At 40.6% G+C, this 142,827-nt stretch overlaps 3 protein-coding genes and 1 long non-coding RNA gene across 15 annotated transcripts in view; 3 read left to right on the top strand and 1 right to left on the bottom strand.

Annotated features, from left to right (window-relative positions):
* The first annotated feature begins 15,897 nt into the window (after nucleotides 1-15,897).
* Nucleotides 15,898-20,396, top strand: LOC309687656. The gene is made up of 6 exons (XR_014270824.1): nucleotides 15,898-16,190; nucleotides 17,094-17,154; nucleotides 17,266-17,314; nucleotides 18,897-19,052; nucleotides 19,256-19,348; nucleotides 20,292-20,396. It is a non-coding gene; the product is annotated as an uncharacterized lncRNA (long non-coding RNA).
* A 6,085-nt stretch (nucleotides 20,397-26,481) lies between these two features.
* On the top strand, nucleotides 26,482-68,396 carry LOC309687771 (glycerophosphodiester phosphodiesterase domain-containing protein 5-like). Of its 9 annotated transcripts, none has more exons than XM_082502948.1 (18): nucleotides 26,482-26,807; nucleotides 27,786-27,875; nucleotides 42,271-42,437; nucleotides 44,647-44,752; nucleotides 45,210-45,313; nucleotides 46,423-46,516; nucleotides 47,248-47,307; nucleotides 47,412-47,510; nucleotides 47,686-47,779; nucleotides 51,602-51,747; nucleotides 53,409-53,491; nucleotides 55,049-55,199; nucleotides 55,467-55,685; nucleotides 55,864-56,021; nucleotides 57,506-57,653; nucleotides 59,692-59,774; nucleotides 60,845-60,924; nucleotides 63,409-68,396. In XM_082502948.1, the coding sequence occupies exons 3-18, from the start codon at nucleotides 42,376-42,378 to the stop codon at nucleotides 63,513-63,515; spliced, it is 1,794 nt and encodes a 597-aa protein (XP_082359074.1). In that variant the 5' UTR covers nucleotides 26,482-26,807; nucleotides 27,786-27,875; nucleotides 42,271-42,375; the 3' UTR covers nucleotides 63,516-68,396. The 9 variants fall into 9 exon arrangements, 6 of the variants coding, with proteins under 6 accessions (XP_082359074.1, XP_082359072.1, XP_082359073.1 ...); XM_082502946.1 differs by having other exon boundaries at nucleotides 27,751-27,875; XM_082502947.1 differs by having other exon boundaries at nucleotides 27,719-27,875.
* A 67-nt stretch (nucleotides 68,397-68,463) lies between these two features.
* LOC309687767 (unconventional myosin-VIIa-like) lies at nucleotides 68,464-121,098 on the bottom strand. 3 transcript variants are annotated; one of them, XM_082502939.1, is made up of 51 exons: nucleotides 120,570-121,098; nucleotides 109,352-109,465; nucleotides 109,036-109,188; nucleotides 108,072-108,089; nucleotides 107,036-107,220; nucleotides 106,605-106,726; nucleotides 105,491-105,633; nucleotides 105,145-105,258; nucleotides 104,854-104,922; nucleotides 104,630-104,714; nucleotides 104,331-104,407; nucleotides 103,711-103,830; nucleotides 103,168-103,310; nucleotides 102,463-102,673; nucleotides 101,048-101,183; nucleotides 100,059-100,165; nucleotides 99,132-99,179; nucleotides 97,141-97,278; nucleotides 95,566-95,724; nucleotides 93,407-93,499; nucleotides 92,076-92,170; nucleotides 91,651-91,735; nucleotides 91,344-91,562; nucleotides 90,879-90,986; nucleotides 90,520-90,729; nucleotides 89,807-90,013; nucleotides 89,316-89,492; nucleotides 88,941-89,030; nucleotides 88,547-88,674; nucleotides 87,576-87,702; nucleotides 87,381-87,500; nucleotides 87,110-87,283; nucleotides 86,688-86,915; nucleotides 86,265-86,432; nucleotides 85,918-86,035; nucleotides 83,470-83,596; nucleotides 83,128-83,297; nucleotides 82,849-83,039; nucleotides 82,306-82,430; nucleotides 82,025-82,182; nucleotides 81,301-81,454; nucleotides 79,453-79,608; nucleotides 79,250-79,355; nucleotides 79,048-79,161; nucleotides 78,412-78,499; nucleotides 77,346-77,452; nucleotides 76,408-76,593; nucleotides 76,057-76,173; nucleotides 74,937-75,020; nucleotides 74,708-74,827; nucleotides 68,464-72,709 (listed from the first exon to the last, which is right to left on the bottom strand). In XM_082502939.1, the coding sequence occupies exons 1-51, from the start codon at nucleotides 120,666-120,668 to the stop codon at nucleotides 72,617-72,619; spliced, it is 6,684 nt and encodes a 2,227-aa protein (XP_082359065.1). In that variant the 5' UTR covers nucleotides 120,669-121,098; the 3' UTR covers nucleotides 68,464-72,616. The 3 variants fall into 3 exon arrangements, with proteins under 3 accessions (XP_082359065.1, XP_082359066.1, XP_082359067.1); XM_082502940.1 differs by lacking the exon at nucleotides 99,132-99,179; XM_082502941.1 differs by lacking the exons at nucleotides 99,132-99,179; nucleotides 108,072-108,089.
* Nucleotides 121,099-129,477: 8,379 nt separating this feature from the next.
* The window catches only part of LOC309687151 (flotillin-2), a 13,763-nt gene continuing 413 nt past the window's right edge, over nucleotides 129,478-142,827 (top strand). The window contains exons 1-11 of one of the 2 annotated variants that reach the window (XM_082501882.1): nucleotides 129,478-129,716; nucleotides 131,373-131,454; nucleotides 134,828-134,918; nucleotides 135,853-135,976; nucleotides 137,097-137,215; nucleotides 137,985-138,098; nucleotides 138,183-138,302; nucleotides 138,630-138,844; nucleotides 139,416-139,599; nucleotides 141,209-141,358; nucleotides 141,524-142,827. The exon at nucleotides 141,524-142,827 is cut by the window's right edge and continues 413 nt beyond it. In XM_082501882.1, the coding sequence (XP_082358008.1) occupies nucleotides 129,668-129,716; nucleotides 131,373-131,454; nucleotides 134,828-134,918; nucleotides 135,853-135,976; nucleotides 137,097-137,215; nucleotides 137,985-138,098; nucleotides 138,183-138,302; nucleotides 138,630-138,844; nucleotides 139,416-139,599; nucleotides 141,209-141,358; nucleotides 141,524-141,559 (1,284 nt within the window). In that variant the 5' untranslated portion in view covers nucleotides 129,478-129,667 and the 3' untranslated portion in view covers nucleotides 141,560-142,827. Of the gene's footprint in view, nucleotides 129,717-129,838; nucleotides 130,001-131,372; nucleotides 131,455-134,827; nucleotides 134,919-135,852; nucleotides 135,977-137,096; nucleotides 137,216-137,984; nucleotides 138,099-138,182; nucleotides 138,303-138,629; nucleotides 138,845-139,415; nucleotides 139,600-141,208; nucleotides 141,359-141,523 lie in introns of those variants that run through there. The other variant, XM_082501883.1, reaches the window with a different exon arrangement.

Raw genomic sequence — 142,827 nt, 5'->3', positions numbered from 1 at the left:
GTGAGGTCACAAGGTCACTGACAGACTGCTGATTATCAGGAAAACAGATTCCATGCTAAAACAAAACTCAGACCTCGTCGGAGATGTGATGCTGGTGACCTGGTGGATGTAGAGAGGTTAAACCAGTATTTCCCAACCACCGTGCCGTGGTACATAGGTGTGTCATGAGAAATGGTCAGGTGTTCCTTGGGAGATTATCTGGTTCCACCCGATTGGTACTCTGAGCGATTGGCAGAGTAACGGGCAGAACAATTATATCCTTTTACAACTACCTGCTCTAATTAAAGGGGTTGCCAACTGCCAGTAAAACAGAAGAAGACGAAGAAGAAATTACATTAATTAATGGTTAATTAATAGTCATGGTGTGAGACGACGCATTGCATAATAGCAATAGATAAATATTTGAAAAGAAAGTAGTCAATCCGACCTGGGGCCTGGAGAAAGTTCCGACCCAGATGAAGGCCCTGGCATGAGTAGTGGTCTGTCACGACTGGGGCAAAAGAGGACTCAAAGGCAGCACTTACTAAGATGTGGTTTATTGTAAATGCAGAACACAAAGTGGGGATAGAAAAACAGAACTAAGGATAAACTAAAGTGGGAAAACTAAACTATAGAACGACAAACCTGAACACGGGGGGAGGACGACAGGGAGAGCACACAGTAGATTCACAAAGAGTTTCCAGGAGATCACAGAGGATGAATACAGACGACACAACGAGGAACAGTGGCAGACACACACTAATATACACAGTGGGACACTGGGAAATCACACACAGGTGGGAGACACAGCTGGACCTGATTAACCTGATGAGACAGGGGAACACTAACACCAGGGACCAACAGAGGGAGCAGAAACCCAGCATCCAAAACCCCAAAACACAAACCATCCCAAAACAGCCCACAAATAATAATAACAACAACAACAATAAATACACCAAACACAAAATCACTGAGTCACGGACTCAGGACCATGACATGGTCAGAAGAAAGCAAATAAGGTATACAGGGGACAAACTGAGCCATTTCTGCTATACCTGGTGTACAGGGAAAACTTATCAATATGATTTTTGTGACATTTTTGTTGGTGTGCCGTGTGATTTTTCTAATGTGAAATATGTGCCGTGGCTCCAAAAGGTTGGGAAACACAGGGTTAAACTATACTTCTGATATCCAGTGAGTCTGTCCTAAATGTTTCACTGGCAGATTGGTGGTGCTTTAACTGGAAAAACTGGCTTTACTGTAAGGAAAAACCACAGCACGAGTGTTTGATTTCACATCACCAGTGCTGTATAGAAAACTCAAATGTGGGAATTATTTGTAAAAGGTAATTTTAACATTTAATGCTGACCTCGTATTATGTCCTGTAGATGATGATGTTCACAGATACATTCTGAAACTGGTCCACAATTTTTAAATCCAGTTTTATGCAGATTGGTGAAGCTGTACTCATCTAGAGAGCGCAGGCGGGGTGGAGTGGGTGGAGATGAGCATCAGGGGTGTTTTGGGATAAAGGACAGGAGCAAGCGTGAAAGAGAAGGCTTGCATGATAGTAGTGAGACCTGCTGTGGTTCAGGTGGTGGCACTGTCAAAAACAGAGGAAGTGAAGCTGGAGGAGGTGGGACAAGATTAGAAATGAGTCCATCAGAGGGACAGCTCAGCAGTTTGGAGACCAAGTTAGAGGCGAGGCTGAGAGAGTTTGAACATGTGCAGAGGAGGGATAGAGCATATACTGGGCAAAGGATGTTGAATATGGAGCTGCCAGGCAGGAGGAGAAGATTTAGTGATGTAGGGACAGAGTAATAACCTCTGCCTGCCTATACTTCTGAAAAACTGCCTCTCTAAGATGCTCTTGGGTTTTGGAGATCAGCAAATCCTTCCTTTTATTTTCATTTTCTATAGTTTCTGTCTGTCCGCCCCGAGAGTCGACATTTTTCATCTCTGACTAAACTTTAATTAAATCTATTTTAATTGCATCAACTTTTCTTTATTATTAAAACAATTTAGTGGCAGTTATAACTGGTGCACTGCAGGCAGGAGCTGCTGATCGCTCTGCACACTTTCATGAGTGCCAGTTTGCACCACCTTGCTGAAGCCATATCATGTAACATCATAATTCCTGTTTACAAGAAAAACTATTTGGAAAACCTCCAAAAACACAACGCCACCATGCAGCAGCGCACAGTGTGAGGCTTGAGTCTCACTGTTAAATAATAAGGATTTTTTATTTATAACATTATTTCCTAATACCTCCAATACCTCTAAAGCCGCTCCGTGTCTCAATTATGCAAAATGCGGTTCTTTGGCGGAGCCTGGAGCAGAAATGAGCTTAAATCTGTCTCGCTGTGACGGCCGCCTGCAGCTTTCCTCCCCCGCTGTTCCCGATTGTGAAATTAGATCCCACCTATTTTTCTTTCTCCTTTAATTAAAAGTGGTAATTAGTGTTTGCCAGCTTCCCAAGCCCCCCTTTCATCTTCATGTTAATAGAGGAGAGTTTTCAGTGCGAAACAGCCCGTGTAGCTGCGTGAGAATCAGTTTGAAGCTCCCAGTGGCCCCACTTTGGATTCAGTCCTGGCTGTTGCATAATTGTAAACTTTCATTAATGTTTCAGCTGAGTGAACTCGGGCCTGCTGGCTGTGCTCAGATGTAAAGACTGGCAAACATGCAGAAAACCAACAAACAGCATCTGAACAGACACGCTCCGTGAGCTGACACGTGCAGGCCGATCTGTTGTTGGTCTTAAAACGATCACAAAAGAGAATTAGATTTGTTTGGGATCATGAAGTGTCACGTGTTTTTCATGTTAGCATGATTTTGTAAGTAATATATTTTAATAAGATGTATACAGTTCACAGGACTCTGCATTCATATTTAAAGTTAAATGGAACACCAGAGCAGGCTAAGGTTCTAGTCATCAAAGAGATGACGGAACTAGAAAAATATAACCGATAAATGCAAAGCAGTGCTAAATATGATGTGACCGTCCAAGTGCACAACCAACGCAGATGTCTGACAATTTTCAACTAACAACTCATATAGATATTGAAAATAAGACATTGATGTATGACAGCAACATAGATCCTGATTGTAATTTCTTTAACAATAAGACAAATGAATGCAATTATTATACAAATGAGCAACTTAAAAAGGAATTCAAGGTAGAACAGGGTATAACAATGGTTCACTTTAATAGTCGAAGCTTATATGCAAACTTTCAATCCATCAAAGACTACATAACACAGTTTGAACAGCCATTCAATGTGATAGCCATATCGGAGACCTGGATAACTCCTGGAAAAGAAGAAGACTTTAAAATAAATGGATATGAATTCCTTCATGTAGACAGGATCAACAAGAAAGGAGGTGGGGTGGCACTTTACATTGATAAAAACCTAAAGTACAAAAGAATGGGAAGAATGACAACTGTTATTGATGGAGTGATGGAATGTTTATCAGTGGAAATAATTATAGAAAAAAGGAAAAACCTAATTGTCAGTTGTATATATAGAACACCAGGATCTAAGATTGAGATATTTAAGGATAATATGGAGGACTTATTTACAAATATAAATCAGAAAAGAATGTTTATTTGTGGGGACTTTAATATTGACTTATTGAATCCAAATCATAATAAGAGTACAGAAGAATTTATTGATTCCATGTACAGCATCGGTTTATTTCCACTGATAACAAGACCGACCAGAATAACATCTCATTGTGCAACTCTATTAGATAATATATTTACAAATATAATAGAAGGAAAGATAAAAAGTGGGCTGTTAATCAATGATATAAGTGACCATTTACCAGTCTTTGCATCTTATAAATGCCATTATAAAGTGAACAACGATGGACATAAGATTATTTACAAAAGAATAAGAACAGAGAAGACCTTAAATTGTCTTAGAAATGAACTTTTAAAGCAAGATTGGAATATTGTATATGAACAAACAGAAGTTAATAAAGCTTACGAAGGATTTTTAAGAACATTTAACACATTACTTGATAAAAACTGCCCAGTAATTGAAATCAATAGGAAACACAACTATGCAGGAAGACCATGGATGACAAAAGGACTACAAAATGCCAGCAAAAAAAAGAATACCTTATATCGAGAATTCATAAAAAAGAGAACAATAGAAACTGAAATGAAGTATAAAACTTACAAAAATAAATTAACTAATATAATGAGATCCTGTAAAAGAGAGTATTACATTAAAAGGTTAGAACACAATAAAGATAACACAAGAGATATATGGAATGTATTAAACAGAATAATCAAAAATGAATCAAGGAATAATGATTACCCTGGATACTTTATAGAAGGGACAAGAAGTATTAATAACATGGAGGAGATAGTAAATGGCTTTAATGAATTCTTCGTAAACATAGGGCCAAAACTGGCAGAAGAAATAAAGGTTGATGGAATAGAAAGGGACACTGGTGAAAATATTGAAAGGAATAGTAGCTCAATGTTTTTAAGAGCAGTGGAAGAGAAAGAGATTTATGACATGGTTAGAGGACTTAAGAACAAAACCAGTACAGACTGGAATGATATTGATATGGTAACGGTAAAGACAGTTATTGATGGTATCGTAAAACCATTAAAATATATATTCAACTTGTCGTTTCAAAAAGGAGTTTTTCCACAAAAAATGAAAGTTGCTAAAGTTATTCCCATTTACAAAACCGGTGAAAGACATCATTTTACAAACTATAGACCAGTGTCAATACTCTCCCAGTTCTCTAAGATACTGGAAAAACTCTTCATAAAAAGATTTGACAGTTTTGTGGAAAAATATGAATTAATGACAGATAGTCAGTATAGGTTCAGAAACAACAGATCAACAGCTTTGGCACTGATAGATTTAATGGAAAAGATAACGGAATATATGGATAATAAGAGGTATGCGCTCGGAGTTTTCTTAGATCTAAAGAAGGCGTTTGATACTGTTAATCATGAAATTCTATTAAAAAAACTGGAAAAGTACGGGTTTAGGGGAGTGGTTTTGGAATGGTTAAAAAGCTATGTAGGGAATAGGCAACAATATGTACAAATAAATGAATATAAATCTAATTTGATGGATATAGCTTGTGGAGTACCTCAAGGTTCAGTACTGGGTCCAAAAATGTTTATTATGTACTTAAATGATATCTGCAGAGTATCGGAGATTTTAAAGTTTGTAATATTTGCAGATGACACAAATATACTGTGTTCAGGTGGGGAATTGCCACAGGTTTTGGAAATGATCACACAGGAATTAACGATATTAAAGAAGTGGTTTGATATAAATAAATTATCATTGAATCTCGATAAAACCAAATTTATGTTGTTTGGAAACCAAAAGAAAAACATCGAAGTAGAAATATGTGTTGACAATGTATATTTAGAAAGAGTAAATGAAATAAAATTTCTTGGGGTGATCATTGACCACAAGCTCTGTTGGAAGCCACACATTACTTATGTTCGGGGGAAATTGGCACGGGGCATTGCCGTCCTGGGAAAAGCAAAGCATATGTTGGATCAGAAAGCACTGCACATTTTATACTGTGCTTTACTACTGCCATATATGAGCTACTGTGTAGAGGTCTGGGGAAACACATACAAAAGTAACACACAAACAATAACTATAATACAGAAAAGGGCCATTAGATTAATAAATAATGTAGGGTACAGGGACCATACAAATGCACTCTTTGTCAAAATGCAAGCTATTAAATTCCAAGACTTGGTGAAGCTTAAAACAGCGCAAATAATGTATAAAGTCAGAAATAAATTGCTTCCCAAAGAAATCTGTAAATTGTTCATAGAAAGAGAAGGTGGGTATAACTTAAGAGGGAAATGGAATTTAAAAATACAAAGTGCTAGAACAACTTTAAGAACTATGTCAATCTCAATTGCAGGAGTTAAATTATGGAACAGTCTAACAGAAGAAATAAAAGACAGTCAAAACATAAAACAGTTTAAAGTAAAATATAAAAACCTAATTTTAAATAAGTATAAGAATGAAGAAAACGGGGTTAACCCAGGATGGTAATGTTGCTGGTAATGGTGTTGCGGTTCTTTTTTGGTTGTTTTTTTGTTTTTTTGTTTTGTTTTGGTTTGTTGTTTTTCCATAACTTGTGTATCTGCAAATATACACATTCTGTATTTTTCATATGAAAGAAACTATACTGTGGTGGGGCTTGCTAATTTCTTGTTTTTGATTTATGTATGTTATGTTTTGTTTTACTTCATATGTTTCATATGTTGTTTGTTTAATTTAAGACAAAAAAAAATTAAATGAATGAGAGGTAAAACTTGAGGGGGTAGGGACAAATAAGTAAATACTTCTGCCTACTCCTTTTCAAACAAATAATGGAATGATATTTTGTAATGATTGTGAAGGCACATGTTTGAAATGTTTGAAATAAAAATGAACTGAACTGAACTGAACTGAAAAAGTGAAGAACACCCCATGATTCATCTGTTTCTGTGCGACTTTATCAGTCTCTCGTGTGATTGTGGCCCGCTCTTCTTGACAGCGTTGCTTCAGTTCATTGACATTTGCAGGCATTTGTTTATGCACAGCTGATTTCAGCTCCCACCTCAGCATTTCAATCAGGCTGAGATCTGGACTTTGACTGGACAACCTTGCTGCTGTCTTGGAGCGCTGTCATGTTACGTGGCCCAGTGCTGGCTAAGCTTCAGGTGTTGGACAGATGGCCTCACGTTTGATTCTGGAATACTTTGTTATACAGAGGAGTTCAGGGTCAACTCAACGACCAGAAGCTTTCCAGGTCGTGTAGCTTCAAAACACGTCTAAATCCTCACGCCTCCACCGCCGTGCTGACAGCTGGTATGAGGTGTTTGTGTTTGGTTTTCTCCAAACGTGGTGCTGTGCATCATGGCCAAACATCTCCACTTTGGTCTCATTGCTTCAGAAGGCTTGTGATTTGTTCAGATGCAGCTTTGCAAACCTGACCCATGTTGCTGTTTTTCTTTTTAAGGGTGAAGAGGCTTTCTCCTGTCAGCCTTTATAAAACAAGCTACACATGTTCAGTCTTTTTCTAATTGAACTGTCATTAACTTTAACATTTAACATGCCGACTGAGGCCTGTAGAGTCTGGGATGGAGCTCTTGGGTTTTTGCAGATTCTCTGAGCATTGCACGGTCTAACCCTAGGGTGAATTTGCTGGGGCGTCCACTCCTGGGAAGCTTGTAGCCCCGCGTAAACACACCTGAATCCTCCAGACCAACAAACTGCTCACACTTCCTGATGATCTGTTAATCAAGTGCACTGGATTTGCAGCATTTGGCTGGTATTTAGTGAGGCTGTACTTTTTTACAGCACTGCATAAAGTCCTGTAAAAACTCGCTTTTTCACATCATGTGGGTCCTCAGGGATTGAGTGAGATGGAGGCAGATGATCCACTTTGGTGAGTCATACAGGGAGAAACCTAAACAAGTTCTTTTTCAATGCTTAAACCTACCCAAGCTATTTTTTGCCTATCCCTAAGCAAGTTTTAAAAAAATAAAGGTAAGAGTGATTTTTAAACCCTAAACCTAAAGCACTAAATACATAATAAATACATAATAAAATAGCCAATATACGTTTAATGGTATGTAATTTTTGTAATATGTAACCAGCTCTAAATACCTTTTTCCCTACAGTAAAAAACCCCAAAACACTTCTCTTTCACACTCCAGTCATATATCCTCCTGTGCTGGTGCAGCGTGGAGAGTAATGAGGCTCAGTTCTGCTGAGGTGGTGGAAAAAGGACGACTGACAGAGTGTGACGCATCGACGACAAGGACACAGAGGAGGAGACGGAAAAACTGAAATGACAACAAGACGGAGAAGAGAAAGGAGTGTGAAAGTGAAACAAAATGATATCGGATTGGAGCAACACAGGAGAATTTAGAAAAGGCTGTAAGTGATGAATGATGCATTTTAAAAAGTTGTTAAGTGACATGTGCAGGATAACAAAGGAAAAACTGAAAAATATAAATGTAACTTTAGTGAATTATCAAATGAAAACACCTAAAAGCATTGCAGGAGAAACTAGACAAGACCATAAAACCTAAACTCAACAAACAAAAAGACACAAAGTGTTTGGAAAACAAGTGGAACAATTTGAGCAGAACAAAAGTTAAAAAAGTCGTACACAAGTGAAAGAATCTTAAAAACACCGACTTAAACGATGGATGTCATCCAACATTTTATTTTTGAGAGCCATAAGTGACCAAATTTGGACAAGAGGGTTATCAATTAATAATCTAAGATAGTAATTAGGCAATTGTCACGTAACAAGTTATTAAAGAATCAATCAGCAGTCCAACTGCTTTAAATACTCAGTACTGTCACTTTCAACGTTTCATTATCATTACTTCAGCTTCAGTTCACATGAGATTTTCATTACAGTTTTTTACAGACGCTAGGACACATTTCTCAATACTTAGGTCACTTTTGCAAAACTCTTCACACAATCCTCCTAACTGACCGTCAGCTTGGCAAAGCAGTTCATTTCACATTCAAAATGCACTACAACTACCAAAACACTTCATTCAGGTCTCAAATAAACTCATTCTTCCAGAACACTAGTAAACACTAGTAAAGGTTGACAGCCGACAAACACACTTTGTCACCCACAAAACAATGACCTAAAAACACTAACAACATGTAGCATTACAGTGTTTTCTTGTGTAAAACAAGGACACATCTCTGTTTATAATTTCAATATATGTTACTGGAATGAATCAGACATCATGCAGAATTCGTTAATATTTGTTTATGTATTTTTATTTTTTTGCACTAAGTAATCCCAAAATACAAGAATTTGTATACACACCATCCACTGATACACATACAATAGTAATGCTAATCTACTCGGTCTCCTCCATTTGGCCACAGGTTCTCATCCACATCACATCTTATGTCATCTAGGGCAACACACCTAGGAAAGAATCTTCTGGCTGCCAGAATTGAAGGAGTTGAAAAATTGAAGGAGTAACACCTGTGTAGATGTTCATCTACGATGAGAATCAGCTGTGGCTGGTTACACTGCATTTTTAGATTTAAAATATGTTTCAATAAAATATTGCTGTTGAATTTTGCTGTCTTTTTAAGTTTTGCATTGTGTTATTGTTTTGGCCATAAGTTTAACAGTTTTGAAAACAGTATGTAAGCACATGCAAAATGTCCTGTATGTACAAAGGTTATTGGCAGTTGTTGTGTCTGAGTGAGAAAATAATTCATGAAATTTGAGAGATGTAGTCATTGAATGCATTTTGTGCCAAAACAATGATAACTGGTCCTCAGTTTAGCCCACATAGACTTCTGTTGTGCTCACTGTGTGAGGAGTTTTGCAAACGTGACCTAAGTATTGAGACATGTGTCCTAGCGTCTGTAAAAAACTGTAAAATCAAAACAGACATCTACCAGTAATTTCAGTGAGTAGACTTTAATTTTATCATGTCCAATTTGGCACACTTTGGAAATAGATTCAACAGGTAGTGCCTTACCTTTGTATAAGCCGGCTTATGCCCACTCACGTCAGACCACTGGCTTGTGCCTGTCCGTTCGACAACCTCGGACCGTCCAAACCTCCAACTTCCACCCCAATACCACAGGACGAGCCCCCAAACTCATAAAAACTAAAGCTAATAGAAGCTAATAAAATGTTTAAATAAAATTTTTAAAGCTGTGAAGTTTTGTGATGATGTCATTATTGATACTGTGACGGCCCAGGTGCAAGAAACCAGGAAAAACTGTTGCCAGAAAATCGGAATAGTACTGTTGTTCAACTAATGGCTCCGAAGCTGGAGGTCAAGATACTGCAGATCTCTGCCTTTGCTTACCACCCAGCCTACACAGCAAATTACCCCAATGCTTCTCTGTAGAGTCACAGAGCAGCAGATCAACACAGCTCCAGGATCACAGGGATTGTCAAGGTAAGGAACTGGAAAATGTTACTGGAATAGCCCCCTTGGCCTGCTATCACTATATGTGGAAGAAAATTGATGGATGAGTAGATGGATATTGTCCAGAAATTATGTAGCGCTCTGTACTGTTGCCCTATGATTTAACACTGAAGAAAGAAACATCGTCTTACAGTCGAATAATTAAACTCCACATGGCGTTTTCTGTCACTGTGTGAAACACAAACTGGATCCTGGCTTCACAGAGGAAAGTGACAGACAGCAGAGGTTAACCACAACACTAGGTGGTGATTGATTACTGTGTTCTCCACACTCTGTGTGTGTGCATGTATATGTTTACATGTCTTTGTGAGGACAAAAAAACATTTGGCATGCTACTATACTTGTGGGGACCAACAGTCACTTATGGGGACAAAGTTCCCGTCCCCGCAAGTTTGAAGGTATCCTTGAGACTCAAAATGTGGTTTTGTCAGGGTTACAGTTAGGTTGTGGTCAGGTTCAGGCTGAGGGTTAGGATTAGGCATTCATTTTTGATGGTAGGGGTTGGGGTAAGTTGCTAGGGAGAGCAATGAGATGTCCTCACTAAGATATGAAAACGTGTGTGTGTGGATGGGGTTGAGTGGGTGTGTGTGCATGACGTAAAGAAGCACCGAGGCGTTCAGAAAGATGCCTGACTGAGCGAGTGTGTATGTGATGATGGGTTTAATCTGTGTGTGTGTGTGTGTGTGCGTGTGTGTGTGTGTGTGTGTGTGTGTGTGTGTGTGTGTGTGTGTGTGTGTGTGTGTGTGTGTGTGTGTGCTCACTGAGTTCCTCGGTATTGCAGTGGAGACCTCCCTCCCTCCCTTTTCTTTGTTACATAACAGCCTCCACTGCAGAGGAAGATCACTGCAGAGGAGTGCTGGTTCACACACACACACACACACACACACACTCACGCATGCTTCCATCCCTCCAGAGGATTTTCTGTTTTGCACGCAGTTTCTGAAGACTTACTTGAGTTCAACTCATTATGTTATTCTGACGTCTCCTGAACCCGTCACCCGATGCGTCTCAAAGTTGCTGTTTCTGAGGACAGCTGTACGTGTGTGTGTGTGTGTGTGTGTGTGTGTGTGTGTGTGTGTGTGTGTGTGTGTGTGTGTGTGTGTGTGTGTGTGTGTGTGTGACTTATCCTGTGGTTTGGAGCTTTCTTGAAAATCTCCCATTCAAACTCACTGAGTGTGAATTTGTAAAGACAAAAAAGTATGCAAACTTGTGCGTATGTCAGACCTTACCTGTGTCACCGTCGTTCTTCTACATCTACATAAATGTTCTGAGGTCACTCAGTTTAAAATATGCAGTTTTGTAACTGTACAATCATCTTTATGTGTGAATTAGTTTCTGATCTTCTCCATCTTCTTTGTTTTCCTGGATGATTCCTTCTCATGGCAAAATAATTCGAACTGAAGCTTAAATAATCTCACAGCCTGTTACATGATTTAATTTGGTCCTTTTTTTGTCCTTTTCTGAGGACAGCAGAGCGCAGAGTGCTGTTGGGCCAGAATATATACGTCTCTGTTTAATGCTCCACATGTGGCCTGCAGGGATCCTAATGGGCTTCTCAAGCACTCTGCATGATACTGAGGGAGGAAAAGGAAACTTACCAGAAAAGAAGACATGGAGTGTGCAGGGAATAATAAACACTGAGATAAAAAGAGATTTTATTTTTCATTTTCACCTGAGGATTAAAGAAGACAGAGCAGTGAGGAGGTGTGAGAGCTGAATAGTTTTCAGCCCACCTCGTCTTTCTTCTTCTGTGTGCACAGTGAAGTTTAGTTTTATCTGAATGGCAGGTCGAGAGGGAGTGGATTATGATTTGAATCGCACTGTAATCCACTATGAACAGGAGCATCAGCTGAATGTCTAACGTGAGTCTGGCAGCATCTGCAGGTGGAGTCCATTGTTTTATAAAATGATCTCAAAGGAATCTTTTGTTGTTTTAAAAACAAAATTTCTCTAGCAATGCTACAGAAACCCATTTATAACACCTTAAAAATACTTTTAATGTATGCCCTACCAAAATTTGGCTTGAGCATCAGTAGAAACCAAGCACATATACACTATATCACCAAAAATGTTCACTCACGTGTCCACATCATTGAATTCAGGTGTTCGGGTCACTTCCGTGGCCACAGGTGTATCAAATCAAGCACCTAGTCATGCAGGAGCTCAGTGAATTCCAGCATGGTACCGTGACAGGAAGTCACCTGTGCATCAGGTCCGTTAGTGAAATTTCCTCGCTACAAACATTGCACAGTCAGCTGTTAGTGGTTTTATGACAAAATGAAAGCAATTGACAGCAACTCAGCCACAAAGTGTAGGCCACACAAAATCACTCAGTGGATGCTGAGGATAGTGCAGAGGTCACCAGCTTTCAATCACTAAGGAAATCCAAACCTTCAAAATCTTTATGTGGTGGGTTTTCATGGCTGAGCAGCTGCATCCAAGCCTGCCAAGCGTCGGCTGCAGTGGTCTATGGCACACTGCCACTGGACTCTAAACCAGTGGAGACGTGTTCTCTGGATGATGAATTGCACTTCTCTGTCTGGGAATCTGATGGACGAGCCTGGGCTTGGCGTTGTCAGGAGAACAGTAATTGTCTGACTGCACTATGCCAAGTGGGGGAGAGACATTTTGGACAACTACAGTCTCCAAACTTTATGGGATCAGTTTGTGGATGGACCCTGTTCCAACATGACTGTGCACCAGTGAACAAATCAAGGTTCATAAAGACATGGATGAGCAAGACTTGACTGGCCTGCACAGAATCCTCACTTCAACCTGATAAAACCCCTTTGGGATGAATTAGAGTGGACACTATGAGCAAGGCTTTCTCATCCCACATCAGAGTCTGACCTCACAAATATGCTTCTGGAAGAACAGTCAAAAATTCCCATAAACACTTCTTAACCCAGAAGAGTTGATGCTTTTAAGAGTCCTATTAAACCCTATGGACTAACAATGGGTTGTCACTTAAGTTCATATGAGTGTGAAGGCAGATAAGCAAATATTTTTGGCAACATAGTGTAGGAGACCTCAGCAGCCTTGTGTTTTTGAGACAGAAGTGACCATATCTGGACAAAAGGGTAGAGTGTTGCATTGAAAGTGGAGCTAGCAAGCTTAGTTAACAAACTGCATTTATAAACTGTCCAGGAGCATCACACAGATACAGATACCTGCTAGGTGCTGCAGAGTAATAAAATACATGAACTTCAGTCATCAAAAATTAAGGACAAACTCCTTGGAGAGGCTACCACACAGAAAAACATATTACTGGTCAGATTAAATACAAAATCCTACAAAAGGCACCAACAGCGTTGTTCACTGACTCAGATTAGCTGAGATGAAGTCTAGCAGGGAGCTAATGGCAACACACCAGTCAATCATTGCAGGTGCAGCCTGAACTTTAAGCCTCAATAAATTCAAATAGGTGAGGTAAAAAAAAGGAGACCCCCTGTAGAGTTGTTATAAATGTATAAATTATCCACAATTATGTAATTTCAGTCAGTCAAATAGTCAGTAACATTAAAAGTGGAACAGGATCTTGCATAAGTATAATTAAACACCTGTCATGTGCTGACTGCTGTGCTTAGAAAAAAGTTGCTCCAGTTGCACAACCTTGAAGAATGTGCAGACAATAAATGCTTTTATTTGACATCAGTGTGGTGAGATGAAAGAAGTGAAATGTGTGCTTGTAACCAAAACAACTGATTAAAAGTGAAGCTGACAGGTATTCAGGGCATTGTAGTAGCACTTTAATTACTTTGAAACTAAAAAACTTGGAAAAGAAAAACAAGTATGCATACAAAAGGTGGCACACGATGATGGCAGGAAAAACATCTGAAAAGGGCAAATAAGAGAAATCAAGAAGCACAAAGAGCCACGAGAAAACATCGAGCATGCAACCTGACAGAGACTCAGGGAAGGACAATAAAGAGCAGGTGTACTTAATCAGACACAAGGATAAGAAAACATCCACCCACTTATCCAAGCTAGGGTTACACAGGTGGTGGAGCTTACTCCAGACTGTGATATGGTTTTAACAAAAAGATTATCTAAAACATTGTGATTGAACAGCTAACCTTTCTTTGTGGAAACTTCTTAATGATATCTGATAATAGTCTGCTCGGGGTTGTTGAGTCCTCGATCTCTTGAGCAGCGACTGAACTCTTTGAACGTCACAGGCTGGGATGCAGCAATGCGGAAGGTCACTGGTGGATGCGAACTTTTACTTTTAAGCTTTTTACTCAGCATTATCACACATGCTCTCTAATGAAACTGTTTCCCCTGTGTGTGTGTGTTTGTGTGTGTGTGGGCGGGCGGGCGGGCGGTTGGTGTCTCCTTTGTGCATGCCAGTTTTGTAATGACTCTGTTACCGTGGCGACCCATGCCTTGTTGCCCAGATTCAATGCATTATGATTAAAGGTACATCAAGTCGCCATGGCAACACTCTGCATAGGTGTTACATAATCAGAGCGAAGGGACCCCAGTGGCTCTTTGTGCTGATACCTGTTTGTGTGTGTGTGTGTGTGTGTGTGTGTGTGTGTGTGTGTGTGTGTGTGTGTGTGTGTGTGTGTGTGTGTGTGTGAGAGAGAGAGAGAGAGAGAGAGAGAGAGTTCCTCCTTTACATTCATACATCCACTACTCACATTCACACCTGGGAGCTGCCCAGTTTACCACAGCCTGCTGCTGTCGGGCTTTCAGCTCCTCACTTGCAGCACAAAGGAGTAAACACACTCAGGAATAAAATTACAAAACAGGTACAGCCTGCAAAGATTTACCCCATAGAGCTAAATGTTGGACCTCTAGCAGAGTTTTTCCCATAGACAATATAAAATAGGTGAGAGCTAAATCATTTTCCCAGAAGGCAACGTGAGAAACTGATAGGTTTGAACAGGTGCATTAAAGTCAGGTTCAGTGTCTGAGGTAGAAGAACTGAATGTTGCTGTTGATGTGAAGAACTGTCACATCGACAGCAAATTCAAGATCAGCTTTTTGTTCTGCATCTGTGAGGTTTGGAATGTTTTTGCCTTTCTTCTGACAAAACTCTCAAATCTCTGCTCTCAGGTCCCAAAGACTTTTTAGCACTTTGCCCAGGCTGAAGTATCTGATGGCTGTGTGGTAGCCTATGTCACCATGTTCAGTCTCCTGCTCCTGCAAAAATGCAACAAACTGTCAGTGACTGTCAGTGAGAAAAAGCCAAAAATGTTGACTTCATTTTTCAACTTAAGTTCCAGATTTCCTTTCCAGACATCCTTGATGCTTGACTCTCGGGGCATATTTGTGATGCAGAGTTCACCAAACACTCTTTGATATACTCTTCATCAAAGACTGGCCCACAGTTTTTGTTTTTTCGAGATTTTGTGGGACATCACAAAGCTGTCATCACTCCTCGATCCCTGAATGTGTAAAACTTGGTAAAAAAAAAAAGTTCTTGTTGCTTTCGCAGCTTTGCTAGCAAAGGTTCAGGTGTCTGTTTCCAGTCTGCATCAGTCAAGTTCTTGTATTCCCCTGTGCGTTTAGTCCTGCAAGGTGATTCTATCCAATCTGCTCTCCACAGATTAGGCTGTGTTCACAATTCTACATTCTGCATCAAGCTTTCTTTTTTAAACGAGAGCTGATATCTTTTGGGGCTAGTAAACCCCTATCCCTTATAACTGTCTTTTCCAACATATTTACAGTGATGTTTATTTAGCTTCCACACAAGTAAATAAAGAAATTTTTAAAACTGGCAATCGCTTTCAAAATAAAGGTTTGTGATGATTGACATCTGAAACAAACATGTGAATGTTTGCTAGCAAATCTGCAAAAGCAGCAAGGACCTTTTACCGGGCTTTACACATCAAGCGATTCCCCACAAAAGTGCACAAAACATTGTGTGATGGGAAGTTTATCAAAGACTGTTTGGTGGCTGAAATGATGTACACTCAAAAAAGTCAACTAAGGCAGTTGTTTGATTAATTCAATAGACATTTGTCTATTTAACATGAACATATTGAGTTTAGGTTTTTAAATCATTATCAGTTGTTGGTTTAACATAAAATAACAAAAAGTTTAATGAACTAGATTTGCATTCTTCAGTTCAATTAAATGTAATTATTTTAAATCAACAACTCTAAAACCGATGCCTAGTGCGCATGCTCAAACTTCCCAAAAGTGAAGAGGCGGGAACGCGGAGAAGTTATATGTGTTCAGTGGACTGCCATTTCCCTCTGCGGAATCTTCCACAATACAGGTAAGTAATAAATAACTCAAAATATCTTAGTCAAACGAAGTTGTTTTGTCCATTAATTGTTTAACAATGTTTTTAATTCCAAATGTGTAAGTTGTCATTAGACAGCGGGAGTGGAGCAAATACAGTGAAAATCTGGTATTAGACGGTGCCAATCGGTACCGTCTAATACCTGATTTATAATCCGCTCTGGGTATATTTATACTATTATTAGCATTTCCACTTCATTGTTTTTCTTTTCTTTTTTTTTTTACCCGTTTTTGCAGTTAGTCTTATAGTGTTTTTAGCGGTTATTGATATGTTTAATTCAATATTTAACACGTTTGTAATTCACTTTCAAAGTAAATGAAGTTAGCTAAAGCTAGTATGGTTGTCTCATTGAACTTCTACCTAGCTCTGTTAGCTTTCACTTTGGTTTTAAATGACGGTTATTGCAAGACATGGTCTTTGTTCACTTTTTTTATTATCATTTGCATTTTTTCTTTCTTTCTTTCTTTCTCTCTCCTTTTATTTTAAGCATTCGGCCTCTCACAGTAATGCAAGTTAAACTAGCATGCGCGATTTGCTAAATATTAGCTGTGTCCAAATTCAGGGGCTGCATCCTTCGAATTGACTTGATGCTAGTGCATGGGAAAAAGAGCATAAACACGAGGTCAGAGGAAAAGGCAATGGCGGATAGTTATGAAAATTGCCTGTCGGACCTATACCGCAACTACCAGCATCTTTATTGCATAGTGTGAAACACTGCTATTACATTTGGCAACAGATTGGATATTTATCTGTGAATTTTTTATTGCAAGAGGTATTTATATGTATTTGTATTTTTTTTATACATTTGCAACAAAGTAAAAAAAAATCCACTGTGGAATTTTTATAAAATAATTTTTTCTGTTTTCTTTACCATAGTAACACCACAAAGAAAGCTGACCCCTTTTTCTGATTGTTTGTGCCTCCTCTTTAATACATGGTAAGCCTTTTACCATCATATATTTTTTATGATAGTTTTATGATTTAATCAAAGTGAAAAAAAGGTGCCAATAAAACTATCCTTAAAACTGCTTTTCTTTTTTTCTTTCAGTGACTTGTATGTGGCAGTGCAAGCGTTGTTCCATCAGGGAGAGTAGTAGGTACAATTATTGAAACACTGTACAGGGCTCGCAAAATGGCTAGCCTGACGTCCCAGGGCTAGCGATTTTTCCAGTCGGGCTACCAAAATCTATCTCTGCCCTGCCCGTCGGGCTGTCATAAGAAGGAAAAATATATGTCAATGCTTCTGCATTCTTTCGGAAATGTAGCTGGGTAATTATGTCATTGGCATCGGTGAGCCACTGTCAATATGTGACATATTGAAATCGCGTTTGAATTTGCGCTTGTTTTTTGCTTTCACTTTGCAATCGCGCGACCTGTGTATAGAGAGCGACAGCACTGATCTGTGAGTGATGATAATTTGTGCACCAATTCCTCTGACATTGTCTTATCAATCGTTAGCTTACTATGCAAACATGACAAGTGAAATCTCCCGCAGCAAGCTTAAACATGTGAGAGGTTGATCGCGCAGACAATCGCTGAGTGTTATGTGAGTGCGTGTGTAAAAGCAGCAGGATATTAATTGTAGTTCTGCTTAGCCAAATAAGACAGGTCAGGGTGAAGAAGTGACAGCCAAAGAAAAGCTTACCACAAAACGGAAAAGTTATGACAAATCAGACTATAAGGCAAAAAGAAAGTGCAGCTTTATGGTTTCATGGACAAAAGAATTTCTGTGGCTGCAACATGACGAGCTATATAACCGGGGCTGCACATAAGTGGTCCGCAAGTGCGTATTTGCTGTCAAAATAAAAAACGCGCACAAGATAAGAAGTTGCAACGCGTGTTTGCATACATAAGATTTTCTGGAGGAGGACATATTTGTTTAGAACTCTTAAATATGTCGAAGAAGCTCCTTTAAGCAATTACTTTGGTGTTCCTCCACCTCCAAAGAAATGTCAGAAGGAGTCCGAACCACAAAAGAAGCGCGTATTCTCGCAAAAGTGGTTGCAGGAGGTGAGCTGGCTTCAAACAAATGATGAACACACAGATGTGGTGCAGAATGTGCCGTGAAAATCCCACTCTAGCGGACAAAAACAGTGCCTTTTATATGGATGCAAACGTGCGTTGCAACTTCTTATCTGTTGCGCGTCTTTTATTTTGACAGCGAATGCGCACATGCGGACCACTTATGTGCACCCGTGTAAATAACATAATGTTCTGCCGGGTGTGTTGTTGGTTTTCCCTCGATTTCTGAGTCGACAAGCGCCTTTGTTACTGGGACCAGTCATTTTAAGAAAGGCCCCCATTAGAAATGGATTATTGCTCAGTCTGCAATATCTTTCCCAGAACAAACACCAATTGCAAATAATATACTAAAAATAAACCTGAAAAATCTGTTTAGAACAGCATACTGTGTTGCAAAGAGTGAACTACCACTGGTGCAATTTAGCAGTCTTTGCAAACTTCAAAAAGCAAATGGCCTAGATCTTGGTTCCACTTGCCTCTTACTTGTGACTTTAGTGGAAATTTCAAATTCAGTATCTGACACAGACTGATTCATGTCCTACACAGACAGCACTGATGTCTGCATGGTCTTCTAAAAGCAGCTTTAGTCAGCTTAGATGTGAAGTGAGTGAAATATACAGTTGCGTTTTTAATCAATGTATTTGTTCTCTATTGCAGATTGAGAAGGAGTTTCTGCGAATCACCACAAAGCCTCTGCTATCTACTTTCTTTGCCGAGCTTGACCAATACGCGCCACGCTTAATGGAAATCTTTCTGACCAAAGGAGGGACACGTGGAAAGAAAATAAGAGGTCTCATGCTTGCCATCTCCAAGGTTTGTATTAGGATTGAGTAGACTTTGTCATAGGCAGCAAAAATAACTTTTATTTGGAGATGAAGTTGTCAATTTTGTTTCGGTTTAACAAGTGGTACATGCCAGGTTCTAACCTAAAGAATAATTATGCAAGTTAACTGATTACCCTAGCTTTAAGAAAAACAGACTGGTTTTGGCTCATATTATCTCCTCCTCCTCTCCAGCATGACAACATCCATACCAGACGAGCATGCATCTTGAAGTCTTTGTGCATCCACCTAAACGAAGACTATGAGAAGTTAATAAAGGAGTACTTGGTGAGCCATTGTGACAGCATGTTGTCTGTAACATTCTCATACAAATTGTGACGTTGCCTCAAATGCAAATCATTAAAATTAAAATTTTGAGATTAGCAACAAGACACCTGGTATTGGGGAAAGGATGTCTTGAATACCAAACAGTATTAAGCGTTGCAATAAAGAATTTCTGGAATTTGGTATTGGAAGGAAAGAAATTTATGCCTACTTAAACTTGATACACAAACATACAATGCATTTAACATGCATCAAGACTATATTGCTTTTGAATCTGTACTTGGATTAAAACAAGTCCTGTTGTTTTTTTCATTGTTATGGTCATCAGTATTTGTAAATAGAAATGTCTATGAACTTTGAGCTGTTTAGTACTAACACTTCTATACCTGTTTTATTTTAGCAGCTGAGTTAGCCTTTTCTCGAGTCCTGTCCCCCTAAGTTACTCTTGCTACGTCCGACAAACAAATGGTTTCCTCTGCACACCAATGGGTACCCGAATGTGCGAGCAGACATGCTTCATAATGTTCGGTACATTTACCTGGGAATGGGGCCATACACACTGTTTAATCCATTCACGTTGTTTTTGACTTTGTGAATGGAAAGAACACAACTCCTCCAGACACAATCTCTCGGCGTATCGGTGGGCACACCGCTTCTCCATCTTGCTTGAGGTTAATGTTTGTCAGACACAGTAACGGTTGCTATAATGTGTAATTGGACAATGGCCCTTTCGGGGGAGGGGCCGGTGAGAGGTCAATTATGCCACCTCTTTTGACATGAGAGGTGTATTTTATAATTTATGTATTGGAGTAATTACTAACAACTACTTTAGTGGTGTAATTTTCTGTTTATTACTTTGACTACTTGGATTTTATGAACAGCATAGAAACAGTTGTTTAAACAATCTCTTAAATTTTACTTTGTTGTCTTATACTTTTTCATGTAGGATACGGACAGCGAGGCAAAAAGCTGCATGGAGCAAACTGTGATGGGGGTGTACGTCATCCAGAAGGAGGGTGCTGAACCTGAAGATGACCCAGAGGATGTTGGTGTCGTGATTGAGGGTGTGGAGGCTAACACTGATTTGGGTAACATTGCACAAGCATGTGCTCTGTTGTTTGGACTCATATACCGTTTGAACCTGAGCTACCCACCAGAACTTAAATGCACCTTTGAAGTCCTCCAGAAGATACTTTTAAATCTTGATGGACAAAAGCTGTCTTCAAAGGTACAGTTTCTGAAAAACAAGCTTATGGGGTGAGAGCACTTGAAAATGACTGATAGGTCTTGAATGGTTCATTGGTGCAATGGTGATTTCCAATATATAATGTTAATATTTGAGTTGTTTATATTTTTTTTCTTTCATTTAAAACATTTTTTTTAAGTTTTTGGATTCTCTCTGTTGGGCAATTCACCTTTTATACAGCACTGCAGATGATTTTTGTTTGTCCTTATATAGATGGCTCAAAATGGATCAGAAGTACTGACAGAAGTACTATGTTGTGTTTATGTATCAAGGTCCTGTAAAGTTTAAGACCACTGCCACCTGTTAAGTTCACTGTATTATTGTTTCCATTTTGCTTGCTAGCATGTTTTAAAACACAGCAAAACTATATTGCTAGCTGTGGAGGACTGCAACCAAAATTAAAAAAATAAATACAGAAATATAAAAATTGGTCAAACTAATAATTATTTCAATGAGATACACCAAACAAATATAGATTTTCATCACCTATGGAATTTTTTGTTGTTGTTGTATTGCCCCCAAAATATTTCTAATTATTTTATTTTATTTTTCCAAATTCACACAATTCGATTTTGTCACATGTTTTAACTTGCCAAGTGGGAGATGTATTTTTATCTTTTAGTTTAATTTTTTAAAATGCAGTCGATATATTGAGCAAATTTTGCATCTGTTTTTAGTTGTGGAAGCTTTGGTTCCAACATATTACCTATGCAAATAAGTATTCTAACATTTTACCTTTTGAAGTGGCATAATGCTTGCAGGTGTACAAAAATGGTAAGCTTTTATATTGTCCACTAAATCCAGTTAATAAAGATAATGTTATCATAATCTGATTGTGACTTTTTTTGTAAAGTAGTGGGTTTCTAAATGTGTAACAAATGTAAACAAATCTAATTGAAATAATTTGGTTGAAATGAGTGAAATCATTGCCTTGATTAACAAAGTAGTTGTTGAAACAACAAGATTTAATTCTGTTTTCCTAAACTTTTTAAATTGTGTAGAATGAATTAAAACAAATTTCACTCTACATACTTAAATAAATCACTTCAAATCAATGTAAGTATAGTATGTTGATCCAACGTAATCTGATTACATTAAACCACCAAATGCTAAATGTGTTGGTTTGACATGATCGAAAAGGGTTTATTGTACTTGGTTAAATTGTGTGCAAAAAGGGTGCCATGATTAAATTGTGTTCATCCAACAACAGATTTTTTTGAGTGTATACTTCCTTACGTTTACGCCAGGGACAACCAAAAGGCCGGACGTGGCCCACAGACTCTACAGTGCCTATTTGATATAAAAAATGGACTTAGCTTCTGGGTCTCAAGCATCTCTTAAACCTGCATTATTTTAATGACCACCATGGCACAACTTCTCTGACTGCCAAAAAGCATTCCAGTTATATAGGTCTGTGGGAAGATAGCCATTGAATCACTTGTTTTGTTACCTCAGTAAACACATTATGATTTGAAGGGCTAGTCATTTTAAAATACAGTGGAACCCCGACTTATGAATACCCCATTCAACGAAAAATTCAAGTTACGAAGGCACTTAATGGCAATATTTCTGCCCGTATTACGGCAAAATGCCCGGTATATTGTAGGCCTTCTGGGCTCAGCCAATCAGATACTGGCTGAGCCCAGAAGGCCTACAATGCCCACAATGCCTTCCGAATCATATGACAACCCCCTTGGCTTTCGTACTTGCGCTTCGCTGTTCCACTTGAACGACGTATTGTTGTTGCAGTTAGCAATTAGCCTGTCGTTCACTCAAAAGGCGCGATGGGTGCTTCGACTTCTGAAAATTTTCGACTTACGAAAGACCCTCAGGAACGAATTAATTTCGTACGTCAGGGTTCCACTGTATGTCAGTTTTGTAAATTATGGTCAGTATTAGTTTCAGGCAGAATCAGCCAGAAGTCAGTGTGAAGAACAGCCAGTTGTGCAGCAAAAACACAGAATAACTCCAGCTTTGTGTCTTTTTTTCATTCTAGCTGAAGTATGGAAGGTTCCCTTTCCCCTCAATACGGATGTATTATAATTGGTCCAGCCTAGAGTTGATCATGACCAATTGGCTAATCCACCACCTTTCATTGTTTATACCGTTACAAAAACAAACAAACAAACATAAAAATGAAAAATCACCATCAGCCCCCCGGGCAACTGCCCGGTATGCCTGATGGCCAGTCCAGCTATGCGGTCAGCTGGTGGGTAACAGGCATCTCCGAAAACATTAGAGCACTTTTGCAAATATATAATAAATCGAGCAGGTATTTGAAGTTTACACAGCACCATTCTCGCATGAAATCGTATCGTAGGGTAAAAGTTTATTTTGTGACCCAGAAAGAGTAATATTTCAAACTCCGCCACTCTGTGTTCCTCCGCCACTACCTTGTTTGAGTTTAGGACAAAATGGATTCTGGGATATTGCATTTCGTCATTTCGAGCTGACTGGAGACCAAAACAGCCAATCAGATTTTTTTGCATCCAAGTCTGTGATTGGCTGGTTTTGTGGCACAAATATAACGGTGTAGAGAAAGAGTTGAACGTGCACGGGAAGAAATGTTGAGAGCGCAAGCAACACATTGCGAGCGAACGCAAATGCAAAAACTGAGCGAGAGGGGCTGCTATTGTGTGTGTGTGTGTGTGTGTGTGTGTGTGTGTGTGTGTGTGTGTGTGTGTGTGTGTGTGCGTGTGTGTGTGTGTGTGTGTGGATAATAGCAAACACTGAAATACAGTTTTTGCATGCAGCAATTAATTTTGTTCACTCAAATTTAGCTTTTCTTCGCTCAAAACTTTTTTTTGATTTTTTTTTTTTTTTTTTACATGCGCTCAGAATAGTGGCACAAAAATAACGCCATAGTCCATGACCCTCCTGTGGACACTCTAATAGGACTGAAAAATCTGGGACTCTCCACCAATTGACCTTAGAACTGAAGAAGCTTCACGGATGAGAGGTGAAACATCTTCAAGAAACTTAAAGATTTCCAGACACTTTTCTTTCCAAGCTCCTTAGACTACAATGACCTGGATGACTGAGAACCTTCACAAACAATGCAGTTTTAAGATATTCTGCACCAACTTCACTGTTCAGACCTGGCAGTCTGTGTTATTAAAAAAAACCCAAAATATGTTTCAAACAATATCCTGCATTAAACTGAAAATTGTCTCAAGGGGTCCAACTTCCCTTTTCCCAAAGATATTCTGTTTTATGTGCAGGCTTCTAAAGATCATTAAGGATGAAAAGACTCAATACTCAGGTTTCTTCTTTAACGGACTTTTAAACTAGCTCTCAACTGGAAAATCTGTGCTCTGTTTGAATGTTTTCCTCCCTCAAATTAAACTTTGGAAACTGGAATTCGGATCAGGCCAGGCTGTGGTTATGTAATAACAACTGTAGTCTGACATTTCCTCGTGTTTGGCAATGTCTTCTGCCAAACGTCTTCTTTACCACCACAGCATCTCCTCTAATGTAAAACAGAGACACACAAAATCACCACAGACATTCAAGTCTTGTTGCTACACACAACTGTCATTAAACTGTGTCTAAGGTGTTTACCATTACACAAGAGAACTGAAGTGGTTGAGGCAGGCACAAAAAAACAGCAAATAGACATTTTTATACTTTTACATAGTAGCTTCAGCGTTTGACCTACTTCATTCCTTCAAATTGTGATGCACTGCAGTGTGAGGAAATATTTCTACAAGCAACAGACGTGCAAATCAGCATGAGCTTACAGTTAGGCCCATATGTATTTGGACACTGACAAAAGTTTTGTTCTTTTACGTTTATGTTTACGTAAACAAATTCCAATTATAGTTATATATTGGACATGGACATAATGTGTAGACTCTCAGCTTTCTTTTGAGGGTATCCACATTCGAATTTATGGTGGCCTCTAGAGACAAAGCACGTACCAACTGCAAAACACGTACAAAACTCAAAAACACTTACAAACTCAAAAACACTTACAAACTCACAAAACACTTACAAACTCTGAAGCGCATACAAACTGCAAAGCACGACGTACAAATTCCAAAGCACGTACAAGCTCCGAAGCACGCGCAAACTCCAAAACACAACGGAAGTGCTCCAGGACGCAGAATCATTTTCATGGTGATGAGAATCCCTTTCACAACAGTCAACCAAGTGAACAGCACTCTTCAGGAGGTGAAGAAAGAGACTGCATGAAAGTAAATACAGAGATTTCACTGCAAGGTGCAAACCACTGATAAGCCTCAAGAATAGAAAGGCTAAAAAACATCTAAAAAAAAGCCAGCACAGTTCTGGAAAAACATATTTTGGACAGATGAAACCAAGATCAACCTCTACTAGAATGATGGCAAGAAAAGTGCATGGAGAAGGTGTGGAACAGCTTATGATGCAAAGCATACAACAGGCAGTGTGATGGTTTGGGCGTGCATGGCTGCCAGTGGCACTGGGACACTAGTATTTATTGATGATGTGACACAGGACAGAAACAGCCGGATGAACTCAGAGACTTACTGTCTGCTCAAATCTGGCTAAATCCAGTCAAATTGATTGGGCGGAGTTTCATAATACAGATGGACAATGACCCAAACCATACAGCCAAAGAGTTTATTAAAGCAAAGAAGTGAGATATACTTGAATGGTCAAATCAGTCCCTGATCTTAACCCAACTTCAAACAGAAAGGCCCACAAACAAACAGCAACTGAAAGCCGCTGCAGTAAAGGCCTGCAGAGCATCAAAAAGGAGGAAACCCAGCATGTGGTGATGTTCATGAGTTCAAGACTTCAGGCTGTCATTGCCAGCAAAGGGTTTTCAACCAAGTATTAGAAATGAACATTTTATTTTCAGTTATGTAATTTGTCCAATTACTTTGAGCCCCTGAAATGAAGGAATAGTGTTAAATTTTTTTAGTTCATCACATTTTTATGCAATCTTTTTGTTAAACCAACTGAATTAAAACTGAAAGTCTGCACTTCAAATGCATCTGATTTGTTTAATTTAAAATTTATTGTAGTAATGTACAGAACCATAATAAGAAAGAAAGAGTTGTCTCTGTCCAAATATTTATGGACCTACATGTACATCGGTTTAAGAAACATATCCATCACAGTGTTAGTCTAAAGATGTTTTCATACGGAATGTATATTCATTTTGTAGTATTTGAGTTCATTTTCAACCTTTTGACACTCTAATGCAGCCTCTGACTTAACAGTAATAGAGACAAGAACATTTTGTCCACTTATTTTAGAATATACTACCAGACTTTTTAGCAGAGGAGCATGGTACTCAGGGAATCCTGAATTTAAATGTAGTGGAGAACTGTAACTTCCACTGGGTTTTAAGAAGCATTTAAAATCACAGTTTGGGGCAAAATCAGCAAACTTTTTAAGGTCCTTTTTTTCTTATTAGATTGGAATGACGATTGTTACGGAAGAAGATTAGGGCCAATGGAAAAAGAAAAAAAAGTGGGGACATCTTTTTTTCAGAGTTTTGTCTTTAATCCCAGAATTCTGAGGAAAAAGTTGGGAAATCCATCTTACAGCAACCAAAACAGTAACATCAACCCATAAGATCATATTTTATTGCAGAGTAGTTAAATGAAATGCAATATCACAAAATAAAAGCTCAACAATGTAAATATTACACAAAACTCACGTGCTCAATTGAATTTAATAAACAGGTAAATAAAGCAGCCCAATAAGTGAACATCTAAATAAATTAGAATAAACAATTAAGTAAAACCCTGATATAATACAATAAAGCGGCTGTATAAAGACAAAAGCTCTATGTCCAAACAGGCCGATATTTATACTTGAACGAGCCTTAAAAATGCATTTATCAGGTATTTAAATGGTTGCGATTGATTTTCACTCAGGCGATTAGCTCCAAAGTGAGCAAAAAGCTCAGCACCTGTGTGGCGTTTACTGGAACAATGTGAACGTATCCATGGAGAGCGCTGTCGTGACGTAAGCAACAGGTTGAACGGAGCCCCTCGCGGACGCCCAGTGCCCGCACTTCTGTTGTTTCCCTGTCCGGAGCTCGCGCGGCATCATCATCATCAGCGGCACACGCGGAGCCGACTGCGTGCATGTGTGTGAGGCTGCGCTGCTGCACGAGACCACTGCAGCATTCGGCTGGTGCCTCAGAACCCATTTTAAAAACTAAAGGCTCAAAACGAGACGGAGAAAACGGACAGCGGCGGGAAAACTGACGTCCTTCAGGTAGGAAAACCTTAATTTATTTGGGTTTGTTTTTTTTACACCGTCATTGGGATTTTACTGCGTTCTGTCATGTCTGTCATGTCATGTCAGTACTGGTCACACACAGTGAATAACGGTTTTTATGTCACGAGCCGCGTCCGTGTAACAGCGACTTTATGTTCTGGCCAGCTGAACGATGTCGCGGTGATTGAGCACCGCACTAAATAGGCTGCGTGGTTCTTCTGTCTGCATAATCCTTACATTGAAAGAGCGAAGAAGACCAGTCATAATATTTATAATTTAAGGTATCTATGACTGTGTACATCTAAGCTATGTTTTAATGGGTTTTAATTTCCCACCATGGACTGGGTGTTTCTTGTTGGGTAAGTTCTAGTTTTATTAATTAGAGTAAAACTGGGAACAATGTGGGCAAGAGTAGACCTTCATTTGACTTTAAGTTGTACAGATTATGCAGCACACTTTGTATTTCACGAGTTACAGTCACAAAAATGCATTTCTTTAGTGTGTTTTAGTCAATTTATTCACACATGTCCAGCAGAGACTGCAGGCGAGTCTGAACAGTGCTGTCACATATTAGTGGTTACCGTCAGTGTTGATCTTCAGCTGCTTTTCTTCAGTTTGATGGTTGATTTAGTGGCACATGTCGTGATTGATGGCTGTCAGGCTCTCTCATTGCTATCCCATAGTTCAATACAACTCAGTGCAGTGGCAGGTTCCATTTTTTTCTTTGAGGACTAATATTTAAAGTTGAAATTAAAGCCTAACAGGTAGAAAAGAAGCTGACTGGTCAAAATAAGTTGTAAAAATCTTTTTTTTTAGGACATGATTTATGCATCGATGATTTGCTATTAGAACACTCTCTGGTTAAAGATTTTCACTTATGACTGCAAATCTTTTAACTGTGACTGCAGATGTGTCATGAGGACATTTTGAAATGTCACAGGATTATTGAAGATTTGTTTCGTCCTGTACCAGCAGCCTGCACTACAAAGCACCTTCAGCATACCCAGGATGTGTTTCAGATATCTCACTCTGACATCAGCAGTCAGGCTAAACAGTCACACGAAGGTAGGTATCAACTCAGGGTTTATCAATCTAGCTGCGAGCGTGTTCACATCAAAGCGGCGGCGTTGGCAGCATCTGACCAATTACAAACATCAGTGAGTACACAGGAAGCGATGCGGCTGATTCATAAAGGTAAACTGGAATATTAGACACATATGAAGAGGTTAAACTCACAATACAGATGAAAGCAACACAGCTGCTGCAGAATAAGCAACAGTGTGAGAGAGGAAATGTTTATTATCAGAGCTGCATGAATGTGTGTGCTTTCAGGGCTTTGGCCAGTATGACTGGAAAGGACTTACCATATTAATAAAGTCTAGCCAATTTGAAGCCGGTAAGGAAATGCAGCAGAACTGCTGATTGTGTAAATTGATACTCATCAGCGTTACGGCTCTGTCATTAACACACAAACAAAACTGAGAGATTACATTAAAATGATGTTTAGATGCGTGTAGGGCAGCTTTATTGTTTCAGCTGCTGCACCAGTGGTGTTAATGGTCTGAGAGCGGGCATATAAATGTTAAATAAAGTGGTTTCTAATAATCAGTTTCTTGTTGATGCTTTTCTCATTGAAGACTTTAGATGATATTGAAAAACTGATGTTGAAAGACTTCAGACCCGCATCCAGCTTCTTCTGGGAATATTGGTGCTATTTTCCAGCGGATTGATCGGTCTGTAGGAGGCGGTTTCGTACCTTCTGGTCTCTTACCCAGAGCGTTATCTGTGGCAGAGTGGGTTAGGTCTGCAGCATAAGTTGCTGTGTTGAACTAGGATCTTAAACCTGAAAAGCCAGGGTTAAACCTGTACTTGCTTCAATAAGCACCTTATCGTACTCCGTGGTCAGGCCTCAGGTGTGTGCACTCTGTGGTTGTTTGTGTATTATATAAAGATTTGTTCTATCATCTCTTATTGCTTTGTGAAAATATAAGAAGCAAAGGGTCGTGTCCTCTTAACACTACTGAAGAGAGAAGTATTAGCCTCTGTTTCTCTCTCAGGCGTCTGCAGGTTGATGTGAGGATCCTGCCTGAAGCCATCTCATACTCGGAGTGTCTGGGGAGTAAAATTGGCCTCCATCAATGCTCATCCCACTCTGACCTTTCAGCTTCATATTTCTGTACGGGTTTGTGCTGTTTTAGCGCAGATTTTTCTTTTAAGCAGCATACCAAGCTTTAATACTGAAATTTTAAGCAGTTTTCCAGTTATACAGTTGGAATTAGAAGTTCCCCCTGTGCATTGTGTTTTATGAGGTAATGTGGTGCTTGCTGCAGTGTTATTACTGTAATTTTCAGTACACTTTAATCAGATGGGTTTTATTACAGCTGATGAATATTCCCACAGCATAGCAGTAAAAACAATTAAAACATTGTGATATCTTTTTCTCACTGAAGGTGTTCAGTGGACGTGGTGATCATTCTCTCAGCAAAACGTGTAACAGATACGATGGTCCGTGTTTTTTAATATGACACTAACACTGCTGGAGCTGTGGACCAGCACAGCTCTTAACCTTTTTAAAATAAATCTACTTTTTTTCCATCTTATATTCGTGTTTTATCAAAGTTCAACACACATTTACCGTTGCCCATCCAAACATTCATCAGGAATTGTTGAATTTCTGTCTTTGACAGATGCACCAATGAGTGCTCTACATGCGCTTTCATACACGCATTAAACAAACTGGGCTTCCTGTACAGATCGGTGAGTGGATTGGATCTTTCTATAACAGGAAGATGTAAATGTGAGGTGGAAGATGGAGGGTGCTGTAGTAGGGCTGGGCCATATCATACCGTTCACAGTAATACCGCTATAATGTTGGGCAACGATAAGAAAATTAAATATCGTGATAGAATATGGGTAAAACACGCATGCGCAGTGCCTTTGTTTTCATACGCACATGGCGGCAAAAGCATGGCGGCGATGGAGAATGAGAAGGGAGAAAGCGGATTGTTGAATGAAACGGATGAACCAGAACTGGTTTGTAAAAATGCTGCAGCTTCAGTGGTGTGGTCCGTCAGATACACAACAAAGCACTATTTTTGGTAGCGCATGCTAGCGGGCCGTCGTTATTACCGTGTTTTTTTGGAAAATACGGCACACTTAAAATCAATCCTTTGATTTTTCTGAAAATCGACAGAGCCCCTTATAATCCCGTGTGCCTTATGTATGAATTCTGGTTGTGTTTACTGACCTCAAAACGATTTTATGTGGTACAAATCTGTCAAATGTTTCAGTACGACTTTGCAAAGCTACGAAGCCGCACCGCTCAATGGATTGTCGGAGCATTACGGCTATCGTAGGCAGGAGCCTCGCGGAGTGATACGTACTGTGCTTCAACATAATGTTACCGTATTGTGTGTGTATAACCTCTCTTTAAGTTTTGTGGATATTATACATGGTTATGCTGAAGATATGTCGGCCAGTTTCCGCTGGAAATGCCTTTTGGTTAAACTGTCAGCGAGGAATTTGCATTTTCACTGTTAAATGTTTATATAACTTTAATGCACATAAAAAACAGCTGCTTGTTAAGTGGAAATACATTGATGTTTTGGGGTTTTTTTGCACTAATAAAGTTGTGGAGTTGTAAAGTGTTTTGTCTAGTGTCAATTATATCATCAGTTATATTGTTATCGCAAATTTTCAAATGTATATCGTGATAAATATTTTTGGTCATATCGCCCTGCTCTATCCTGCAGTATTTTGATGTAGAAGATGATAATCTGCAGGCACTCAACCCAGAGTGTGTGTTTAACCACACTCTGGCAAGCATGCAGGTACTAACATCCAAAAAAGAAAGCTTAATGATGACATTAATGTTATTCAAAATATTTGCTCTAGAATAATTTCTGCAATTTTAACCACAAATTTTTGACTGTTAAGCTTTGACAGCAGAAGCCTGATGGTTGTAGCTGTTGCTGTTGAGCTGTGCTGTGATGGTGTTTGGACAATGAGTGAACAGCTGATTGTGCTGGATACAGAGGGCTGCTTTGTCTTAGCTGTACAGTCTCTCCTGCTCACTCATCTGCTGAGCTACAGTGTCTTCTTTTTCTGTGTGGCACACACAGAGGCTTTAAAGATTGATATACTGTATTTGTGCAGCTTTACTGTTGACATTTTGGTTTTTTGGTGCTTATTTTAGTATGTTTAGTATGTTTTTGTTTGAATTTGCTATGTACTAGTTAAAAACAAAACTGGCAAAAGTATACAAAAGAAATGGAAACATTTATATGAAATCTGGCAGATTAACAAGAAAAACACATTTATGAAAATGGAAAATTACACAAAAAAACCTGACATTTACAAGCCAACTTGCAAATTTACAAGGAAATTTACAGAGTTGAGAAAACATGACGAATATATGAGAGGAAAAAAAATGTTGTCTTGTAAAATTGCCAGTTTTTCTCCTAAATTTCCATCTGAGGGCTTTACTCTTTTTTTTCCTCCATTTTTAGCCCCTTGAATTCTTTTCCTTAAATTTCCCTAATATAACATTGTAAAATTTTTAACTTTACATAAAATAAATATTACATTAAAAAATCACCTGAGTTATAGGGGTGAGCCTCAAAACCATGTCATGGTATTTCAAAAGAGTTTATGATAATGATATTTCTGATGGTATATAAAAAACATTTAATGATGTTTTATGGATGCTCGCGGGCAGTAGCATGTGTAAGTGTACGAAAAGCATTTTCCTCCTTTTCCGATGAGCTACTGTCACTGATGACACACTTCCTAATTTGAGGTGTGAATCGAGGTGCCAGCAGCAGCGCTGTAGTGCAGTAGTATTGACACAGCATTATATCCAGTAACACAGCATAAGTCAAATGTAAGCACAAAAGCAGCCTAGTTGGTGTTTTCCCAGCAACATTTCTGTATAAAAGAACTCCTTTAAACGCTTCAGTTCAACAATAACAAAACTATGTTCACTTTGTAACACTTCAGGAGTTGCACAACACTGTCACATAATAAAATCTGGGATGTTGTGTCTTGGGTTGAGCTTTTTAATCAGCTGCTTAGAGCCCTGCTTTTCCACCACGTGACCACATTGGTAATTTGCACAGTTTGGTCCTCCTGCTATATGAAGTGCACTTAGCAAAGCTCAGTGGACTTATGTGTTACCCTTCGGGTCACACATCGCCAGCTGCTTGTATCTCCTCCATCGTCGTCTGGCTTTAGTCTGTGTTGTGCTTTTTCATCCCCAAGTGGTGAAACAGCAGAAACTGTTTTCTTACATTTTTTTTTATTTTTTAATCAATTTGTAGGTGCTGAATTGTCATTAGAGGCTCATGCGGCCCTTGCTGTCAGACATACTTGGGCTTGTCTTGTTGTGCGCACTTTGGAACATGAATACATGCCATTGCTATAGCAACAATATTTTATTAAGTCAGTGTTATCGCAGAAGATATCATGGAAGGGCACAGCCCTACTAAAGCACCAACTGCTGTACAGAGACATAAAACAGCCTTTTTCTTTCACATATTTGAAGTGTCAGTCACAGGCTGCGTGAGAGAAATCAGGAAGGAAGGAAATGAAAATCTAGAAAGAACAAGATGTGCAGATGTCTCTATCAGGAACATGTTGACATTCGCCTCCACACTGTCTGCACATTTAGTCGCAATGTTTTTCCTCCACCTCCACCTTTTCCTCCTCCTCCTCCAGTCTTGTGTGTTTTGCTGCATCATGTTTTACAGATGAAGTCACTCTGTACAGGCAGCCTTCAGCTCTGTGATTGCATTTTTCATCCCCAGCAGGCCTCTCTTCGACTTTACCCCCAGTCTTGGACCACTTGCAGTCAGCTCTACTGCTGGGTGTCTCCAGCAAAAAGAGCTGTGCATTGGGACTGCTGTAACGCATTTGTTTTCTCTTAGCCTGTGTCATTAAACAGGAACAACAAAAAGAAGACACGATTTCCTTGTTTGTCTTTTGTGAAACACTTTTTTTTTAAATCTATTAAATATTCTTTTATTGCCAATATTTGAACTAATGGCAGTAGTTTAAACATTTAGTCTCTTGGGTGTCTCTAGCAGCTGTCAACTGATTTATATGTCAGAAACTTAAATTGTATTTCCTTATGCCTGCATGTGAATGCTTTAGTTCAGTGAGTAAAGTTGTTAGCGTAGAAATGAAGTCTACAAATCACTACGTTAACAAATGACTAGCCCCCAGCACAGCTGTTTGGACAGCCAGATGCTACATATGGTACCAAGATATTTGTCAGTGTTTGTGGGTAATCTGACATTAGCCAGGAGAAAGCGAGGTTTGTCTAATGAAACCTGTCTGAGAAAACAGGAGTTTGACCTGGCTAATAATTAGTTTCATGTTACATTACTCACACGAATACAGCTGCACTGAAAACCCACAAATATGTGCCCCTATCTGCAAACAAGACGAGGACGACAAACAGAAATGTTACAATAACATTTTCAGAAGCTATTATGACGTTTTGCAATTTTTCCCACTGCCTTTGAAGAGAATCACTAAGCTTGTCTTCCATTTCCGATGGTCAGCAGCATCACAAAAATCCCAGCTTTTGTAACTAAAGTAACAAATAAAAAATCCAAATATAGTCTGACAAAACTTCAACTCGTGCAAAAACACATTTCGTGTTGTCACTTCGGTATCTGAGTTTGCATGACCGGAATGGAAACGCAGGTCATCCATCCATCCATTCGCTTCCGCTTGTCCTTTTCAGGGTCGCGGGGGGCGCTGGAGCCTATCCCAGCTGTCATAGGGCGAGAGGCGGGGTACACCCTGGACAGGTCGGCAGTCTGTCGCAGGGCCAACACACAGGGACAGACAACCATTCACACTCACATTCATTCGCACATTCACACCTAGTGACAATTTGGATTATCCAATTAACCTATCCCCACAAGCTGCATGTCTTTGGACGGTGGGAGGAAGCCGGAGTACCCGGAGAGAACCCACGCAAGCACGGGGAGAACATGCAAACTCCACACAGAAAGACCCCGGCCTGATGTTGGAATTGAACTCAGGACCTTCTTGCTGTGCGGCAACAGTGCTAACCACCGTGCCACCGTGCTGCCCGGAAACGCAGGTTCCAAAAGTAAATACACAGCCTCTACTTGCAAGAATACAAAAGTTCATAGAAGAAGGCAGCTAAATACATTTCAGGCAGAGAGCACACAAGAAGAGAAACAAACTTTGACAAAGACTAAAGGGAAGAACATGGCTGTAAATACACAAACACAAGGTAATCAAAAGGTCGCACACAGGAGAACACAGCTCAAACTAATAATACATTAACTTCTGGGAACTAAAATTAATAGAAAAGCACAAGAGACCAAATAAAACAGGAACTAAAGTAACAGGGGTGCAGGAAATTGTCACGGTCCTGGGCCGGTGACCCAGTGTTTTGAGTTTCTTGTGTCTGAGTTTTTGTATTATGCTCTTAGTTCTTTGTTGCCCCAGTTTATTCTATAGTCTAGCGTCTTGGTTTGGCTTTCTTGTATTCTGTTTAGTTTTCTGAGTATTTAGTAGCTGCCCTCTGTGTCTCTTTGTTGTTGTTCTGTTTCTTAGTTGCTCTGTCTCCCTTAGTCAAGTCTGCGTCTGTGCTACTTCCTGTTTTACTTTGAAGGTCTGTGTCTCATGTGAGTGTATCCTACTTTGCTTCCTTGTCTCGTCAGTTCTGATTTCCCCCAGCTGTGCTCTCCTTCTGTGTCTCATTCCCCTTGTTATTTCCCAGTGTATTTAAGCCCTGTGTTTCTGTGTCAGTGTCATGATCTCCCTCATGCTGTGTGTTTCTCCCTGTGGCGCCCTGTTTTGTTAAGGATACTCAACCAAATACAAAGAAAATTCAGAGAATCAAATATAAATAAAATCCATAAACACTAACCAAAAACTAGAATTCTAGAAAAATAAAACATCAGAATACAGAAATAATAATGTAAAATGGTAAATGGCCTGTATTTGTATAGCTTTACTTGGTCCCTAAGGACCCCAAAGCGCTTTACATATCCAGTCATCCACCCATTCACACACTGGTGATGGCAGCTACATTGTAGCCACAGCCACCCTGGGGCGCACTGACAGAGGCGAGGCTGCCGGACACTGGCGCCACCGGGCCCTCTGACCACCACCAGTAGGCAACGGGTGAAATGTCTTGCCCGAGGACACAACGACCGAGACTGTGGGAGCCGGTGCTCGAACCGGCAACCTTCCGATTACAAGACGAACTCTCAACTCTTGAGCCCCGATCGCCCATTTACATTCATTTAATGTAAATGAAAAGAAATCCAAATCAATCTAACACTCTTCAGTAAACAGTAAATAAAACCAAAGTCTCTAAAAACATAAAAATACATAAAACTCATTAGAACATATGATTCTCAACAATAATACCAAAATACACAAAAGCTCTGAATGATATAACATAAGGCATCAAAACAACAAAGTCACAGAGCGTGACAGCCACCTCGTTGCATAGACTTTGTATGCAATCGCCTCTTCCTGAAAACTAAACTTCAAATCAACCTACAGGAGGTTCATGCACTCCAAAGCACGATTGGTTGGTTTGCATTTAGTTAACACAATGATCCCGGGCAATCACACTTAACAGAGGTGTTTATATCTTCCTGGTATTTCTGGCTATATAGTAAACAAAACTGGGTTTACAGAAAATGAACCACATTGGTGATTTTCACGTCAAAATATTTTCTATGCAGGAAAAATCCCAACAACATTGACTTCAGTAAAGCAGCTGTTTTATTAATAAAAGTGGTTCTGTGGTTTTCTGATAATCTCAGCTGACCTGCTTTACATTTCCACTTCTAATATTCCCTAAAGGGACCACTGAAGTTTAGCCTGATGCATATTAACGCCCTGAAATCACAGTTGTTTGTTTACAGGAGCAACAAGCATTAACTGGTTTAGAGGACACTTCAGATTAAACAGAAGATCCATGTTGTGTTTTTATCTAATAACTCTTTGTTCTCAGTAATGCAATGCATGCTTTTTAAATAATATATCAGGTTAGTTTATAATCGTTTCATTTTTGATTCAGCTCACACAATATATTCCTCAGTGTTTTGGTGCCCCAGGCAGGTTAGGATTTGTCCTCATTAACCATTTGCCCCACCTGTGGCACCTCCAGTCAAAGACACATGGCTCAAGTCGCTGCAAATAATAGTGTAATTTTTGGGAGCAGCCAAAAATCTGGTCAGATGTATTGACGGCAAGCAGCAAAGTGAAATACAACAGATTACTAACCTCTTCTTTTTCCAGCAACCTCAGTTCCCCACATGATCTTGAGATTAACCGATATATGCACTCCACTCTAGCAAACCTGCTTTGGTGTCAAAGATGCTACTTAAATGCTAAATTATTCTTGGGTACCCAAATTTTTCTCACATAGCTGTTATAGAGATGCTCAGGGAACCGTCTGAGCAGGAGAGTTGCTTTAACATTAAAATGTATCTTTAAATTTTGAAGAAACTAAAAAGAGACACAAGGACGCAAACCTGCCAGGACTAAGGTTTGCAGGATTGCTGAGAAAATTATACAGACCCACATGTATTAGCACTGGAGCACATTTGACACAATTGATATGTGGAAAAAAGTTGGCACTTAATGACTGTTTGCAAGTTATGATGCCTACATTTGCATGTGGCAAAAATGGTCAGAAACATGTGGCAAGCTTGATATTCATAGATATTCATGTTATCATCATTTTATGGGGTAAACTCCTACAATCACTGATTATTTTTCTATGGTCAGTATCAGTTTTTTTTGGAACACCTCAGAGGTAAATACTCTGCACTCAGCAGCTGGAAACAACAAAACAATCAGTACGACACAATGACTGTGTGTCAGCATAATGCCAATACTAATGAAGCTGTAAGTAAAGAGATCTCTAATGGAAAACAAAGCTGTGACTCTCATAAATGTCCTGGTGTCATAGTAAATCTACACACAGCTGCAAAACATTTAAATACGCATGTTAAATTATTTTAGCAGCATACTATCCACAGAGTAAATTTCTTATTGATCACACTTTAGATAAATTTAGACTCTTGTGTACAACATGAGAGCAATTGTTAGAAGTCTAAGTACAAGTAAGAAGGTCCTTGAGTGATAACTTTGTCCTTTGTGTTTGCCCTAAATATCAGGCCTTTTGTCTCAGCAGAGGAGAAGGCAGACCTTGTTTGCTAAACTCTTTCAATGATTTGTCCTTTTGGGAAACTGGAGCAAAGTTGTTTTTTTTTATGTTTTGAAAACTGGAACACTCGTGTAAATCATAAGAATGCTTCCTGATGTTTTTCTGGGTCAGTAGGATCTGCTGTAACTGCAAGGTTTATATATAATTAATAAGTCCTTATTTAATGATGTGCAATGTTGATGATGACGTATAGTTTCTACTGGTGGTGCTTTGCAAAGGTTCTCTGTAGTAACAAAATGTGTGTCGATTGAATGTGATTTGTATACGTTATGGTCACTTTAAAAATGCTTTTTATTATGCGTTTAAAATATCACGAGGAAATCATGGTTAGATATGCTAAGATGATGTGTTCTAGGTTTTCCAGCTAATTGGAAAACCATTAGGTGTAAAAATTTAGGCTATAGTGAAAAATGCGCACCAGAATTTCTTCTCCATTCACTGGTTTTCTGCAGTTCATTGCTGCTGATTTGGTCTAAGGCCTGCTGTTAAACACCTGCTGCTTAAACTGTATTATTATAACATCCACATCAGATCCTAAGCCATCTTCATCCTTAACGTTAAAGCATTTCTCCATCATTAACATCATTAACCTGGGCACACACTATGCATTTTTTGGGGGGGGCGGGTTCAGTCGCGTTATTCAGCTCCAGCTCAAACTGTACGACTGAATGGCAGGGGTTAGAAGTTTGTAGGTCACGATGCATGTTCTCACACTATACGGCCCGATGCTCTGATGTGACTTGAGTGCTCACATTGTGCATTTATACACAACTGCACACACGCTGAAATGGCGTGCTGCTCCGTCTTTTTCACTTCCATTTCTGTGTTTGCGTATGCGCAGTGTGAAAGGTTGCGTTAAATCGGCCCGGGGCACTGCTTCCACAGTGCGATACCCTCACGAGGGGCGACCAGGATTTCAAACAGGTTTGATTTTCTTGTCACCATACGATTGCTGATTGGGAGCTGGTCGTGAGGTGTTAATCGCTTCTCATTACCCCATGTATACTACACGATGCACAACACACGATTAAGGCGAAACTCGGGCCGATCCCCAAAATGGTCACATGACTGGAAAATCGTCTCAAAATGGGCCCAAACTCTCACAGTGTATGCCCAGCTTTATTTATTTCCGGGTCTGAATGCGGTTTCATTTTCTAAAGCCAAGCAAACATGAGGCACCGCTGAGAGGTAAAAATGGTCCAGGCTTTTTCAGCTCCAATAAAATGTAGTGTAGCTGTTCTAACAGGTGTTACAGTAAAATTTAACGTCCAGGCATCCATAAAGATTAATACCCACACTGAAATTTCAATCAGCCTGAGAGGGATTGAATTCTTAGGCTTACGAATATTTGATATCTGGGATCCAGTGAGCCTTCTGGCTGTAGTGTACACCTCGTGTTTTAAAAACTTACAGATCTGCGACTGAGAATGGCCACTAACTCGTTTTGGTAGGAGCTCATGACAAGATAAAAAAACAAGAGCCTCATCCAACCTGAAGCAGGATTAATACATCATCACTTAATATGTATTAAGTGTGTGTAGGGTAGAGTATTAACCCCTTTGTTCACGCTTTAATGCCTGAACATTAGATCTAAAATGAAGCCTGACAAGGCATTCGAAAGGCATCACAACATCAACCATATCAACAAAATAGAAACCACATTTCTTTGCTGTACAGAACTGTGCTGACGGGTTTTAGGTGTGTAACTTGTGTCGGAGCGTCTTAGTTAAAAACTGTTGTTTAGAGACGCTCAGTCCCCTTCAGACAGCAGCACATATGGTGAGGTTCCCACCTTTCCTGCTGTCACTGGGATCAGAGCAGTGCTGCATGTCTGAAGCTGTGTCAAACACAGACTCTTTACCTGCGTTGTGTTGTTCCTGTGGCGCTGCAGCAGTTCAGTGATTACAGCTGTTTCAGGGTTCGACGTGACCGTGACCAGGTGCATTAGGCTGACATTTAAAATGAAAATGGCAGACAGAAACACCCTCCTTCTGTTTTCTCTCATTTTGACCAAAAAAGGCAGTGTTGGTTGTCTGCAAGGATGATAAATGTGAAACTATAGAAGGTTATAGTCAAATGTTATGGAAACTATGCTAAACTTCTAAATCTTCCATGTTAAATAAGATTTAAAATAAGTTAACAAGGAAATAATTCAGACATACCATAGTGTGACAGAGTGATCTGGGATGTTTAAGGAGCGAGAAAAGTAAAGAGCTGCAGGACTAAATAACGAAACGAGAGCGTCGTTGTGAAACAAAACGCACAGCTCTAAGAACTTTATCTGACTTACCTGTCTTTACACATCAAACTACAGCCTTACTGACAAACACAGTTTTTTACAACACCTGAAAGTAAAAAGTTGGTGCTGTAGTGTCGTTGTTGATATAGTGTGCATAAATATAAATAGAAAAGTGTGTGGGCAGGTGAGGTGACCTCAGCTGAAGTTTTTTTTGCCTGTGGCCAAATAAAGTGCTGTCCATGCGTGCAGTTGGATGTCCTGCAGCTAAGGCACTGGCCACAATCCAAAATCTGCACTGAGACAAAGAGGAACTGACAGATGGATAGGTGATGGGGGAGAATGTGGAAGGAAAACTGTGTCAAGACAAAGAAAGAGAGCCAAGGAAGGAGAGGTTGACATAAAGATTGAAAAACCTCAGCAGCACATTTTCCCGTGATCCACTTTTGTGCGTCCTCACTCGTTGGGCAGCGAATTTATCCTCCTAAATTTAACAAGTGCACCCTACTTTTTACCTCAGGAGCTCAGGTAGTGCTCTCTTCACGTCACAACCTGCCTCACATCTGACGCACTTTAGGTCCTAAACCCAGCAACAGACAGAAGAAAAAAACACTTTTATCGGGTGTTAAAACTTTCTGACAGGCTGTGGGTTGAGAGTAACTTTAGACAACAATGGTTTAGTTATGTAAGCCTATAGAAACAGAGCTGTCTGCAGAGTGAAGGGAGACAGTCTGTGGACTAAAATACCAATTAATCCTTCTGCAATTTAACTGTTAGCAGTAAGCCGGTCCAGATAAACAGCTGCTGGTGTGAATCCATTGCGGTGCCTGTAGACGATTAGTTGTTTATTTATTTATACTTTTTATTATTACTCCCATTGGCTGTGACACAAAGCTCACAAGTCATTGGTTACTCAGAAGGTTGGAGGTCTGATCCCTGGCTGCTTCAGTCTGCATGTCAAATATTCTTGAGCAAGTTACAAACCCCAAGTTGTCCTCCGATACGTCCGTCAGAGTATGAATGTGTGTCAATGTTAGATAGAAAGCACTTAAGTAAAAAAAGCAAAGAAAAAAAGTGCTTGTATGAATGGGTGTGAAATGATATAAAGCACTGTGAGTGCTCAAGTAGAGTAGGAAAGCGCTATATAAGAACCAGCCCATTTACCACACTTTAAAACAACTAAACTAAAAATAATAAAAGATGGTACAAAAAGGGTCATTTGAAAGTGATGTCTAAATTTCTGCAGTTCCACACATACATGTTTGATCCATGTACACGTGTTGCATGGATTTCCTGTGTTGGCACAAACCTCCCAGTTAAGGCAACCACACTTATAAATGAATGAGTCATAAAACATGTGCTCCCCGGACAGTTGATGAATAATGGCCAAAACCATTTAGTTGTTCTAGGCCAGGGGTGGGCAATTCCAGCACAACACATTCAGTATCTCAGGTTTTGCTTGAATGACAGCATGTGGGTGCTGACTCCCTCGCCAGATATTTACATTTCCTGTTTTTATATTCCGCGTCTCTCTGAATGTACTATGTGCTCACTGTGAACTGCACAATTCACTGAGTGTGGGACAGAGGACTCTGTGTGCTTTTATGTTCTGTACATAACAGCTTTGATGACGCCTAATCGTGGTTTCCCTCTCACACTTTCACCCTGTCATTTCCTCACTCTCCCCTTTATCACTCCATCTGGTCCTTTCTTGTTTGCCCCACCTTCCATCATCCTCTTCACTGCAGTAATAATATCTGATGTCACAGTTGCCATGGGAGCTGTGCGATAACTCTGCTGGTCGTCTAGTAACAGACTTCAGTCACAAAAATTAAAATGGAAATGACAAACAACACACTGAACTGTGCACATTTTAAGATGGGGATGTATGTAGTATAAAATATATTGCTTATGTTAGCACGTTTTAATAAAGTACTGTCATCTTATTTCACCTATTTCCATTTTGCAAGCAAAATGTAAAGAAATGAAGGGTGCTCAGTGCTTACTGCACATTACTGTGTGGTATAGAGCAGAATAGTTTTGGCTGAAATGAATTGCACATCAGGAATTTCAAACCTGGTTGTAAATTTCTTGAGCTACTGTTTTCATTCTTGTGGAAGAAGCTGTCTTATCAGATCCAGGAACACATCTAATTTTTAAATAAATCCATCAATTATGTCCACATTAGGGCTGCAGTATCACCAGGTGAAATGGGATTTTCTAGATGTCCTTCACCACAAAACATTTTCTTCTGGGAAATCCCAGCTGCACTTCAATGCCATATTTAATCTATTGAACGAGGTTTACATCGGGTTTCCTGCAACTTTTTGGGTGCCCAGAAAACCTCCAAAGGCAGGTGTCAAGAATCACCCTTATAAGACATATGAACCACCTCACCTGGCTCTATTTGAGATGAAGGAGCAATGTCTCATCTCCAAACTCCTCAGCTATCTGTGGAGGGCTGTCCACACAGAAGTGATGCAGGAAGCGACTTCCAGAAACTTGAAGTAATGTCATGTGAAATAACAGCTTGCAGTGTGAAGTGAGTCCATTCTTGTGTTTATATGTTAAGGCTGAGGAAACTCTGTCACTTCATTCTTTTCAGTTGCTACTCACAGCTCGTGACTGTGAACGAGGTGCAGCTTTACAGCGATGCTACTCCAATCCCCCTGAAAAATTGCTGCCATTACTCTGTCTTTAGGGGTAGATGGAGAGAGAGAGACTTGTTCTTCTTCTGTGGGTGTAGTTCAGTCGTTCTGCTCCAGATGTGGCGTGATAGATTAGCTGAGCATGTAGGACATTTGATTATCATAAATCACATGTTTGAGCTGTAGATCAAATACAGGTCAGTGTGTATTTCTGTGAGCTGATCTGCATCTTCTGGGTTACTTTAAGCAGGCCACAGTAATGAAACCAGGACACTCACATGCTGTCTTGCTGAGTCTACTCTTCCTGTGAATACATTTTAAGATTTCTTTTCTCCCCCTTAGGTAAAGAGTTTGGTGGCCAAAAATCCAGCTTTTCCCCTCTCGCTGTCCTACATGTCTTCTCTCCTTTTCTGTCTCTCCCTGTGATGCTGGGCTGGGGCTGACTGTATGCCCGTGACCAGACTGAAGCTGGGGAAGCTAAAGGTGGTGCGGCGGCAGCTGCTGCAAAGGTACAAAACACCATCACCATTACACTCACTGTGGTACATACAGACTGTAGTTGAATAGTCCAAAAAATGGCCTCTAACCTCTTTTTTTCTTAGTCATCTTTCCTTGATCTTGAAGGAAACATTGTAAGTTAATATAGCTTCTAATCATTATTTACCAAGGTCCGGTGGATTTAGAGAAAGCATATAATGGAAGCCAAGAGGTGAACTGTGGTACTTCATGAGGAAGTCATGGAAAAAGTTAGGGCAGAAAAGTGTGTGATGGTGATGCAGGACATGTATGAGGACAGTGGTGACAGGACAGGCTGACTGATGAGGTCAGGTCTCTGAAATATGATGTTTGCAGAGATCAGGTGGAAGAGAGCCTGGAGAGGTGGAGGTGTGCACAGGAGAGACGCTGGGCAGAAGATGTTTAAATGAGAAGGAGACAGATGGAAAAGTGAAGATGCGAGGAGCAGAGATGGTGAAGGAAGATGAGTTTAAATAGCTTGGGTCAACCATGCAGAGCAACTGACAGTAAACAAGTAAGGCGAACAGGCAGGGTGGAGACATGGTGGGGACACATGTTAGAGGCAATTTTTGACACAGGAATATTAGCAAGTGTGAATGGGAAGGTTTACAAGATGGTAGTGAGACTTGCTATGATGTTTGGGACTGACAAAAAGACAGGAAGTGGAGAGCAGGGCTCGCAAAATCACCAGCCCGACGTCCCGGGGCTAGCGATTTTGCAAGCCCTGGAGAGGCTGAATATGTTAAGATTTTCATTGGGAGTGACCAGGATAACATTAGAGTACATCAGAGAGACAGCTAAAGCTGAGCAGTTTAGAGATGAAGAAAGAGAGGCAAGGCAACCTCAGCAGCAGATTTTGTTACAGCTGCACTTTTTATGAGGGTTTAACAGAGCCTGCAAAGTTAAAAATAAAACACATCCAGAAAATGTAAACAGCAGACAGGGTTAGCCTAAAGTAGCTTGAATGGAGTGTCCTGAATTATTTTTACACACTGGTACAAAGAGGCATTCAATAAAACAAAATACACCCTGATTTCAAATCTAGAATTTAGACCATTTTAATTGTCATTGGTTCCTCGGGGCTGAACTTAATTTGTTTTAAAGTATCAGAAAATAACTTTTCAAACATCCTGTCTGTACACGATGAGCTTTACACTGTTTTCATGGAGGACTGTTCGATCTAAAGTATGACCATCTGTACAGGATGAGTCACACAGCTTATTTATGTACCGAGATAACCTGAATGCATCATCTAAACTGTGCTATTTTCCTGTGTGTTTACTGTAGGGAATGTTTGTTGCTGGCAGTTCGTTGATTTCAGTAAAATCTCGAGCAACCATTGTCATGCAAAGATTTATTAATTTTAGATGTTAGTGAATCTGGGTTTTCACTCAACATTATTTTGATTAGATTATTTCACACCCTGCACTATTCTTTGCTCATTTCCAGCTCAGTATTTTCATGTTGGAGTACCTTTGTATGAATCCTAGATTAAAATAATGCTTTTTCATCATATCAGTTGGACACAGTATAACACAGTGGTCACAGGATCATTAAACATGCTGTCACGATTTGAAATACTGTGTACATCCTCACGTTTATGTGCTTTTCTTTTCTGGTTTTTCTTTTTTGAGTCGATGCTCTTGTGTTTTTAGTTTTCTTTTACTCTTTATGCTGTAAGGGCCATCGACTTGTCAGGGGCTGCAGATGTAAAGCTAAATCTGGCACATTTATACATTGACCCTTACTGTGCATGATCCCTTTTTTTTTTAAACATTTGAAAACAAACCTTCTGGGCCTCGATGCTTCAAAGACGAGCCCTTTTAGCTCCTGTCTTGTCCTTCCTGACTCTCTTCTGTCCCTTTCGGCAAACACAGGTTTGAACAGTAGGTGGGTGGAAGGCCAAGATTTGGGGTGGGGGGCCAAAGAGACCAGTCTGAAGCCTGTTCCTTTGGATAGCAGAGGTTACCTGCCCATAGGCTTTGTCCATGTTCTATATGAAGATTCACCCCTGTAATAGTACATGACAGAAAAAACACAAATGTCCAGTTTAACACTTCTCAGAAATGACAGTAAAGTGTGTTGCTCAAAGCCTATTTGTAATAAAATTGTAGGACTACAGTTCATTCATAACATGTATTTAATATGTTGAATGCTGTATTTAGGAAAGTGTCATCCTGAGTGTTTTTGTATCTGTATCAGGTATGAACACCAGCCATTTGTCTCCTGCCTGGCTGGCCTCTACGGCTGCCAATGGAGACGATACCAAAGAGCCCGGGCACAGCCGGGAGAGTGCTGCTGCAGCAAGGTACACACACACACACACACACACACACACACACACACACACACACACACACACACACACACACACACACACACACCGTCTGCAACAAGCAGATTGTTGGTTAGTTTGCTGATTGTGCAAAGAGTATTGATTACCCAGCCGGTTCTCCTCAGTCTGGCCTGCTGACTCTGACTGCTTTTTCTATGAAAGAATATCAGTATGTGCATACGCTCTGTCAGCTGGTTTTAATATTTAGTGGTTCTATTTGCACCTGGTAATAAAATACGTCCTCAGCATCAGGGAGTTTGTGCTCCAAATATGAATGTAAACCTTTTTTACCCCGAGAAAACGAGTTCGCCTTTAAACTGTTTAACATCTTCACCAGGAGCTAGCGGAGTATGATACAAATATATTTGATTTTTTTCTTTTGTGGAGTAGAAATGGGCTGTTTGATTGAACTTCTGTGTGTGTTTTACAGGTGGAGTGTGGCAGCTTTGGCCTCCTGATCCTCACCTTTTTCCTGAGTTTTGTGTTCCTCTATTTCTGGAGTGAAGCCCAGAACGACTACAATGACTTTGACTGGTTCGTACTGAGCACACTGACAAACACTGACAAGTGCTCACACATTAATGTTTTGCCTCAGGCACATATGTCTGGAGAGGAAACCTTTACTCTCTATTTTCCAACTGATTGGCAAATGGTTGCTGAAGGTTGCTGGCTGTTGCTGGGTGAAATCAGTCCCAAACAAGGTTCTGGACCAAAAACCTTTGCAATGTCTTTGGTCGCTAGAAGATTGTCACTTTTGCCCATAGTTTGCATTAAAAACAAAGATGACATGTCTGCAAACACTCAAGCAGTAGAGAAAATGCAAACTAGTAACTGAGAATGTTTGCCTTCAAAGTAAAAGTTGTCCCTTATTGCTGAAAGAAAAATGTCACAAAAGATGCAACTTTTACTTTGAAGACGTCTCCATTTCTGGGTTGCATTGTACGCTTCAGTTTCACAACCGCTCATCAAGTGTTTGTTGTAATTTTTAGTGCATCCATTGTTTTATGTGATGGAGTTGGGATGTAGCCATAAGAGTAGAGCTGTTTGGAGGAAATAAAGTTGAAAATCAATCGTCAGTGAAACGTTTTTCAGAGTCAGAAAAAGACAACTTGAGCAGCTGTAACTGTCATAAAGCATTTGAATCTCCCACAACATTTGTTCATAAGTCTAAGTACACTCATATGCACTGATTCATGAGCAAGACACACATCTTGGGAGTTCATTCAATCGTCACTGATTTTCACACTTTGAACTTGTATTGAAAAATGCAACACAATACTACATTAACTGGTTATTTTTTTTGTAACAAAACCTAGCTGGTTAGGACTCAAAGAAAACATTGTTTAAGTAAAAAATACAACTGTTGCTGCTTTTAAAGAGCTTTTCTGTTCCAGCTTTATCTGGTTAAACATGTGCTCCACACACAAAATATGCATAAAACACATCACTTACAGATTCATGACAACTGTCTCCAGGAAATGTTGCAGTTTTTGTCCACAGGTATAAATGTCCACAGTTGATGACTGTTTGATGTTTTGTTCAGAGTTGGTGTGGATTAAACTGACCAAACACACCATGAAGCACACTTTAAACAGACATGAAGCTGCTGCTACAGTTTTGTTTCTGTCCTTTTGTATCTTCAGGTTTAACTTTGGGAATCTTGGGTTCTGGTTCCCCTGGTCTCTGGTCCTGCTGATTGTTGCTGCGGCTCTCTTCACATACATCGCTCTGCTATTGGTATGAACACCGATTTCAGATTTCAACCCGTCTGGAACCTGGAAATGTAATAGAAAACCAATTAAAAAAAGAAAGAAAGAAAATAGTGGTTGCCACTTTAATTCCCTGGAGCTGCCAAGAAAGCCTTTGTATTACAGCTACAACAATGTTCTTATTAAAGTTCAGCAAGTTTTCAGCAACACCTTATTGGGACCTACTTGACTGTTTGTTTGCTCTCCTGTTACCAACCTGTGCCCTCCTGCAGTTATGCAATAACAGCAAAGCATTGAAACATCACAGATTACTTGTTTGTTTTTTTCACTTTAACTGGAGTTCTTCAAAGCGTTTTATTAGACACAAGTGTGCACTGTGCCTCGGGCTCCATCAGCAGGTCGTTTGACATTTAGGAGCTTGTCTTCTTCTCTAGAGTGACAAACTTATGTAAGACTTTTATATAAAACATGTGAAAGAAAAATCTGTATTAACAGTTGACTTTCTGCTTTGAAGATTGGCTTTGATCAAATCCGTAGAGATTTGACTGTTTTTATTGGACACATGAAAGAAATTTAATAATAAGAAAAAAATCAGGACAAAATAAATTTTTATTTTTATTTTTTTTTAAAGTTCTTGAAGTTAAAGGTTTAACAGATGGTTGCTTTAATCAGCTTTATAAAACGCTAATATTAATAGATATTGGATATTAAGAATATTAATGTCTGACACTCTAAGCCTGTTCTGCACCTGTTGTTTAGGTGCTGGCGGTGTGTTTGCTTTCTGAGGGCCAGAGGTTGTACCTTCACTGGAGCCACAAGGTATAAATACAGAAATGTAAAAGAGCATGAAGTGTTGGTTTTTCAGGTCTCCGTTGGTGTGCACTCACATACGTTGTATTTTCTCGTCTTCCTCTCTTTGTCAGTCTGGTATTGTGGTGACGCTGGCGTTCTCCGTCACAGCCACCGCCATCCTCTCTGACCTCTGGAGCAAAGAATGGAAGACTCTCCTCCTCTCTCTGCAGGTGAGCCACACCAGCCAATCACAGCAAGGAGTGATTCGTTGTTTGGTTTTGTTTTTTTCAAATAATTAACCACAGTTTATTAAACATTGTACAGTTATTATTGTAGTCATAAATATTAGCAGAGAGATTTGTACAGTTATGTTTATTACTGCTGTCGCTTTCTTTTTATATTTAGGTCACAGCACCTTACCTACATGTGGCTGCAGTGTCATTGATGGCGATTCTTTCCTGGCCAATAGCATTACATTTCTTTCGCATGAACAAGAAAGGTAAGGGATGTTTTGCACTTTAAAAATAACACTGAAAGTTGGGTGGGGCATAGACGGTGTAAAACATGGGTTCAACCGTCTTAGGGTGAAGACAAAATGGAAATGTCTCAAATCTGCCATCTTTTAATGGCCAGCAGGGGGCGACTCCTCTGGTTGTGAAAAGACTTCGGGTGTTCGTTACTTTACAAAGTTTCAGGTCAAACTGAATAAAGCATGAAGTTAATTTAGTAATTTATTCATTCATCACTTGAGTTACTGACTAATGACTCATTCCTGGAGCTTGCAGTGTCTTCAGTTTCTCAGTCTGATCTGCTGAAGTTTATCATATTTGATTTTTTTTTGTTATTATTTTATTTCACATTTTCAAAATATAAACCAACACAAATCCCAAAACAAACAAAAACAGACCGTCTCAGATGTGTTCCAGAAAAAACAATTAATTCAAGCAAACATGCACTTCACAGAACACCACAGGATAGAGCACCAAAAGCTGGAGTTGATGAGAGTTTACAAATCTGGGTCCAGTTTAGTCCTCGCAAAGTGTTCCAAGAAGGGTTTCCAGACACTCAGAAGAGAATCTTTTGAGTCTTTGCTGAACTTTTCTATTTGTATTATGGACAGCATGTCTGTTACCCACAACTGAAAGACACAACATTCCCTCGTCATATCTGATTTTTAAACACCAACATGAGGACAGTGCAAACACTCAGGTCGATGCTTTAAAACAGAACCTGGGTGATGTCTTTGTCCACGTCTTTCATACTGTGGGTGATTGTGCATTTGCAACACTGAACCTTTCTTAAGCATCTGATTCAGCTTTTATATGCTTGATTTTATAGGTTTTTAATCATATCTTGTATGTAGATCTACATGGAAGAACTCGTGAATGAAAATCACATGAAAAGTAGTTAAATATTTGATAATGCTACACCAGAACTACACCCTTTAAAAAAAACTATGTTTTTATGTTTTATTATAATAAAGGGAACAAAAAGCACGTTTTTGTCTCAGTTTAGAACTTGTTCTCTTTTAAAAGCCAGAGTATCAGATAGTTGGGAAAGAGAGAAGAATAGAAATAGGTATATGCAGCCTATCAGTACAGTAACTGAAAGAGAAAATAGGCTGAAGGATCTTAGGGAATTTCTTTATTGGCTTTTTGGCTGCAAAAGTTGTACTCCTGAGCAAATCCTTCCTTTTCTGTCAAAGCTTATCAACCTGTAGATCTCCCTCCAGCCACCGTTAGGCACAAAAGGGTTTTCATTTGAGTAATTTTCCTGCAAACTGAGTCTGTTTTTATTGGTCTCGAGGTCATTCTGATCTCGTGCCCTGCCAGCTCTGCCCCTTTAGCTGCCATCTGTTTCTTTTAACCTGTCTTCAGGTTGCTTTCTGTCTTGTGTCATGTCCTTTCCTCTCTGCTGAATGGCTTTGACCTCCATGTCTCTTCTCTCTCTCTTCTCTCTGTTGGTACTTTCTCTTGTTGCTATGGTGATTTAGCGGGCAGAAGGATGCAGACTCGTGTCAGGGGTCTGTGCTAGCAGAAGCAGATTGTGTAATATGGCTTAGTCCTCTTTAATGTTTTGAGATAAACATCTGGACAAAGTTAAACTGGATACTGGGAGAACTATTAAAGCTATTAAAACCTGTAAAATGAGCCATGTGCCATACGTAATAATTTCCAACTAGCGATTAAGCCCAACAACTTATCAGGAAACTGGATGTCCCATAGTCATTGCCTCCTGTTGGTCATTAGAAAATAATCCAGACTTTGAAGCTATGTGCGTTTATTATACTCGATTAAATCTATGACTTTATTTAATTTAGGATTGGTTTAAACATTGGTAAGGATTCCTGTGAAAGAAAAGCAAAATGTCTGTCCTCTATTTTGATGATGTTTGTAACAGTAGCTGATGGTTTCTGATGGTTTTGGGCAGGTTGTTCAAAGAGGAGACAGACGGGGCAGCAGTAGGAGTGTCTGTGCTTAGTCATGCTGAGACTCTTTAGTGGGAGGCTGACAAAGGAGCACCTGTTGACATTTCCCAAAAGGGCAGAATTTCTCTCTCTATTAATGCCACAATGACCACAAAAAGTCCCACTTAAATCTGGCTTTTATCTGTAGCAGGGAAGTGTAAAATTGGCCTTCCTTCCTTGGTCAAATGACTCAGCAGTAGTCATAGCTCTCGTGCATAGATATATATACACATAGAGGCCACAGCAGGGCTTGCCAACGCTGTCTTGCTCGGGGCATTAATCCTGTTCCTGTGCAAAATGCCAAACCTTTGTTTTGCTTTTTGATGCTCTAATGAAAGACATGGAGTAGCAGCACTGGTGTGAGGATTTTGTGCAACATTTTAATTATATATTTTACTAATTTGATGCAATACTTACACTGTGACCCAGTGTGGTATCAACACATAACTGACAACTTAGAAAGATCACATTTTAAATTGAATTTTTAGGCACTTTCTTATTAGCAGTGGGTCACAAAAAACACAACATGTTCCCTTTTTTTTTAGTTTAATGTACAAAAAGCATGCACACGGCAACACGGTGTGGCAAAGAGGCATTAGCTGAAAATGTAGCATAGCTCGGTATGGTTGAGGACACTTGACAAATGGAGGGCAAAAGAGGTGGTAGGTCTTTAAAGCTTAAAAACTATCAATAGCAGATGAAGAAATGGGGAAAAAAACCCATCAGAGACTTGACACAGAGAGATGCATTTGTTCTTCAGTTGAGCCAAGTCTCCTGAAGTCTCTGAAAACTACTTAAACAAACTAGAAGAAAGCTACCAGAGTGGGCTCGGGCTTTATAAAGGCAGCCATACCAAATATTGAAGCTTCTTAGAATCGTGCAAACTCTGCTGTGTACATGTATGGCTGCACTCATTTCCATCTTCCTAGCAAATTATAAAGAAATGTGGGGTCACTCAAGATTTGTGCACAGTAATGTATAACCAAAGATTTTTTTAAAATATTTTCTTTCCCTTGTTAACCTGACTCAATAATAAGTGATATTCTTGATACTAATAAATTGATATATTAAATACAGGCAGTCCTCACACAGTTACAGATTTATTGTTTTTGCTGCAACCGTCTAAATAGTCCTTATTCTGGTCTCACCTTTTAATTTGACCTGCACAGAATAAACCGGTGCTGCCTGCAGAGTTTCTCTAAATGAAACAAACTCAGAGCCTCGTTTATTAGTGAAGACGTGATTTGTTTCAGCCTAGTTGGAGGCAACTTACCCCTCATTAAAATCTTAGTCCTGCTGACCTCTGGTGCTTTATTTGTCAGCTTTCTGTGTCGAACAGACGAATTCTGGGGTAACATGGTGTTCGGGGTGGATTCAGAGGGTGGGGTGATGAGTGGGGTAAGATATCTTTTATTCATCAGGGAAGACAATTAAAAAAGGCTATTCTGCCTGTTGTAAAGTTTAAACTATACACAGTCTTGCATGAAGTTACTATAAAAACTCATAGAATAGTCTTATTATTATTATCTGTATTTAAGAGGCTACAATTCAGGTCTTTGTATTTGCTCTCTGTCCAGACTTCCCTGTGTTGCCCATATGGCTGCTGTTGTTAAGCACTATGTTGATCCTATCAAGAAAGATTTACTCCATATTATCCTGATTAAGTTCCAGTTTCTACTGCATAGCACTCCTGTAACTGTGAAGTTTTATGCTTGTTAGTATTAGGATTTGTTTACATGTGAATTGCACAAATTACAGCAGAATGCGTGTATTTTATGTGCAGAATATTTGGACAGTAGTATGCAGTAGTACGCTCCTGTTTCATGACCGTTTATTTATTTTTGTGGCATTTAGTCCGTCAGGTGGCCGTCCTGGGACTCTTTCTGTCCGTGCTGTTCTCGCTCTACTTGGTTCCTCTGGGAATGTACTCGCCCTGCATCAAAGAGGCGGGAACTCTGGGACCTGCCCCTACTCTCATTGGGCACAGAGGAGCTCCAATGGTGAGGCTGAATTAAACCATTATCATCTGATCTGATTTTGTTTATTCCTAAAGTAAGTTTGCAAAATATTTTAACTTGTGTGATTGTGGATTAGCCTCCCTTTGGGTAATGTACGCATCATAACGCTGACATCATCACATCAAGAATCGCAGTGCAGTTATGTAAAAATAGAAAACAATGATCCACGCTGCAGTTTCACACCTTGCATTTCCATCCACTGGGACAAATTGGACCCTTTGCCATCCTACTTATGGGGCATTTAAAAAATAAACTGCCAAACAGTTTTTTGACTTTGCCCTAAAATAAAGTCATTAAAAAAATTTCCACTTGGAGTTAAAGTGGACATTAAACACCACATGTATAAAGATTAATTTGCACCATGAAGCCCTGCTGTCACAAACTTGCATAGATGTAACATAGCGGCTCATAGACTTACATTATATTAGAAAACCAGTGAACCTCAGTGGAAAACAAGATTAAAACTAACAAGTCTAAGAGGGTCACTTTGGTGCTCCCCCTGGCTACAGCAAAGAGTTTCATGTTAAGAAAACAAAGATGTGCTGTCCACTTTCACTCTGTGTCTCCTAAACAGTCAGTGTTTCCTCGTTGTTTGGCTAGCTGTGAAACGGGAAAATCCACCTGTTGGCTGTAATGTTCATGCAGGTGGCAGCAGGGAAAGTGGATATTTGTTATTCAACATGCGTCTGAGCTTATATTGACATCATAGGAGGTAAACTCTGTCGTGGAAGTAGGTTTCCATCTAAGTTAATGTCAGCTGTGACAGTTCTAACAGTTGTGCTGCTTGTTGTAGATCAGAAATAAATATAAACAGCTTATATTAAGTTGTGCCCAGTAGCTCAGCAGATACTCTAAAGCTCACGATGTAATGAGGAAAAGAAAACAGGCTGATATCCAGATTGACGTTTTGGAAACTGATTTTGCTTCTGCAGCATCCTGTGTGCAATCCTGTTAGAATATGTCTGATCAGGGCGATGGTTGGATCCTGTTAAATACCCCAATTCTTTGATCTTTGGGCTGAAAGAACAACACTTGGTGTTTAATGCTCAATCAACAATCTCTTTAGACCATACAACCCTTTAGGCATAAACGTCCGGATGGGAGATTTGCACAGGAGGGTGTCCGGCAAAATCTCGAAGTGTCTGACTGTTTCTCACATTCTTATAGCTTCGGCCCCCTTCCAGACTAAGCCTAAGTTATGACCTCGGCTTCCTGTGCAGTATGTTTTGTTCTTTCTAATCAGACAAATAAGGCCATGATTCTCTGCAAACAGTATTTCTTATAAATCAGTAGTATCATGCATCATAAAACAGTGCAATATCCCCTTTGAGTTTTTCATCTCGGAATAAACAATCAGTTACAATCAAACAATCAATCTGCTGGTCCCTCTCTAGTCTAAACAAGTGTTTCAGTAACTTTCCACTAGAAGATGGTCCCCTCTTATCTACTTTCTCCCAGGCAAGCGTGAGCAAGAGTCTACAGCTTTCTACCCCCAAGGACACGTAGTCTAATGCCTTTATTTTCAGGGCCGTGTCGACTTAATACGGCACTTTATGGTTATATGGCATTTTAGTTAATATAAAGCATAGCATGGAATTCCATTCCAACAATCCCTTCTGAAATTGTTGCTTGTTTTTCTGTAGCTCGCTCCGGAGAACACTGTGATGTCTTTTGAGAAGGCAGTGGAAGCTGGAGGAGAAGGACTGGAGACTGATGTCACCATCAGGTGTGTCATCCTACTGATTTTTTTTATCTCACTCTTTTATTTATGGAGCATGTGAATTGCACACAGTAATGTCACTGCTGTAAAAACAGATAGATCTTGAATTTAATCTACAAAATTCATTATAAACTTGACTTCCTGGTTACAAGGACCAGTCTCAGTGTTACAGAGTTACTTAAAGTAAAATGTCCCAGCAGGTCTGATGGTGCTCAGGATAACTGCTGGTTCAAGCTAGTTCAGATGCACCACTTGAGCTGCGTCGTATTGTATGCCCATAACAAGCGTAGCAGTCTTTCTTTCTTAACCCTCCTGTTATGTTGGTTTCCAGGAACACCGATTATGCTCCTGGGTTAATTTGACCCGGGGCAAATTTACTCATCCAAAAGTGTCAGAAACACTGGCATTGATTATTTTACAATTTTCTTTTATAATTTTGATTTTTTTCGTTTTCTGTAATGATGCAGATGACATGTGACATCTCTTCTGTTCTGGGTCAATCTGACCCGCAACATAACAGGAGGGTTAAGCTGAAAATTTCCCATCTTTCACTCTAATATGTCAGTACTGCTGCTACCTCAGCATCCACCTATAACCTCTGACAGGATGTGTTCTCACCAGTCATATATGCTGGCATATGCTTTATTTATCTCAGAGGCTTATTTGGTGGGTTATTTGTTTGCTGACAATAGGAAGAATCAGTGAATAAGTGTGTCTCACACCAAAAGTGTGAAAGTTTGGAACCTGGCATGTAACTTAAAATCCAGACTGCAGATGGCACGAAAAGATTGCTCATCTAAAGCCAGCCTCACATTACAGGATTACAAAAACTCATGACTGCAATCGGTGCATCCTTTGACACTGACTGTTACCTCTGGGCGTTTCTTTAATGGTAAAATGATCAGATCAATCAGATCAGGTGATCAGTGAACTACAGCCGAGTCTCTTGAATTACACAGATCAGATGCTAGCACGCTTCTCTCATTGCTGAGGTGATTACTGCCATGCTAATCCAATTAGCGGTGAGCACTCCCGTGAGCCTACAACCAAACGTTTAGCGCCATTTTACAACCTGAAAACAGGAGGATCAGCTGCATGGCTCAACATCAGCGGGTTAGCTTAATCCAGTGCTGTTGAGTCTGGTGGTGCTTTCATAAGAATGAGTTGTATTTCTATGTTGTGCATGATACTGGGCTCCTGTTGTGTAACTACACTATATAATGTCTTTCATAAGGTGAGCTTTCTGGTAGGAGTGCAGCGATTTCTTTTTTTTTTTTTTTTTATTCCTTCAGCCACATCAACAGATTTGTGAAAGAGGATTGAAGCTCAATAAGTGCAACTTACTGAGAGTCTGCAGGGCAGATTCTGGGGTTCCGTTTGTATCATAAATCTACATATTGTTGTTATGAAGTCATATTATCAGTGCTGACCAGTGAATCTGGTCATCCTTACTGCCTCTTCACTTCCTCTTCCCTTGTATCACTTACCCTTCATCTTGGAGTCCTACTTTTCCTTCTTGAATCCTCGTGTTGTGACTCACTGAATATTTCTTTCTGTCTGTAGTTTTGATGGTGTTCCCTTCCTGATGCACGACTCCACCCTGAAGAGGACCACTAACATCGCGGAGGTTTTCCCAAACAGGACACACCTCGACGCCTCCATGTTCACTTGGACCGAGCTGCAGCAGTTGAACGCTGGTGATTGGTTCTTATCGGTATGACCAGCACGCACGCAGCTCAACACAGAGCAACAGCAGCATGTTGTTGGCTTAGAAATGCATCATCTGTACAGAAACTACTGAAGAAACACATTCCTACAGATATTTAGAATTCACAAATGTTGTTTGAGTTCCTGCTGGCAGTGACTGACAGATAAACAACTAAGCCAAAGAAAAAGACAGAAAATGTCCCTCTAAGTTAAGAGCAGGTGAAATTCAACCTGATTTTTTTCCTCTCACCATCACTCTGCTTCTCACTTGCAGAGGGATCCGTTTGGCACCGTGTCATCCCTCTCTGCGGCAGACCGCTCCCAGGCCCAGAACCAGTCTATTCCCTCACTGGTCCAGTTCCTGGAGGTAGCAGCCCGAAGTGGTAGACTCGTACTGTTCGACCTGCGCAGGCCACCGCTTGGACACCCATACAGTCTGTCATACATCAACACCACTCTACAGGTGGTACAGGCCCACATCAACTCCTCGCAGGTAACTGATCAGGATTAATGTATCTGCACTTTGATTTAAAGATAACGTTAAATTGGTTTAATGGGGATATTTTTGGTTTCAGTCTAGTGCCGTTCTGCAAACACAATCAGTGCATTTATTTTTCCTATTGTTAATTTTTCCTGGTGTTGTTTGCTCACTGTGTTATGTGTGGCTGTAGGTCCTGTGGCTGCCATCTGAAGACAGGGACCAGGTCCAGGCTGTGGACCCACACCTGCAGCAGACCTCTGGAGAAAAGGCTTCTATCCAGGAGTTGACAGACGGACACATCACCAGACTGAACCTGCACTACAGCACCATGTCTCAGCAACAGATCCGGTACAGAGCTGATAAACGGCATACATTAAACGTCTGTCTTAGGCAGTTTTAATTAAAGATTGTTAATCACTGCAGCGGTAATTATTTCAGAGTTTCTTCAGATTTAGGTTGTATTCGTGTCAGGAGAGGCCACATGCTCACACTCGTGAATTATTAACCAATACCAGGGCTGTTAATGATTTGAATTGTCATTTTAACTTGCATAAATTACTCAAACAACACATTAAAGATAAAACAAATATTAACCAACACAATTTTAATTGTGAGTTTAATTATAATCAAGCAGATATAAATAATAGCATTCATTTGAATGTATTGGCTGTCATCTTTGTGACAAACAAACAGCAACACAATCAGCTGCTTCTTCAGGTTTTGCCTGACCCGATGTCCTGGTGATGGAAGTTCTGCTCTGTGTTTCTTCTTTTTATGCACTGCAGAAAAACTATTCATGCAAAATCTGATTTCTAAAATACAAATTAAACATAGTTATTTGTACAAGTCTGTAAGTTCAGACTAGAAAAACAACAACAGATATAATGGCCTGCACATAGTTCAAACATTCAATTATGCAATCACATCCATCTAGTGGCAAAACAACCCTATTTATACCAACTGAGAGAAACTTGACATTTTGAATTGGTCTCTTGTGTTTGTGCATGTGTGCAGTTATGTAACCCAGATACAGATGGATGCAGCTTCCTCAGTGACTCCATCTCGGTGCTTGTAGAACAACCTCAGGGAAGTGAGAGGGAGATAAAGGGCAGGTGTGAGAGATGCTCATCGCCGAAGTGAGGAGAGGAAAGTGTGGATAAAGAGGAATTTGTTCAGTAGAGGCATGAAGGAAGCAGTGGAGGAGGTACAGACGGGTCCAGCTGAGAGGAGAATAAGAGAGGGAGGTAGTTGTACATTAACAGTAGCTGTGGGAGAACAATCTGGAAAGAAAGATGGTGGAGTGACTCACATACAGACAGTTTTCAACACAACTTACACAGGCGACTGAAATAATCTTCCACTGTTACAACTGATTCATCTTCATGAAAACGTTTCAACTGTTATTTGTCACCAACGGTGACGGGTGGAATGAGTCATACTGTTATTGCCTGATAGGTTTTAATCAGAGCATAAAGCATGCGGTCAAACTTTTACAAGTCTTTTACAGGCCACTGACTCACTGGAAAAACTGCAGTAGAATGTATGAATACCAGAGTTAAACTTAACAGCTTTCTTTTTCATCAGTAACAGTCTTTCATTAAATTTAAGGCTGCAAATGTGTGGAAAAGTTAATCCCTCAGAAGCCCACGTCTTTGTTGGTATGAGCGTGCATTAGTGCAGATGGAATTGGCAGCTTGCACATTTGGAAAAGCCCGATCAATGCTAACAGGTTTCAGAGCAGCATGCGCTCCCATCCAGGCGATGTCTCTTTGTCAGAGAAGGCTTGGCATGCTAAACTGCATCTCTCTCTCTCTCTCTCCCCCCCCCCCCAGAAAGTACCAGTCAGTGAACATCAGCACTAACCTGTATGTGATCAGCCAGCCTTGGCTCTACACACTGGCCTGGTGTGCTGGAGCGCAGTCCGTGACCACCAACTCCATCCACATCCTGTCCAACATCAACAAGCCGCTGTTCCTGATGGTGAGCAGATTCAAACCTCCAATTCTTTTATGAGACAGTCATATTAGACTTTATTAACCTCCTAGGACCTGGCGTCCACATATGTGGACATCAAATGTTGGTTGTCTAGGCCAAAATACTACATTTTGCTCTACAAGGGCCTGATATCTAGGGATGGGTATCGTTTAGGTTTTATCTGATACCGGTGCCAAACCGGTAGTTTTGAAACGGTGCCGGTGCTTAAAGAATGGAGAACACAAACTTTGTCCAAAAACCTCTCATGTTCAGCTGTTTGTTTTTTTTTTTTTTGTTTTTTTTTTGTAAAAAGATAGCAATGTTAGCCTTTTCTGCAGCTATGGGGCATATATGGTATCACTCTTGGCTGGAAGCAGTGCTTAAACAATGGAAAAAACACAAAACTTGTCCTAAACCTCTCATGTTCAGCTGTTTTCCACTTTTTCTTTGGTCATTTTAGTCTTTTTGGCCAGGGTGAAGGGAGTATCTGCCATCAAACAAGAAGACAGCCGCATGTAACTACGACGGTGTTTGCTAGTTCACCTTACATGCATTAATTTAATAAATAAAATAAATTACACACGAACAACATTAAGCTACTCACCCAGAGAAGAACGGCTGCTGCTGCATCATCATCCGTCATCATTTCTGCTACACTGGCAGGGCTAGGGGCCAGGACTCTCCTCTTCAGGTTCTTGGGGGATGTTGCTAACTCTGGGTCCGATAACAGGCAACCCACCTGCAGTAGATGTGCTCGCTGTGAGGTCTGGCAGCAAGGTATCAAATACAGGTGCATTTCTCGGCTTTTAAAAAAACGCTATGCGTCGCCAGGTATTTCATCGGATTTGAGGTGTTGCCTCCTTTGACAGTATCACAGTATCAGCTTAAAGCACTTGTTGCAGGCAGCTGAGTTTGCATCTTTTGCTGTGAAGTACAGCCAGACTTTTGACCGCTTGGCCTTGGGCATTTTTAATCTGTAGCTCTGCCCTAAAAGAACGTATGTACCTAGGCCCGCCTACTATCCTTGGAAAGGTAAAATGATTGGCTAGAATCCAAAGTGTATGACATCTCAAGAAAAAAAGCACCGAAATGTGCGCTGCTTTTTGGTCTGGTTACTACCGTTCATGTCAGAACCAGTGCCATCATGGCACCGGATACGGTACCCATCCCTACTGATATCCACTTACGAGGACATTATACTACCACTGTTCTATCAAAATTTAAAATGAATGTACTCATATGTGGATGTCAGACCCTTGTAGAGCAAAATAAGGTAAAAAGATAATTCTTTGTTTTTCCATTCATCGGGTCCCAATCAGCCCAAATAGAAAAGATAAATTAAAAATGCATGCCGTGAAAGAGTTCGGGTCTTAGGAGGTTAAAGAAACCAGAAGGCTCTTAGAACTTAGAAACTGTTAAAAGTAATAGGATTGGTTACAAGCATTTACATGTAATATATTTCATGCTTCATTAAAGAGTTATTCACAAGCTGGCACCACATACTCTGTTAGATATGAAAGCATTTGTAGAAGATAATGGCAGATTGTGTAAGGATGAACTGAGGCTGCGGTTTGGTGAAGGCCTGTGAGGGGACTGGCAGCAGCTCCCGAGGAGACAGATCCCCATGTGCTAATGACAGAGAAGCAGAAGGGAAGTGTCTGAGCTGTGGTCCCTCTCCTTAGTTTCAGATAATTACCTCCCATTATGCCTGATGAAAACAGTTTTTAGGCTTGTGTCAGCAAGCTTCAGGTAAGGCTCTGAGTAATTCACTGAAAAACGTCTAAAATTTGTTGTTATCCACTGAAGCTTGTGCAGCAGGTGTCGTGTGTGTTTGGAGATTGTACCTGTGAGCATTTGATTACATAAACCTTCTCTCCTGCTCCAGCTCCAGTGCAATTATTATTTTAATAAGAGTGTTCAGTCCGTTTACCATCACTGTGTTGAATAATCGTATTAATGCTCAGTCTCCTCCATCTGTGACCCAACAAATCTCAGAACTCTTTGTTTAATAAATGTAATGAATCCTTTTATTGTGTCTCTCTAGACCCCAGAGGAATATAGTCTGATGTGGATTCTTACTGATGTGGTGTCAGCCTTCCTCATCACTGCAATTTTCATATTCCACTGGTAGGAACACACACACACACACACACACACACACACACACACACACACACACACACACACACACACACACACACACACACGTTCAGCTATCTTAGTGAGGACCTTCATTGACATATTAATGGTTTCCCTAACCCTAACCATTAAAAATGAATGCCTAACCCTAAACCTAACCATAACCTGTGCATAAGCTGTGCTGGGCTGAGTCGGTGTGGCTCACTTTTGTGGAAGCAAACATTTTGTTTCTTCACACAAAAATAATATCGGAATATTTTTTCGTTCAGCTTCAAGAGATCCTAAAATTATGTTTTAATATTCTGCGTCTAATTATTTACTTTAATCTCTTCTTCAAATAATAATTATCTTCAAGTATAATATTTTTAAAATATTATAAAAATGACAATAAAGCCACATTGATTATATTTATTGATATTTGCACACATTTCACAGTATGTGACGCTCGGCTGGTTTTCTCTTGATGTAAGATGTCAGTTTCATTTAAAGATTTATTAACTTTGATTATCTGTCTAGTCATACATTACGAAGTAATGAGCTACTAAGAACAGCATTAATAATGATAAATGCTCCTTTTTATCTAAAGAAGCTGCCTTTTTTGTGCTTTCAAATATTCAGCCACGATTTGTTTTATCAACTCAAACTGAATTTGTCATGAGATTGTGTTCACAGCGAGATCACGAGGGGTTAATTTAGATCTGAACTCAAGCACAGCTTTTTCAGGTTAGCTATTTGTGACTATAACTAGCAGCCCTTAGACTGAGGATATGAAGAGAGTCGGAGTCTTTCCTGTCACACAGACGATGCTCTTCACCACAAAGAAAATCCTCTGTGGTTTTATTTGTACTTTTTTTTTCTGCGTTGCCCCTTTCATCATCTGCTCCTTCCTTCACTCTTTGTATAGGCGGGCTTCAGTTGAGGCTCGCCCAGACCTCCTCTCACATGTGTACACATCAAAGCTGCTACATGCAGCAGCCTCAAAGCACAGTGGTAAACACAGCAGCACACCAGGTTACGCTCTGCTGCTCTGATCTCTGTTTGCGGTGTGTGTGTGACAGGTGGAGAGAGCGAGGCCTGCCCTTCTGGTCCGGCAGCCGGCAGACTCACGAGAATGGACCATACAGCAAGTTCAGGACAGGTATAACAACGTTTTTCTTGTACACAGTGCTGGATAAATGTGAAACATCAACTTTCAGCAGATTACACACGTGTTCCAGTAACTTTGTCATGCTTTGTCCCCGTCATGGCTGATATTACCTGTTTTCTGTGATACGTTGAAGTGTCCTTGGGCAAATACTGAACGCTTTATTTCCCCTGATGCTTCCATTATTGTGTGACTCTGTGAGTGAACGTTAAGGTTCAAAGGTCAAAGTTCTGCATGATTGGTGAATCTGCAACTAGACAAGACAAACTGATGAAAACAGATGTAAACATCTGTGTCACTTTCATCCCGGCTGAGGTTTAGCTTAGAATTTAAAGGTGCTGCTAGTCTGCATTCATTGAAGACTGTGTTACATATTCAGGGGTTTTTACTACATGGAAATTAAATGTTTGGTGATGTTGTCATAAAATTAGGTTGTCCTTTTTAAAAAAAATTAAATTTGGTATTTCATTGATTTACACGTCATACTCATATTTGGTTGGTGAACGGTCAGAAATGTGAGGAAAACACTCAGATTTCTGCCAGTAGTGATAGTCTCACAGCCTTCACTTTGTTCAGTGATCGTGCTTAACGGCTGAAATAGTCACCCACACAGTGCTGTTGTAGCTTCTTATGTAGCAGGCTAGCCACCAAGACTGTAGCTATTTCATGAAAACATCTGTGCATGCAGTGATCTCCTGCTGTGTGTCGTATGTGTCATGTGTGTCAGACTCCGCCGAGATCATCTGTGTTCGCTGGAGCGCTCTTCACTCTGACCCTCCTCCTGGAGCCCTTGTCTCCCTCCCCCTGGTCTTCAACCCATGACCCCCCGCATGTCAGCCCTGCATGTCGTCCCTCCAAGAACCTTGTATGAGTCATGAACCCTGTTTTTAATGTGCATCTTTCTGTGTTTCCTGCTGAAAAACTGCTTTCCATCATCCATGGAAATCATATGAAACTCTGTGAAACTACAAAGATCATTAGCTGTTATGAAAGTTTTTAAAAAGTTCAAGAACATAGCCCCTTAAAATTAAAAAGACAGTTCAAGATCATCTTGTCGTGGCGATCGTGGCTCAAGAGTTGGGAGTTCGCCTTGTAATCGGAAGGTTGCCGGTTCGAGCCCCGGCTTGGACAGTCTCGGTCGTTGTGTCCTTGGGCAAGACACTTCACCCGTTGCCTACTGGTGGTGGTCAGAGGGCCCGGTGGCGCTAGTGTCCGGCAGCCTCGCCTCTGTCAGTGCGCCCCAGGGTGGCTGTGGCTACAATGTAGCTGCCATCACCAGTGTGTGATTGTGTGAATGTATGGGTGGATGACTGGATATGTAAAGCGCTTTGGGGTCCTTAGGGACTAGTAAAGCGCTATATAAATACAGGCCATTTACATTTACCTCCGAACTGTTTCAGTGCAGCTGCTGTTTTTAGATCACTCTGCAGATTCAGTCCTTCTCTGTGAGCGCTGCCACGTTAAAACAGCACTCCTTCAATTTTGGTTTTTATTCTAAGGAAGTGCCTGAAGTTTCACTGAGGCAGAGCTGGTGAAAAGGGTGGAAGAGGAGGAATAAACATCGCCTCTGTTCTGTTCTCCCTCAAACACCTCAGGATGTTAGACTACAGTCTTTTTTGGAGGGGCGGTGCCTCTGATCTCTGTTTACACCTGATCTAGTGCCTTTACGTTTGCACACTGTGGACTTGTCAGTTTAAAAAAATGTTGACAATGGCTCGGTCATATCTGGACACCCAGCTCTTATGATAACGATCTTTCACTGACAGTGTCAGTCTGAAACAGAAGTTGTCTGCTCTCTCCGTCCTCGCTGACATTGCAGACTGCCGAGGTGGTCACAATAAGGATAATTTGAAGCATTAGCATTTTTTAGGTGGTAGTTATATCTGAAAAAGATCCTCACTACCATTTGTCACATCAGCAGTTCTTTTGACTTCACTGTCAGATGAAGACTCTTCATGATGTGACACAAAATTTCTTTTCTTCGCAAAAAGTTCCACGAGCACATCTCCTCCATCCCCTCATCACACTCTGGAGTTTTTAATGTGTGACACTGAAACGGCCCAAACAGGATGTGGTTCCCTTTGAAAGAATTTTGTTTTGTGACTTTATGTTCTGCAGTAAATGACTTCCTACTGAAAGGACTGGAAATAAGAAAAAAGTAATTTATTACTCATTGTGCAGCTGCATATGGCAGTAATATGTGATTTGCCAGAGTTTGTGTCACAGCACGCTGTTTGAGACCCGCTGCTGTACAATAATTACAAATTGGAAAATAATGATCTGCAGGATTTGTGCTTGTGTATCATGCACTTACCTCAGTAGTGTACCCCGTCATTTATGCTGTCCTTCCTTCTTTCCTTAAGTCCTCTGACCTCCAGTTTCACCTTTGTATTAATTCCCACCATGCTGACACCATGTGACAGTATAAACTGTTGTCGTGAACTCACTGAACACTGTTTGGGTTTTTCTGTTTTGCAGAGCTCAGCGATGTTTGGTCCATCTCCAGCGTCACTGTCCGGCCTGATTTACGGAGCATGCCTACTTCACCCAGCACCCCTCACCTGCCCACCATCACAGAGGAGTGAGAGGGAGGGAGATTAAAAAAGGAAGGTGCAAGTCAGGAAAGGACAGATAAGAGATGGAAAAAGTCCTTGTTGAGAGTGTGATGAAGGCCTGTCAAACTCTCTGATCTTAAGCTTTTGTTATTTAATTATTGTTGCTTATAATAGTCAGTCTATTACTTAGCATCAGTTTAACACCCACAAAATCGATGTGGATTGATGGGACTTGACAGTGTGAGCAGCCAACACAGCATTTGTCTTCACATTTTGATGGAAAACTCCGAGCAGTGCACAGAAATTTGTGACACCACCTTTTAACAAACAAATGAAAACTAAAAATGTTTGGAAGTCATGACAGAGAGAGCAGAAAGTAGACGGCACACTCTATTCTCCATCTGTCATCCTCTCGGTCTGTGGGTGGGCCGCCTGTGGAAGACGAACAGCTGGAAATAAAAAGCCTTCATTCATTTCCCATCAGAGATGAAGCAAATGGACTGTGGACACGCGCCCTGGGGTGTCCGTTTCCATACTGTAATCTCATGATGCCATTAAATTCCTCAAAGTGAGGACAGTTAAAGACGAGACCAGAGGATGAGGACGTTTTCATTTCTGGTCATTCGGCACGGTGAACGAACAAAATAATGAACGTCTGCAGCTGCAGTGATCCATCAGTCACCTTTGTGCGTCTGCTCGCTGATGAAGGACCGAATGTTGATCAGAGACGCTCTGTGATAAACTGTAAACACAGAAGAAATGAAATGGACTCTTACATATGAGCTGTGCTTTTTCATTTTCAGCTGTACAGACATCAGGTGCATCAGACAAAAACCTTAAACCATGTCTTAAATGATCATTTGTGTGTCTGAATTGCTAGATTCAGTGTGTGAACTCGACACTGTTGGACTGACAGAAAGAATGTAAACCAAAGGCTCGGGAAGGGTACAGTTCATCTGTGTACTAAAGTGAATGTAATATTAAGTTTCCAAAAAGTATGCAGATTTTTGGCTGTATGTCCAACATGACATTTTTCCCAGGGTCAGATCTGTTTTACCACCGTGGGGAAAAAGTCATTTAAATTAGTTTATATATACATATATCTCTATATATTGCTGGTTAGCTTAATCTATAAGTACTATAGCATAATTAATCAGTAGGTTTATTTTTTTATAGTAATAGTCTAAACCTGCAATTAATAACTAGAGCTTTAAGATAAATGTAGTGGTTTAAACGTCCTACTGTAGGCTCCCCCTGCATGCTGCAGGCATCACTGCTCGAGAGAGACGGCGGCTGCTGTCAGCCTGCAGAGGTTTACAAGGAATCTGCAAAATGTAATGATGGTGACAAACTAAACATTCAGTTTGTCTGCATCCAATCAGCTTTTGTTTTATCTTATTTCAGTCGCTCTGTCACCGTGTCAAACACACCTGGCGGTGGATGGTACCAGGTGTGAAGTTAGTTTTGTAGATCAAGGACTCTCATTGGCTTTTTACCTGTACTGGTTTTGAATGTGATTGGGTCAACGTGCCACTCACAGCCCTTCATCTTTGCTGTGTGTGTGTGTGTGTGTGTGTGTGTGTGTGTGTGTGTGTGTGTGTGTGTGTGTGTGTGTGTGTGTGTGTGTGTGTGTGTGTGTGTGTGTGTGTTTGTTTTAAGTCTTTTACAGTTTATGGATCCATCAGTTTGCTGGGGTCCACTTTGGTCCAGGTGATGTAAATTTTCTTATCTGATATAAAGCAGGAGTCTCCGTGTGGAGGCCTGCGGGGGCGGTTGGGCAGACTTTGAGCAGACTTCAGAGACATTATGAATGAACACCGCTCTGTGATGTCTGCAGCTGACTGTGTATATTCCCCACCACTGCTCTTCACTCAGATTCAAACCCAAGTCTGCTTCAGTTTGTCAAAACAATCACTCTCACAAGCTTTTGAAAACCCCTCTTGCAATGCAGAGAGGTTTATAAGTTTAGTGGCTTGACTGAAGCAATTCAAATGAACAGAGTCGCACCTCTTCCAGGTTAGGTGATCACATGGTTAAACAGACCTGATGTTGGGGGTTATTGTGGAGCAGGCGCTGCAGAGCCACCAAGAACAAACTTGTTTATGGTGTTGTGTTGAGTAAAGTGGGGGCTGAATCTAAATCTAAGCTCCTAAATCCTTTTAACCGTCCGCATGGCTCTATTTTAGTCACACTGCCTCCCTCATTGCCTCTCCTTTCAGCAGCCTTGTGGACTTTCTTTGATGTGAGAATACTGACTGCAAGAAAAGTCTGTTTGTTAGTAAAACGTGCCAGCGGCACAAACTGCCCGACACGCGGGGTTTTATTTTTTTTAAACTTGCTGCTGGTAATTTTATTTTGGTGTCTCATCAGTGCCAAGTGTGGTATCAGTGTCAGAGAAACCAGACTACTTTAATGAGGTGATAAGTGCAGTATCAGCGTTGTCTTCAAATATATACCCAGTATTTCCTGGTTACACACTGCTGTAAGCGGATTTGTTTTTCATCACTTTGATCGCACATCATACGTAAATGTGCCGGATTCTTATTTAGAAAATACAAAATAGTTTCTAAAAATTCTCCAATGGTGACTCATTATGCTAAAAGTGCAGTCTTTGCTACAAGCACATGTTTAATGGACCAATTTCTGTGTGGAAATGTGAGTAAAAACAAAACACTGGAAACCTGTCGACTTGGCGTAAAAAGTAATTTGCTGCTGTTTTTTTTCCTTTTTTTGTACCTCCAGTGCTTTTATCCATCCTTTATTTGCCAACTCCCGTCTGCAGTGCTTTATGTCAGTGTCTGCAGGCTCAGCTCTAAACATTCAGGGTGAAGAGCAACAGGACAGAGACAGTTTTGTTAGCTTTGACCAATCTTGTATGTTACTCCCCTCCTGTCCCCTAATCAGGGTCGTAACACTGATAAAGAGAAGTAAATTAAGTGTCTCGTGTCTTAATTAAGGCACAAAATAAGACTTTGTACCCCTCAGCAGTAAAAGCCTGATGGGACGTTATCGTCACCCTGCCGGGCAGGCCGGTGGCATGGACACAGTTTGTGAATGGAGGAGAACGAAGCAACATTGTTACCACGGGTGCATCTTCTGAGAGGTTGAGGGTAACGCTGGCAGCTGTCATTATTTTCCTATAGTGTTAAAATCTGCACAGTTTTCAGTAAATTCCCAGCTGCAGACTTCAGTAAATGATAATTCATTTAAATACTCTCCTCCAAAAATCTTCAAAAAAGTCAGAATTAAACAGGACAGCTGAAATCTACCACTTATATATGCAACGAGGCAGTTGAAGTCTGACACCAGGTGTCCTTAGCAAATTCAAACTGTAGTTTTCAAAAGAGGGTTTTGTGCCAAATTTCTCCAATTTTAATCAATTCATAGATTTGAATAAATGATTTTGTTGGAAACTTGGAGCTGCTCTCGAGCAGACTTGCAGCTTTCCCTGTTCTGCACCACACTGGACTCCCATGTTGGGCCCACAGAGGGCTGGGTTTGGTCCAGCAGAGGGCAGGGAGACACAAGACCTCCGAATGATTAGAGCTCAAACAGTCACGATGCACTGTAATCTGAATGTGTAGTTGGTGTTTGACAGTGGCTGATCTGCTGTGTAAGCTTGATGTTTTAACTAGTTTCTGTAAACAGCCGTTTTTAGTTGAGAGTAATACTCGAGCATCCAGAGGAACTGCTGGAATTTCACAGGACAGGCAGCAAACAAACAGCATCAAAGAAATCTGTGTAATACGTTTATCAACATGCTAATTGCAAATAAAATCTACTCAATCATAAAAACGTAGTTGATATTTTGTGACTTTTGACCAAAGAAAGCTACGAGAGTAGCTTTGTGCGATTGATGCCTGAAAATCCAGTCCATCCTATTCGTCTTACGGTGCTTTGCTGGTTATAGCATTTATGACGAGACCCGGATTCTTCATACAGAAATAATTATCCACTAATCATTAATAGGTTTTAAAAAAATCGATTGTTACCACCAATAATGGGCGGACAGACGTGTTTAAGTCGGCATGTGTTTGAGAAACCCCCTTTTATGCCAGTTTTTCAGTTAAGAAAAAAGTCAACAAGCAGCTGGGCACACAGCGCCATCAGCAGGCAGTCGGGTCGTCGCACTTTGGCCCAGCAGTGGGCCCGTTTTACAAGCAACTCTTACAGTTTATGCTAGAGACAAAATCCAAATGGTTCCTGAAAGATGAGAACTGTCCAGCCAAAACTACAAAATGAATTCAGGCATCCTGTTTGATACTTTAGGTGATAAAGTTTAAGACTCACTGAGACTTCAGGCCTCTCCGGGTTGAGGGGTTAAACCGTCCAAAACAGGCCACCTTTAATAAAGACTGATGATCTGGATTATCTGGTGCTTGGAAAGATTTCGTTTCGTAGTCAGTGCAGCGTCTCTGCTTTGCTGTCTTCATTCCTGCAGGAGTGCAAACATTTTTAAGCGGGTACAACTGAGGCTGTCTGTTAGTTGTTTGGTTCGTCGATCCTGGAGGGGTCCTGTCTGCACACCGAGGTTCTGTTCATTGGCTGCTCTTTAAATGTGACTCATCTTTTAATGTTACGGATGTAAGAGACATTTACAGGCAAAGTGGGACCTCTGAGGTGTTAAATGATAAAAGTCACTGAAAAGAGCGAGAGCATCAAATCTTATGTATCGCTTAGTGTTGTTTTTGAATAATGAGCTTCACACTTGGTGCTGAGAAGTGATCTGTGATATAATGTAATATTATAAAACTAGTATCATAGTTCAGATGCTAATCTTTCAAAATGTTAAATATGTTCTGGTTTTTTTACATTGTGCTGTTCTGACCTGCAATATTTTATTTTAAAGGAAATTATTTTGCTTTACTGTAACTTATCTGATGAAATGCTGCCGTCACCTGGTATTAAACATTACAAACAGAAGGTTTGATTCTTGAATTTTACAGACACGCAGTACAAAGTAGCAGTAGACCAGAAATCCAACTTTAGTAAGACATTTTAATCTTTTAGTATTTCAGACGTTTGACTGATCATACTTGTTTTGAATATTACAGTAGTGAAATTAATTAAGTTGAATCCAAATTTACTGAGTGCTTTGTACAAAAGTGAGAGCACACGTTACAGAAACACTACAGGAAGTCAGGATGATGAGTTACACAATCAGAGTCAAAACACAGACTAATACTCTGAAAACAGAAACACAAAAGGCAAAAACTTCAAACGCGAATGTATCAAATGGGCTGATTGGCACAGTTACAAGCACCAGTTTATTATACAGACAAAAGCCCAGAGCTGGTTACCAGAAGAATGAAGGGTTCAACAGGTCGACGTAATGAGGTTAAAAAAAGAACCAGGCTGGAATTTCAAACACCACAAAAACACAATTATCATGTAAACCTTAATAAATTGTAAATTCAGAGCAAATAACTATAAAAAGGTTAATTAACTATCAACAGTGTTTACTGATTGTGGATAGGTTTGTTGCAACTTTATGATAAACATGCAGATCATTTTTATTACCTTTACCTTCTGTTCAGTTAGATTTAGTGGATCATAGTTTAGGTTAAAATATCAAACTTAGCGACTCACACCGAGCCCCTGCACCACCAGACCGACGCCACCGGACACTCAAGTCTGAGACACCAGCAGCTTCGACATAAATTTATTACACAAACGAAAGTCAAAAACGGAACCATGAGACCTTTATTGTAGTATTTTTAATTGATATCTGACTTAGCATCTGTACAGTGAACAGTGAAACTGAGTCGCTGTACATTTCCAGGAGCTCAGCCTTGATATGGAGCTACGCGTTTGCTTCTGTTAAATTCATTAGTTGTTCTCATTAATAGGACTTTCATGAGCTAATCTATAGTTACTCAGTAATGATTTGCTAATACTTTGGACAAATTGTACTTGAATGCCTGAGTACAGGTCTAAATGGATTTTGCATCTAAAACCTTTAATATGTATTAAAAGGGAACTCGAACTTAATATCCATAGTTTGCAACTTCCAAATGTACTCTTATTTTACTTTAACTGGGAGTTCCAACAGAAATCAGCAAGTGTGGTTTTTCTTTGTACCTCGTAAACATCAAAAATGATGATGATTGCCGTGGCGTATAACCAGAGTAATGGCGACCTTTACAGGTCAAAGTGTGTATTTAAGATTTATGTAACAGTGAAAATATCAGCGTTTTTAACAGCATGTTTTAGCAGGAGAGGACATTTACTTTGTGTCTTCCTTCTATATTTTTATATCCCCCTTGCTATAAGGGCTGTGTAACATCCAAATTTCTCATTCGCTGGATAATAAAGATTTAAAGACTTACACAAGTAGGTAGGCAAAGTTTACTTTAAACCAGGGGCGGGGGAACTCTAGGTCTCAAGGGCCAGTGGCCTGCAGGTTTTAGATGTGTCCTTGATTCAATACACCCGATTTAAATAGTTAAATTACCTTCTCGACATATCTTGCAGTTCTCCAGAGGCCTGGTAATGAATTAATCATTTGATTCAGGTGTGTAGACCCAGAGTGAGATCTAAAACCTGCAGGACACCGGCCCTCGAGGACTGGAGTTGACCAAGCCTGTTTTAAAGGCAGGAAAAAGTGACGTGACTGATGGTAGTTTGTTTTAACTCAGGGTCCACATTACTCATCAGGACAGTATTGGCTTTGATCCTGATTAGGTCAATTCCAGTTCAAAAGATAGAACTCATCCATATTAGGAAAACTGAGATTCAGCTGGAAACCCCATAACCAGCTAACAAGTGACCTTTGAGAACATTTTTACAAACTAGAATGTAAAAGCCTCATACAGGAAGAAGCAGCAGCTCTCACAGAAATGACGCAATACAGGCAAAAATGTAAAACTGAACAGTTGTAAAGAAATAAAAAGTGTAAACATAAACCATGAGTATTAAAATAATCCCCTGTATTAAACTGTGACACACTGAAGTCATTAACCTAAAGATTAAAAACATGTTACAGGTCAATTTAGTGTCACAAAAACAACAGAAAAGTTTTAAATAAGCTCAGAGGTGTGCTACGAAGGACGTTCACCACAGCCAGGTTTTCTTTGTGTCAGCTGGACAAAGAAAAACCTGAAACCAAAGTCATGTGACTTTATCCACAGAAAATGATCCCCGTGAGTGACACCTACTTTAAAGTCACAGATGATAAAAATAGTGGTACAAATTTGAATATTTTAATTCAAGCCAAGCGCACTCTGCGCTGCTGATTATTTCTAACCTGACGGCTGCACATCAGAGCTCTGAAACCTTAAACTGGACACATTTAAACAGTGAAATACTTGAATAATCTTAGTGTGTGTTCTGGGTTCTAGATGCTGTAATTGCAGCAGTGTAAAGCAGACTAAACTGTAAATGAGGAGCACTTATAAAAACATTTCCTGTATTACCAGCTGAGTACATGCAGATTCACATGTCAATGCCATGCAGAGTTTATGCTGCTGTAAGTTTGTCATGGTAGTAAAGTGCAGCTTAACAAGTTGCATATCAAACGTATTCCCACAGCAGAGGATTCATATTGCACTTAAAGCATGATGTAAATATGAGTCAGTGACTTAACTCTGAGCACAAAACCTGCTCCTGACCAGGTTATTGTGCCAGTTAAACAGAGCCACTTTCATGACAGAGGAAACTCTGACTTTAAGCTCGACATGGCCCACTAAGCCATCGTAGTACACCCCTCTGGCCTCCTCTCAGTTTGGACCTAAGGTCAGGGAAAGAACTACTAAAAACAAATGATGAACTGGAACCCAATAAGAGCAGACGATACACATGAACATAAAATCTCAAATGTGTCTGACCTTGACTTCCAGGAAGTGTTGTATCAAAGAAAAGCCATAAACTTTTTGACTTTGAGTATTTCAAGATGCTCAAAAAACAAATCGCTAAATCTGCTGTAAGGCTCTAATTTACACACATGAAACTAACGAATGACAAATGTGTGTTTCAGGGTATTTACAGAGTTACCAGCTAAATTTAAGACCTTTTTAGCCCTTTTATTAAAAATTAATATACAGTCTAATATCAGTTTGAAAATCATTGATGTTAAATTTACTGAAATGTAAGTTCCTGTTAATGCTGCATATGAAACTACAGCTATTTAATCATCTGGATAAGATGGACGGATCGAGTAATTCAAAGAACAAACATTTACTCAGTGAGAGATGAGAAAATATACGTCTTTAAAAGACTACGCAGTTTTTACGCTCTCAGGCTGGATGGTTTTTGTGATCTCAGATAATCTTTTTCTACACTCTGAGCTACTTTTTAAAATCAGCCTCAGTTTGAGGAGTTCTGACTCTTCAGCCTCATGTCTCAGCTGAATGTTTCTGTGCATTTTAACTCCTTCTGGGGTAATTTAGATGTCTGCAGAGTTCATCAAATTATTTGTGAAAGTGCTGAAGAAACAAAAGGAATCAGCAAGAAATGGCCTAAAATAATTTATTATCTGTGTATGTATTAAAACAAGTAAAGGAGTAGTCAGTCCATTAGTTTGACCTAAACATGTACAAGTGAACTTTAATGGATGGATTTGATGAGCTTATAATGAGGCAGGGGGTCCCCACAGGTGTGACATCTGAAACACGTGATATCGTAAACATTGGGCAAAAGTAAGAGGCTTTAATGCTCTCTAAAACCTGCACAAACCCTGTTAACAGTCAAATATCCCCTTACAGCAGTCTGGCGCATTAGCGTGTTGCTATGCTAATATGTAAAAATGCTCAATTAGAAGTCAGGTTAGCATAAAGTGCTAATACAGGGTCATGTTCAGGGTCACTGCAGTGTGTACTTAAGGCTCAGACCTGACGATGACAGCGTCTTCTTAAGGTGACGCAGTCAGAAAGGACAGTTCAGAGGTAGTCATCCTCACTGGACGGCTCGTCTTCATCATAGCTGTAGTGGTAACTGTTGCTGGGGCCTTCGCCGGGGTCGCTGCTGCCGCTAGCATTCGAACTCTCCCAGGTGAACTTTGACCCTTCTGTGCTAGCAGAAGGACTGCGGCTCATCCTCCAAAGGTGGCTGGTAAAGGTCCGCCCCCAGCTGCAGTGCTGGCCAATAGGACGTAAGAGGCGGATGAGCTCAGTGGCCTCCTGCCAGTAAGAAGTTCACTTGCTGTGGCCCCGCCCTGACCGGTGCTTGTTCATGGTGGTCAACATTTGGCTGATGTAGGAGGTCAGCAGGTCATCCATCTTGTAGCCCTGAAGGTTTAATCACACAGTCAGCTGACCTCTCCACTCCAATCACATTTTTTATTATAGTTTTACATAATTCCCTTTTTTTTGGTTTCATTTAAGTGGAAAGAATAAATAAACTGATACAATCAAGTTTAACTATACTATAAAACAAAGCTACAATGTCTGTGAAGGTTCTCAGTCATCCAGGTCATCGTAGTCAAAGGAGCTTGCAAAGAAAAGCGTCTGGACTTCTTTAAGTTGCTTGAAGACGTTTCACCTCTCATCCGAGAAACTTCTTCAGTTCTAAGGTCAAATGGTGGAGAGTCCCACATTTAAACCCAGTGGGAGTTTCCCCCCACAGAGGGACAAAAGGACCCCCTGATGATCCTCTAATCGCCTGAGCCAAGGTGTGAAACTGGGTGTGGGTCCCAATCAGCCAGAGTTTTGGGTGAGCTCATTGTGAAACCTGGCCCCACCTTATCATGCGAATTCCTGAGGTCAGATGGCCCAGGATGTGAGTGGGCGTTAAGGCGTCTGGGGAGGGAACTCAAAACTGGATTATAGATGGCAGAGAGTTGGTGTCGTAAACCACCGCCTCTGTTCAAAGACGGTCGCTCACACTTCTCTTTCAGCAGCTGTACAGTGCAGCGAGGAATGCCCAGACCTCTACATTGGAGAGACCAAACAGCCACTTCACAAGCGCATGGCACAACACAGAAGAGCCACCTCCACAGGACAAGACTCAGCAGTCCATCTGCATCTTAAGGATAAAGGACACTCTTTCGAGGATGCCAATGTTCACATTTTGGACAGAGAGGACAGATGGTTTGAAAGAGGAGTGAAAGAAGCCATCTATGTCCACTGTGAGCGACCATCTTTGAACAGAGGCGGTGGTTTACGACACCAACTCTCTGCCATCTATAATCCAGTTTTGAGATCCCTCCCCAGACGCCTTAACGCCCACTCACATCCTGGGCCATCTGATCTCAGGAATTCGCATGATAAGGTGGGGCCAGGTTTCACAATGAACACACCCGAAACTCTGGCTGATTGGGACCCACACCCAGTTTCACACCTTGGCTCAGGCGATTAGAGGATCATCAGGGGGTCCTTTTGTCCCTCTGTGGGGGGAAACTCCCACTAGGTTTAAATCTGGGACTCTCCACCATTTGACCTTAGAACTGAAGGAGCTTCTCGGATGAGAGGTGAAACGTCTTCAAGTAACTTAAAGAAGTCCAGACGCTTTTCTTTACAAGCTCCTTTGACCATAAAGCTACAATAAACAAACACACACTTTCTACTGGAAACAAATATCAAACAATAAAAAAAATAAGATAAACTAATGTTTCAATAATCATGATAGACTCAGGTTTGTGTTTATCGCTTATTTCTAAGTCTTTTTTTAGAATTCGTGAGACTTTCCTAATTTAAAATTTTCTTTTAAGTTTATTCAAAAAGAAAAGATTTTGGGACTGTAAAATGCTCCACTCACCACCGACACTTTTAGAGCTGCGACAACAATCGAATCCTGCTTAAGCCTTTCATGCAGCGGTCCCCAATCCCCGGGCCGGTACCGGTCCGTGAGTCGTTTTAGTACTGGGCCGCGAGAGTTTAGGCTCAGGTGTGAAAATGTATGGCACACACACTGGTCATTTAATGTTACTACAGATGTGTGACGCGTTTCATTGTAATTGTTATTTAACCCTGTCATGCATGAATGATGGCAACCTCAATCAGGACTTTTTTCTTAAGTAGTTTTATTTATCTTTTTATGCCTAAAGATGAATAAAAATAACTAAGAAAAAAATCCTGATTGAGGTTGCCATCATTCATGCATGACAGGGTTAAAAAGTGTTGTATGAATAAAATACCCACAGGACTTTCACTGTGAATACTCGTAACGCAGCAATGCTCCACCTTCTAAACCTCTGACTCCCAGCTCAAGCACCTGAACTCTTAGTAAATCAAACATAGAACAAAAGTAAGTGTGTGTGTGTTTAAGTTTTCATTGCTGGCACCCACCAGTGAGGTCTCACACAGCAGTTTGCTTCCTCTGACCAGGTTGCCGATGGTGATGTGGAAATAGGTGTTCCCGCTGCTCCAGTTGGAGATCTTGGTGAAGGGGTGAGTGGTCAGGATGTCCTGCAGACACAGAGGTCATCAAAGCTACTGCACCGGCTTAACAGGTTAACGAGCGCAGCGGCTAAAACATAACCGATACGTATGCCGGGAGTTATGATTATTAACGAACCTTTGACTTGGGGTCAATGAGACTGACTCCATGCTTGTTGATGGCGATCAGCAGGATCTCCGGGTAGTTGGGCTCTGTGGTTTGCTAAAAGACAGAAGCCACATGTTAGGATGGGTAAATATTCACTAATCATCTCTAACCTTACATGTAAAACTGTCGCGTTTCTCTGTAGTTTGTAGCATAAATGTGGACTCTGTTTGTGTAATCAGGTGTTTCAGATGGCGGGCGCAGACTACACAGCACTGATTCTTCCATCCATCATCATCCCGCTTTTGCTCCTTCATGTTCACAGCTGTAAACAGCTGGCAGAGTGCTCGGCGCTCACACTGGACGTGTTGGTTTTCTGTCTGTTATGGCGCCCTGCACAATCAAACTGACCTCTCATTAACGTGAAAGTTATTATTGATAACTAAAATAAACACACATCTCAGTTTGTAGCCAGCATTAGGAGGCGTTGGAACATTTGTCTGCATAACTACAGCCTGTGTCATACCTGCTCTGAACTTTGCCCTTAACAAACAGTACCCATTACTTTAACTGAGAGAAAACTAAGACTGAAAACTAATAAAAACTAACTGAAACAAGTAAATCTAACTGAGCCACTAACACAATCTGTAGTCAATTTGATGTAGATCATCCACAACTACTGAAGCAGCCTGAAGGAAAATGGCAGAATGATTATTTATTGCCTTATTTTTCTGTGAATCAGCCTACAGTAAAGTCTGCATGCTTCACCTGTCTGCGTTTATTCCAATTTCGTTATTTTTTACTTTGAGGTGGGAGTTCGAGAAGTCCAGAGACGTTTGACAAAGACTTTGTCGGTCTTTTCCTCTGATCATTTTTTTAGACTGTGGCTGTGAAAAATACTGGAGATCTTGCAGGATAAAGTCGGTTTCTATTGAAATGAGAACATTCGGAGATTTCAGCCACAGTTGCCCCGGAAACAGCACGAGGTCGCTGATTGCTTGAACAAACTTTGTTTTTTTACACATTTGCCTCAAAACAAAAACACATTTAATTTAATGTGAACACTTTTTGGTGATGTTAGACATTCGTCCTTCCTGGCATCAGCCAAACACTCAGGTTACACTGTGGAGGTGACAAGCTCAGGCGCGTTTACCTTAACCTCAAAGAAGGCGGAGCCAAAGGTCGGCCATTTGTAGATGACCTTCAGAAACATCAGTTTGGCCTCTTCCCTTGATTTCCCGGCCTGCTTGTTGAAGTATGCAACAACAGACTGCGTGCGTACACACACACACACACACACACACACACACACACTCTCTTACTAAACAGCAGCAGCACAGACTTCAGCACAGAAACAACAGCTGTTCTTTTCTCAAAGCAGCTGATTTGTCAAACTTTAGATGATCTCAGCAGAAACACTGATCAGTCTGTACAAACATCTGACTTCAGTAACTTTAAGTAATTTTTAAAAAGCTTGTTTTTTGTTTTGTTGGGGGAGTTTTACCCTCTTCCAGTCATCTGGTGACATCTGGCGGATGAGGTCCTGGGGAACCAGCTCCCGAAGCATCTTGGGAATTGTGGGAAAATGGGATTTGTCATCTTCGAACTTGACGCGATAGATAAGCGCTGCGAGCTGGAAAACCTCCTCTCGTGAACATTTGTGGTAGCCACGCAAGTATTTAGGCAGCTCCTAAATCAGTGCAGAGATGGTGAGAGAACAAAGAGACGCTTCGTTAAACTGTTGGTGACAAAATGAAACCGCACACAAAGACCATCTTTAAAATGAACGTTTCCAACACTGGACGAGACGCTGTCATTTTGAACAATCATGGAGGTGTACAGATGTGCCCATGCTTTTTCAAAATAAATTGACTAATATATACTGATATGTACTGTGTGGCACATGTAACAGGAATAATCAGCTTCCTCTCCAGTGAGTTCTTCTGTGAACAGGGGGCTGCTCATTTATGGCAAATATAATCTTTGTGTGTAATTATTTAACACGACTCCTCAGTCTTGCTGTGCTGTTAGTACTTTTAGCTCCTCTAACCAGCATTGGTGAGCTCTGCATAGCAGCTCTAGTTCTCCACCTGCTGCAGGTTCTGGGGTTCTGCAGCTAAGAAACACGAGCCCGACCTGACGGCCTGCAGCTGAACTTTCAGAATAAGATCCAAGGGATTGTCCAGTAGTAAGTAGATGCTGTTGTCTCAGACAGATAGGAAATAATGTGATTACATGATATGTGCCCCACTAAAACAGAATCTTAACGTGGAAAGCACGTGCATAGCTATCGTCTTACACAGGAAACTGTGTTTAACTGATCTGCGTTTCCAGTCGGACTGACAGTAATGACTGGCACGTGGATCAGGAAGTCTGGGGTCAGATATAAGTCCTGAAACATGCAGGCCGAGTCGTTCTCAGTGCGTCTCTGGTAAAACTGACCTGGTAGTAGTGGAAGATGGAGTCAGCGAAGGAGTCCTTCCCTGGAACCGTGTTAGTCCACAGCTTCTTCATGAAGAACACCTGATAGGTCAGAGAGGGAACGATTCCTGTACGACGAGATGGAAGGTCGAAGGTCAGCATGAACTGTGATTCCATGTAACTTTGCAGTTAAGCAAACCCCAACAAACTAACGGTGTATTCAGCACAAACACACAGGAGTTCAGCTGGAGTGTTTTTACTGTTTCTCAGCCAACAAATATTCACCGAACAGCCAATGACGAAGAAACATTTTCAGAACTCACCCGAGTCCAAGAAATTAAGTTTAAACTTCTCTATCTTGTCATTTTTTCTTCCATCTCTGTTTAAGTTTTGAAAACACTGCACGACGTGAACTTGTCCACCATTCTGGGCGTGTGGTGATCAGGATGATAATGATGCTCGATAAGAAGGCCCCCGGTCAGCTTGGCCACCGGCAGCCGCTGGTCGTTAACACAAGCCAGAAACAGACTGTTGGCCTTCAAAGTAAAAGCTGCACCTTTTGAAACGTGTTGGCTGATCTTACTCGCTGCTGTATTCTTAATGAATACCACGTGATGTTCAGTTTATAAATCACTCCCATTAGAGTGGAGAGGATAACAAACCAGTACCTTCAAAGAGCCATGATGGCAACAAACGCTCAGCTTCACTGACCAACAACTGACCCCACGGTGGCTACATGCATACATCTGTATATTACACAGCAGGAATGCCTACTCCTCTCCATCTGTTTTTGCTTTGAATGTAATCAACTTGTCTTATTTCCTCTGAACACAAGTCTGTAACACACACACACACACACACACACACACACACACACACGGTGTATGTGGTGAAAAACACTGTTTATCATGTGCGCTCTAATCAGAGATCTGTCATGAAGGTTACACCGAGAAGTTTTGTGAAACTGTTTGATCAGCATGAAATCTGCAGTTTGTTTTATTAAATATTAACTTCTCATTAATATTTCACAGTTTTGCTTTTAAAAGTCCTGAACTCAACCCAAAGATATTTTAAACACGGTACCGACCGTCTTTAGCCGGCCGAGATTTCTTGATCCAGTCCGTTAAATGTCTGACGAAGTCAAAGAAGAAATCTCCCTCAGGTACACTGATCACCTGCAGAGGGCACACACAGAAACATCAGCGTGAAGTTAATCAAGAAATTAAACTTTGTGAATGAAAGATTTGTGTTGTTATAGAGAGCAGCTGTAATCATTGAAGTGTTAAATGCAAGACTCAAAAGCAATAATTCATCAATTTTAAGAGGCAATGTTTAAACTGTTAACAATCAAAAGAATTTAAAAAAATTAATTCAATTGCAATATAAAAGTGACATCTACTCGACCATATAGCGGTAATTTTAGAAACTTACAGAAATGGTTTGTAAGCTGCACACAGAATCATAACTGTGTCCTTAAGACATTTAAATGTATTTGTATTTAGAAACTTTACATTTTCGTGTAAAAACTGCAAGTTCCTTCTGTTGAGGACGTGTTTTGTGGTTAAGGTGGAACAAACTGTAAAGGAACAATAGTGATGACTAGTACAGACATCTAATAATCCCAGTATTTCTTTAGAGTTGTGTACTGGTTTGAGGAAAACCTCCTGAAACCAGTAAAGCTGTAATACTCTGAGGTTCTGAGAAACCATCGTTGACCTCTGACCTTGTCCGAGATCTTGACGAAGAGGCTGAAGCCTTCGGGAGATTTGAGCAGCAGTCTGGTGGAAATGTTCTGACAGAAATCCTTCGCCTTGGTGCTCGACTCCACCTCGAAGGCCTGCAGGTGTGAGACCAACACGAAGACTCATTTTTCAAACACGTTTATTTACAGAGAAAGTTTACACTTGCAGGCTTGTGTGTCCGACCTCGTCTGTGTCGTCGGGGAAGTAGACTTTATGGAAGATTTGGGTCGTTTTATGTTGGATGGCCTCCACTTCCACCAAATGAGGAGGGTACTTCCTGGATCCATTTCTGTTAATGATGACAAAAAGCAGCAAAACTGGTTGGAAAAAAAATATGTCAACACCAAATACGATGATTGTTTCAGGCTGAAAGTCTGAGGTGTTACCGTAGCGCTTTGTGCACCCTCTGCATGCAGTCTCCAGACAGCGGGTGGTGCTTCTTGGACTGGAGGTAGCGCTGGATGTGCGGCAACAGCACGTTACTGGGAGGAAACAACCCAGTGCACAACCACAGCAGCTCCCAGCCTTTCTCCTCACTGTACCTGCAGCAACACAACACTCACCTTCAGCTTCTGCACAGAAAAATTTAATCTGCCTGCAGCCACAGACTGAATGATGACTGTCCACTGAATGCAACAAGTAATGTGAACATTTAGTTTTAACTTCTTCTACTCAATTTATTTTGCATAAAAGCACTTTTGCTTCATTTCATGGACAAAGCAGCATCTCTGGGGTTTTTATAGGGGTGGGTTTTGATTATCGATTTAGCGATTAAAATCGATTCTAGCTTGGATAACGTGATATCGATTCATTCAAATCCTGAATCAATTTTTAAATATAAATTAATTTTGCCCTCAGGTTAAACCTCAAAATTTCAACAACCACCGAACAGCTAAAACAGTAAACGAGAGCAGGAACACGGATTCTGCACAAAGACGTAAACACAAAGCGCGGACCCGCCGACGGATCAGAATCAGTGAGCTGTCGGCTTTCTCACCCGACGGCACGGACACGGTCGGGGCTAAAAGCTGACAGCTCACTGATTCTGATCCATTGGTGGGTCCACGCTTTGTGTTTACGTCCTTTTTGCACTCGATTCTGAAGCTGCAGGTTTTATGGTAAATGGCCTGTATTTATATAGCGCTTTACTAGTCCCTAAAGACCCCAAAGCGCTTTACACATCCAGTCATCCACCCATTCACACACACATTCACACACTGGTGATGGCAGCTACATTGTAGCCACAGCCACCCTGGGGCGCACTGACTTTATCTCTCTCCAAACAATATTGACCGAACCAGCAGCAAAAGAAGATCCAAACTTCGCTTCACATAAACATCGTCATGAATTCACTCTGACTTTTGCTGTTTTGCTTCCACCACGATAAAAATCACACTTCATGCAGAGCTCTCTCTCCCTCTCTGTACTTCAAGAACAGTTTCCCGTCTAAAAATCTGTTTTCTGCATTATTCGCTTGCTTATTACGCACACATCTACCGTTGTTTACAGCGCTGTCGGCCGCTGCTTTTTTCCCTTTTACTTCCGAAAAGAAAGCCTCATTTCTGCCGTTCAATTCTGAACAAATTTAAACTTTTTAAAATTATGCAAAATTGCAAAACGCTCAGCTGTGTCTCTAATCAAACCTCTGTAACTTTGCTCTGCTTCACTTCAGCAGCATCAGCCAATGTTCATGTGTTGATTAATGGTTTTCTTTCGTTTTTGATCTACTGCAGAATATTTTTATAAATCCCAGGCCAGGAAAATCACCTTCATGTTTTTCTGTGTTTTATCCTCAGCTATTTTGACACAAAGGCATCTGCTGTGATGCTCACACCTTTGATAAAGTCTCGCAAGTTTCAGCTTTCTTTTTAATAGACAAAAAAAATATGGACATGTACTGATGCGTGATCAGAATTATAATATTTCTGACTGTCTGAGGATAAATTTCTCTGAATCGAATAGAATCGAATGGTGGAACGCATTGATTCTAGAAATCAGTGATGATACCCAGCCCTAGTTTTTTTAATTAAATCAGTGGGGGGAAATACAGTTTCTCTAATGGCCACTAGAGGCCGACTCCACCACAGGTTGACAGGCCGGCACAAAACAGCATCATTGTCTATTTCACATCCCCCCAAAAAACCAACAAAAATCTGAGTTTCATCCACGTGCACCTCATCATTTTATCCTTAAAAATCTGTAAATGAAAGTGTGACTGAGGTGAATTTACACACTTGACGTGATTGTCTGTGAGCTGTTTGATGATCTGACAGTAGATCTCATCCTTCAGTGGTTCGGCCTTCAGCGCCCCTTCAAAGATCTGGTCCGTCAGCTCGTTCACCGAGCGAGTTCGTTTGGACGGGTAGTCGCCCATGTACTTCATGATAGGTAGGCTCTAGGTCAAGGAATAACCCTGACACATGTACAATATAAAAGCAGATTATAAAAGCAGAGAGATTACAAGAGCTGAGACTGTGGCAGACGTTTAACTACCAGGGAGCAAAAAAGGCTTTTTAAGTTTTTACCATTTACCAGATTTGACTGGTGATTCTTTACATGCAGTTTTTATGGACAGGTGGCCGCTGAAATGAAAGTTATTTTTGATCAAACTTCAAAGTAAACCCCCAGGTAAATGTGTAAAGGTATCAGAAGTGGCAGTAGGTTCTAGCAGAGTACCCTGACCTGCTTCTAAGAGGTGTTTCTAACCTGCATCTGATAGTCTTTCCCTTACAGTGTAAAATACAAACGATGTAATAACAGAGACAAAACTCAAACCATGATAGAAACGCAGAAGATCATCTAATTAGAATGGCCCTAAACTCTGAGAGAGATGAACGCCGTTACTGTTAACGATGAATGCTTGTGAATGTTGTGAAAACATGTCTGTGGGCTTAGTCTGAACACAACATAAGCTCAGAGTCTGCTTGGTGATCCACCAGTCGGCAGTTTAAAGGATATCTATAAAAGACATGCAGGCGTCCTGAGCCAGCTCCTCGTGGCTGACGACCTTCTTCAGCAGCGGCTGTTTCAGCGGCTCTCGGGTGCAGCTCCACAGCTTGTCTTTCCCGCGATTCTTCGTGACCATCACCCGGCTCAGGGTGTGTTTGGGAGGAGGCCTGACAGGAGCAGGTTACACAGAGATCGCAGGACTCAGGAATGAAGGCAGAGGATCATCAGAACAATAGATATTTGTTTTTGAAGCAAGAATATCTATCTATCATGTTTTTTGGTCTGTGTACCTGAAGTAGTCGTAGGAGAACTCCTCCAGCGTGTAGGGTTTCGTTCTGTCATCAGTTTCCACCATGACGACCTGCGAAACACGAACCGACTCCTGACGCTGCTCGGGCGTCATGGTGACCAGCGCCTGATAGTTCGGATCACATCAGACTGCATCATGTTTTGTGTAAGCACAAAAGACAACCTAACACAGCAGCATCTGTGACATCACAGTGGGCCATCTTTCATATACAGTGTATGATCTCTAAACTGTTAAACAGGAAATGGGAACATTTTGTAATCTTAAGATGTAATAAAAACATAATTTTGTGGTTATTGTGCTTTTTGCTGTTGTGCGTACAATCTCAGCAGTCCTCTTTTTGTTTTTTGCTTATCCTGATGTTTGGCTATAGTCTCCTTTAAATGCTGAAAGCCCATTTTTGAGGCAGTTTGATGCTCATTAGGTGGTTGGAGGAGTCACTAAGGTGGCTCTGAAATGACTGAAAGTGCCCAGTAATCACATTTTTTTGTATTCTCAGACGTTTTAGGTATGTTTTCCTCCTCACCACTATGTCCTGCTGAGGTCGGGTCATGGTGGGCAGGACGTAGACGCAGTCCACCGGGAAGTCTCCCTTCTGATTGGTTCGTTCGTTAACACCGTGTGCCCAGCCAGAGTTGAGGACCTGCTCGCCGGTCTCCTGGTCCAACAGGATCAGGTCTCCTTTCTGGAAGCTCAAGAACGTCGACTCCTCTCCAGCTGAGGAAGAAAACGGCACTTTGTAAATCTTTTCCACACTGGATTTATTTCATTCCAAGCTGAGCGTGCCTCTCTGCTCAGGACTCACTGGGGTTGGGGTTGTCCTGCAGAGCGACCACAAACTTTGACCTCTTCCTCAGACCCTCCAGGAAGGTCACCACCAGGTCCCGTATGTCCTCTGCGTTGTTGGAGGTGAAGGTGTACTCGTCTCCTTTGATGGTCGCTAAAGTGAAACTCTGACCCTGCAGCTTTCCTCCCCTGAAAGAACAAAATATGCACTGACCAGCTTCGCTGTCCAGGATGATGATGAAATTTACATTTAAGTTTAGGCTCCACTTTATACGCTGAAACTCTTAACCCCTCATTCCTCACTCACGGCCCTCCGATCAGAGAATCATGTCATTGGTCAGGTGACTACAGGTAGACTCACCTGCTGCTGGAAACTGCAGTGATTTCTGGGAAGGAGAGCTCTAAGAGGACCTGTTCCTGCTCATCTACAAAATAAACTCCCGTCCAGTTGACGGCGACGATGAGGTCGTTTTTAGGCAGACTGGGACCTGAGAAGTAAAGATCAAAATAAATTTAAAAAAGAAAAGAACTTACAGAACCAAGAGGTTAAAATATAAATAACAATTCTGAATAATTTTGCTTTAAACAATATCCGTCTTTATTTTCGTGTCACATTGTATCAAAGTTAGTGGAATGAAAATCACTGATGGCAGACTGGAGGTGCTACAGCAATGCCGCTGGTACTTTGCATAACATTAAAGGGTCATATCATGATATCAGTGCTACAGCAACCCTATGCAGGCACGTTTCCTAGTGCCCAAAAACAACACAAGCCCAGGAATGTCAGCTTATCTAAAAAGGGAGCTACTTCAACGACAAGAAGCACAGTACTGAAGGTGGAAAAACTGATGTGTTGCAGCACTCGAGGCAAGAAATGCACTCCTCATTTGCATTTTTTGAGATGCAAATGAGGAGACTTCACTCAGGCAAGTCTGCTGGACCAGACGGAGTGAGTCCCCGCGTCCTCGTGTCTGTGTCCCCCAGCTGTGTGGAGTCTTTCATAAACTGTTTATGCTGAGTCTGAGTCTGCAGAGGGTCCCAGTGCTGTGGAAGACATCATGCCTCATCCCTATTCCAAAGACGCCACGTCCCAGTGGCCCCCAGGATTACAGGCCCGTGGCACTGACCTCCCACATCACGAAGAGCCTGGAAAGGCTCATCCTGGACCAGCTGCGACCCATAGTAAGACCACATCTGGATCCCCTTCAGTTCGCTTATCAGCCTCGTCTCGGAACAGAGGACGCCATCATCTACCTGCTCAATCGTGTCTACACCCATCTGGACCAGCCGGCGAGCACTGTGAGGGTCATGTTTTTTGACTTTTCCATTGCTTTCAACACCATCAGGCCGACCCTCCTGGGTGATAAGTTAGCAGCGATGCAGGTGGATGCTTCTCTGGTGTCCTGGATTGTTGATTACCTGACAGGAAGACCACAATATGTACGTCTCCCACAGTGTGTGTCTGACAAGGTGATCAGCAACACAGGGGCACCACAGGGGACTGTCCTCTCCCCCTTCCTCTTCACCCTCTACACCACAGACTTCAGCCACTGCACAGAGACCTGCCATCTTCAGAAGTTTTCTGATGACTCTGCGGTGGTTGGATGCATCAGCAGGGATGATGAGACAGAGTACCGGGCTGTGGTCGACTCCTTTGTCACGTGGTGTGAGCAGAATCATCTGCAGCTCAACGTGGCAAAGACCAAGGAACTGATCGTGGACTTCAGGAAGACCAGGAAACACTTGACCCCTGTTTCAATCCAGGGGGTCAGTGTTGACATTGTGGAGGACTATAAATACCTTGGAGTACACATTGACAATAAACTGGACTGGGCTAAAAACACCACAGCACTTTACAGGAAGGGCCAGAGTCGTCTCTATTTTTTGAGGCGACTGAGGTCCTTCAACATCTGCCAGAAAATGCTGAGGATTTTCTACGAGTCTGTTGTGGCCAGTGCGATCCTCTATGCTGTTGCATGCTGGGGGAGCAGGCTGAGGGTCGCAGATGCCAACAGACTCGATAAACTGATCCGTAAGGCCAGTAATGTTGTGGGGATGGAGCTGGACTCCCTTAAGGTGGTGTTGGAGAGGTGGATGTTGTCCCACCCACTCCATGACATGCTGGTCAGTCACAGGAGCGCGCTCAGTGAGAGACTGAGATTACCGAAAAGCACCACTGAACGACACAGGAAATCATTCCTACCTGTGGCTCCCTGTACAACTCATCCACTTAACACACTGTTTACTGCAACAGCTACACCCTTCTTGCACATGTTCTTTTTCATTTATTTATTAATAAGTGACTTTTATGTATATATATGCCTGCATATATTGTGCTATTCTTAGTTAGTGTATTGTCTGTCTCCGTTAATGTTTGTTTATAATGGAGCACTGTAACGAAAAATAAGGATTCTGATAAAAACAAACTGCTGAGCATCACTGTAGCGCTCGCCAGCTGCACTGCTTTATGACAGGAGGAGCAAGCAGTGGATGGAAATGACTGATGATGGAAAAGCAGCTCCTTAAGAGTTTACAAAGGAGTTTTTCCTTCCCACTGTCTCCAAGTGCTTGCTCATAGGGGGGCGTCTGACTGTTGGGGTTCTCTCTGTATTATTCTAGCATCTCTACCTACAATATAAAGCACCTTGGTGCTATATAAATACAATTTTATTGAACTGAGTAACTTCAGTCATAGTTGAAATAAACCTTAATCAATCATTTTACCAATAATCAATAAAACTGTTCAGTATTTTCACACTTTAACTAAGTGTCACCAAAGTTGTTCAAAGTAATTTAAAAAAAGTTTCACCTGAAAACTTGAAGGCTTCGTAGAAACGAGAGAACAGCAGAGGCCACTTGTGGCGAGCAAAGTCGACCACTTCCTCCTTCACCTTCTGAGGGTCAAATCTCTTCTGGGTGTAGATGCTCTGAGCACAGAGATGTTCATTACATTTACATGTGAAAATAAAAAAATATATAAAATAAATGTATTTATCATACTGCTACAGATAATGTCCAAGCTGAACATCTTAGCTTGGATATGAAATTTCAGCGTTTCAACAATTTAAGCTGCGGTTGGCCCTAAAAGACAAACAGAATCACGTTCATCTACAAGCCGGGCTAAAAAGACCTCTCCTTCTTACTGGTGATAATCACCTTTTTATGAGCAGCCATGATGAAGTGAGCCCACTTCTCCACCGATCTGGAGGTGGTGATCTCTCTGTCCGGGATGTAAGACGGGATGAGGCTCAGCAGGCGCTCCAGGAGGATCTCTGAACCGTAGTCAATGTAATACTGCTGAGAGGCCAGCTCTGCGAGGTCATCCTGGAGACACAGAGACAGAATAAATAAAAAAAAGTTTGTCCTGCCTCCTGTTCAGCCAGCCTGACAGTAATCAGTGCTCCTAACACGTGAGCGTTACCGACTTCTTACCCTTATTAATAATGCAGAATATTTGCAGTTCCTCTAAGGCCCACAGAAGGCTGACTACAAAATGTTATAATGTCCACTGTTGGAGCAGAAATGTTTCCCATGCACTTGCTAAACACTATTCTTTGAAAATAAAGGACGTGTAGTCACCCTGTCACAGCGGTATTCTCCAAACTTGACGCCCCTGACGGTTTGCTGGTAGATCAGGTTGGTGGCGACCTGGTCTTCTGTTGGCTCGTGCCACGGCGTAAAGATTTCTTTCCTGAAGAACAGCCGCCAGGGGGCGTTCCTCTCCTGAGCTCCCTGCTCTTTGGCGTACTGCTCACACTGCGACACGGCATCCATCACATGGTCGCTCCCGCTGCCTAAAGAGGAGACCTGCAGGACGAGATCAGAGGTGCAAACTGGTGACTGTTTTTTCTCCAACAAACAGAGAGGTTCACATCCCTGCAGTGGCCACAAGATCTGAGAAAGATCCAGATGATCCAAACTGTTCCAGAGCGTGAGGCCTAACAGGTGCTAGAAAGGAGTGCCATGCCTTGGAGCTCATATGATGCCGTGTGCGTGCCCACCTTGTCAAACAACGCGATGTACAGCGAGAAGCCAAAGCGGTCTCGCAGGTTGATCTTGTCGGACAGGGCGCTGCAGAGCTCCTTTGCTGTGGTGGCCGAGTCTGTCAGCAGCGTTTTGGTCGTGCCATCCATGAACGTCACCGGCAACATGATGGGCTTCTTTGATTTGGTGGCCTGGACGTTGATTTCACAAAAAGAAACAGTTCCAGTAAACGGTGGGTGAAGTCACAATGGCCACGTCTGTCTTTTATATACAGTCTATGGTTTATACCTGCAGCTCCAGCCAGGACGGAGGCTGCGCTCGCGTCCCATTCACAAAAGTTCGTCTTAGACGTTCTTCACAGTATGGAGCGTAGCCTGGAGGCCCGCAGCTGATGAAGTTCCTCAGATACTGCAATCAAAACAAACACAGATGTAACGTCATGGCTAATGTGTAAATGCCAACACAAACGTTGGACGTACTGACCTTCACAAATTTGTCTGATGGAGCGAAGCAGCCGACACACAAAGAGATGAGGATCCAGCCGCGAGCGTGAGAACTCTTAGACGGGTTCTGACTCAGCTGCTTACAGATCTGACAGTAGATCTCATCCCTAACACACACACACACACACACACACACACACACACACACCTACACCTCAGAAATATCAAAGACATTAACAGAGACCCAGCAGAACTTTATGAGACACATTTTATGCAGATTAACTGAAACTGGATGTCGAGACTTTGTCCTGATGGTGAACGCTGCTTCATATTCACAGCCAGACACACACGTGTTCACCAGCCTCTGCACTATTATTTACTCTTTAAAAGAAATCATGCCGTTTCATTAAATTACCATTTAAAATGTATTTTTATCTGCATGGCTTTATTAACTCATTCAACGGCATCTTCATGTATAAATTCAATTCACATCAGGTTCATTTGTGAAGCACCAAATCACAACCACGTCACTTTATACATTGAGATGAATATTAATGCACAACAATGATAATAAACATACGGCAAATATGACAAAATGATGACTAAAAGAAAAATCAACGGGATGACAGCTTAGATGTCCAAAGAGATTCATCTTGAATTTAAGAGCAGCTTTGAGTCCGTAGACCGTCGTATTGTGTTAATCTCCCATATGTGACGTAAACGTTTTTATGAGGCAACAGCTCGATAAAGGAAAATTTGAAAGTATCTGCTTTTTAAAAAACAAACAAACTTCAAATTAAAGTTTCACTGAAAACTGGAAAATTTTAAACTTTCACTTTTAAATTTCAAAGTGGGCCACAGCGCTGTGACATCTGGGAAGGTCTATTTTATCAAATACACAAAGGGCGGCTTAGATACAAGTTTTTTCCTCCACATGTCCAGTTTTTATATCCAAGGTAATTTTGTGTAAGTTTGGGAAACTACATGATGACCCTTTGTTTGTTTGTTTACCTGAGTCCTGGCCTCAGGATCCCGTTGCCGATGATAAAGTGAAGTTTCTCCAGGTTGGATGTGGGACGATCTTCCAGCATGCTGTTGCCATGAAGACCGTACTCACCATCGTTAAGGCGCTTGGTGACCTGAAAAGCATCAGATTACATGATTATCTTAATTTGTCTGTCTGTTAGCAGAATTATTCACAAATATATGGATTTGACCCAAAATGGACTTGAAATTGATAAAATATCTTCATCTGCGCTTGAGATAAAATCTGACTTCATGTTTTTAACATGAAGTTCAAACCCAGATTTCCTTCTGCACCAGAAGCACAATTTTCAGTCTCAGACTGCTCATGTTTAATTAACAGAAACAAGACCAGCATCATATCACCCTCCCTCTCTCTTACCTCCTCGGTGATCTTGGATTTCTTCTTCAGGGTGAGGGACACAAGTTTGTGTCGGACGCTGTTCTTCTTGTGGCTGTCAGAGTGAGGCGTCTGGAGGTGAGAGAAGGAAATCAGCTCACAGAGATCCCTTACACAGTCACTGTGACCTGCACCCTGTTATTCCTGATCTTTGGAAACTATATGAAGTAACAAATGTTAAAAACAGATAAGTTACATGAACACACTGAATAATAGCTCATACTTTATAGTCAGTATCACAGAACCACCAGTTAATCTAAGCTAGATTTTGAAACTTCTTTAAAGGAAATGTCACTTTTAGCTCATGTTAGCGTTTACTCGCTCAAACCTTTAAACTCCGTCACTCTTCCTCCTCACCTCTCCCTCCCCTTGCAGCGCCTGCAGCTCTCGCTTGTACGTCTTTTTCCCCAGCGTCTCGTAGATTTTGGTCATGACTGGGATCTTCTCGCTGCCGTCGCTGATGGCCGTGTGGTACTTTGGCTCCGGGAGATCGCCCATGAACCTCAGCACCGTGATCCACACCGCCAGAGCAGCCTGAGCAGACACGCAGGGCACAAGGAAACAAAAGGTTCATCAGGTGAAATAATTGTTCCTTTGTTGGTTCGTTCTTGGCTGGTGACAGGTCTTAGTAGTCGCACCAGTCATCAGCATCATGGAGCACAGACTGTAACAGCTGCACACAGTCAGAACCTTTCTGCACTCATTACGTCTAAATTAAGTTAAGGCTTAAACCTGAGAGACGAGCAAAGCTCGCTGTAGAGCGACAGCCTCGTGTGGCCTTTTTCAAAACTTCTTCAGTCGCTTGCAAAATACATTTTTACTTTTGCGGGGTCAGAGGTCAGACCTACCAGCTGGTCCCCCTCATCGTCGTGGAAGAGCAGTGGCTGTTTGAGAGGTCGTCGGGCGTAGGTGTGCGTGGTGGTGCCCTGGAAGTAGGTGGCAGCAAACTTGGCGAACTTGTACTCTGATAAATCCTCTTCATCATCGTCCTCAGGCAGAGGAAGAGCCTCATCCAGATCCTCCTCCTCCAGCTCGTGATGGGTCCGCTCCAGATCCTGTAAAGAAGACAGTAAATTCTTGTCTGCTGAAGTTTCCAGAAGTTTTTCAAATTCTCCAAATTTTCCAACTTCAAAAATCCCTCAAATCTATCACTGCGTCTCAGAAACATGCTCTCCTGCAGCACTGTTACTGGAAACAGGTCATTCTTTTTAGAGAAAAAATTTACCTCACACATTCTTATTTATCTAAAGCTGCGATTTCACTGGACTTGGTTATCTCTAATAATTTGAAATAACTGCCAACATGATATCTGATTTTAATGCCCTGTAAATCTGCCATGCTGCGTATTTGAGTAAGCAGTCTTCATGTGTCCTGTGAACATGCCACACACACAGACGATGGCATTATTAACGATCGAGGCTTAAGGAGTCATTTTCCGTCCTCCTGATCAGACACCTTTGCCAACAGGACACAGTTTTACTGATTACACACGTTGGGTAACTATCTTTGGCCTTTATGAGAAAACGGTTCATTAATAAGAGGAAAACTTTGGTCGTGTCACCTCAAAGCCAGCTGGGGCTTGCCCTTCCTGACCCGGGAAAGAACTGGTGGTCCCCAGGAAGCCGAACATCTTGTCCACCATGTCGGAGTCATTGACAGGCTCCGTGCGGGCCTTCTCCATCTGCTCGACCATCTCCTTCTTCCTCCGAGCCTCCTCCTTCTCCTTCTTCTCCCGCTCAGCGTCCTCTTTGGCCAGCTGAGCCAGACGCTCCTGAAGAAAGAAACATTGCACTAGATCTCAAAAATACAGAACAATCCAGTATGTTTCTCAGCACAAGTGTGATGATGAATTATTATTATCCACTTCCCTGCTCTGCTTCACTGATGTTTTAAATGTTGTCACATGTTACATTTGTTCACCTGGTGTTTGCGTTCAGCCTCAGCTTTCGCTCTCTTTGCAGACATCTGGTTCCTCAGTTTGGCTTCTTCAGCCAGACGCATCTTCTCGGCCTCCAGCCTCCTCCGGTACTGAGAGGAGAAATGAAGGAGTCCACCATTAACGACTAAATCAAAACTGCAGCAGCCAGCTGCCAAAACATCCTCGGCACAGCAGCAGAGGGCAGTGCAACTTCTGAATGACTCTTTTTTACACAACAGTGAACAATGTAATGACACTTTGAGGCCGAGCATTAATTTAACAAAGAAATCAAGAGAAGCACAGAAATCACAATGTATGAAAAGATATCAAATCTATCAAGCTCTAGATTTTGTAAACTGATGACATGAACGTGATCTCATCATCTCTAAAACTGAAAACTTGTGTGTAAAATGAGTTTTATGTATATGTGCAATGTTCTGTGTGTGTGTGTGTGTGTGTGTGTGTACCTCTGCCTTCAGCCTCTTGTACAGTCGTCGAGCGATCATTCCTCTCGTGTAAGCCTGGATGGTGATGACGGCCCACAGCCGGTGCCTGAATGCTCGACGCACCAAGAAGCCGCGACAGCGACCCTGGAAGGCTGTGATTCGCTGACGGGCCACGTGATACGATGCGCACAACTTCCTGGAACGAACCAGAGCTTGGAGGCGAGAAAAGCCAGCTCGCATCTGAAAGTAAAGAGGAGGAAAGTTCAGCGAGTCTTTGCTTTGATTTTATTTTGTTTCCACTTTGTTCAAACTGCTGCTCGATGCTCACAGCTCCATAGTTCTTCCTGCACTGATATCCTCTCCACGTCTTCTGGATCAGCACTGCCGACTTCTTCAACTTTAGGAAGTTGGATCTGAAATTGAAAATAATCAGAAACGATTATTTATATGACCTCTTGTTTTACTGTTCATACAAAGAGAAAAAACCTCTGAGAAATAGTTATAAAGAGTCACAGAGAGACTTGTTCGTCTTATTTTCTGCTTTCAAAGAAAACAGAACAGTAAGCGATGCAGCTAGCGATGACAGTCATACTCAGGAGATATGTGCAAGTGTCAGTTTTAAGCAGGTGCAGAACAACACCGCAAGCTACGGTCCGAGAGCGTGATGTTTGAATTCTACTCCGGGATAAGAATCACTGGCAGCTGCATAAAATAAAATAAAATCTCAGTCTGTGAGAAACGCTGACGACCCACCTGTCCTTGAAACCCCGAACCACCTTCTGGATGAGGATGACCTTGTCTGTGATGGCCTTGTCTCTCTCGATCTCCAGCAGCATGTCGTGATGATCCTGGACAGAATAATAAACACACTCCGTACGCTTCTGTTTCTCTGCTCTGACTCAGTTTGAGAACGTTTTAGTGATGATTTGAGACATTTTACTCAAAACCACAAAAGTCACCTACTGGTCCTGGAGGAAAAGCCAGGAGGAAGTCAGTAACTTAAATGAAACAGAGCAGCTGTCACTTCCAGCTAACGTGGCAAAATATAAATATCTGCTTTCTAAAAATATAAAATGTAAGACACAGGCAGGATACACAAGCTTTAACCTGACAGTTTTCAACTAACATGACACACAACTAAATGTAAACACCTAAAGCTCCTTCCCGTCATCTGTCCACCCGCATGCAGGCTGATCTGACCACGTCCTGTTGGGGAAGTGTGGGCACTGCTCTGCTTTCACCCACTGAACTTTCTCCTTCCTGCTGTACTTCCTGTCTGGCCGAGCATCGAGGCCTGAGGGAGATGAGCCTCGACTCCACCACAGTCAACACATCTCAGTGCTCCACCCCCCAAATTATCAATCTAAAACACTTTAAAGGTGAAAGTGTCACATTATATCCACTATGATTTAAGGGCTGAAGGTCCACCCCCTTCACCGAAATTACATTTTATTCCCAGGAGCGATCTTTGATGAGCGCTTTGAATGCAGGAAGTAAAGAAAATAAAAGGCAGAAACATAAAAATGAAGATAACGGCTGTGCTGCAGAGCGACGATAAACAACAACAACAAAAACGCTTTGACAGGCTGTGCTCGCCACGTCAAACTACACTGTGGAGCCAGATGATATGTTCTTTTAACCTCTGTGTGGGGACGGCCAGCTAACAGACGTGACCTCTGACCTGATCTGCAATACATGTTTGTATAAAGTAGGCAGATAGACAGCTGGAAACTAAAACACGCAGTGTTTCCCATCAGCAGACGTGTGGACTGGAAACAACCAGAGCAGATTCACGGCTGGGATGAACCACAGCCGAGCGAGTCAGAGACGAGAATGTAAAGAAGTTCTGGATAATGTGGAAACATTTCAGTGGAAAGATAAGAGAACAGTAGTTCACGCGATGTGCTGTGCCAGCCGCTTAGCCCGGGCATCAGTGTTTTTTGGAAATACAGCGAGCCCTGTGAAAAGTTTCACACTGGTGCTGTTAGCAGCTGTGTGAAGTGGCACCTACAAATCTGAGACTTTGAACAACACCCTGCAGGCTTTTCTGCCCTGTGTGGACACACGCCTGCATGCAGGAGTACCTTGAGGAAGATCTTGGTTTTTCCCATCTGCCAGTCGTCGTCTCTGCCGAGCACGGCCTCAGCGATCCTCTCACAGGTTCCTCTCAGGTCCTCCTGATGGAAACAGAGACGGTATCAACCAATATATTTTATTCCTGGACTCTACCAGAGTAGCTTTGCATGATTCACAGTTTCCAAAAGAATCCTCATTTATCTCATTCTGAGCCTCAGTGTGAAACAAGCTCTTTAAACCCTTCAAACAAACTTTCTCCAGACAGGCTGGTCCTCAGAAAAAGACGAGGGCGGGGCTTCTGTGCTCACAGAGCTGTGTGTCCAAGATGATCATATAATGCATATCCTCTCTCGCTGACATCACATGGAGCAAAGAATAGAAAAAACTGTCTGAAACTGAGTGTTCAAAGAATTCTATAGCCTGTTTCTAAATCACAGGGATTACATTTGCAGGTAATCCCTGTGATCCCAAATGTGTCCAAAGCTTGAGAAATAAAATTTCTTTTTCTAACAAAACCCAAAATTACTTTCACTGAATTTGCCAAGTTTGAGCAAAATAATCATCAACTTAATCACAACGAACGCAGGTCAAACCACTGCGTTAACTGCAATAACAAGTCAGGTATTAAAAATACAAATGTTTTCAAAGTGACACACACACACACACAAAATATGACCTGTGAAGCGTCACAGGGCGGGGTGGAGGAAACAGAACACGCATGTTCCAAGAAAAACAGGCAGCTGGTGGGAGTGTGGGAAAAACTGCACAGTGAAAACATGTGTGGCACCAGAAAATACCCTCATGACAAACTCTCGCACACACAAACCCACAACAAAGAGAGACACTCGCTCACTTCCCATAACAACGCCGCTGGGCCCGTGTCACACAGAGGCTACACAGCAGGCCACCTTCCCTAAGAAGAAGCTACAGCTGCTACAAAATTACTTATCCAAGCTCGGATAAGTCCAACACTTTATTCCAATTCAACAAATTGTTATTATTATTTTTTAACTGAAGTAAATGCTGAGGTGATCCGCAGCTTTCTCAGACCACAGTTTTACACAGATGAATACTGTGATAAGATTATTCTCTGCACAAAGATTTTCACTGAATCTCAAAAATGCTTTTGGTCCAATTGGAGAGATTTTAACAGTTAGACAACAACTGTTTATTTAAACCACAAAAAGTTCAGAGTTGAATGCAGCCACGTGATCCCCGGTTAGATAAATGCTTCTAGCATAAAACTGTTGATCTCCTCCTACAGCCTTTTTGTGTTTTTTGAAACTGCCTGATTGGTGTGGCCACAAAAATGGAAAGATGCGCATTATTCTTTTTAACTTTTACTTTCTTTCTTTTTTTAAACTTCCTTTAACTTTCAGGCAGTTACTCCATCGTCAGGTTTTTATTGTGACAACTGCAATTTTCAGATAGTGAGTATTTAAATCGTTTTAGTGTTTCTGCGCCTACAAACCAGATTAGGTTCATGTTTAAACTGAAGCATAGAAAGAATAAAAGACTTTAAAAACTGATTTAAAAACTGCCCGACTATGATGACGTGATTCTATTTTTTAGCTGATTAAAGTATTGAGTTACTAGTTCTTTATTATTTTGAGTTTAAGTGATTTTATTTATTTCAGTGAATATGTAACCGACTCGACTGTAAATTAGTTAAGTCATTAAGTCACATCATTAAGACAAAGAAAATTCGTTTTGAAAGAAGCGACAGGTGAGGACCGCCTAAAAACAGCTCTGGTATAAAATCGAATGCACTCATGATTCCAATCTTCTTTTGAACTTCCATGACACCATCTGTAAAAACCATCCTGATCACGAGACGTTCCTGATCCGTCCCGTGTCCAACAACAACAACATGAGCTGCGCTGTGTGAAAAGAGGACAGTTTCCAGGCATCAAATGCAAGAATCACACAGTGAAACTTTTCTTTTTCTTGAAACTGGACGTCAACAGTGATGAGAAACTTTGCTTCATTTATATTTGATGAATATTTTTTGATCTTTACTTTTTTGCCACGTTTTCCAATAAAAAAAAAAGAGAAGCTGGAGTACCTGGAGTTGGGAATACATAAATTATTCTGGGTGTGTTGATTTAAAACACCCAATAATATGGTGCGTCTACCAGACCCATCAACACACCTGTAGTCACTCTACCTGTTTGTACGCCGGTTTGACTCCAGGCATGAGCACCCGGTAGCGGTCGACGAACTCCACGAAGGTGTAGCGGATGGGATATCCAGCACGGCGGATTCGGATGGTCTCCATCATACCCGAGTACCTCAGCTGACGCACACACAGCTCCCTGTCAAACAGCTGCAGACAAACATGAACAGTTTTTTGACAAAGTCCCAGCTTTGGCTGAAGAAGCTGAGAAAGGTTAAAGGTCATAGCTGCAAAGATTTGGTACTTTGAGGCAGTTGAGAGAAAACATGACGGGCGAACTGGGATATTTTATTTAATCTATCAACATGAAACTCCTTTAGATCACTACGTACTTTTATTTTTCTACAGTTAAGTAACCCATTAATCATTTCCCCATTTTTACTCCTCATTGTGCAGCTTAACAGCCACTCCACTTTCTCTCAAACAGTCCTGTTTGTCAGATGAGGTTGTGGCTTTTTCTTCATCACTCATTTTCAGCTTCTTAATTACAGTTTGAACTCTGCTGACCGGCATTCTCATTTCCCTGATTATATTTTCATATCCGTTTCCTGTTTTATAAAGTTCAACTATGTTCTCCAGCAGATCCTTTGAGAAGTCCAACATCAGTGCAGCACTGGAAACGTGCAGGAGCCCAGAAACTCACCGACCTCATTACAAGCAAACAGATCACAGGTGAGAACGATCATCTTTAGTAGTCATTTAAACCTGTGTGTGTCAGCATATGTGGATGGTATCATGCCAACACTTAAAAATAATAAATGATTTTACTGAAACCACCAACCATGAATGAAAAACATTTTTGTAGCATCATTCATATTTTCTGAAAAAATTCTGCCAGGATACATAAACATATGAACTGAACTCAGGATACAGGTCAGGTCCAAACGTTTGTGCTGCACTGTAACATAAACTCCCCTCAAACTTTCAGCTACAGCACAGCCTGAATTTAAAGACATAATCTTTATTTGTCACAGCGGCTGTGGTAACGGTCAGACATGGAGAGAGTGGAGAGCCATGGGAAAATACGGAGGGAAATTAAGTTATGGGAATGAGATTTACAGAGAGAAAAACAAGCAGAAGCAGATTTGATCCATTTCTATCGATTAAGTTTTTAATCTAATTGATTAAAAACTTTTTCATGCAATTTTGCTCGTGAGGATGACTCCAATATGTTTTAATGACAGGAAGGAAAACAAAGAAAGCCTTGCACACTATGAAAGGTACAAAGCATAAAAACAGGTTTGTAGTTTATCAGGTATCTGCAGGGTTGGACCGAAAAATTTTTTAAAAAAGTTTTCTAATGCAAAACGAAGTAAAAATACTATTTACTATTTCACTATATCATGTTAACCTCTACAACTTCTTCATAACTAAAGTGTGCCTCCTCTGCAGCAGAGTTTCTAATGTCCATTAACTTCTGAATCAACCTTTTTTACCTTTTACCTTCGTAATTCATCTCAACACTGAACTAAGCAAAGCCATGTTTTGCCTCCCTGTGACTGCAGTCTTCCAGTAACTGCATGTTTTAACCTCGACTTCTATCTGCGGACAGCGTGTCAGACTCACCATCGGCTTCTTGTATTCATTGGGTTTGATGCAGCGGACGAAGAACGGCTGACAGACGCTCAGAGTTCTCATCAGCAGCTCCAGAGATCTTTTAAACTGGCTGCTCAGGGTGGGCGAACGCTTCCTGGTTTCTGCTCCCTAAACACACACACACACACACACACACACACACACACACAGCAACAACCCTGTTAGAAACAATGAGGACTCCTCCTGCTCTTCCTGAGCTCGGACACCAACCTCTTTCCTCTCTGAACAGCAAAGTTTGACGCTTCAGCTTCACTCAGTCAAACCTGCTGACTGAGCAGCGACTGCTTCACAAGGAAGGAGCTGCAATCAATTAACTGAAGCATCAATCAGCTCAGCCAGAGAAAACTGTTTTAGGCCTGTTTTTAAAATTATTATAAAACTTATTTAAATTAATCACATCATTTAAATTAAAGTAAAATGGCATCACACAACAATTTGATTTTAAAAACAACAATAACATTCTGGTTATTTGTATATTTAAAGAAATTTCTTGAGTTTTGAGACCTAATTTTTAAAAAAAAATTGCGATATTTTCCTCCAGACTATGAATAAGCTGATGAAAATAAAATAAATAAAGATTTTAAAATAATTTTAATATTATTCAGCAACATTATATTATTTAAAATTAAAAGTCTAAAAAATAATCACGTTACTGTCCATTAATAGTTACAGCTTATTGCAGCCATAGTTTGACTATTTCAACACACACGACAACTTGTAAGGCTACCGGAGAATCAATAATAATAATAATAATAATAAATGATGATGATGATGATGATAAAGAGCGAAATTTGAGAAACAAAAGTTCTTACCAGAGTTTCGTGAGCACAGAGCAAACTGAGCTTTGTATAAAGAGAAAAACTTTCTAATATTTCTCCATCCTGCGTGTTTGTACTTGAGCCTCACTGAGGTGGAAGTGAGTGTTTCCGTCGGTGTTTGAGCCGTTTACAGATCACCTGCTGCTTCCCTGCGCAGGCTAAACTCAGCGACCTGATCTAAATCTGACCCCGTTCACTCACTTCTACCTTCAAGTTACATCAGCGCGCAGCTTCACAGCACGAGCTTCTGCACCGATCAACACCGTCACATAAACCTCGTCACCGCCTGTGGAGGTGTTCGTGTGATAGAAACGTTACTGCCCTCCGGCGGTAACAGGCATCTATTACAACACTGCAATTAATACATTCAAGTGATAAAATATAAATAAAAGTTATAATTATATTAAAAGCAAATTAATGCACATGTCTGGATTCACCACTGGTTTGATTATTAAAAACAACTCGAATACTAATATAATCCATGTTTATTAACAGCTTTAGGTGGAGCAGAAACCTTGCTGCCCTTAAAACTTTAAAAAGTAATCATTAGTAAAAATTACATTTATAATATGTCAAGTAGTTTGCTAAAGCAGCATCTGATGTCACAAAATAATGTAGTTTGTCAGTGTAAACAAACAACAGATAAAAAATAAATAAAATAAAGGCTCAGTGGGGTTTGTTTGCCGTACTTCTGCCCGCAGTCGGTTTGTGAAAAGAAGTTACGGCTATATGTTATTGTTAACTGCATTAAATTTTTGGTAATATTTACTAATGCTAGGTTTACCTCGCTGACTCAGTACTAACTTTGAATTTGTTTAGCATCACGGCTTTGTTTTTTTCTTTCTACATAAGACTAAAACACTTTTAAGGCAGAAAATAAAAATGATCGGTGAGCTACGGTATAATCTTGTGACATTACTCACAGATGAAAGCACACAGAGTAGGAAAATAACCACCATAGTTGACATGGAGTTGTATTCATCAGCCTTTTGGTTGAATCTCATTCAGCTATGACAAACGTATGTGAGCTATGGGATGTTCAGACCATGTTTGAAGTCAGAGAGGAATCAATGAAATGGAAGAAGATGGTAAAATGAAGAGGATGAAAATGCAGCGCTGGGATGTTTGATTTCTCATTTTTACCTTGGAGGGAGCTGTGGCTGAACTAACAGGAGCGTAACCACACAGAAACTGGCAGAAGCAGCACACAGACATGCAAATGCAAACAAAGAGACACACAGGGAGGGAAGACAAAGAAGTCAGACATGTTATTTTGGGCTGGACTTCAAAGAGAAACATGCAAGTAAACAACAGCATGCAGGAGAAGAACAGCTCAGAAAAACTTTCTGCAGTTCTCAAATTAACGTGTCACTCAGTCAGGAGGTTCCTAGATGGGGTACCGCTGCATTCAGGGACCCAGAGAGCACACTCGCTGTTATCAGAGTTGCCAGGTTTGTGGTTTTCCCACAGCATCTAAATACTGTCTACATCTGATCTGAAAAGTAAATGTAAATTTAGTAACACAAATCCTAAAGTGGACGTCTTCGGTTTATTTCCATCCTTGGGTTCTCATAGCTCAAACAAATCCTTATTTTTGATATAGTGGGTCTTGATTATGGCTGCCTTCTTCTCATTGGTTGACCCTTACAAAAAGCAGGTGGGTGGGGCCCATGTGCCTAGTATAAGACACCAGGGCCTGTTTATTTGAAACTCTAGTCATGTTTTATGCTTTTCACCAGAGTAACAGTATGACAGAAATAAGGGAAAGCAGGATCTGCTTTGAACAAGTTAGTAAGTTATTAATTCTGCAAATTGTTACACTAACAAACACAGAGAAACACAACCTGCTGTAATGCTTCTAATCTCAGCATCCACCAATCAAGTGTTTAGTTTAAGTTCCAGTTCAGGGCCTGGTTGGTGATAGTTCTGGTGTGGTCACACAGGCCTGACAATGGTCTTCTAGTTAATTTCCTTAATACATGTTTGTGTGTGTGTGTGTGTGTGTGTGTGTGTGTGTGTGTGTGTGTGTGTGTGTGTGTGTGTGTGTGTGTGTGTGTGTGTGTGTGTTACCATAGCTACGTCAGCCTGGAAGATTTGTTTGATGAACTTGTTTTTGGAGGAGTGAACCAGCTGAATGATGTCGCCATACAAAGTGTCCCTGTTCTTCTCCAGGAAACCTGCAGGACACACAAGTCAACATCTTGGAAACATCAAAGGTTTAAACATTGCTAATTTGACTTTACGACATTTATTTGTCAGTGGTGATTACGATGTATTTGTAGAAGTTTAAAGGAGTTTAAAAAAAATTATAATAATTGTACAAGATCTGACATAAAAACATTCATGAAAAAGACATAAAAGATTAAATTTATGATTTCCTGAGAACTGACATGTGGATCTATAGAAATGTGTAATTTGGGCCCAAATCCAGTGAAGAAACTTCCAGTTATAAGTTTCAGTAATAGGTTTGAAGAAATGTTTTCAGCTCTGACTTAGTAAAACATTTTTAAGTGGAAGTGGTGCTTCCATGCTGTTATTTCTATTTCAGCATGTTTTAAATACACACTCCGGCTAATGGGATAAAGATCAAGACACGCGGCTACAGGCAGCAAACATACAAAGCCCACCACTGCACACGATTTCGAGCAAACATCCATCCCGCATCAGTTTCAGGTTTAAACCAGTGACTCTTGTGACTCTGCATGAAATTGACCTTTGAATATGAACCACTAAAGTCATAAACAGAAGGTTTAAAGAGCAGGTTGGTGGAGCTTTGATGCCCACAGCCAGAGCTGTGCGCTCTCACTTTGACATAGACTAGAAAAACATGGTCAGGTGCGATACTTGTACATACACTGAGCTCATTAGGTGAAACTTTGGTCAAAGAATTTAAATGCAGGATTTTAGGCTGTATGTCGTTTTGGTAGTTTTATTTAGCCAGAGATCAGAAAACCATCCTGACTGGCTTCATAAAATCTCTTTTACTGTACATTCAAACAACGGGAAACTTGTAGTAACTGCATCTTTTAGTGATGTGGTGTGTGTGAAGTGACTCTGACCTCTTGTTTCATAGTAAACCACTCCAGCAAAGTGTTGGATGCCAAACTGAGTCTCATAGTTGTTCTTTGGAGGGATGTAGTTTGTGTTGAGTTTATGCTGAAAGTTCAGCTTGTTGAGCATGGTGGTGTCTGTGCCCTGCAGGAGACAGGCAGGAAAATGTGAGAGTTTAGTTTAAAAAACAAGGCTTCGAGTCTTTAGGCCACATGGCGGCAGCAGAAACAAGCTGTGAACAAGCTGCTGACACCTTATTGACTAAAATCTTCCACACACTGTTTGTTGGAGTTGTAGTGAAAACAGTGTCCAGCATGCTGTGATTCAGTGCTGCTTAGGCTGCTATGCCTCAGGACGCTTTACATTTAAAAACAAGTTTAAAACCTGGTAAAAAACAAAAGGTTTTTAGTTTCTATGGATAGTTTCCCCGTTTATATGAGCTGTAAAGTGGATGATTCTTGTTAAAAAAACATACAGATCTATTGTTATTTTAACTGCCAAGTGTGCAGTTTGCTGTGTTTAATGGAAATATCTGACAGATAACCATTCAACAGACTCAATTTTCATTATTCTGTTACATCAAGAAGGCAAAATACAGTGTTGCTCCATCTGTGAATGTAAAGCCAGTGTTTTGTGCGCCATTTTTTCACTGATCTCCTCCAAGTCTTAGCCAAGTTAAACAAATGTGTCCTAATATGTGGTGGTAAAGTTCCCCAGCATCCATGTCGTCATCATTTTCATACAATATAAATAACTCATTTGGGCCAACATTAAAATCTATTCCTCTATTAATCTATATTAATTTTACTGACAGTAGTTGTAGGCTCCATGTCACCACTATGTTACAGATCCAGGAAGTCAAACAGGAAACGGGAGATTTCCAAATCTTTTGATATTAGGTGGATTTTGAAATTTGACAAGTTGATGGAAATTAGGTCTATTGGAAGGTCGGTCTGGTTGACAACAATTAGGACATCATGAACTTTTGTGTTTGTGTTTTATGTGTGGGAACTCTTCTATAGAAAATGTCACCTGTGTGAGTGAACTGAGAACCGCATACATGGTTGGTTCCTGTGGGAGGAGCTTAAGGTGTCCAGTCCGCTTCATGCCACACTTGATTGCCAGGTTTCCTTACATTCTTCAAAACGCAGACTCCATGAACCAATAGAAGCTGTCACAGTAGCCATGTTTCTGCTCAGTTTGTAAGGAGCACAGTGTTTCTGCTTCTCTTGTCCCGAGAGCTGTACAACAGTTGTGTAGCAACTCTTTTTTTAAATGCTTCTGGTGTCCTTCAGCTCCTGCAGAGAATTTCTGGTTCTTTGGTTGCTAAATGCTCCACTGCTGGTGCACGTATACCGTCATCATTACAGAGCTGAACTTTGGGGAATCAAAGACCAGGTGAGACAAATATGGGAGCGCATACCTTCGGAAATTTGCTCTCCTCGTCGATGAGTGAGATGATGTTCATGGGTTTGATGGCGATCATGTCCAGAGCGTCCTGGTTGTCTGTGAACTCAATGTGCTGCCAGTTGATGTTCTCCAGGTTGTACTCCTCCTGCTCTAGCTTGAACACATGACGCACGAAGAACTGCTGCAGGTTCTCGTTGGCAAAGTTTATGCACAGCTGCTCGAAGCTGCAGGAACGAGGACGAGAAGTGACGGAAAAGCTGACAATGCTGACAGAATAGTTCAGTTAAACTCAATATGTAGTGATGCCAGTGGGTTTCACAAAATAAATACATAAACAATGCCACAGGCATAAGAACAAACTTTTTAAATTAGGTATTTAATAAAAACCACACAGGGTATAAAATATGTGCCAGTTTCAACAGAAAGTACTTGTTAGCATCTCTCATTAGCTATAACACAATACATGTGTTGTGTTATTTTTCATGCATTCATGGTGATCATTTAGAGGCAGGTCACATGGGTGTGGGCGGTGATATTTAAAGCTATTAGTGAGCACCTCACCTGAAGACCAGGAGGGCAAAGGGTACATATGAATGCCTCTGTGGACGTTACACTTCACTCACAAGGGATTTGTAGCTGGCTTTGGAAACCCCTCAGAACAAAGATTTAGTGGGTAGGGTGGACAGCATCACTATGTGAGAGTTAGTGTGTAATGTACCTGTTTACTGTGAAGTTTTCAAAGCCAAAGATGTCCAGGAGTCCGATGGAGCGTCTGAGCGCTTTGGGCTGAGATGACGGAGGCTTATAAATGGCTGCATTGATCTTTTCCACGATCCACACAAACAAGCGACCGTAAATACCCTGCGCGCACACACAGACAAAGTCACAGTCCAACACATTAAAGGTCCCCAATGAGGGATTTGATCTCTAGTAGAGATATTATGTGCGTGTTGATCACTGTCTCAGTCTCATTCCACTTCTTGGTGGAAATGCAAAAATGTGTTGGAAGAGGCAGTGAAGAAAACCATTATTCTGCAAACCTGCAGGTCGAAATGAAACATGGCAGGATGTAAGATACTTAAAGTGTTTGAATGGCTCTGAAAATGTGTTAAAGGAAAGGAAATACAATGAAAAGGTTCACACCAGAGTCTGTGTTGGACAATCTCAACTTATTCTCTTTTATCATCTCTGCTACGTGGGGCTTTTAACCCCTTTAGTTCATTAACTTAAATGAATAAAGTGTGATAATTATGAGCTGTACCTTAACAAAAGCGTCCCGTACATCCAGAGCTTGTTCCATGCTGAGAGGGGTGGAGACCGTCTCTCCTCTGGTGATGAGTGTTCGGCTGGTCAGACAGTTCATCAGATCCTTAACGTCCACCTTAACACACAGAGACACATAAACACAGGAGCTCCTCAATGAATCTCCAAAACATCCAATCAAATTTACGGTTTTGAAGTACTGTGAAATAATAGCGTAAAACTGCTTTTATTAACACCTGAATGGAGGTTTGATTTGAGTGTCACTGAACAGTGACACTGCTAGATTAGACTAAAAGAAAGAAGGGTGGGTGGATAATGTGTCTGAGCACAATGGGATCTTTAAATTAGGGTGAAACTGCTGGCCAGTTCTACTATTATTTATTTTCTATCATATATATACTGTCACAGTGGTGGATGATCATATTAAACTTCACCAGAGTTTTTAAATAATGAAGGCAGTGGACGTAGGTACAAAACTATGGGTGTGAATATAGAAGTCCCGCCCACTTGTTGCCCATCCATCTGTGTATGAGGGGCATCTAATCAAAAGAAGGAGGGGCAAGAAAAGCAAAACAGGATGAAAGAGGATGAAAAGGTGTGTGTGTGTGTGTGTGTCACCTCTAATAGTGTGGCAGAAGTAGTGAGATGAGGGCTCCGCACCACCTCACAGGCATCAAGGTTGTCATAGGTGCGTGCTGAAAGGTCAAAGATCAACAGAGTGTCTAAAGAAGTTTTCTTTATAAATAAAATTAAAATCACAGATATTTTTTACGAGGTGTTAATTATGTCTGTACTTGTGTGGACTGCAAGGACTGGACACTAAGAACAATACTCACAAGGAAACATGGCTACAGGAAGCTAAACACAGCGGACGAGTAAACAGTAAATTCCTTTTCTGGTAATATTTTTCACGTTACCCTCGTATCTCAGGTTTCCCATGTGCAGTATAGCAGCCAGCAGCTTAGAAATCTCCCAGTTCTCCTTGTCAGTGAACATCAGCACCTGAGCAAACAGACCCAAGCAACAATCATTACCTTTCAGTGTCTTTCAAATATAAGATGATAAAAACAGTATGTTGGTGATATTTAAATAGTTGAATACACAATATTAACTTTAGGTAAAGCAGCACACACGTTAGTACCTTCATTGCAGAGCGGATGTTGGCGTACTCCTTCATATCGTTTCGGCCATCACAAACGGTACAGTTACCCTGCAAAGAGACGGAGGGATGGATGGGGATCAGAACAAAGTCTTTGTCTTTTCATATTTTATTTACTTTTTTTAAATCCTATTTTTATTTGATATAATCTCTGTTTTCCTGATTGGCACGATCCCCTAATAAGAGACTATTCAACAGCTGTAAAGATCAAAGCTCCTCTTGACCGATAAGGCGACTGATCAGCCAATTACGCAGCGTGAGACAGTAACTCACGATGGTCAGGTAGGTGTAGTCTGTGGCTTTGCTCAGCCCCAGTTTCTTCTTCTCATCGACAGTCATTCCCTTCAGCATACAGTAGAAGATGTGGTAGTTTCTCTCATCGTAGGCCTGTAGAGAGAGGAGAAAAGTCAAATCAGTGTTACACCACTACATATTATAAAAGATAAGGTAAGGCTTTGCAGACTGCAGGGATTAATTCATCATAAGATAGAACTGACTTTTGGCTATTTTGTTTTACTTTAAGTCAAGATGATAAACAGAATGACGTTTTTTATGTCACAGTTAGTTACTGAGAAAATGCTCAGGAGTTTAACTTTGAGCTGATCAGCTTCGGACTTACCTGTCGACAGACTCGGGATTTCTCCAGCAGGTACTGCTCTATCTTGGCTCCTTCTATGGCTCCTCGCTTGTTGAAATGGATGTCAATGTATTTCCCAAAACGAGATGAGTTGTCATTGCGGATCGTTTTTGCGTTTCCAAAGGCTGGAAGAAAAACAGAAAACACCAACAATGCAAAAGACATTTCTGTCAAGGTCTGATTGCCCACTGGGAATCTTAATGGAGACTCTTTAGGAATTATCTTCTTTCTTGGCTGTAAATGTTTTCACTGTGTGTTTTCAGTAGATTCACTGAAATATGAGAGGAGACTCAGACATGTGAGCATGTAGCGTGGTGTGTTGTTTCACGATCGTCTTTCTCTCAGGTGAGACATTCACGCAATGCTGGATTGAAGTGTAAATGACGCCTGCTTTGCACTCACAGTGCACTGCACATACGTAATAGGTTGCCTGCTTTTATCATGACGGCTATAAAGTAGATTGGCTTATGCACAAAGAATCACGGGGTCACATTTTATCATTTTGCCCAACATTTAAGCCAAATAGAGTTGATTTTTGATCACAATGAATGGCTAACTGGCAAAGAATTGACCAAAGATGTTGAACGACGTATTAATCTTGCTAATTTGGTTTCATCTTATAAGTAATTCCTGCTGATTTAATTAACAATTAAATGGAGGTAGATGTTTCATGTGACCTGTCCTGTCACTGCACTACTGCAGACCTCTATCTTACAGTGTTTTGCTCTTCTGATCATTTTGAATTTTGTTATAATACATCCAGTAAATCTTAGAATATTTTTTAATGAAGTAATGTACATGTTTAAAAATAACTTTGGTAGTCAGCACAGTCTCAGTCTGTGCTGCCGGGTGTTGATGTTGTAAAACCTTCAGCTGCAAGATTACTGAACTAACATGTCTCTGTTACAACTGTGAGAGATTAAACGTAAATGCTAAAGTGAATCCACAACATCATCTGTGAGTTTGTCTACTTCATAGAGATTTTCTTCCAGATAATGAGTTAAAGATCACTTTTCTCTGTGTGTGTGTGTGTGTGTGTGTGTGTGTGTGTGTGTGTGTGTGTGTGTGTGTGTGTGTGTGTGTGTGTGTGTGTTACCTTCTAGTATAGGGTTTGCCTCCAGGACCTGCTGCTCTATCCAGGAGTGTTGACCACTGATGGCCGCCAGAAACTGAAGGATCAGTTTGGTGCTTTCTGTTTTTCCTGCTCCAGATTCACCACTATCAAACCAAAACAACAGCGAGAAAATGTGATCATGTTTAAGAAAGACCAAGAGGTTGTTTATCATTTTAAAGTTTCTGATGATTCTATGAGATCTTCAGCACCTACATTTTTATCAGTTTCTTATTTTTCTTGTTTTTTCTTCTTTTAATCACAAATTTTAATAATTTGATAGAAAATAAAAAAGATTAGATATTAGATATCTGACTGACTGACAAACCTTTTGGTCTGCATGGTTAAAACTCACATCCTTGCTGTATGATTGCTGGTTTGTATTTGAGCCACCTGCAGTCTGAACTTTTCCTAACCTGATGATACAGCACTGGTCGCGGTTGTTCCTCTGCATGTTGAAGTAACAGTTGTCAGCAATGGCAAATATATGAGGTGGCATTTCACCGATCTTCTTGTTGGTGTAGAGGCGGATCTGGTCAGCCGTGTAGATGGGCAGCGGCTGGTAAGGATTGACAGCCACAAGGATGGAGCCTGTGTACGTCTGTACAGAAAAAACGAGGATGAACCAAATTATGTTTTTTTTAGGTCACCCAGGTGTTGATGTTTTGGACTCACACTGCTGGTAGCTGATGTGTAAAAGAAGATAAGTACTGAGTAACTACAAATCCTACAGACATCATCTTCTCCTCAACATGCTATACTTGGAAAATTCCTCCAAGGACTGTCAAAAGACAGTTCCTGGGTCCAAACCAGAGCAAGGCAAAGTGTAATAAGAAGCTAACAAATAGTTCAAAAACACATCTTAAAACTGAACAGCCATGAACAGGTCAGCATTTTATGTTTCATGTTTAAGGATTAAAGCACCTGTCAATATCAGATTAAAGTCTTTCAGTTAAATTTGAGAAATTATCAAAGAAGCCAGCCGAAGATCCTTTAGTAAAATGTCCACAATACAACGTCAGAAATATTACAAAAAAATGTCATGCGGCTGTCTGTTGCCGAAAGGATCGAGCAACAAGCCGGTGCCGGTTAGCGGGTACATGAGCTGACACAGGTCGAGTAGCTCAGATGTTGAAGGATGACAATGAGAACGTATCATTGTTCGCCATAAGAGAACAGAAAGCCATGTTGGAAACATGGTGCAGCTCTCAGTTTGGTTACTGTTAAGCCAAAGTGAGTTACTATAGTCCCTGCGCCAACATGACACATCCATCCATAGTGCATATAAGAAAAGAAGTCCCATCAAATACATGATGTCTACTGAAACGTGCAGCAAACACGCTGTATACTGTGATCGAGGCCATGCAGCGTGCATTAAATCCATGCAGTGGGTGCATATCCTTGTATATTTTTTAGCCTTTGTCTATGCTTGGGTTTCAGGGGCTGACTTACCCTGCCACCACAGTTTGTCTTCAGTAGAAACAGGAACAAATAAAGGAGGGTAACAAACAGAGGTAATGAGAAAATAAAGCAAGGAAGGTATTATGATGACAGGAGAGGAGTGAGAAAAAAGTGACAGAGAGTTAAAAGAGTAAGGTGACGAATAAAGTGTTAAAAAGCTGCTTAAACAGACAGAACATATAGCAGTAGGGTCAAAATAAATGAGATATAGCAAATTCTATATAAAAATGAGGTTTGTATTAAACTTTAAAGCCTTTTAAAGCCTTAAACTTTAAATCACAACGACAGTTGCCTTAAGACACTTTATGTTGTAAAGTCAAAACGCTGCAATAATACAGAGTAACCCCAGTCAGATAAACCTCTATGAGCGAGCGCTTGACGACAGTGGGAAGAAAAAACTCTCTTTTAACAGGAAATAACTTCCAGCAGAACCAGGCTCAGCGAGGGGCATCTGCTGCAACCCATTGGGGATGAGGGGATAAATAATCAAATAAAAAATTAAGAAAAGACTTTATATAAAATTTTGTTTTAGTGCAGAAGAGCAAATATTTGTTACTCTGTGTAGAAAAATCTTTTTAAACAGTATTAAAGGGATTAAATAATGAAGGTATTTCTATTGTTGGAGTTCCATCCATCCAGCAGGATGAGGGTTACAAGTGTGAATGATTTAGTTTGTACTCTACATAGTTGTTGGTAGAGTTTCTTTAATGAGCAGAATTAGGCTTTTCATATTTAAGCATTGCTTCTGCCTGAGCCTGTTCAGTCACTCCTTGGTTCCAAGTACTGATGACAATTTCTAATATATCAAACACTACTTCCTGCCACAGTTTGAGTCAAGTTGTAAGTGTAGTGTAATTGTGAAGAGTAGCCATAATGGTGAGGAACTGGGAGCCTGTCCAGGGTAAACTAGATTCAGTAGGCTCAGCCCTGCAGTAATCGCTGCAGTAATACTCACATATATGAGTTTTTCTCTGTATCTGATGAGCAGGTTACGGAGGATACCAGCTTCATTGAGGTCTCCCAAGCGAATCATGTCTTCCACCCCGTGGATGGAGGTGGGATGCATTGGCTTGATGTTGGTGGCATTTTGGGGGGAGATCCAGTGCTCCTGAAGGAGGATGGGAAGTTAAGTTGAGAAAGCACATTGGAAATTCAGGACATTTTTGATCCTAAACAAAAAAAACAAAAACGTTTTTAATGATCTCAACGGTCACATGGTGTCTGTGACATGTTCTTTAAAAAACAAGTTTTATTTGTATGTAAGTGCTTACATTTCCTTCATCGTCCACCACTTGGATCTGTCCGGAGTCACAGAGTTTGACCACTGCGCCGATCGGCACCTCAAACTCCCGACCAGTCTTCAGGTCCAACCAGACATAGTCGCCCTGAAAGGAAGTCAGACAGTCAAACCGAAATCAGGATGTTAGGATTTTGGGAGTTAAATCATTCAGCGTCAGAGTAACAGAGTAAGTATCAAGGTCAGAGTAACAGCAATGTCAGATCACATGAGAAATCAGCCAGAAGCAGAAAGAAACCGTGAAGCAGCATTGACAGAAAAGTGCGTTAATATGTGAACTCATCATGAAAAACAATATTTTTCATCAAAACTTAGAACCAGCTCGTGGTCTGAAGAAATCAGACTGTAGGTTAAATAATTCCTCAAAGCCTTTCGAAACAAATCTTGCCACACAGCAGCAATCCTTAAATGTCTTTGAAACTTTTATTTTAAAGGCTATGAAGACAGAAAACCTGCATTTATAAAATGAAAAGTAAAATCGAATAATACAGTTTAAAAAAATCTGCTGACTTCGGCCCAAAATAAAGCCAAATAAAGCTTTTCCCCCTAGAAGTTAGAACTTCTACCTTCATCTCTGTGTTACAGGCTTCTGTACGTGAAATTAAATTATGGTTTCTTTGAGAACTGTTTCTCTTTAATAATGTGTCTTATATACCTTTACTCTACACTCGACTGGCTTTTAATACAGTACCTGCAGCAGACTGACAATCCTTGCTTTGCTTTGAGGGTTTCTGTCTGACCTTTAATCAGTTCCAGACGTTTCTAGTAGGTTACCACTAGACCCAGTTTTTAGGTTTAATCCAATTTACATAAAGATTTTATGTTAAGCCAGTAATCTAAAATTTCACAAAAATTCATTGCAGCCATTTAAAATGGTACTCAGTAGTTTGTACGGCCTACAGAAGCTTGCATGCCTGATAACATCGGGGCCTGTTCCTAATGAGACAATAGATGGTGTCCTGGGATCTCCTCCCAGATCTTGACCTCAGATCAGGGCATCGCTGAGCTGCTGGACAGTCTGAGGTGCAACCTGGCAGAGTTGGATGGACCAAAACATAACGTCTCACTCAGCTGGATATAAGTCAGCTGAGCGTGGCTCCTCCTCAGTGGTATCAGATCCTCCATCCTCCATGTGCTGCCGGCATACTCTCACCACATGAGGCGTATCGTGCACCAGGAGGAACCTGGGACCCACTACAGCAGCGTAGGGTCTGACAGTAAGTCCAGGGACTTCATCCTGATACCTGATGGCAGTCACGGTGATATTGCCTAGCGTGTAGTGTCTGGATATGCCTCCCCAGACCATCACTGACCCAATACCAAACCAGTCGTGCTGAATGATTTTACAGCTATCTTAATGTTCTCCACAGCTTCTCCAGACCCTTTCATGTCTGTCACACGTGCTCAGGATGACCCTGCTGTCATCTGTGAAAAGCACAGGACTCCAGTGGTTGACCTACCAATACTGGTATTCTATGGAAAATGCCAGGCGGGCTTCACGGTGTTGAGCAGTGAGCACAGAGCCCACTACAGGACGATGGGCCCTCAGGTCTCATGACTTTTGTTTCTGATTGCGTGGTCAGAGACATTCACACAAATGGCCTGTAGCTCTGCCAGTGCTCATCCTTTTCTTCCTGTCACAAAGGACCTTATACTGGTCCCGCTGATGGCTTGAGGACCTTCTGCGGTCCCTGTCTCCTGGAATCTCCTCCATGCACTTGAGACTGTGCTGAGTGACGCAGCTAACCTACTGGGAGCGGCAATAATGATGTGCCATCCAGGAGGAGCTGGAATACCTGTGCTACCTCTGTAGGGTTCGGGGGGGGGTGTCCACCTGTAAAGTTGTTCCTGTTTTGGGGGGTGTGTCATTGTTGTCTTTCAGCATTAACAGTCCCCTTAACTGACCAGCTCAATGCTCACGAAGTTTAACTGAAGCTTACTCTGACTGACAATTATTCCCTTAGTGTGTTGAGCAGTGTACAACACTATGAGGTCTTTAAGATACTATTGATGGGGGCTTAAAATGCAGCTCTTTGTACATGAGCAGGGGATTCTAAATTAAATTCTGGATTGAACAGGGAGAGAATGAAGAGAAGCTAAAATGGGAAGCATGAGTAAAAGAAGTATACACACATAAACAGCCATGTTAAAAACGTAAACACACATGATCTCTTCAGATGACCCATGAGTCAAAAGTGACCCAGAACAGAAAACCATGCATAATTATTTTAACACACAGTTCTGCAGTATTACATCAGCATTCTTCTCGTGTATAAGAAAAAAGGCACACGTAAATAACAAAGCAGGGAGCAACACAAATGCTACAGATAAAAGCCATGTAATTATGACTCATGAGACTTAAGACACAAGCAGTGTCAGCATACCGGCAGCAGAGTGCTGTGTTTCATCGCAGTGTTGACGTTGCGTATCAGCGCCCATTTGGCCTGATCCTTCTCATAAAGCTCCACATAATCCCGACGCTTGAACATCTTCACGTGCACAGTGAAAACTTACTTACAAGCACGCTCACAGTTATATCCAGAGGTAACGGTCTAGAGGCGATACCCACACGTATGAGAGGAAATGTTTCGAAATTGTTCAGATGTTCATTGAATTTTAGTTTCTTGCAAAATTCTCCAAAATCTTCAATGTTTAACAAACGAAATTCCTCCCAGATCACAGGCACACATCACCTCTGTTTGTCTTCACCGGGTTTATCTAAAAAAAAAAAAAGTTGGGGTCGTGGGGAAAAATAATTCCAAGAAAAACAGGTCGAGTATCAGTCCTCTTACAGTCAAACAGCTCTGCCCAGACCAGGGTCCTGTTTTCTGACCTTGCTGGATGTAAAAACTTCAATAAAGAAATCAATTTGAAAATGTGCAGTAAGTTTCCACTGTAACATTTTGGGACCAACAATCCTCCTGCTCTCTCGCTCTCTCCCAGACTCTCTACATCACATTTTGTTAACCCATCCCCTGCTGCCCATGGCAACCAGGTGTCACTTCCTCCTCAGGTGTGTCCTATGGTGTTGGATTTCTGCCTAGATAAGCCCACTGCAGGCTCCTACTGTCATAAATACGCTGTAGTCACCACAGGATGCATCACATAAGTAAAATAATGGCCTTTCACTTTCAGCTTAAATTTGAGAGGAGGGTAGAATTTGGTCATTTCAGATGCTGTCATGGTCCTGAGTCAGTGACCCAGTGTTTTTGAATTATTAATAGTCTTTGCTTTCATTATTATTTAGAATTTCTAGTCTCTTGGTTTCTGTGCCTCCTGTGTTTCATGTTTAGTTACTCTTGTTTCCGTGTTTGTTCCGTCTGTTCCCCTAACCAGTCATACTCCATGTCTGTGTGTCTAGCCTTGGCTGTGTCCCAATTCAGGGGCTGCATCCTTCGGAGGACCCAGCCTTCGGCGTCTATGTGGGGCTTGTCCTTCGAAGACCGAGAAGGCTGGAAGTGTGAGGCTGAGATTTGTATCACCAGCTGTCTCGGTGGAGTTAAACTCAGCTGTCTGCTCCTTGCTCACTAAAATATATCAGGACGTGAGTAAATTCTCGACCATCTCACACTTCTGTTTAATCAGTTTTCTGTTTGACGTTTATTCAGATGTGTGAAAACTATAACTTTAATCTCAGCCAAACCGATTTACTCAGGAACAAATGAAACACTGAAAAAAGCCAAACTAGCATTTTTAAGTTATCTAAGTGATTTATATATCATGTTTAACCTGAGTAGCGAAGGACTGCGCAGGTCTGAAAACAATGTGCTGGGAGTCCAGTGTTCTCGCCGGCTCGAGTGAGCCTTGACCACCCAGTCAGCTATCGAGCTGGTGGGTAACATGTAATATGTGATGTCTTGATAAATCAAGCAGATATTTGAAGTTTACAAACCTACTTTCTTGAAAATATCTTAAAAGTTTATTTTGTGACCCAGAAAGAGTAATATTTCAAACTCTTTAGTCGTGCTCCTCCGCCATTGCTGCATTTTAAAAGTATTTTTATATTATTATAAAAATATTATAAATAATGATTTAAATAAAAAAGTATTGAAAATAGTAATAAGAGTAATATTAAAACTAAGTATTTGACGCCATTGTTGGAAACTGGAATTTGCTGGACCACGCTATGAATTCTGGGATAGGTTGGGCCACGGAGGATACACCCAACCCCCCCTGAAATTCGGCGAAATGAAGAATGGGTCGGCCGCATTTGGAGCAGCCTCCTAATTGGGACAGCCTTTGTCGCCCGGCTGTGACATAATAGGCCAAACCAAAACGGATTAAAAGTTTGCACATAAATAAATGACGAGTGAAACTTGCCCAACCACAAAGAAACTCGTTGAAAAGAGATCTGATGAGATCTCTTTGAGATTTGTCTATAATGTTAAAGGTAAAAAGTAGCTTTTGAGTTGTAGGAAAAAATGTCTCTTTGCATCTAAATTTGGTGAAAATGAAATGACTTACTGTTCCAGACTTACTCCAGAGAACAACGTCTTTGCAAATAAATAAATGTCAGATTAGAGCCAGACCTTTCTCAATGTGAGGCAACGCTGCTGACTGCTTCATCACTGCACTGCATCAGTATGTGGGATCAAAATGTTTTTACTGTCCAGAGGCTTGTACAAATAAAATATCTGAACGGACTGGCATAAACTTTGATATGAATAATAATCTGTCTTAAATGACCCACTGACCCAGACTTTTTTAGTTTTGAGTGGATGGGTGGAAAATTTAATTAGCTTCAACTCTAAAACATCCTGTCGGCCATTATTATTGTTTTTGACGGTTTTCATATTGGTTTGTTTATCTTCTTCCTCTCCAACTACAGAAGAATGCCAGCCGTGTTCAGCATGAGACGTGAGCTCTGACTCAGGGGTGAGTGTGTCACCATGAATAGCTGTTTGAGTGTGCGTTACATATAAGTCACTTTAATTAAGTAACTACTCCGTCTAGCCAACTGAGCCACCTGAACATTACACCACCAAGCATCTGTCACACACACACACACACACACACACACACACACACACACACACACACACACACACACAGAGAGAGAGACCACATGCTGAATTATTTAACACAGAGGATCTGTTTGGTGTCTGTCTGTCTCTTAGTTTATATTTCTTGTTGTGTGCCGCTCTCTTTCTCTTTCTCTCTCTTTCCCTTCATTTTCTTTTCCATGTTTCCTTTACTGCTGTTATTTCTGACAAACAGCTGTATGTTACAGTGCTGAACACTTGCTGTAGGTTTGGATGGTAACTGATGAGCTTATGGAAACAGCACTGAGATCAGAGAGATGAGTTTGTTACTTGAACAGAAATCTAATTACACGACTACAAACAAAGTTTAGTAAATATTATTTCTCATATGCATAGACTAACATAAACATTTTTTCTTTAAGCAAATATTTTTTTTTTTTAATTCCTAAATAGAGCGATTTTAAAGACATTTTGCAGCCAATTTCAGCATTTGCATTGCATTTCTATTTCTCCATGAATCTGAATATTTCCTGCATCTCTGTAACACAGTATAATGAAGTTATCTGATGCATCTATTCCAATGTCTCATCATGGTGATTCTGAAAGTGTTGGGAGACTCATTTTCTTTGTGACTGTTAAATGACTGTTAATGTTAATGTTAATGTGAAGCTATGAAAATGTTTTTAAAGAACTATAAGATGAGACAGATTTCTTCCTTGAGTTTGTCCTTTTAGCTCCGCTTCTTCAGTTCACCTAACAAGCATTTATTTGGGCTAATGGAAGAAACTGGAGTACCCACAGGAAACCTATGCAGGCACATGGACATGTACAGAACTCCACAGAGAAAGACCCCACCCAGGCAGTGACTCCTTACTGCAGTGGGTTATACATCTGCCTAACAAGTGAAACACAAATAACTTGGCAGCTGCTCAAAAAACTCCCAAAATCAAATATGTGGATCTACCTGCTGATAATCTGAGCTTCCCATTTAAATACCAAAACCAACAATTCCTCAAACCAGGCTCACACTGGCCTGTTGCCCAGTGTGAGCTGGGACAGGCTCAAATAGGCCCTGTAACCATGTTTCAGGGCAGTATTCCCCCCACGGCAACCCCCAGTCTCACATTAACAGCTTTATATAGAAGTCATTCAGAGATCAATGAAGCCCCCAGGTCAACTAACCAGACAGCAAATGGGGACATGACCCACTGAACAGCACCGGGAAGCTCGTGTGACCAACCAGGATATAAAACTCTTTGAGCCACACACTTCATTCTGCACAGTGTTAATACTATAGTAATCTCAGACATACAGTTTTCAAGTTTTCACACTGACACCCCACTCAAAGCTTCTGTTTACAAGAAGCAACCAGTCAGAACAAAACTGTCTTAAAGGGAGAAGGAGGGAAGCTTGTTTCAGACAGAATAAACTGAGAGCCTTAAAAATGCATAGAAATTATTATTTTGAACTGTGAATCATGCAAAGCTACTTTAGAAGAGTCAAAAAATAAAAACTCAGAGCAGAAAATTAGCAAAATAACTTGATTTAAGGTGCTTTAAGGAGGTCTGCAGGTTTAGAAGAAACCATTATATTTATAGAGAGCATCTTTTCTGTGCTTTTTCAGTTGAGGGGAAGTTAGAATCAGGCAGTCTCATATGGAAAAGTTATATATAAATCTTATAAAGTTTGTATCTGTCTTGTGTGAAACTTGTATGAAAGCATACAAGAGTGAAAACAGATATAACATTCTTTGAAAAATTATTGAAATGAAACTTGTATGTTTTGAATACTTACTAAAGAAATATATGAAAGTGGCCACTTTCATGAGTAAATCATATAAGCCTTATATGATTCACTATATGAAGTAGGCCACATCTGATGCAAGTCTTTATAAGTTTTTTCTATTTCTTTTCCATATGTGGTTGTCTGGCCATCATAAGAAATAACATTAATTCAAGCAAAACATGTAAATTATTAGTACTTGTCTTCAAAGATGATTTAAAGACTCAAACTGTTGTCAAACTTGAGCTTCTACACAAACATGAAAAATATGTTTTGCCAAATGGGCCTCGTCTGCAGACACAGCAGCGCATTATGTCCTGCCAGTTCTGTACTTTTTCCAGTTTACATGAGACTGTAGAGTAAACTACAACTTCACTGATACAGAACACAGACTCATGAAAAGCACATACGCCCTGCCGTCTCATTCTTTGGACAAACGTGACTGAGACGAGCCACACTGATGTAATGTCCATGCTGCCTGCAGTGGATGGGTGTGTGTCATCACCTCTTTCATCAGGTAAATAATTCAGGCCTGACATGAGCCAGGTACTCACTTGCAGCTGCTATGGTGTCTCCTGTGTGGAAAGGTAACAAAATGCAGATAGAGGCCTCTGGATGTCAACTATGAACCACGGTGTCCCCACGTACTACCCGTATGAAAACAGTTATTCCTGTTTCAAATGATAAACTATGAATGTACGTCATTCTGCTCCCCGTTCTTTTAATGGGGTTTAAATTTTGTAAGTGACTTTGTAACAATGCTTTTGGTAAGTAACCCACATTTAGTCTTTTCCTTGAATAAAAATGCAAACAATAAAGAAAACCCTGCCCGAGGATGCTGACTCCTGTCACACTTTATCCTCTAAACCACAAGATGTCATTTTATCCCGTCATTTATTGACTGACATGATACATAACATGGGGTTCCTCTCACAATAGAATTTTCCTTGACTTTTAGGGCAGCAAGCATTAAGTAGCTTTGATATCTGTTATTTGAAAATGTGTCTGATCAACAAATTAATGTCACAAAATCTCTTGACAATGAGATTCTTAGTCTAAAGGCTCCGGCCAAGTCACAGCTGTAACTTTTATGCGTCTTGTTACTTTCGAAGGTTCACTTCAAGTTACACAAACTGTTTCCAGAGTGTGTGAGTATCATCTCACCACTGCAGACTGCACAGCGTCCGTCTGAACCTCTTCTTCAGGTGAGTCTGCCCTCTGCTGGAGTTTTTGAACATTTTAGTACCAGTTAGTCTGAAACTGTAGCTGCAGGTTACGTTACTCAAATTGTCAACGCTGTCACCAGATCTCAGTCCAGTAGAGCACCTTTTGGGATGTGGTGGAATGGGAGACTCACATCGTGGACGTGCAGCTGACAAACATACAGCAACTGTGCGATGCTGTCATGTCAAAATAAACCAAAATCTCTGAAGAAGGTTTCCAGCTACTGGTCTATGTCATTAAAACAGTTCTAAAGGTAGGATGGAGTCAAATCAATGCTGGCAAAATGTAACTAAAGAAGCCACTGACTGTGTTTCTTTAAAACCTTATTTAACCATTAGGGGAACTTTTAGGAATTAGAATATATTTTGTGAGAATTTCCTGGTCGATATTTGCAGCATTAACCTGGCATGATGTCAACAGAAGGAGAAACCAGAGCTCCTATAAACGATAACCTACATAGTGACATGCAAACTCAAGACTGAAGGGCCCCAAACCTAGGACACTCTTAAGAGAACTTACACACGAAAACCACACACTGCCGATACAGCTAAACAAGCCTCCTCACATTTTGATTATATGGGAATAAACCAACCTAAAGAGACATTCGGATCATTGCAGAAATCCTGAATAATCCAATAATTTAAGACAAAGGCGGACGAGACAGTTATTAAGTGAATATACGAGCAACAAATGCATTTACAGCTAATTTGCATTTAGATTGGAGTGACAAATCAAAGGTCACAGGATGAGATATGATGATATGCTAATTGTGCCATAAAATCATAAACAGGCTCTTCTTTTTGCATCAATGAACAAATAAAAGCCCTCTGCAGCGAGCACACAGAGAAAATAATCTTTGAACAATAAATTCACAAGAAACATTCATGTTGAAAGAGCAATAACACAGCAAGTTTTTACACAGTGCAACTACAAAGACTGAAACTGTGTGGCAAAAGCTTATAGACTCATATTCTCCCACAGACTGTGGATTCTCCAGGTGCCACAGACAATCAGAAATGGAGGACAAGCTTGTTGTTGCCACCTGTGGGCAGCTGAATGATTAAACTTTGATTTCCTGCAGAGACAGGACAAAAAAGGGGAGCTTAGATTCTGAATTCCAGGTTTTTTATTTGTACTTGTGAAGGAAGTGCTTAATATTAATATGTGATTGGAAACTTAACAAAAAATAATTTTACAAAATTTAAATTGTTTAATGTCTTGCACCTTTGCACCTCCTACTGGTCTTGCAGTGACAGTGTAAGAGACTGTGAGTTGCCTGGGATCAACCGTTCATTGTCTACAGCTGAGAAGCTGTGGATATGGTATGCTTCAGGTTGTTTTCAGAGGGACACCACTTCTTTTGAAGAGTGCCATAAAAGCTAATATTTCTTTGGCAAATTTAAGTCATTTATCATTCGTCTTTTAACTCCATTTTTGATCTTGTCTAGATGGTTAATGCATCGTGCTCATCAGGTGGGCTCTGGCTATGCCTCTAAGCTGAACTGTTTAATGTTTCACGTACCACATATTAGCATTTTATCACATCAAGTGAGTGTTTTTACACAGCCACTCTGATCAAACTGGCGTTCTTAAGACCCAGTCTTAGAGGCCTGCTTGGAGATATACCTGCAGCTTTAGGTGTCTTGTTACCCTTTCTGTGAAAATGGTTCCCTAGAAGTTATGCAAGCTCTCTCCAGAGTCTGTAAGTATCATTTCACCACAACAGTGTCTGTCTGCAGGTTGTGGTCTGCCCTCTGCTGCTCTGCATGAAAGTTTTACTACACCTCTGTCTCACAACTCAAGCAGGCGTGTTTGGTAAAGAGCAGATATCTCTGAATTATAGTCTATCATAACTACTGGCGTCTGTTTGATGCTCCCATAAACATTTAGGAGGTTGATGGATGTTACTACTTTCACCAGAAACAGAGAACTATAACATAATTACATAACATTATTAAAACACAACATAATTATAATATAGTCTCGTATCTAATAGTTTATAATCTTTTTGGATGGATAGTATTATATGGACATAAATGGGTTTTAAAAAAATAATTCTTCAGCCCATGGCCACGCCCACTGTGTGCAGCCAACCACACACAAATAATGGATATGTGCCTGCTGATCTGACATCACAAGACAGCCATCTTCACAGACCCCAGAGTTTCCCACAGTCTATGAACTGAAGAGCATCGTTGAGAGCAATTCAAAGAGGCTCTTTGTGGCTTCACAAATCAATAGCCTGGTCTTAGGCCCCGGAGGAAGTAGTTTTCGTCTGAGGATTGATTCGTTTAAACATCTGAGAACTGAGCACCTCACTCCCCAACACCTCCCTTAAACTGTGAAGCTTCAGGATGGAGGACGTGCAGTGAGGTATGGGGAAACAAGGGGACAAAGGAGGTCATAGACAAAGAAGGTGGGATGGTGATTCCTCAGCAGGTGATGACTGATTGAACACAGAACACAGATTCTCCTTGGTGTTAATGTGATGGTGCTTCAAAGTGAAAATTTATCCTGAAATCAGCAAACATATGCTAGATAAATGGATCGTTTCACATAAGACTCTTAAGAGATACCTGAAGGTCTTGAAACACTGTCATCGAAGGTTTGGGCGTGGACGGAACAATTTATTAAGGAAATAAAAATGATTAATCGCAGATCACCATAACAGTACAGTGGACAAATAATGTTAAATGTATTTATTTAATGAAATCACGCTTCAGTTGGTGTAACATGTGCTCCAGCTGATATTTAGAAGTAGACCATTAATTAATTAGAGCTATTTAACGTAAATAAACACAGGTTGGGGTGAAAGAAGCCAAACAAAAAAGCCAAAATCCTACAAGAGCATTTTGTACTATGTAGAAAGGATAAAATAAACTATGAGAAATGTCAGAGAGATTTATTTGATATGTACATAAAGTGTAGTAGGAGTGATCTTCTATGTGTATGTTTTTAAGCAATGATGCCGTTGTCTCAGGTCATGTGCACCGACTCTCACTTGGACTACTGACCCAACTCAGGGCTTTATAGGTCACCATGTGACCTGATCACAACGTTCCCTCTTAAACTTTTAAAGAAAAGACTCAAAACCTCTTATTTTTCTAGCAGCAGGTGATAACTCAGCATAAACTAAAACACACAGCAATTTGTGTTTATAAATGACAATCATTCAAACATCCCCTAATTGGACCTGAAGTTTACCTTGATGAGGGTGGTGCATTTGTAGCTGAGGCGGCGTATGTTTGGATCCCAGCCCTCCAGCGCCCAATCAGATCCCTTCCTGTTTATTTTCATTGCCATGGTTACCACATTAACACCTGCATACTGCTCATCTACAGAAAATCCTTCATGTTTAAAAAAAAAAAAAATCTTTTTCAAGCCAGATTTGACAAACGACTGCTGATCGGGACTTTTCCAAAGTAGAGTAATAAAAAAAATATGTACATAAAAATTCCTTTTTCCATGTCGTCTTCCAGATTCAACAGTTGCTTTATTCCACGGTCGAAGTAAAAATGTCCTGCTCCTGAATTATTTCCCCCAACTGTCTGTTTTTCCTCCTCACATAAGAACCTAAAAAATGTATTCCACTGACTGAGTAAATCATGCCTCCTCTCCTGTTTAGTTTGGTTACACCTTTGCAGACTGGATAAAAGTCAGAGTGTGTCTGACGAGACAAACATTCACAGAAGAGATGGGTGGCGTATTATTCAATGTATTTGCTTGTTCTGTTGGCTCGCCCCATTTGTGCCTCTGCAGCAGGGGAACGCTGTCAGGGCTCATTAACTGATCAGAAAAGAAGACAAGTTCAGCAGCGCATTAACTAAGTATCAAAGAGGTTGATACAAAAGTAGTACACACACACACACACACACACACACACACACACACACACACACAGCATCTTGTTTGATTTAACTGGTCTCCCTGTTTACAGTGTGTGCATGCTTTTTAAAGAAAGAGTAAATAAAGTGGGAACACTGTAGCTTCAGATGTTCTTTCTTCTTTCATTATTTTGTGTCATACAGTATATGTTGTTACAGTGGTGAATGTTTGTGTTAAACATGACAAAAGCTTCACATGAGGTCAGCTTGCATGCCAGTCCCTCTGTGCCAAAAGCTCCAGCTTAAGAGTACTCCAAATGCTCTGTTTCATATGTTTTACTCTCATTTCTGTCTGATGTCACTGATTGCACGTATCCATAGTATGTTCATCGAAAGTGCACAGTTTAGCCCTACTAACCCAACCGGCTGTTCAAATCATGCAAACCTTTTGTAGTAGAGTGTAACAGTGAACGATTTGGAGCTGGAAAGGAGTGTGTGTGTGTGTGTGTGTGTGTGTGTGTGTGTGCGTGTCTGTGTGTGTGTCTGTGTGTGTGTGCGTGCGTGCGTGCGTGTGTGTGTGTGTGTGTGAGAGTGTCTGTGTGTGTGTGTGTTTTCACCTGCTGTAAAATGACCATGGCCCTGGTTTTTATCCTTATGGTTGGACATCAGCAGTCACCTGTAGACTCTAATGAAGAGAGTGAGAAATAGATTCGTTTATTCAGAGTTTGCTATAAATACATGAAAAATGATAATGATTCAGATCATCTCACAGTGAACTCATCATTATGTATATCATTATGAATTATAAGGTTTTGGGTCTGATGTATAATTAGAAACAAACAGAATAGACAAACTGTATTGAAATAAATAGAGACTAATACAACCTCAACTAATTTGTCAACATGGCGGCAGGTTGTAAAGTAGTGCCCGAACATCTGAGAAACTACAATGTTATAAGCTGCCATACTGATTAATTATAGAAAGTGCAGAGGCCTTGAAATTACTTGTTCCCATTTTCAAATACTCACTCAACAAAGTGATTAATAAAACACTTTTATTAATCATGTATCAGTAAAACAGACGTTCACTGATAGAAACCTTTATAAAGGGCTCCAAGGGGAAAATAACTACTTACAAATGGCACAAAAATGCCACATGAAACTTTGCCAAAGTTCATTAAGAGAGCCTAATGAAAACTGGCAGTGCATTCTACGGTCAGATGAACCCAGAATAAATGAATCTGGGTCAAATGAGGTCCAGAATGTCTGGCACAGATGAGCTTGGGACCATCACTGTGCAAAAACATGGGAGAGTGAGTGCTGGTATGAGTGCAAAAAAACAACAACACACAGCAGAGGCACCTGAACAGTATTCTGTTACAGTAAACAGGATAACTGGGTTTGTTCTTTTCAGGTCACTCGCATGCAAACAGTGTTTATGCATGTGTATCTGTGTGCATGGGAATTAGTGTTAATGAATTATTCAGGCTCCTCTTGATGAAGCTTCAGGCTGATCCTTTGACTTTTTGACGTATGACAGCTGCAACACCTCAACCTCATTAGACGCTTTGTTTGGGTTTCTCTTTGAACCGCAGCACAGCTTGAGTTACACCAGAGCTCTGAACAGAGCCTGGTTCAACCTTTAAGACCGCCATTATATCAAATCTAAATGTTCTCCGGTGAGTCAGGTGTGCAGTGCACTTCAGACAGGATGTTGTTTGATTTGCCTTCTTTTCATTCACTTCAAAAGTTTCCTTAATTTACATCACAAACATTTAACATCTTTTACCAAACTACCTCTAATTGTCTAATTTTAACTTTGTAGTAATCAGTGGTTTTTCTATTATGGTGTTATTATGGTATAGAAAATGTCTTCAGTTTTATTCTTTATTTTGTTTATTTTTATAGAGCTGGGAGGAGGTTTTTGGATTGGTACGTCTACATAAGTGACTAAAATATTGTCACCTTAAACTGAAGCAACAAATTCCTGTCTGAAAACTGAACTTAAACAAACAAATTAAAAACTAATGAAAGGTACAAAACTTTAATACCTATGACCTCAAGAAAATTAAACAAATAAATAATATTGTAATATTTTCAAAAATAAGCAGGTAAAGCCATGAAATCTTTAGCACTTTTGAAAGAAAACATTACTGTAATAATTGTCCAAGTATAAAATAAATGCTTTTTGAATAAAAACTGTTATCAGATAAGTCTAGAGGAATAAACAGAAAGCAGGAATAACACAGCCAGTGTCAGCCAGACTACAGGGTGTAAATTGAAAAAGAATTTAATTCCAGCTCGATGTCTATTGTTGCATTTAACTTCTTTTGTCCTTTGTTTCTCGAGTCTCTCTCCCTCACTGACCTTTGCTAATTCTTCCGGGACTTTAAAGGTCACAAAAATGGTCTAATAATAACAACAGAGAGAATTACCATCACATACATGTCATACAAACACATGAAATGTCTCTCTCTCTCTCTCTCTCTCACACACACACACACACACACACACACACACACACACACACACACACACACACACACACACACACACACACTATCAATATTTCAGCATCTAATTACCCCAGCAGGGGGCTGGGACAAAGGTTGTGTGCAGTCATGCCGTGTATGTCTGCACGTATCAGATTTTATACCTGTACATTAATACACAGTAGCCAAAAAAAACCTCACAGTGTAAGTGAAACATCCTCCAACGGTGAGGCAATGTTTAGACGGACAGAAACAAAATGATAAGGGAAGAAAGAAAAGCAGTGATAGGAGTGACTGTAAAAAAGAAGAAAAGGATGTAAATGGAGAAAAAACTTGGAGTAAATAAAGGGAAATGTGAAAGAAGAACGAAGGATGAAAAGCAGGAAAAAGAGTCAAACAGAGAGAGAGCAAATATTCACAGATAATTAAAAATAGGAGGACAGGTTAGGCTGTAGGAGAGGGTGAATAAAGAAACACCTCTCTCTAAACTAGCTGCAAAAGTATGCAAGCTACACAAGAGAGGCTACCTCCATGTTTAAATGATTTATCACAGCTTGTGTCCTTCTAGCAGGGCCTTCGAGAGAGGACATTTGAAACAACTACAAACGTGTTTTGAGCTGCAAACACGATGTGAGCATATCAGTATTTTATATCATATCAGTTCTGAAAGTAAATTCTGGTTTACAGCCTTTTTAGCAATACTTCCTGCCAGTGCAGGGGTTAGTTTCCACCTCACTTCCAGTAGTTACTTTATCTAGTGAATGTTTAGTGTCTGTTTTTGCTGTTAAAGAATGAGGAATGTTACAGGATAAAGCACATGCCCGCCCCTCCCTGACCCTGATTCTGCTGAAGGTTTCTTCCTGTTAAAAGGGAGTTTTTCCTTCCCACTGTCACCGAGTGCTTGCTTGCTTGCACCGAGTCACTGTTTTTCTCTCTGTTACTGTAGGTTCTTTACCTGACAATATAAAATGCTTTGAGGTGACTGCTGTTGTGTTTTGGTGCTATATAAATAACTCTGAATTGAACTGAATTTGACTTCATGCAGCTTTAATTCTTTTAAATACCAAAGAATTGCACTAAGAACTGAAACCACTAAACCCTGACTCGTCTCTCTCCTCATGACAGTGTGGAAGCTGGATTTTTGGTTTTAGAAGACTTTGACACGGCTGTGCTTTAGAGAGCGGTGCTATTGTCACCTAAACCTTATCAGCCTGAATAACCAGAGCGTGCTAACAGTCTGTGGACCTAAATCTAATTCCTGCTTGCCCTTCATGACCTACTGATAGGCCTGAGGGAGGTACTGCATACCCCCCACTGAGTCAGGCACACTGGCTAAATTAAAACCCTTTAATTGGACAGCTGTGAACTAATATGGTCCAAAAGGCAATCGGTTTTGGGTAGCTTTCCAGGACAGACCCACTTGAGAGAGACTGGACATTTTAGTTACTGTGACAAAAAACAAACAAACAAACAAACAAAAAGCTTCCATTTACATAATTTAAATGAAAGATAATAATTTAAATGAAAAACTGTAGACCACATGATCAATGCGAAGTCTCCATCCTGCATAGTTTCTGTGTTTATTAAATTAGATATATGAAAATTTAAGCATTTGTAATGCATCCCACGCAAACATGCCTTTTGCATCAAATTTGGTTTAACACATTTAGCTGCTGTGTATGCATAAAAAAACAACAAAATTCATGTGACTCATGTAATTTAGGACAACCTCGATGGGTGTTTGCCGGAGCTCTGCAGGCCTCATTTCTCCTCAAGAATAGCGTTTACAAAAGTGGGTACCAGCATGACGCAGCCAGAACCACAGAAACTCTCAAGATGCATTTTGTGTAATGCAGAAAAAAACTAATCAAGTCGAGAGCATTTATAGAGCACCTTTTAAAGCAACAAATGCTGAGCGATGCCGACGGTCTAAACACATAAATGCATCTATAACACATAATAAATCAACCACTGCCAGCTAATCAAGATCAAATTTAAAACAAAGTCAAACTTGCATTTTTAAAGTATTAAAAGTAGTGGCCTGTTCCTAAGCTTAAGGGTGGCAACTGAAAAACCAAAATCCTCCTTTATTTTAAATCTGGATGCAGGAACCAGGAGCATCTGGTCAGATCTAAGCAAACTGGTTGGGACATGAAAGTAAACAAGTCCCACCAAGTTATGAAGGAGCCAATTATTAAGAATATATTCCCTATATTTTTGACAGTGTCCTGCCATTTAGTAAACCAGAGGAGCGAGCTTCAGCTCAACTTTATGTACTCATTAAGCAACTTTCTTTATTCCCCCTGATGAGATAGTGTCACCAAAGAGCCCATTTTACTAAGACAACCCCCCCCCCACTAATTTATTTATGGATTAATAAAATATTCTGATTCTGATGATTCTGATGAAACCAGAATAAATACCAAATATACACTGAACTCTACTTTAAATATTTCAATTGTTTCTGCATGCCTGCAGACTGTACTATATGAAAAACACATCTCTTACAGTGACAGTATCACATGTCATGTCTTCAGCTTGATTCTTTGCCTCCAGAAAGACAAAAAGAAGTCAAATAATTCAGCTGATGCTGTTGTTGCTCATATTAGCTGGTTGTGCTGAAACATTAGTGTCAACATGACCTTTAGGCAATGCCCAGTTCAGGAAATATGCATTGTAATGTGCAAATTAAAGATAAAAGTATAAAAGCTTGTGAGTACCCAGGGAGGGAGCAGGAGTAGCAAACCTGCAGCACTTTATGCTCAACATTTAAAGATACTGCAGGTTTGATACATGCAAACAGTGTGATCAGTAAGAATTGAAGGAGGAGTGTTAAAAAGGAACCAGAGATTAATCATGTGCAGCTGAACAAAGTATCAAACAAAAAAACAAGGGCCAAAAGAGAGAGACCTTTTTACTGACACCGATCCCACAAAATAACGTGTTTACATTTGAAATACGATGTCCCGAAACAAGTCACACTTCAGCCAAATATCATTCATATGCTGAATTTTCCGGTGTTTAAATTTGAGGGAAAATTGTTCTGAGAGGCAGATGTTCAAACATGTTCTATTTTTTTGGTCTATTTTCTGTATAATAAAAGTGGTTTCTGTCATGCATTTAATATTATTATTATTAAACAGCCTGATATGATACCAGTGCAAAAAGCAAATAGCATTAAAGACGCAGACTAACATCCCTGCTTATGTTTACATGATTTCTGAACAACTGCTGTTTGATGAATACTGCAATGCTGAATTTGCACGGGTATTTTGTCTGTGTGATTACTGCATCGATATAATTCAACATGTTGTAAACTTGTTAAATAGTTCTCTTAATATTTTAAGAAATAAATAAAGACATGCCACCTGGAACACCATGTGGGAACACATGGTGATCCCTTAAATCACACACACACACACACACACACACACACACACACACACACACACACACACACACACACACACACACACACACACACACACACACACACAGATTTAGGAGATTATGAATAAAGCCAGTATGCCTCTGTAAGCCTCACCAGTTTGCGTGATCTGAACACTTCTTGCCTCTTCTGTTTCACTCTCCGTCTCCTGTTGATCCACTGCTGGTCTCGTTTCAGACGTCCTGTGTGGTGGATGGAAGGATGAAGAAAAGGAAAAAAGACTGAAACTGTTGTTAATTCCACAGTGTGACACTTTTTTTGTCCTTTCCACACCTTTTCTCGTATATATGCTTATTTCCAGTCTAACTTTCTCAGTTTCTTTCTCTCTTTCTTCTTCTGTTTGCTTCCAGTGTTAAACTCTCATACATGACTAATTCTCTTCTTCCTACATCTGTTTTTGCACATTCTCTCACTCTTCCTCTGTGAAGTCATACAGAGGTATAAGAATGGCTCCCTTCTCCTCCCTTCCTCCCTCCCTTTCTTGCCGGTATTAAGAGTGACACGGCAAGCTGCTCATTCACTGCCACTGATCCCTGTTTCCCTGTGTGAGAGAGACAGAGTTAGTGGGGGGTGATGTGGTTCAACATAGAGGAGGTTGTAATTAGACACAACATACACACACACACACACACACACGTCGGGCAGAGAGAGAGAAAATGTTGCAACAGTTGCATCAATGCAGACAAAAGAAAATCGTTGCATGCACTACTTTCATAAATAGGCTGCAGTAAAAGTCTATTTCTGTCCTTACGGGCACAGTCTATACTGATGTGATCTCCTAAGGGCTGATTATTGGACCCCAACATTATGCCCATTTAAAGGACCAAAAAGCAGTAAGAGTACACATTTTTACCACTCGTAGATTTTATTGTGCAGTATCAGGAGAAAGTCTATGTTCTCCTAACATAAACTGGGCTTTCTCCAGATGCACTTGTTTCCTCGTACAGTCCAGAGACATGCATGTTCGGTTAATTAGCAGTTTTCTTTGGGCTGTAGTTCCACATGTGATATTTGAGTGGCCAGCAAGACAAGAAAAGTTCTATCCATTTCCAATTTTCTGCAACAATAACAATACTTAACAGAATTAATGAGACTCATGTAACGAACTCTAAAATATCCACTTTCAGTACTACTCTCCAAAAGGCACAAAGCACAAGGGTCCAACTAAGTGCCTCACACACAGGATTCACTTTGAGCACCTTAACGATCCAGTGATAAGCTGTTAAAAGTACAATAAGAGAGAGCAGCAAAATGGTTTGATCAGTCAGAAGATCAGCCAAAAACATGTACTGAGTTTATATCAAGCTAATCTTTAAGTTTAAAAGTTTCAGGAGCAGTACAGATTACTTCTGAATAAAACGTGAGAAAGCAACTAAGATGCATGCATCTCCCCATATTTTTAGGAAATGTCATCTTGTTAATCGGTATGATGATTAAGTACATGATTAAATCTCTTCAAGCACATTTCATTTGATATTACTAGTGAAGAGAATCCTTCTTCAGGGAAAGGAAATATGTGATCTTCTCTCTTTGAGTTACAAGTTGAACAGCTGTGAGTGAGCACCTGAGAATAAGAGCACTATTAGTTACATTTAATTAAACACATACTGCTATAGCTCAACATTTTATTTGCCAGTATGTACCATTGTTTTCCAGCTCTGTTATATATTAGAATATTAGAGCTTATGAATATTTATGATTCACAACAATTTGAAAATGTAATCCAAAAATCTAATCTAATTATTATGTGTGATCTGAGTTTATTTTTGCATTGTTAGTGTGTTAGTGGTGTTATTTTCTTTGTCTAAGTGCATTTAATTAGACTGCAGTATACTTATATGCAGTATTTAAAAAATAACTATACTACACTTCTTTAAACATACCATTTAGATGATCAACTTTGTGACAAAAACTATACTTTCACTATTTTAAACAATTTGCTTGACTATTTATATGAAATTAATATTTTTTTGAAAAACTGACCTGGACAGGCTTTCCACATTGCTGTTTACGGTCCTCTAGTGGCCACAGTTAGAAACTGCAACATACTAAATAAAGATATGATAGCAAATTAAAGCATCGGAGAAGGTCTTTCACACTCATTGTGCATATAATAGGGAGAAAAACAATTTTTTAAATAATTTTTAATATTTTTTTTACTAGGACTGAGGGTCATGCCACTGATGTAGTCAAACTCAAATATACGCAACAGGCATATTCCTACATCCTGTAAGATGTTTTTGGAAATTGTGCAAGATTTAAATTTTTGAAGGACAAAGCAAGAGGTGGGTACTAAAAGATGTTTTGGTAAAAATTTGAGTTATTCTTGACACGAGCCGTCGAGAGCATGACGTCAGTACGTCGTCGCTGGGCGGGGCGGGGTCGTGTTGTTGTTGCTGTTGTGCTGAACGTGAAGCCTCTTTAAACACACGATTCGCGCTTATTTAAAACCTCAGATAATACCATCATCATCTTCATCTCCGTAACGGGCTCCTGAGTCTAACTGTTTTTTCCCCTCGCCTTTTTATCCTGAGTCAGGATGGGAAGCTGTTTAACTGTGGGGCCAAACGAAGCGTTGGTGGTCTCCGGTAGGTGTTTCCCGTCGTGTTGATGGAGCGAGCTAGCGGGGATGGGGAGAAAGTAGCTAATAGTATTAGCTGGCAAACTAAACCAGGTTTGGCATTCGGTTTTTAAAATAAGTGCAGAGCGAGCCAGTGCTTTTAGAGCACACAGTTACTGTGTAAAGTGAATAAATTAGCGGTCGTGTGGTTTCAGAGCTTAAAAGCTGCGACGCTGATCAGGCGGTGCGTTAGCAGTGATTTGGATCATGTGATTGAAAGGCATCGGCGTCTCAACGCAGATATGTGAATAGGTCAGGTTTTTATGTTTTATTGATAACAAGTGTGATTTATTAATAAGCGGATTTGAAAATCAACAAAGTGCATTCACTCAAGTATTGTACTTGAGCAGAAATTTTCCCTACTTGAGTATTTCCATTTGGTGCTTCTTATTTCACAGCTAATGGAGAACGGCATGTCTACATTTATGTCACAATAACGGGTTAATTTTAATATTTTACAAGCTCTAAACACATCGTTAAAGATGAAATCATTGGCTTCCAACCAATCTAATGAAGTAGCCGAGAACTTTTACTTTTACTGCATTTTAAGGCTATTTTTATGTACTTCTTCTCAAGTAGATTTTTCCATGGAGGATTTTTACTTAAGTAAATGATGTGAATACATCTTCTACCACCGTTAATGAGCATGGTGTAGCTAAAAGTAACAGGTTTAGTCATCCTGAACCAATTCTAGCCCTTTTAATGACTATAATTAATTGGTAGAGATATCAGAAAAAAAGACCCCCCCATGTACATCAGAGTATACCAGTGTAAAATAACTCAACGGTATAATCTGAAGAACATACAACCTTTCTAAATTCACACAATTAGATTAGAGTACTAAAAAGTCATATTGATAGAAATCTTCTCTTAGAGGAAAAGACACATTGAAGGGCATTAGATAAATATTCATTTTCTTAACTGCACATCTGGTTGGAGTCATGGCTGAGTGGAGCCGACATTGGGTGAGAGGTGGGGTAGGCAATTTACCAGGCCATCACAGGGCTTAACGCACAGAGACAGAAATCATTCACCCTTAGATCTACACCTACAGCCAGTTTGGTGTCGCAATTTACACCCACTTACATTAATTAATAAATATATGAAATAAACATTATATAAGAGGCTGGGTGGGGTGGACCCTGTCCCAGCAGCTCATAGGGCGAGAGGCGGGGTACACGCTGGATAGGTCGCAAATCTGTCGCAGGCAGATTGGAAAGCCACGGTTGCCAAAATTGGTTCCTGGGAAATAGAAAATAAATAAATTATTCGGTAACTCTCTGAAATCTCAACTTTAATTATTCAAGAACCCGATGTATTTATTATGGCCTTTGTTTGAGAACAACAGCTGGATAACGTTTCCCCATAGTGTTTCTCCCCTTTGGCTTTTACACATGCTGTGTTTATTATCAAAACCTGTTTTTACTGGCAGGTTTTGAACAAGCCCTCTACTTAAAGTAATGTGAACAATAATGATTATAGTGGTAAAACACTTTTCTAAAACAATGCTAAAAAGGCTTAACAGGGACCTAATAAGCTCAGCGCATATCTTTGGACTGCATCATTTAATGTTATAGTCAAAGAATTTCTGAAGAGTCCTGATGGCGCTGTCCTCTTTCTGCAGGTGGTTGCTGCGGCTCTGATATCAAAACCTACGTCGTAGGAGGATGGTCCTGGGCTTGGTGGCTCATCTCAGACGCCCAAAGGTGACAGTGTGCTAGAAGCAATGATGTAAATGTTATCTTGAAATATAATATGGACCAAGCTTTCTAATTAGACCACAGCGAAAAAGATTAACCACAAGAAAGTCAATTGCATTATCTGAAGGCCATCAAAAGGCAAAGTGAGGAATGGAAGCTGTTCTCCCACACTTTGTCTCATATTACACACAGTGTGTTTCCAGTCACATTATATACAAACATTTCCTCTTACATGACTGGGGTAGTGTTACTGAGAACTAAATGTATTCTGCTCTCTTAATGTGCAGTGTGCTAAGTGCATATCTCACATAAATGTTTTGTGAGTTGTCATAGATAAAATGTTTTATTGCAGGATTTATATTTTACACAGAACTGAATGGTCAGCAAACCCTTTGTGAAATGCTTAATCCCATCATTTTAACTTTAGCTTTGGCTAAAGTTGTTATACTCATAATTCAAGTCATAATTGAATAACTGAATCCTAATAGTTCACTTTTGTTAACAAACAAAAGTGATCTGTGAGTAGGGAATTGCCTTAAAGTGCAAAGAAGCTGGTTTTTGTTCTCTGGTAAGAGACATCGGTTTCTAGTCACAAGTAGATGCAGTGCTTCAGCTCTGTGTTGAGCAGTGTCTGAATAAACTATGAATGGAAGTTAACAAAACACAGCTGCATGTGGACAGTGTAAACAAACTCTTTGGCAAACAAGTGCTTCACACAACCATCGGACAGGTGTGTTGAAATGTGAAACTAAGCAGGGTGGATCCATCCCCAACGTACTGATTCTTCAATACAATTCAATTCAGTTTTATTTACAGCCACGTGAAAAAGAAAGTACAGCCTTAATGCCTACATAGGAATTAACAGGGTAAGTAGCAGCCAGGTGCTGCAAATTCAGTGCGCTTGATTAATTGATCATCAGCAAGTGTGAGCACATCTGTAAAAGCGGGAGTTTTGGCATTGTAGTGGTCAGGATCATTCAGGTGTGTGTATCGACAAATCATTAACACAGTGTTAATACAATCTCCCCAGGAGTGGGTATCCCACCTGATTCACCGCACCTTGCAATGCTCTGAAAGGCTGCAACACCCCCCCACCCCACACCAAGTGTTGTTCTCTCTAAAAAGAGCATGGCAGCACAGCCTAGGTTTGTAAAGCTGCATCTAAACAAACTAAAAGACTTCTGGAGCATTATCCTCTGAACAGATGAGACCAAATAGAGATGTTTTGCCATAATGCACGGCACCACGCTTGAAGAAAACCAAACGGAATATCAATAAAATGCTTTACCCCAGCTGTTAAGCATGGTGGTGGGGGTGTGGCAGTTTAGCCACCGTGCAGTCATTGAGTCAACCATTAACTCCTCTGTTTACCAAAGTGTATGTGAGTCAAATATGAGGCCATCTGTCTGACAGCTAAAGCTTTGAGTCGTGGTACAAGACAATGATTGATATGCACGTCAGCAAATCTACAACAGAATGGCTGAAAAAGAAAACAAAGTGTTGCAGTGACCCAAAGTTCAGACCTCCACCTGACTCAAGTGCTGTGGTAAGGACTTATGTATTTAAACACATATCTGCAAATGTCAATGAAGTGAGGCAAACTTGTATAGACGAGTAGACTAAAATTCGTCCTCTATGATGAAAGAGACGGATAATCATACAGAAAGTGATTACTTCAAGTTATTGCTGCTAACGGTGGTTATACGAAATACTGACCTGGGGTGTACTTACCGCAATCAGAATACTTTAATGATACCTAAAGAAATTATATGGTTACAGTTGCTCCAAGACAAAAACAGTAACACACTGAACTAAATTATAATACAATATATTCCAAAGTTTACAAAATATAAGAAATGGCTCTAACATATACACAAAGCTCAATTATAAATATCCAGAATATCACAGAGGTGACATTTTGTTGTTATTTGTTATTTTCACTGTAGAGGATGTGCAATTATCAAGGGTGTAACTATTGCGCTGTGTACTGTGCATTAGATGGATGAGTTGTACAGCCAGAGGCAGGAATGATTTCCTGTGTTGTTCAGTGGTGCATTATGGGTAATCTCAGTCTCTCATTGAGCGTGCTCCTGTGACTGGCCAGCATGTTATGGAGTGGGTGGGAGGTATTGTCCAGCTTTGTCCTTATCTTGGACAACATCCGCCTCTCAGACACCGCCTTAAGGGAGTCCAGCTCCATCCCCACAACATTACTGGCCTTGCAGATCAGTTTATTGAATCTGTTGGCATCTCAACCTGATACCCCAGCATGCAATAGCAGGGAGGATGGCGCTGGCCACAACAGACACAAAAAAAACCCTGAGCATTATTCAACAGATGTTATAAACCTCAGCCGCCTCAGAAAATAGAGACGACTTTGGCCTTTCCTGTAGAGTGCAGTTTATTATCTATGTGTACTCCAAGGTATTTGTAGCCCTTACAATGTGCTCATCGACCCCCAGGACTGAAACAGGGGTCACAGGTTTCCTGTTGAATGAACTGGAAAAGTCGAAAAACATGACGCTCACAGTGCTTGCCGGTTGGTCTAGTTTGGTGTAGACATGATTAAGCAGGGAGATGATGGCGTCCTCAGCTCTGAGGCGGGGCTGGTAAGCGAACTGAAGGGGATCCTGATGTGGTCTGACTGTAACAGGCTGCACACAGAAACTTGCACTGCACTGCAGAGAATCATGTAAAAAGTGTCTTTTCATAAGACTTTGACGAAAGGTCTCCTCAATGCCAGATAGAGACACTCAGCAGTCAGATGATCCCCTATAAATAAAGACTTGAAGATGGCGTAGAGGAAGAGCTCCGAACCGGAAGAGACTTTCACAACCATCTGCTGTGACTGGCTGGGTCAAAAAAATTTTGCTATAGTTTTGTTTTTGTTTTTTAAATAAATTTTCATGTACCACGATTATACCGTCCAGGACATTTTAAATCTCTTTTGCAAGAGTGTCTTACACAAATTGTTATATGCACAGTAGACACACACATAACTATAAAGAATGAGGTATAGACTCAGGGTTTTCCTTCTGCATTTTGGGATCTTTCAAGGAAAAGATGCAGGAATTTATCAGTTTTCAGTAGTTTTGCTAATTTTGGTTTCTTTTACTCCACTAAGGGATTTTGTGTTTGTCAAATGTTCAGTAATAACAGGTAAATCTATGGATTTCTGTTAAATAACACAACACATACTGCCTTTTACTGAGTGAGGAATGATTGTGCTCAAGCCCAAACTTACTGCCCAGAGGCCCATTTGAAGGCAGGAATACTCTTAGTGTTAAATATTTAAAGGTTCCACCTGTTGCTCTATTGTTTCAGAGTCTTGAGGCGGGACTGGGCTGCCTAATAACTGTGCCTGTGTTTGTTGCTGTAGGCTAAGCCTGGAGATAATGACTCTGCAGCCAAGATGTGAGGATGTGGAGACAGCAGAAGGAGTAGCTATCACTGTCACAGGGGTGGCTCAGGTAAGACCAGATCCCAGCGTCTTCTCTGTGAACGCTGACACAAACACTTACACTTACTCACTCAAGCCGAGCCTATTTGTCAAACATCATCTGTTATCAAAAGTGTCGTGTTCTGCTGCAGTGCTTTCTGATGTTTTCTGAAATGTGGCCCTATAATCTAATGGCGTAATTCCAAAGAAAAATCAATCAGTGCTTCCTAACAGACTGCCTCATAATCAGCAGTCTTATTTATTTATTTAGTAAAATGACTTTAACATACTTGATGAACCCCTTTAGCCACAAAAACGATTGTTTTGTTCAGGAATGCAAGGGAATAACTGTAATTTGGCATCTCCATTAAAAAGTAAAGTGTGCTTTATTATTTTTGTCCAGCGTTTTTGGAAATAATTCAATTATAATTTAGCATGAAAAATATAATGATCAAAGAGCTTGCATATATTGGTTAGTTAGCCATTAGAGAAAAAAATATTTTGGTAATTATCAATACTGTTAATTTAGGACTGCTGTGGCATGAACCTTGGACTGGGTGATGGTCTAGCAAATGTGTTAAGTACTGTACATAAAGGTGGGCACACTCAGAGCATCACAGTCTGTCTATAACAAAACTGCACTTCTGATCATTCACAGAAGAAAACATCAAAAAAGGCATTTTGGATCAAATTTACAGTCGTATCATAGGTTCCTGGTCAAAACAGCATATAAAAGCATGAAAAGGTGTTGTTGTATTTTTATCTACATTTTCTTAACAGGCTCATCTTCTAGCCAAACAACGTTGGTGTTAGCACATTCATTTTCAAAATTCTTGACTTAAATTAAATGAACTTTGCTTGATTGTTTAAAATTGCACTGATGGCACTCTGAGCCCATGTGCCATGATTGCTTCTCAGTGTAGAAAGCTTGCTGTGTAAACACACTGTAAGTGTGTCTCCTTCAGGTGAAAGTCATGACGGAGCAGGACCTGCTGGCAGTGGCTTGTGAGCAGTTTCTGGGTAAATCAGTAATGGAAATCAAAGGTGTGCTGCTGCAGACTCTGGAGGGACATCTGCGCTCCATTCTAGGTGTGAACAGTTAACACTAATCACAACAGTAACACTACACATATATAGATTTTATTTCAAACAATATCATAGTTATTTTATTAATTTATAGTTTTAGCGTTCTTGGTTTACAAGTCCAGAATAGCTCCTCGTGCATGTATACAACAGAGGAAAAGAAGCAAAGTATTAAATTGATTATTGATTAGTTCCTGACTTTACTATACAAGTTAGCCTTAGTTTGCCTTTTATGTGTTATACATATTGTGTTAGCTTTTCTGTTTGAGGTCTGAATTAGAGAAGAAAAGTAATATATAAGTTCTGTATAAGTACTCAAGATGCACCAGCTTATTCAATGTGAAATATTATTTCCACAAGGAAAGACATTATTAAACTTTACAGTTTCCCTCAGTCTGCAGAAAGTTAAAGAATCTTCTGCTACTGGAAACCTTTACCACCTTTACCTGACATACCAAACAAAGCAGGTGGTGCAGATTTATGTACTTTACATTTTCCAGTTTATAACTTCTCTGGAGACTTGAACTCTTTTCTATTTTCCTCATAATGGATTTGATCCTTTGGCTGCACATACTGAGGCTGCTAGCTTGTGGCTGTTTCTGAGCTCTGGATAGCTTTAGCTTTAGCACTTTTCCTTCTTTCAAATGTTAAGCTGGGCGAGAGTGATTTTAAATGTGTGATTGGAGTTGTTGTTTACCAGGGTTTCTGGGGTGGGCCTCCAGACTTTTTTTTTGTCTTGACTCACAAATGAGTAGCTTCCACACTAATAACATTAAAATTACTGTGTGAATTTGATTGTGATTTTGAGCATTTGCCTCCGTTCGTTTCAGCATGTGCACAGACTTGGATTCAGACATATGTGAGGCTGACTGAGAACACTGGCAGTCGTCAGACTGTGGTCTACTGACCGGTCGATCTCTGATTAGTACCAGCAGCTCTGTGCTGACCATTTATGCTACTTGAGTTCAAGGGGTGATGCATTTCTCTGACAAATTTCTGATGCGGTGACGTGAAATAAAAAAATTAATTTGGATCAAAAATAAAGCTGCCCCGCATCGAGCTGCTGGTAGTTTGTTAAAAGTGAATTGCAGGCTAAATGATGTTGAACGATGTGTCTCTTTTGCAGGTACTCTGACAGTGGAGCAGATCTATCAGGACAGGGATCAGTTTGCTAAACTGGTGAGAGACGTAGCAGCTCCTGACGTCGGCAGGATGGGCATCGAGATTCTGAGCTTTACCATTAAGGTGAGTTAAAGGAAAATTAAACGAGTAATATAACAGAAGAAGTCAAATAAAAACAAGAATATTAAGTATTCATGTAAGTATATAACTACTTAAACCATGTAAGCGCCGTTGGTGCTCTCCATTTTGCCTCAGTGTGGATGTGCAAGAGAGATGATGCAGAGTATCAAAACTTTAGCTTTAAGCCACATTTCTTCAGTCAGAAGAAATGCGACACTGAGACGGCGACACGTGGGACAGACAGTCGTTCAAACATTAATCAGCAGCCTTCCCATCTTTCTTTTTAGACTGTAGTTTTGTAATATTACTGAAACTGAAAAAGGTCTTTCTCTGAGCTGTTGATGCTGCTGGTTATTAGAGTAGTCAATCCTAATGAGTTTAACTGGTTTTTATAATTGACTGGACTCACCCTGTGGAGTTCACTGTTGCTCATTAGAACTAATTGAAGTGTGTGGTGTGGACAGAGCGGCTGAGGTTAGTGCTCTGCTGAAACCCAAAGTCCATTTCTGTAACATCTTTTAGTCCATGTCAGGATTTCTGTAACACGTCAGATTCTGGACTTTAAAATATGATTGAATGTTACATGTAGAAATGAGGCTGTTTGAGTGCCACCCTGTCATCTGCTTTCTTTGCACCCACAAAGGCCAAGCATTTTTTAATCTGTATGTTCTGTTTTATTTTGGCTTCGTAACCTTGTTAATCACATGAAAGATGTTGATATACGCCACACCCAGTTTAATGTTACGTGTCCTGTGGTTCTGTGTTTTCAAAGGATGTGTATGATAAACTGGACTACCTGAGCTCCCTTGGAAAGACCCAGATTGCAGCTGTCCAGAGGGATGCAGACATCGGTGTGGCCGAGGCAGAGAGGGATGCTGGGATACGGGTAAGAAAATCTAGCAAGCTTGAAATTGATTCTTCCGTGCACAGAGACCAGCTGTTCACAGCTGTTTCTTTATTATCACCTTAGGAAGCCGAATGCAAGAAGGAGATGATGGATGTTAAATTCAAGGCTGACACCAAGATGGCTGACTCCAAACGAGAACTGGAGCTGCAGAAAGCTTCATTCAACCAAGAAGTCAATGCTAGGGTCGGTACTGAATGTTTCGTTTGCACTTACAGGTTGTCTGTGTACAGTTCAAATAAAAATACTTGTTATTATACTGTATTATACACTGCTTTAACCAAACTTATGGCTGTTCCCAAAAAGTGCCAGTCTGTATTAAATCACATGGTGTGTAAACAATTTACCTGAAATCTGCAGTTAGAGTGATTAAAATCAGAAAAACAACATGTGCTCTTTTGATCTGAAGTAATGTATTAAATTAAAACTTCAAAATGTGCACGTGTCAACACAAACAGAAACTGTTGCCTCAGATGTAAATGCCTTAGACCACCTCTGTGTTGATGTTTTCAGAAAGCAGAGGCCCAGCTGGCATACGAGCTGCAGGCTGCCAAAGAGCAGCAAAAGATCCGGCTGGAGGAGATTGAGATCCAAGTGGTGCAGCGGAAGAAGGAGATTACAATTGAGGAGAAGGAGATTGACCGGACAGACAAGGAGCTCATTGCCACTGTAAAGAGGCCTGCTGAGGCCGAGGCCTATAAAATGCAGCAGCTGGCTGAGGGCGAGAAGTGAGTGAAAAGACATTCAGTCAGATTTAGGAATGCGTAGAAATGGCAAGATCCCCAAGAATGTACCACAGCTCTCGTCAGACATGATTAGCAGCACATTACCTCCCTGATGTAAAATATATATTTATTTTGTTGGTTTAATCCCTGCAGAATCCTACAAAACAAACACCTGGAAAGTTTGGACTAAGGAAGCATGACTGTGTTTTTAACGATATATTTCCATATATGTTTTTCCTTATTGAAGTGAAATGTATCGTGTAATTTCCAGGTGCTCTGTATGAAAAGGTCTGTGCATGTCTAATTGTACTGATTTGCAAAAAGCTGATATTCCTGTGCATCCACCCGTAGAAGCAGAGCAAAAGAGATTTGAAATTTATCGTGTGCTGCTGTGGGCTTTATTTGAGAAAGGAAAGCTGTAAAAACTATCCCACCATCCAAAACTTGTGCATGAAGACAGATTAACATATGACACATCACTAAGAAGCAAATTGTCTCAAAAAAGTTGCATCCTACTCACTCAGGAAGTGATTTTGATAACAGCAAATATAACTTTAATGTTTCCCTGCTTCAGGCTGAAGAAAGTGCTGATTGCCCAGGCTGAGGCCGAGAAGATCAAAAAGGTCGGTGAGGCGGAGGCTAGCTCGATTGAAGCGGTGGGAAAGGCCGAGGCTGAGAAGATGAGACTGAAGGCTGAGGCCTACGAGCAGTACGGAGATGCAGCTAAGACAGCTCTGGTCCTCGAGGCCCTGCCTAAGGTAACACACAGATATGTGCTCATACAGCTCAGGCAAAGGAAGAGAAGAACTTGGATGTCATTTTACAAGCATCACCCGGCCCGAGGTTGATGAATTGGAAGCATTTTTCTTTTTATGTCCACGTGAATTTAAGCACAAGTTTTTCATCACTTCAGTTTCATCACGTTTTGGTTGCTTTTAACGATTTGGCACAAATGTTATTACTAAGAATTCAACAATGGGTGATCGCAAAGAACCATAACCCCAGTCTATTAAAAAAATCCATCTGTACTGCTTCCAGCACTGCTGTCAACCTCAGCCATCTGCAGAAAGCAAACATCGACTTCTGTTGGATTTCCCCTCCTGCGCCAAACTCACTTAACTTTCATTTGGAGGATTGTTTTGTGCTAGCATGCTAGCTGATATTTCTGTTTGCTTTTGTAAATTCACAGAGTTATGCATTTTGAATCGATCCCCCAGAGTGAGACTGTCGGTGCTCAGATCTGCTGTAAGGTCTTGAAGCGTCTGAGGGGAAGACATTCAGGAGAAACAACCTGAACTGTGGCAGGTGCCATGCAGTGCTTTGGCCACACAAACACACTTTAAGCTCACCTCCCATCAGATTTCTCTCCCTTTGACTTTGAGTACTCATTTCCCCCAAAATTCAATTCAATTCAATTTTATTTATATAGCGCCAAATCACAACATAAGTCGCCTCAAGGCGCTTCATAGATACAGAGAAAAACCCAACAATCATATGACCCCCTATGAGCAAGCACTTTGGCAACAGTGGGAAGGAAAAACTCCCTTTTAACAGGAAGAAACCTCCAACAGAACCAGGCTCAGGGAGGGGCGGGGCCATCTGCTGCGACCGGTTGGGGTGAGAGAAGGAAGACAGGATAAAAGACATGCTGTGGAAGAGAGACAGAGGTTAATAACAGATATGATTCAATGCAGAGAGGTCTGTTAATACATAGTGAGTGACAAAGGTGACTGGAAAGGAAAAACTCAATGCATCATGGGAATCCCCCGGCAGCCTACGTCTATTGCAGCATAACTAAGGGAGGATCCAGGGTCACCTGGTCCAGCCCTAACTATATGCTTTAGCAAAAAGGAAAGTTTGAAGCCTAATCTTGAAAGCAGAGATAGTGTCTGTCTCCTGAATCCAAACTGGGAGCTGGTTCCACAGAAGAGGGGCCTGAAAACTGAAGGCTCTGCCTCCCATTCTACTTTTAAATACTCTAGGAACAACAAGTATGAAATGCAAGCCATTTTTGGCACACTTGGAGAGATTTGTCAGAGGCAGAAGTGCAGATTCCCAAAATCTTATGATCTCACATTCTCTGGCAACAAGCCTGCTGTCCCATGGCAGTTAGCAAAAAGTCCAGAAATGGTGGACCAAATTCAAAACAATCGGCCTTCCAGCTGATTTAAGTTTAATGGACCTGGAAAAGTGTTGATATTTGATTAGGTATGGGTTATTTAATGTATAATGAAGCTTTGGCCATGTCGAAACCTTCAACAGAACAAAAAGTTGGTATTTTTCTTTAGGCTAGTCTAACATGTCACATAAAACACCAGAGCTGGATTATTTCCATCTTACTGTAAATGCTTAACAATGTCTTTGCAGATTGCTTCCAAAGTGGCGGCGCCCTTAGCCAGGACGAATGAAATTGTCATTCTGAGTGGCGAGGGCAGCCGCGTGACAGGCGAGTTGAACCGCCTTTTGGCCGAACTTCCTGTGTCGGTCAACGCTCTCACTGGAGTGGATTTGTCGAAGGTAACATCTTTATATCATTTTATATATGATGCGTTCCTGTTAACCTTTGTGATTCAGCGTGTTGGATTTAAGTTTTTGTTTCCAGTGTGAACCTAAAGGACGCTGAAACCAGCGAGGTTGTACTTCAGTTAAGCCTTACAAATAATCTGTTCGATTTTTTTGCAGATCCCTCTGCTGCAGAAGGTGACCGGCTCAGCTTAAGCCTGAAAACCGAAGACTCCACATGACTCCAGTCTCTGTTGTATGCACTCTCATAGACTGCCTTTAATACACTTGAAGATTTTTGTTGTTTTATACGTATACTCTGTATACCAAGTGAATTTTGGAAACCTCTGGTGCCTTACTTTATACAGGACCAGAAAATCTGCATGCACTGCTGCTCATTCAAAGATTTTGATTTTAGTTTAAAACTTGAATATTTTGTGATGGATTTTTATTTGTTGTGTTTGAATTGTATTTATTGGCCGGCTTGTATAAAACACAATTGAACAAGAGAGCTGATATTAGACTGAAAGATGAGGCAGATTATATTTGTTATTTATTATATCATAACACCTACTCTTTGGTAATTATACACTGAGGCCAGTTTGTACATTCTTTATGTTTCAGCCCTTTTGTTAATTTATATACCTCTGTTATGCGACACATCTGTATTCCACAGATAATTTCAATCTTTTGTTTCTCCAGTGTGTTTCATGTTGTCATTTTTACCAGTGAAACACTGTTTATGTCTCAGAAGTTGAGACAAAGGTGCTCTCAGTCTCAAAAGAAGCCCTGTTGATTTTTTTCAAATCTCCACCTTCAGTCCTTTGCAGACTTTTTGTCTGCTCCCCTCTGAATGAAGTTTTTCTCTCCGCGTCTGTTGATATCAAGCATGACACATTTTAACATAATTTATATGCTGACAGGGAAACGGGTAGCAAATTCTTGTGTTAATGTGGTTAGTGTGTAATGTGTATGACTTTTTTGATTTTTAATATATATATATATATATACATACATATATATATATACACTTATAAATATATATACAGTGGGTTTTTATGTAAAATGTAGCTGCTGGCTTGGCCTTGATGAAAAGTAGAAAAATGTGGCTGGTGAAATTACAGAGAAATTGTGAAAGTAACCGGTTTAGAGAACCCAACATGTTTATATTGCGTAAAATGTGAGGCAATCGAATAGATTTAGAACATGAAAGGCCAAACAGTGATGCCAAATAGAACAGACTGACTTGATTTTTAGTGTATCAGAAGGAGGGATTGTGCATCTGAGGACCAATGTTTAATTTGACACTACAGTTACCTATAGATGCTAAGCCATGTTTAACAGAGTGTCAACAAACCAAACTTTCACATTTCAGAGAGACACTCTTCTCTGTTCAGCGTTTCTACATATCTGCAATTTCTGAACTGTGGCATCAGATATGAAGTGATATTCTAGCGGGGTACACTGGATAATCAAACTTATCA

Source organism: Aulonocara stuartgranti (genome assembly GCF_965226115.1).
Source record: "Aulonocara stuartgranti genome assembly, chromosome: 14".
In the NCBI taxonomy this organism is placed as follows: domain Eukaryota; kingdom Metazoa; phylum Chordata; class Actinopteri; order Cichliformes; family Cichlidae; genus Aulonocara; species Aulonocara stuartgranti.
The sequence above is the reverse complement of the archived record's forward strand: the minus strand, read 5'-3'. Positions and strand labels throughout refer to the sequence as shown.

Bases quoted from the DNA above. Each gene is read 5' to 3' on its own strand.
- LOC309687771 (XM_082502948.1), top strand. From the start codon at position 42,376: ATGCCCGTGACCAGACTGAAGCTGGGGAAGCTAAAGGTGGTGCGGCGG. The intron at 44,753-45,209 runs GTACACACACAC...TGTGTTTTACAG, and splicing joins GAGAGTGCTGCTGCAGCAAG to GTGGAGTGTGGCAGCTTTGG. The intron at 47,780-51,601 runs GTAAGGGATGTT...TGTGGCATTTAG, and splicing joins CTTTCGCATGAACAAGAAAG to TCCGTCAGGTGGCCGTCCTG.
- LOC309687767 (XM_082502939.1), bottom strand. From the start codon at position 120,668: ATGGCAATGAAAATAAACAGGAAGGGATCTGATTGGGCGCTGGAGGGC. The intron at 97,279-99,131 runs GTAAAAATGAGA...GTGTGTGTTTAG, and splicing joins CAGCCACAGCTCCCTCCAAG to GGAGCAGAAACCAGGAAGCG. The intron at 83,040-83,127 runs GTGAGTCCTGAG...TTTCTTCCTCAG, and splicing joins GCAGGACAACCCCAACCCCA to CTGGAGAGGAGTCGACGTTC.